This window comes from Rhinoderma darwinii, chromosome 7 (genome assembly GCF_050947455.1).
Source record: "Rhinoderma darwinii isolate aRhiDar2 chromosome 7, aRhiDar2.hap1, whole genome shotgun sequence".
Taxonomy (NCBI): domain Eukaryota; kingdom Metazoa; phylum Chordata; class Amphibia; order Anura; family Rhinodermatidae; genus Rhinoderma; species Rhinoderma darwinii.
In genome coordinates this window covers 55,899,404-56,043,582 of record NC_134693.1, presented here as the reverse complement: position 1 = coordinate 56,043,582, position 144,179 = coordinate 55,899,404, and the positions used below count along the sequence as shown (strand labels likewise).

Genomic DNA, 144,179 nt, shown 5'->3' with positions numbered 1-144,179 from the left:
CAAATCGCGGGTCGCCGTCGGGTTTCCATGACAGCCGGGGGTCTAACAAAGACCCCCAGGTCTGTCTTCAGCAACTGCCTGTTAGGCGATGCCGGAGGCATGACCTAACAGGTTGCCTGTCAGTTTTACACTGACAGGCAATAATGCTTTGGTATACTAAGTATACCAAAGCATTATATATGCGATCGGCACATCGCGTAGTGAAGTCCCCTGGTGGGATCAGTTAAATAAAGTTTGGGGAAAAAAAATAAACTAAATTACAGTCAAAATCAAATAAAACTTATTTTTTATTCAGTAAAAGTGTCAAAACAAATCACACATACACATATGTGGTATCCCCGCGATCGTAACAACTTGACCAATAAAATGAACACATTAATTAAACCGCCGGATGAACGGCGTCCAAAAAAAAAGCAAAAAACAACGGCAAAATTCTCTCTTTTCTCCCATTCCCCCCATAAAAAATAAAATAAAAGTTAATCTATAAGTCCTATGTACCCCAAAATAGTACTAATGAAAACTACACATTGGCCCGCAATAATCAAGCCCACATACGGCCACATCGACGGTAAAATAAAAAAATGACGGCTCTTGGAACGTGGCGATGCAAAATCAAGTAATTTTTTTCTAAAAGGCTTTTTATTGTGCAAACATAGGAAAACATATAAAACCTTTACATATTTGGTATCCCCGTAATCGTGCCGACCCATAGAATAAAGTTAACATGTTATTTACGCTGCATAGTAAACGGCGTAAATTTACAACGTGAAAATCAATGTTGGAATAGCTGCTTATTTTCAATTCTCTCCTAAAATAAAGTTAATAAAAGTTAATCAATATATTGTAAGCATCTAAAAATGGTAGAATTACAAAATACAACTCGTCCCGCAAAAAACAAGCCCTTATACGGCTATGTCGACGGAATAAAAAAAAAAGTTACGACTCTTGGAATGCGACCATGAAAAAACTAAAAATAATCCTTGGTCATTAACGTGCAAAATGGCCCGGTCATTAAGGGGTTAAAATGTTTTGATCTCCGTTGTGCATAATAATTTGAAACAGTGCATTTTGCGTTTTTTACTTCTAAAAAAAAAATCTGATATCATTAGGAGATTTGTTCAATAAAATTTGCATTATACTCCAACGGTTGATGGCTTGAAGATTATACTGACTGTCATTTGCATCGACTATTTAGGAAAATAAGCGAAAAATAACATTTGCATAATAATTTGGAACGCGGTGTGTGTATATATATATATATATATATATATATATATATATATATATATACACTAGTCCTTCTCAATGAATTAGAATATCATCAAAAAGTTAATTTACTTTAGTAATTCAATTCAAAAAGTGAAGCTCATATATTATAGAGATTCATTACACACAGAGTGCTCTATTTCCAGCATTTTTTTCTTTTAATGTTGATGATTATGGCTAACAGTTAATGAAAACCCCAAATTTTGTCTTACAGAAAAATAGAATATTGGGTAAAAGTTGAAGATTGTAGACTCATGGTGTGACACTCTAATCAGCTAATCAATGCAAAACACCTGAAAAAGGTTTCCTAAGCCTTTAAAAGGACTGGTCTGTTGCTCAGTGGTCCAAAGTCCTGTTTTCAGATGAAAGTCAATTTGCATTTCATTGGGAAATCAAGGTCCCAGAGTCTGGAGGAAGAGTGGAGAGGCATCAACCCAAGTTGCTTGAGGTCCAGTGTGAAGTTTCCACAGTCAGTGATGGTTTGGAGAGCCATGTCATCTGCTGGTTTTGGTCCACTGTGTTATATCAAGGCCAGAGTCAACGCAGCCGTCTAATAGGAAATTTTAGAGCACTTCATGCTTCCCTCTGCTGACAAGCTTTATGGAGATGCTGATTTCATTTTCCAGCAGGACTTGGCACCTGCCCACACTGCCAAAAGTACCAATACCTGGTTTAATAACCACAGTATCACTGTGCTTGATTGGCCAGCAAACTCGCCTGACCTAAACCCAATAGAGAATCTATGGGGTATTGTCAAGAGGAAGATGAGTCACCAGACCCAACAATGCAGGCGAGTTGAAGGCCGCTATAAAAGCAACCTGGGCTTCCATAACACCTCAGCAGTGCCACAGGCTGATCGCCTCCATGCCACGCCGCATTGATGCAGTAATTCATGCAAAAGGAGCCCCGACCAAACGTAAGTTAAATAAAATGTTTAGAAAAAATTCAAAACAAAATCTTTTTCCCCTTAAAAAATGCTTTTATGTAAAAAAATATATATATATAAAACACATAACACATAATTTGTATTGTCGCATCCGTAATGTCACAGATTATAACATTTATGTATAATTTATCCCAAACGGTGAACGCCGTAAAAAGTCAGATGTACCACAAAATAAATATGACAGAATGCGGCAACACAAAAGCAAATTTTTTAACAAAAAACATTTTATTGTGCAAAAGTAGAAAATATATATATGTGTATATATATATTCATTTGGTATTGACAAATTGGTACTGACCTGTAGAATGAAGTAAAACCAAAACACAATATAGGAATTTATAAAAGTTTTTTAATATATGTACACCAAAATGGTGCGTTTAAAAAATACAAATTGTCAAGCAAAAAAAAAAAAAGCCTCATATGGCTGTTAATAGAAAAATTAAAAAGTTATATTATGGCTCTGGGAACGCAGTGATGAAAAAACATTCAAACAAAAAATTGCTGTGTCCTCAAGGCCAAAAAACATGATATTTTGAGTACTTACCGTAAAATCCTTTTCTTTTCCAGTTCATTGGGGGGACACAGACCGTGGGTATATGCTGTTGCCACTAGGAGGCTTGACACTATGAAAGAAAAAGTGACTCCTACAAAATATACTCTGCCCACAAACACTGAGCTATTCAGTCTATCTGCAAGTAGTAGGAGAAGCAGATGCAAAGTAAGATAAGTATGTCAAACACGAGAGTGGAATCCCTCAAATTGACAACCGTAAATGCAAAAAATCCTGGAAAATAATTGGGTGGGAGCTGTGTCCCCCAATGAGCTAGGCAAGAACAGGATTTTACAGTGGGTACTCAAAAAAATCATGTTTTCTTGTTTGATACATTGGGGGACACAGACTGTGGGACGTCCTAGAGCAGTCCCCAGGAGCAGTAACAGAACACAGGCCATGGTCAGCTATTTCACAGATGCCTGCAATACCTTGCAACCCAGAGAAGCATCTGAATAGGCAAAGGTATGCACCTGGTAGAACTTAACAAAACTGTGCAGAGAAGACCATGTGGCAGCCTTGCACAATTGAGGGGCAGAAGCCTGATGGCGCACAGCCCAGGAAGGCCCAACCGCTTTGGTAGAGTGGGCTATGACTCGGAAATGGGGAACCATTCCATGAACCCGATAAGCCTTGCAAAAAATCATTCAAATCCACCGACCAATGGTGGCCTTAGAGGCCGCTAAATCCTTTCTGGGACCCTCAGGGAGGATAAATAGGGAATGTGACCACTGGAAGGAAGCAGTGATAGAAAGGTAAATACACAGAGCACGGACAAAATCCAGGTTGTGGAGGGAACACTCCCTCAGATGACTGGGAGAAGGATGAAAAGACGGCAAGACAATATCCTCATTCATGTGGAAGGCCAAAACCACTTAGGCAAAAAAGTGGGCACCAGGCCGAGCACCGCCTTTTCTTGGTGAAGAGTCTTCAACTGAGAATGACAAGAGAGAGCCGCCAACTCCAGACCGAGGCCAGAAAAAACACCTTTCAGGACAGAAAACGAAGAGAGATCTGTCTCAAATGTTCAAATGGAGTCGACTGCAAGACATCCAAGACCAAATTCAGATCCCACTAGGGAAACGGAGGACGATAAGGGGGGAACGCTTTAGCCACCCCCTGCAAAAAAAGTCTTAAAGTCAGCATTAGACGCCAATGGGCGACCACACAACATGGAAAAGGCAGATACCTGCCCCATTAGCGAGCTGAGAGCTAAACCGAGATCCAAACCCTGCTGTAAAAAAGATAGAATCCTGGACAAGGAAAAACGCAAAGGGGAAGCTTGCAATCCTTGCACCAACCAAGGTAAGCCTTCCATGTACGATGATAGATACGTGCTGAAGAGGACTTTCTAGCCTTAATCATAGTAAGGATAACACTCACCAAAAAAAACATGAGCCCTCAAAACGGCTGCGTCAACAGCCATATCGTTAAATGTAGCAACCTTAACTCCTAGCCCCACCGCTCAGTAATTGTACGTCGTCGCGGGAGGTGACGTACAGTTACTGTGACGTTCCCGGTGCACACTGTAAGAGATCACTGTAGATCAGCTGTCCCCGACAGCTAACACTCCTGAGTCACCGGCAATGGACCCAGAATAGTGGTCTAATGCCGGCGATCGATGGATCTGTACAGATCCACCGATCACATTGTATCTGCCTTAAAAGTTCTAAATACCATTCCCTGGACTTGTAGTTCATGCCGGGAATGGTAACTAATAGACCACTAGCAGCTGTCCATTGCCGGCAATTGCTGTGATGGGTGGGTCTGTTCAGACCCACCCATCACAGTGTGTTTTCACCCAGGGCGGATAAAAAATACCAGACACAGGCTCTGATCACTCTGTTGGTGATGAGAAGTTGGAGAGATTAGAGCCTGTGTCGAGTAGTGTGCCAGTCAAGTAAAAAAAAAAAAGAGAATAAACCCCTAATTTCCAGTTCCCCTGTTCCCAGTGTGTGACCCCACCACCTCCCAGTGTACACGGGAGATTTTCGTTTCATTTGGTTTTTTTTCTCGTCGTAATTCACCAAAAATATTAATTAGATATAGTTGTTAGGTAGTTGTCTAGCTCGTCTACATCAATTTGTTGCGTCAGTTTTCAGTTAGTCAGCATCAATCTGTCATGTCAGTTCGTCAGTGTCAATCCGTTCTCAGTGTCAATCCGTAGCATCCACCGCCCTATGTGTCAGTTAGTCAGTGTCAATCCGTCACTGTCAGTTGCATCACTTGTCAGTTAGGGCCTGTTCACATCAGCGTTGGCTTTCCGTTCCGGGGTTCCGTCGGTTTCCATCGGGTGAACCCCGCAACGGAAAGTCAAACTGACACCACAGCTTCCGTTTCCGTCACCATTGATATCATTCATCAACATTGTTAATGGTTTCCGTTCGTCACCATTCCGTTTTTCCGATGGAATCAATAGCGCAGTCGACTGCGTTATTGATTCCGTCGTTAAAACGGAATGGTGACGAACGGAAACCATTAGCAATGTTGATGAATGATATCAATGGTGACGGAAACAGAAGCTGTGGTTTCAGTTGGACTTTCCGTTGTGGGGTTGACCCGACGGAAACCTGAGACGGAACCCTGGAATGGAAAGCCAACGCTGATGTGAACAGGCCCTAACTGTCAATCTGTCATTGTCAGACGCGTCACTTGTCATTTAGTCAGAGTCAATCCGTCACTGTCAGTCGCATCACTTGTTAGTAAGTCAGTTAGTGTCAGTAAGTGTCAGTCAGCGTCAGTAAGTGTAGTAATTGTTACTAGGTGTTATAAAAAAATAAAAAAAAGAAAGTTGTGTTTGTCAGTGTTAGTGTTTTAAGTAAAGTTAAAAAAAGCCAAAAAAACGTAGTGTGTCAGTGTTAGCAAGCGTTGTGTTTTTAGTGTTTTATCTGAAAAAAATAAAATCTGTTATACATCTGATTGTTACAGTTTACTGAGCTACATGTGTAAATACAGTACATATATATATATTTCCTGATCGTCCTACGGCAGCACACTTAAAGGTTAAGATACTTCATCTGACCAGATAGAAGAGACATATTACTCAGCAGTAATCAATTAAACAACTAGGAGGTCCCAGGTAACCTTAAATAGAGCCCAAATCCCTTCAGAAAGCGTATTTTTTCTCTTCTATGAACATGGATAGTTGAAGACAGAAGACACCTATACCAATATGCTTTATACAGAGGGGGTTCCTCTGTCCCTAAGCTGCAACCCATGAGGACATGGGGGGCTGTATACTGGGGGTTTTCTCTGTCCCTCGGCCTGGCTTTTGAAACTCTTATCTGGAGGTAATGAGAAGCCACGCTTCCAGTCTGGAGCGGCATACAGTTCTTACCTGTCCCTCGCCTCCTAGACGTGGATCCCATACAACTCCGGACGGGTGTCCCGAGATGACTGCCACCGAGGTAAGGTGTATGCTGGATTCTCGTGGAATCCCGGTGGTTCGATAAAGGACCGCGAATCCAGGGCTACGACGCTGGTGCAGCTGCTCGACCCTGGAAATTAAGGTACCCCAAGCTTTCATTGTGTAATGTAAGAAGGGTTTTTTGCGTCCTTAAGGCCACTTACAGATAAGATTGTAATTGCATGCCTTTTTTCTCAGATGACAAGTCCTGCATCTCAAGGGAAACGTAAAAGGAAATCCAAGCATCTGTGTAGAGTTTGTCAGCAACCGTTGCCAGTGGATTGGCACCAGAGTTTCTGCTCATCTTGCAGACCTCCTGAACAATCCTTCCATACTGAAGCCGTGGGGTTTCTTTCCTGGTTTAAAGATCAGGTTACAGATACCTTTCAGGAGATTAAGTCGGCTGCTATGCCGAAAAAATCTAAAGGTAGAATGCGGTCACCCTCTCAGCAATCCCCTTCCGAATATGATCTATCGGAGGAGGATGTGGATTCTGAGGACTCTGATTTCTGAGGACTCTGATGGGGAACCCTTAGATAATATTTATCTGTTAGATAAAGACAAGGTCCCGCACTTGCTAAAAGCAGTCAAACTGACCGTGGAGACTGATAAAGATGAAAGATGTGTCTCATAAACATAAAAAGGAACAACTTTATTATATTCCGGTCAATAAAGACAGAGTCCTTCCCTCTCATCCTGTTATTACAGACTGGGTCCAGAAAGATCGGGATAAGCCGGAGACACGCATCGATCAAGGGGCGAGGTTTAAACACACCTACAAAACAGATCCCAAGTTCAGTTCTAATTGGGATGTTCCGCCCAAAGTTGATCTTGCTGTCTCCAGATTGTAAAATAAATCTGTGTTTCCTTCAGAGGAGTCCTCGTGCTTAAAGGATCCAATGGATCTTAGAGATGATTCCATATTAAAGAAAGCCTATTCCTCGGTTGCGGCATGTAAAGTGGCATCAGCTTCCATCCCAGTTGCCAGAGCCCTTCATACATGGCTTAGTCAGCTCTCTCAAGATCTGGAGGAAGGCGTACCGAGAGAAAAGATTTTGCAAAATATCCCGCTCATGAAAGCGGCTGCAGAATTTTTGTATGACGAGCCTCTGGATGTCTTGAAGTTTTCTTCCAGATCCCAGTCTCTCTCTAATATGGCACGTAGAACCCTCTGGATCAAGCAATGCTCAGGGGACGTGCCATCTAAAAATCATTTCTGTTCTCTACCATTCCATCCCTCTCTCTTCGGCCCTCAGCTGGAAGACATCCTTAAATTAATTAATGATGAAAAAGGGGTTTCCTTCCCACGTCCTCCAATGAGGCCGCCATTTAGAACCTTTCAAAACCGTTCCAAAAGGTCCTCTAAGGGTCAAAAATATTTTCGTGGGGGGGGGGGGATGACAGACAGCGTAGATTCAAACGCAAGCAAGAGGTTAACCCCTCCGTTAGGAAGAAATCAACCTCCCCAAAAAATTCTAACCTATGACACCAAGAGAGAAGAGTGTCCAGTAGGTGGAAGACTGGGAAGGTTTTTACACTTATGGCTAAAAACTCAGATACACCATCCAGAATGGCTACTCGCTGGAACTAAACACCGTTCCAAAGAACAGATTCTGTATAAACAAATGAAGAAATCCTATTGTTCTCAGCCTTATTCAGGACTTCATAAGGAAAGGAGCATTGGAGGAAGTCCCGTATCATCAGCGGGGTCAGGGAGTGTACTCCCCTATCTTTGCTGTTCCAAAAAAGGAAGACAAGTGGCAGTTAGTGATAGATTTGACATACCTGAACCAGTTCTTTGTAAACAAAAAGTTCAAAATGGAATCTATTCAATCAGTCATAAATATTATCCAGGAAGGAGGTTTTCTAGCTACTATCGATCTGCAAGATGCATACCTTCATATCCCAGTCCTGAGGAAACACAGGAAGTTTAGCTAGCAGTTCTTGTTCATGATCAAATCCTACATCTTCAGTTCACCTTTATCATAAACCTCCAGAAGTCTCATGCTGGGGTACACATGTGGGAACATCATGGGTGCAAAAGAAATGGTCCACACACGACAGCTGCCTTTCATCCAACATTAAAGAGCTCAGGGCGATCAAACTAGCTCTGTTACACTTTCAGGCTGTACTCCATCATCACGATGTACAAATTCAGTCGGACAACCTCCCCGCAGTGTTTTACATAAACAAGCAGCGGGGCACCAGAAGCAATTCTCTCAGGAAGGAATGCAGTCAGATCATGCGCTGGTCAGAACGCAATCTGAGATCAGTCTCCGCAGTCCACATTCGAGGAGTGTTGAATCTGAAAGCGGATTGGCTGAGCAGGAAACTGATTCACCCAGGAGAGTAGAGCTTGAATCTGGAAATCTTCCTCCAAATCACCAGGAAGATGTGAAAACCATCTTTAGACGTCATCACGACCGCAAGGAATGCCAAATTAAGGAACAGGTCAACAGGTCGGATCACCCATATGCCATAGACAGCCTATCATTGAGTTGAGAAAATACCTTCATACATGTCTTTCCCCCATCCCTCTAATTCCTCGGGTGTTGAGGAAAATAAGGGACGAGAAAGTGAAGGCCATAGCGATAATTCCTCATTGGCCCAGAAGGGCATGGTTTCCGCTCGTGTTGAAACTCTCGAACGGAAACTTCTGGAAACTCCCATTACGTCCAGATCTTCTGCTACAGGAGGATTGGTTTCATCCCACGTTAGACAGGTGTAACGTTTGTGGTCGCTGACCACAAACTCCTTCCATCCAGTCGACGCCCTTCTCTCAAGAGATGTTTGCACATATGGCCCTCCTGCTCCACAGTGACCAACAGGGTGCGGTCACGAGCTCAGTCCAGACTTGAGAAGCCAGAGCGCAAGCAAGCTTGTGATTGAGCTAATTGGTCCAGTGTACCCTGGGCTATAAGAAGGTTCCAGCCCATCCTCCCACACCTGGGCTTTGTTGTGTATTCCTAGTCTGTCTTGCATATGGCCCCCTAGTGTTTCCTGCTCCCAGTGTTCCTGTTCCTGTACCCTATACTTGTATCCTGATCTAGTGCCGTGCTGTGCTGTATACCACGCCTGTCCTGCTTCTCCAGGCTTGACGTCCACCTGCTGCCAAGTTCCTGCCAGGCCTGCCTTGCTACTGTCCGAGCTGCCACAGGTACCCTATACGAACTATAGACTTTTACCTGCGTCCTGTTGGCCAGCTGCCTTACCGCCAAGACGGTACAGCCCAGTGGGTCCACGAACCCTACGTGACAGTAAGCTCAGACCATGGACTCCGCTGGTTGATCCAAGACCATGACGACGTCACAAGAGATGCGGGCGGATATGCTAGACCTCCGGTCTCGATTTTTTTAAAAATAACTTAGATTTTCATCTTCACAGACTAATTCCAATAAATTCAGCAACAAACCTGTGGGGCCAAAATGCTATCTATACCCCTGGAAAATTCCTTGAGGGGTGTAGTTTCCAAAATGGGGTCACTTTTGGGGGGTTTCCACTGTTTTGGTCCCTCCAGGGCATTGCAAACATGACATGGCACCGAAAACTATTCCAGCAAAATCTGCGCTCCAAAATCCAAAGGGTGCTCCTTCCCTTCTAAACCCTGCCTTGGTTCCAAACAACAGTTTATTACCACATATGGGGTATTTCTGTAATCGGGAGAAATTGCTTAACAAACGTTGGGCTGCTTTTTCTGTTTCATTCTTTGAAAAAATTAAAAATGTCTGTTTTTTCCGAAAAGAAAGTATTCATTCGTTTTCACAGACTAATTCAAATACATTTAGAAAAAAGAGTGTGTGGTCAAACTGCTAACTATACCCCTAGATAGATTCCTTGAGGGGTGTAGTTTCAAAATGGGGTCACTTTTGGGGGTTTTCCACTGTTTCGCCACCACAAGACCTCTTCAAGCCTGACATGGTGCCTAAAATATATTCTAAAAAGAAGGAGGCACCAAAAGGCCAGTATTTCAGTCCATTAGCACACAAGGGCCACACGTGGGATATTTCTAAAAACGGAAGAATCTGGGCAAAAATATAGATTTGTGTTTCTCTGGTAAAACCTTCTGTGTTACAGAGACAAAATATTACTAATAAATGTTGGCAACAAAAATGGAATATGTAAATTTTACCTGTACATTGCTTTAATTCCTTTGAAACGCCTAATGGGTTAACACACATTCTGAATGCTATTTTGAATACTTTCAGGGGTGCATTTTTTAAAATGGGGTGATTCATGGGGACTTTCTAATATATAAGGCCCTCAAAACCACTTCAGAACTGAACTGGTCCCAGAAAAAGTAGCCATTTGAAATTTTCTGCGAAAGCTCTAAGCCTTGTAACGTCGTAGAAAAATAAAAGGACGTTCAAAAAACCATGCAAACATAAAGTAGACATATGGGAAATGTTAACTAGTAACTATTTTGTGTGGTATTACTATCTGTTATACCAGCAGATACATTTAAATTTAGAAAAGCGCTAATTTTTGTACATTTTCTCTAAATTTTGGTGTTTTTCACAAATAAATATTGAATTTATCATCCAAATTTTTTCACTTACAAAAAGTACATTATGTCACGAGAAAACAATTTCAGAATCCCTTGGATAAGTAAAAGCATTCCAAAGTTATTACCACATTGTAACGTCTGTGGTTGCTGACCATGAACTCCTTCCATCCAGTCGACGCCCTACTCTCCAGAGATGTCTGCACATGCAGTCGTCTGTTCCACAGTGACCACCAGGGTGCGCTCGCGAGCTCAGTCCAGACGAGGAGCCAGGTCGCACACAGGTGGGAGATTGAGTGGATTGCTCCCAGAGCACCCTGGACTATAAGAAGGGCTGTGCCCCTCCCTCCAATGCCTGAGCCTTGTTGTCGTTATCCTAGTATGTCTATGCAAATGGTCTCCTAAGTGTTTTCCAGTTCCCAGTGTTCCCCGTTACTGCTACCTGTAACCTGTATCCCGTGCTATCCAGGTCAAGTACCATGTTGAGCTGAAGTCGTGCTGTGCTGTGTACCACGCAAAGCCTGCTACACCACGCCTGGCGCCTGCCTGCTGCCTAGTCCCAGCCGAGACTGTCTTGCTACTGTCTGAGCTACCACAGGTACACTATACGAACTATAGACTGTGACCTGTGTCCTATTAGCTAGCTTCTATACCGTCAAGGCGGTACGGCCCAGTGGGTTCACATACCCAATGTGACACACATAAAGTAACACGTCAGATTTGAAAAAAGGTCCCTGAGATGGAATGTTGGGATGGAGAGGTAAGAATCACAGGAGTTCGGCTAACAGGGACACAAGGTCTTCGTACCAACAGCGGCGTAGCCAATCAGTGGCCATCAGAATGTTAGGAATCCCCTCTGCCTTGATTGAGCTGTCGGAGTAGCAGTGGACAGGAGACTGAAGTCCAACCACATGCCATGAGTGACTCCACGGCGCAGACCTCTGGATTCCGAGCCCAGGAGATGATGCAGGGAACATGATGATTGAACCCGAAGGCCATCCAGTCCACATTCGGACAACCCCACCTGAGAAAAATTGCTCAAAGACATCTTTGTGAAGAGACCATTCCACGGGGTCCACTGTTTCGCGACAGAGGAAGTCTGTGACCCAACTATCGACCCTGGGAACGTGAACCGCTGTGAGAACCAGAAAATGAGCCCCCGTGCAAACCAGGATCCTGGATGCTTCGGCCATCACTGCGGCGTTGTGAGTGCCGCCCTGGTGATGCAGATAAGCCACGGCCATGGCATTGTCCGTCTGAACTGTCACTGGGATTCTGAACAGAGACTGAGTCCAGTGAATACAACTAATTGCCTGCCGGCAAAATAAGCCGTCTTTTCCAACTATCATGAAAAAACAATTAACATATCTTTATTGTGCTATATAAGCAAAGGACAAACCACATAGAAATTAAAAGAACCATGTGTGCTGCTGGAAATAATCTGCGTAGTGCAATATTTGGCAATGTGTCAATGTTCTAAGTGTCAGCGGCTGCCGAACGCTGCACTCAAACTGTTAGCTCAGTAGGAACCAGCAGTGAAGCATGTTATTTAAAATTCAAAAAAGCCCCCCCGACATGTTTCGCTACGTTGACTACGTAGAGTATAGCCAATGGGAGCGGGGCTAGGAGCCAAGCCCCCACTTGTATCATGGACAGATATACAAGCCAATGAGAAGTCGCCCATTGAGCGACCAATCAAAGACTATTACGTGGCGCCTGCGCAGTAGTGAGCACAGACGAATATCCCGGTCCAACGATGTCCCAGGTAAAGTCAAATAGAAGTGTCCATAGTGCGCATGCGCGAGAACTTAGCACGCAAACGCAAAAGGAATATGTGGACCTATCTGGCATCTACATAGGTAAGTAATGACTGCTTGCAAAAAACGACAAAAAGACAGATCACTGTCAAGGTATCATCAGTATATTACGTCCAATTTCTATTAGTGGAAGAACGTTGTCATTTTGAGTATAAGATAAAGAGATTGCAAACTGCCATTGTTGTACACAGATAGGAAGATGTCCACAGTGAAAATGATCTATATAATCAGTATCCTATAGAAACAATACAATGAAGAAAATGATAAGAAGGGAACCGCAATAGTGGCCGTCAAATTCATGTGGTTTGAGTATGAGAATGAATATAGAAAACCATATTAAGCTGTAAGTGGTGGTAAAAATGTTGAAAAACAGATAGGGGCAGTTGCCCACGGCAACACCGCGAGCAACAGGAGTAGTGAACGAGCCGAGTCAAACCAGGAGTATACGAGGTACCAAATGCAGAGCAGGAGCGTAATCAGTAAAGCCAGGGTCAAAATGAAGCAAGGTCAATAATAATAGCAGGAGCAGCAGAGCCAGGAAAATCACAGACAAAGGACAAGCAACAACTGAAGGTATAAATAGACTAAGGGCGGGAGCTAGAATCGTCTGGCCAGGCTGTGATAGGTTCTCCCACTCCTCAGCCTCCCAGCCTGATTGGTGGCAGATGGAGTCACTCTATCAGACCTAGGCACAGATGCAGACTGATTAACCACGGTCGTCGACACAGAAGCTGTGTCTGGCAGATCCTTTACAGGTGGAGTCAATTTGGATTTTGGACGTAACGAAGAGAAAGGGCCTATAACACTAACAGCCCCAGCTTTGTTTTCATGCAATAGGGCTTCAAGATCCCTAAGTGTGTTGGTTTCTACTTTATTAATGTCTTCCATACCAAGTGTATTATTTTTGAAATATTTGTGTAGGGCCAATTTTCTTGCAAATAAATGTACTTAAAGAGGCTCTGTCACCAGATTTTGCAACCCCTATCTGCTATTGCAGCAGATAGGCGCTGCAATGTAGATTACAGTAACGTTTTTATTTTTTAAAAACGAGCATTTTTGGCCAAGTTATGACCATTTTTGTATTTATGCAAATGAGGTGTAAAGGATCTGCCAGGCACAGCTTCGGGGTTAACTCCCAGAACAAATCAGTCAGCACCTGAGAATACATCCCTGAGACTGACTCCTGCTTCCACCATTCAGGCTGGCAGGCTTAGGAGTGGGAGAGCCTATCGTAACCTGGCCAGACTCAGCTAGCTCCCGCCCTCGGTCTATTTAAGCCTGCACTTCCTGTCCCTCGGTGCTTGTGATTCTTTCCTTGTGGTTTCCTGGCCCAGCTACAGCTCCTGCTATTTTTGATCCTGCTCCATACAGACCCTGGCTTACCGACTACTCTTCTGCTTTTCGTTTTGTACCTTGCACACTCCTGGCTTGACTCGGCTCGTTCACCACTCTGGTTGCTCACGGTGTTGCCGTGGGCAACGGCCCCTTTTCCTTGCTTGTGTTCCTTTGTATGTTTGTCGTGCACTTACTGAGCGCAGGGACCGCCGCCCAGTTGTACCCCGTCGCCTAGGGCGGGTCGTTGCAAGTAGGCAGGGACAGAGTGGCGGGTAGATTAGGGCTCACTTGTCCGTCTCCCTACCCCCTGCCATTACATGAGGCTTGCAAAAGTCCAAGTGGGCGTGTTTAAAGTAAAAGTACAACTGGGCGTGTATTATGTGCGTACATCGGGGCGTGTTTACTACTTTTACTAGCTGGCCGTTCTGACGAGAAGTATCATCCACTTCTCTTCAGAACGCCCAGCTTCTGGCAGTGCAGACACAGCGTGTTCTCGAGAGATCACGCTGTGACGTCACTTCCCCAGGTCCTGCATCGTGTCAGACGAGCGAGGACACATCGGCACCAGAGGCTACAGATGATTCTGCAGCAGCATCGGCGTTTGCAGGTAAATCGATGTAGCTACTTACCTGCAAACGCTGATGCTGCTGCAGAATCAACTGTAGCCTCTGGTGCCGATGTGGCCGACACGATGCAGGACCTGTGAGTGACGTCACAAATCTGCACTGCCAGAAGCTGGGCGTTCTGAAGAGAAGTGGATGATACTTCTCATCAGAACGCCCAGCTTAGTAAAAGTAGTAAACACGCCCCGATGTACGCACATAATACACGCCCAGTTGTACTTTTACTTTTCAACACGCCCACTTGGACTTTTGCAAGCCTCATTTGCATAAATACAAAAATGGCCATAACTTGGCCAAAAATGCTCGTTTTTTAAAAATAAAAACGTTACTGTAATCTACATTGCAGCGCCTATCTGCTGCAATAGCAGATAGGGGTTGCAAAATCTGGTGACAGAGCCTCTTTAACAATACTCATGTGGCCATGAAATTCACCCATGATATACACCATAAAGAGATCACTTTTTTGGACTTAAAAATCTCCCTGGACCCTGCTGGGGGTGTCCATACTGAAATCTCATGGAAACTAACAGCAACTAACAGTTTTTTACAGTGGGAGAGCTACCATCCTCCCGCTCTTAAGAAGGGCATCCTTATAGGGCAGTACCTTCGAGCCAAAAGGAATTGCTCCGATGAGCGTTCTTTTCATATAGAATGTGACGGACTATTTTTCTAAATTTCTTGCACGTCGTTACCCCAAGAAATGCCTACACAGAGCATATGCTAGGGCAAGGGCTATAGACAGAAAAAACCTCCTTTGTGACCATAGACCCCTGGTTACTCAGTACCCTCAGGTCACTACTAAATCCGCTGGGTTAACTAATATCAGGTGTATTGGCACTTTCGATACAGGTTCTCGACGGGTTTCTAAGATACTACAACGACACTGGCCCATTCTTCTGGCTGATCCTGACCTCCAGGATGCAGTCTCTTCTACTCCCAGCATTACTTATCGCAGAGGTAAAAACTTGCACGATTATCTGGTACACAGTTACTATTCTAAACCAGCTACAGTATCTAAATGCTGGCTCGAATCGTCGGTGGTGGGTTCTCATCCCTATGGCAGATGTTCGTTTTGCTATCTCATGCCCACTGTCAAGAATTTTAGTAACCCGTCGGATGGTAGATCCTAGCAAATTAGACAATTCATCAACTGCCAGAGTAAAGGTGTAATTTATATAGCGAAATGCTCATGCCCTAAGCTGTATGTGGGCAAAACTGTTCAAGAATCTCAATACATCTGAGTACCATAAATGAAAAGGATGATACACCCTTGTCTAGACAAATTCGATTTACACATGGAGGGGATATCCGTTCTTTACAATTCTGGGGTATAGCCCAGATTAAATTGGGCCCTAGAGCCGACAATTTAGATTTCAGACTTCTACAAGAGGAGGTGCGCTGGATTCACCGTCTAGGCACCCTTAGTCCCGCTGGACTCAATGAAGGGTTCACCTTTGCAGCTTTTCTGTGATTTACCTTTTGGATATTTACTAATCCAAATACTATATATCTCCATTCTGTACTGTAACAGATACAGCTAATACAATGCTGAGTAGCCAACATGGCAACTACATAAACTATAGTAATTGTACTCTTTTATTTACCTGCTTTTCATCATTTTTACCACCACTTACAGCTTAATATGGTTTTCTATATTCATTCTCATACTCAAACCACATCAATTTGACGGCCACTATTGCGGTTCCCTTCTTATAATTTTCTTCATTGTATTGTTTCTATAGGATACTGATTATATAGATCATTTTCACTGTGGACATCTTCTTATCGGTGTACAACAATGGCAGTTTGCAATTTCTTTATCTTCTACTCAAAATGACAACGTTCTTCCACTAATAGAAATTGGACGTAACATACTGATGATACCTTGACAGTGATCTGTCTTTTTTTGCAAGCAGTCATTACTTACCTATGTAGATGCCAGATAGGTCCACATATTCCTTTTGCGTTTGCGTGCTAAGTTCTCGCGCATGCGCACTATGGACACTTATATTTGACTTTACCTGGGACATCGTTGGACCGGCATATTCGTCTGTGCTCACTACTGCGCAGGCACCACGTAATAGTCTTTGATTGGTCGCTCAATGGGCGACTTCTCATTGGCTTGTATATCCGTCCATCATACGAGTGGGGGCTTTGCTCCTAGCCCCGCTCCCATTGGCTATACTCTACGTAGTCAACACCTGCAGGTAATTTACTGAGCATTTAGGAACGGCAAATCCGCGGCGCGCCGTCACTAGCCCCGATACCCCTGAGGACGCTACTTCCGTAGCGAAACATGTCGGGGGGGCTTTTTTGAATTTTAAATAACATTCTTCACTGCTGGTTCCTGGTACTGAGCTAACAGTTTGAGTGCAGCGTTCTGCAGCCGCTGACACTTAGAACATTGACACATTGTCAAATATTGCATTACGCAGATTATTTCCAGCAGCACACATGGTTCTTTTAATTTCTATGTGGTTTGTCCTTTGCTTATATAGCACAATAAAGATATGTTAATTGTTTTTTCATGATAGTTGGGAAAGAGGGCTTATTTTGCCGGCAGGCAATTAGTTGTATTGATTGTCCATGTGCCCACCAACTATTTGGGTCTCCTTCTGTGTTCTTGTGAGTCCAGTGAAGGAGACAGAAAGATGGCTCTCAACTCCAAAATGTTGATGGGAAAGGAAAATTCCTGTGGGGACCACAGCCCCTGAGCCTGGAGATTCCAAAAGGTGTTCCACCGTCCCTTGAGGCTGGCCTCCATGGAGAGGGATCAGCCAGTTCAGTGGGAAGAAGGAGCGCCCCAGGGGAACGGTTGTAGAAGTGATCAACCACGGAAGCAAGCGACGGACCGAAGGGGGAGGAGGAATTTCAGATTCAGGGATTACAAGGTTCTGTCCCACCAGGAGGGGATCACCAGTTGTAGAAGACGTGTGTGGAACCGCGCAAATGGAATCGTCTCGATAGAGGCCACCATGGCTTCGAGCACTCGCATGCAGAGGCGGAGTGAGGTCGGCACAGCCGTCTGCAGAGAACGAATCCCATGCTGAAGACGTTCCGTAGGAAGGAAAACCTTCGCCGAGTGAGTGTTGAAGGCGACCCCCAAAAGAACGATCTGCTGTGAAGGAGATAGGCAGGACTTGGACCAGTTGATGATCCAACCGACCCAACTCAAATTGCCAGAGCGATACAGAGGGCCATCTCGTTGCTCCTCTTGGAGGAAGATTTGATTAGAATGTCGTTCAGGCACACTGACACCCACCTGGTGCAAAGGAGTGCCATCACGACAGAGAACTTTTGTGAAAACTCGTGGGGGCCGTGGCCAGGCCAAAGGGAAGGGCCACAAATTGGTGAAGACATGACAGTACCACAAAACACAGGAAGCGCTGGTGAGAGGTGCATGTAGGAACATGTAGATATGCGTCCTTGATGTCCAGAGAAGAAAGAAATTCCCCATGTTTCAAGGAAGCAATGACAGATCGAGGAGATTCCCTCCAAAAATGACGGACCAGAATAGGCGCTTGAGATCCAGTATAGGCAGAACCGAAACTTCCTTTTTGGGGACGACAAAAAGGTTGGAATAAAAACCCCGGAACCTTTGGTTTGAGGGTACCGGAATGATGACCCCCTGAAGGAGCAGAGAGTCGATTTCTCAAAAAAAAAAAAGTGCAGCCCTGGTTGGGGACTGTGGAACAGCGGAATGAAAGAAGTGCTCTGGAGGGAGGCTGCCAAATTCGATTTTGTATCTCAAAGATACCAACTCCTGAAGCAAGTGAAGTGGGGGTGCACCTTAAGGCGGAAGTAGCCTTTCCGGATCCAACCTTTTGCAGTTGGAGGTCAGGGGCGCCAGGAGGGCTGAGTCCTGATGGAAGGTTTGGCTCTGTGATCCTGGTGAATCTGTGGCCTGGAGGAAGTGGTGTTAGAGAAACCACGAGAGGAGCAAAAACGAAGACCCACCTTTTTGGCTGGAGTAATGCGCTTATGTCTATTCTGTGGAAGATAGGTGCTTTTACTACCCGTGGCTTCCGAGATAATCTCTTCCAACCTAGACCTAAAGAGACGAGACCCTGAAAAGGGTACAGTAGTCTGGTAGCGCTTGGAGGCTGAAACACCAGACCAAGCCTTAAGCCAAGTAGTCCTGCAAATAGCGACAGAGGAAACGGAAGCACTCACGAACAGACGGCCCACGTCCAGAGCAGATTCACAGATATGCTTGGACGCATTGGAGATTATGTGAAATAGATCGACTAATTCCTCTTGAGGACTAGAAAGTAGGCCATGACGGAGTTTGTGAGCCCATTCAGTGACAGTACTGCTAATATAGACAGATGCAAAAACCCAGCGAAAGTAGTTTTAGCAAAGGAGTCCACGTGGCGACCCGGTGGATCTTTGAATGAAGTGGAATCCACCATTGGTAAGGTAGTAGCCTTGGCTAGGCAAGAAATCAGAGAATCTACCGCTGGAGTCCGCACCCATGCCAAAGAATTGTGCTTTTGAAAGGGGTAAAAAAAATCTAGAGTGGAAAACCTATTTGTCCTGGTGTTTCCATTCCTTAAAGACAATGCCCTCTAGTTCCGAGTGGGTAGGAAAAATATTCTGAGAACGTTGGGGCTGAGGGAAAGAAATGGAGTCAGTGGATGAGGAAGGTGCAGAGTCAGTGACCTGAAGTATGCCAGGTGGGAAAAGGGGAATAACCCCTACTAATCGAATCCGAATCAAATAATTCACCGTCAGACAAAACCTCTATAGGAGTAGAGGAGGCACCAGACCTGACTTCCGGGCCCGAAACACCTTGCCCACATGGGGGAGGCAAAACAAGAGAGGACGGTGAAAATGAAGACAAGCGAGAAGCTGTAGTTTGCTTGCGGGGTCGACCACAAGAGGAAGACATTGATGGGGAGTCTCTATGAGGACGGGCAGACATGCCACCTAAGATGAACTGAGTAATGTTCGCAGGTTATCAACCGTCCAGAAAAGGGAGTTAGCCCATTCCGGATCCACACCCATCACACCAGGGGTAAGCAACACTGGGGGTGGCAGGGGTGCCGCCGGCATTTGGCTGGTGGGTCGGTATGCATCACATAAGTAGAATGTCCACAAGGAAATTTAGTATTGCACTTTGAGCAGGCATAATAAGTGGCAAAGATAGTCTGGCGTGGGGGTTCTTCTTTAGGGTCAGACATGGCAATATAGAGTTACTTTACTTCCACTGAAGTAGTGAAAAGGAAGAAGACCACTCATACTGCGTAGCCAGGAGCACTCCTAATTAGGGAATAATGGCTGCTTCACCTTACTAAGCACTGCTAGAGAAGTGAAACTTAAAACTAGCGCAGTAAGAAAAGTATTATGCTCCTTTAGGAAAACTGCCCAGCGCCTGTAGTCTAAGGCACCTGTAGTGGAAAAGAGAGAGGAAAAGGCTGATCCTACCTGCTTTCAAGATGTCAGAAGTATTCCTGAGGCATGAAGCAGCAGCTCTGTCCATAAGGTCCTGTGTCCTCAACAGCATCCGTCCAAATGGAGGATTGCAAAGAGGAATGCTGAAACCCCACCCACGGAACTTGGCGATTGACCACTGGCGGAAATGTGAGAAGACTGGCCAATCAGGAGAGAGACATGATAGGGAAAAAGGCACTTTAGAGCGATACTGGACAATGCCCTCTAGTTCTGCATAGTACAGAGAAGGTCCTCCCGCCTGTACAGTGAAGCTCAAAATGGCACAGTTGGAGTAATGGCTCTGCTACTATCAGCAGAAGTATCTGTCTCCTACGATACTAAGCTAAAACTGAAGAGCACAGTGTCTGTGAGCAGGGTATATCCTGTGGGAGAAGGCAATTTTTTTTATTTCAGTGTCAAGCCACCTAGTGGCAACAGCATATACCCACTGTCTGTGTCCCCCTATGAAATGAGCGAGAAATAGCTCCGTCCTTAAAAGGGAACCGGGGGACTAGGGGAAGAAGTTAGTTACAATTCCAGTCCACGTGTTTTATCACCTTCGGTTATGCGGTATGGCCAGGAAGTGTCTAACCCAGTGACCCTAGCAGGGTGGAGGGCTTACTGAGAGCTAGCGCCAGATGGCTACTCCAGCCAGTCCTCAACCTATTTTGTTGGAGATCAATATGAATCCTGGTACTGCATTACCACAATGTAAGATCCAGCATCTGATGCAGCAGGGTGTATGAACCGTTTAGAGGCCAATGAATCCTTCAGTCCGGTACATCTCTCAGGTGGCATTCTTCCTCTTAAAATGGTAGGACAAAATATTTTATTAACTATTTGTTATATGTATTTTCAGGGCATTAGAGAGGGGCTTAGGAAAGCGGCGGCTAAGACTTGTAATAGAAAATGTACAATGTGTAAAAGAAGTTGGCTACTTCTTACGCTACTGTAAGTCCTTATGCCTGCAATGCTTAAATATGGTCATGGTGGAAGAATCTTCTAATATAGCCTCCAGTATTAAAAAGATTGTGCAGGCTGAAGTTAAGAGTTTCCTAAAACACCTTAAAAATAGGAATTTTCCAAGTACATCCTCTGGGCACACAGGCAGGTCAGACTCCTCTTCAGAGGAAGACGTACTAATTCATTTAATCTCAAATGACGATATGGTGGAAATTTTTTTCCACTGATGACAACTGCTAAAGGTGGTGAGGGCGACCATCATTATCAAAAACCCTAAAGAATCCCGTTCAATATAGGACGGCATGTACGAAAGCCTAGGCCTTAGAAAACAAAGATTTGTCCTATACTTAAGAACATGGCCAGTCTAATTATAAAAGAATGAAAAAACCCTAACCAAATTTTTTTTGTACCTAAGATTCTTCAGTAGATTCAGTCAAGAAGGACTATATCGCTTAAGTTGTAGGAAGGGGACACTGACTCTAAGGGCAGGCTGTGCTCGCTTTCCTGCTCAGAGAACTATCTCTTTGGGTCTCCCTTGGATGATATCCTCGAAAAGGCTTCTTATAGGAGGAAAGGCTATCCCATGCCAGTAGAACAACTTCTGCCTCGTTGACATCTGCATTGGGATCCCTTTCAGACGTTCCCTGAACAGACACAAACTGACAGACGGAAACCAGAGGTTTCCGTTTCCATCACCATTGATTTCAATGGTGACGGATCCGGTGCCCACGGTTTCCGTTTGTCTCTGTTGTGCACCAGACCCGTAGTATTGCTGGAAGAAATAGCATAGTCGACAGCCTAAACAGTATTCAAATACAAACAACAAAATGGAATAATGTCCCTTTAAAACTTACACAACACAAATGTAGCCCACGTGTGCAGTTTTGTGATGGTTGAAGCCAGGCCCGTGCTTAAAACATGTAAATTTTGCTGTTCAGTTTTGACTAACTTTGGGAAGATATTTAAAAAGTGCTCAAATAGTTCTCCCCTATTGTGGCAAGGGAAAAAAATTTGAATTGGGAACAGACAGAACTACAAGTCTGTAATGTGGGTCTAATTTGTAAATTACAGACTGCCATAATTCTGTATTATAATATGGGAAGAGTTGCTATTCACCATCAATATTTTTAACTTTTACTTAACCCCTTTAATGACCAGGCCTGAAAGGGCTTTAATCCTCAGCTACTTTTTTTTTCATTTTTGCCGCTATGCAATTACGCAGACATTACTCTTTTTATCATTGACTTGGCTGTATGAGGCCATGTTGCATGTGGGGTAAATTAAATTTTTTGTTTATCTTTTATAGTGTTTAGGTATAAAAAAAAGTTTAATTAATTCCTTAGGTTATTACAGTTGTGTGGATACCGAATATGTATAGGTGCTTTGTTTTTTTTTTTTGCAAATCTTTTTATTGAGAGGAAATAAAAGTATAACAAAGAATGTCAATGCAGAAAACATAAGCTGATTGGGCAACAAATAGGGTACGCAGGCCTCTGACATAGACAATGAAAAAACATATGGCTTTCAATTATACATAAAAGGCAATATGAAGTGTTAAATACCAAGAACTATGTACACAGTTCCCAGAGAAATATGCAATACAAGGAGAGGAGCACACAAATATTAATTAAAGACATGTTTAGTTCATGAGGTGTAGAAATAATGGAAAAAGGGGGGGAAGAGGTGTTTTAGTATACCATGTGGTAGGGATCGTGTGTAACTCATATCTGACTGGATGGGAGGGCTCTATGTGGGGTCGACAACCATCCTACTTCCTATATGTGCTAGTAGGATTAGCACCCACTGGAGTAACATATATAGCCTCATATAGTGTAGTAGAGACGGATCCATAACAGAAGTCTATAAGAGGTATAGTAAGTAGGTATGCTACGCCTTATGTAGAGGTAATTGGGCGGGGAGCTAGAGAAGGCAAGGAGGAGCTTTGTCTCCTATAAATGAACCACGGCCTCCAATTATCAGAGTAGTTATCACGTTTACGCATTTCCCAGCTTAGGAGTTCTTCCATTCTACCGATAGTATCAACCTTATCTTTCCAGCTTTGAATAGTAGGCGGGTCTTTAGACTTCCAGTGGAGTGGTATAAGGAGTTTCGCAGCAGTAAGCATATAGTTAAGTAGGGTGTTGCGTGTTGGGTGAAAACCAGTAGATGGAAGCCAAAATAGTATGAGCATGCGTTTGAGTGTGACCTTCTTATTTGTAACCTGAAAACAAATGGACTCAATGGCTTTCCAAAATGGTTGGATAAGTGGGCAGAACCACCATAAGTGAGCTATAGTACCCGGTTGTGATCCGCATCTCCAACATTTATCTGAGACATTGGGATGTAATTTGTGTGAAAACGCCGGGGTTCTGTACCACCTAGACAACGTCTTGAAAGAATTGTCTTGCACTCGAACACAACAAGAGAATCCATGTGAATGTTGCAAAATGTGTTGAATCTCTGACCTGGTAAAAGACACATCCAGCTCCCTCTCCCATGCAGCAATATAGTGGATCTTCTCTGGTGTTTTAGCTAATAGCAAACCAGAGTAAATTTTTTATATAAGTTTCTTTGCAGGGGAAGAAAGAAGTAGATGCGTCTCCAGCCAAGAAGGTTCTGGCGTTTTGTTTTTATGTAGGGTATGCACAATAAAATTTATTTTATAGTAAAAAAAAAAAATTCTATTTATTTTGTGGACAATTTTTTTATATTATTTTTTATTAAGGTTTTTATAAAATTTTTCATCAAAGGGTTTTACCTATCTTGGACATTTATAGCATATCCACAGGATACGCCATAAAAGTCTGATAGATGCAGGTCCCACTCCTATCTCTAGAACGGGGTCCCCTAAGCACCGTTCTAGCTTACTCAGCTCTGCTGCATCCCGGCCACTTCCTGGTTTGGTGGTCGGGAGTTACATAAACTGCCGAGTTCTCACTGAGCTACTCTGTATCCGTAACTGCCATAGAAGTTAATGGGAGTTACGGAAACATCATAGCACGGCTAGCTACGTAGTTTCCGGAAAACGGTAGCTCCGAAAACAGCATAGTTCGCCGCGCTACGCTGTTTCCATAACTCCCGTGAGCTCGGCTGTTTCCATAATTCCAGACCTTGCTGGGAGGCGGTGGGAGCAGAGTAAGCTAGAACAGGGTTTAGGGGGCCCCGTTCTAAAGATAGGTGCGGGTCCCAGAGATGGGACCTGCATCTATCGGACTTTTATGGCATATGCTGTGGATATGCCATAAATGTCCAAGATGGGAAAACCCCTTTAATCCTATGAAGTGATTACTATATTAAAACTTTTGTACTCATAATGTATTAGCATACTCCTGTGTGCCAATACCTTTTCCTCTGTGCCACATGCTGCTGTAAGGTCAACACTTAGTATGCCCTAACAGCAGGTTTACTGAACAGACAGACCTAAGGTCCTTTCTAGGTCCCCAGGGCTAACTGCAGGTAGTTTCTCCGATCAAAGTGTGAAGAACTCTTTAATCCCCTTCAATCAAAGGGTTAAATGGCCGGATCGGATGTTTCTTTGATCCTGGCCATATAGAAGAGCTATAGGCTGGGTTCACACGAGCACGTAATGGACGGAACGTATTTCGGCCGCAAGTCCCGGACCGAACACACGGCAGGGAGCCGGGCTCCTAGCATCATAGTTATGTACGATGCTAGGAGTCCCTGCCTCGCTGCAGGACAACTGTCCCGTACTGAAAACATGATTACAGTAGGGGACAGTTGTCCTGCAGCGAGGCAGGGACTCCTAGCATCGTACATAACTATGATGCTAGGAGCCTGGCTCCCTGCAGTGTGTTCGGTCCGGGATTAGTAGCCGAAATACGTTCCGTCCATTACGTACGTAATGTGCTCGTGTGAATCCAGCCATAGTGCTAGATATAGAACTCTAAGAACAGGAGCAGTTGGTAACGGCCCATTCTTAGAGAATGAGCGCTCACTGGAACGCTCAATAGCCTTTTCTACAGCTACACCAAAAGATGTCGCAGTAGACTGAGGATCTGCACTTATTATTTTATTTTTAACCACCGCTGATATAACAAACACACTGTGATTCCCACTGTTTTTCAAAATCTAAAAAGAGGTACATGACTATTCAGTAGGGAGTCACCCATTCCTGCCCACTACTGAAACGGCATGCAAATATACAGCAGAATCGGCATGCGCTAGGTACTGATTGTTTCACGCTTTGGGCGTGAATGTTTTTAATTTTTTTTTAATAAGTACTATACTTTGCTGTCGATTTTGTAGAATCTACACTAGAAGTCTGCAACAAACCTTCAACCGTAAAATGCCCCTTTTTGCGGCTGTGTGAAACCGTCCTTATTTTCTAATAGCAACAGTTAAGTCTTACATCACTGTCATTGTTACATTACTACATCTTTTAGCCTTATTTCTGAACATACTAGTCCTTCTCAATAAATCAGAATATCATCAAAAAGTTAATTTATTTCAGTAATTCAATTCAAAAAGTGAAACTCATATATTATATAGATTCATTACACACAGAGTGATCTATTTCCAGCATTTTTTTCTTTTAATGTTGATGATTATGGCGAACAGTTAATGAATACCCAAAATGTAGTGTCTCAGTAAATTTGAATATTATATAAGCCCAATTTAAAAAATCATTTTTAATACCGAAATGTTGGGTCTGGTGTCTCTCATCTTCCTCTTGACAATACCCCATAGATTATCTATGGGGGTTTAGATCAGGTGAGATTGCTGGTCAATCAAGCACAGTGATACTGTGGTTATTAAACAAGGTATTGGTACTTTTGGCAGTGTGGGCAGGTGCCAAGTCCTGCTGGAAAATGAAATCAGCTTCTCCATAAAGCTTGTCAGCAGAGGGAAGCATGAAGTGCTCGGAGATTTCCTGGTAGACGGCTGCTTTGACTCTGGACTTGATATAACACAGTGAACCAACACCAGCAGATGACATGGCTCCCCAAGCCATCCCTGACTGTGGAAACTTCACACTGGACTGCAAGCAACTTGGATTGATGCCTCTCCACTCTTCGGCCTCATTTACACGAACGTGATATACGTCCGTGCGACGCGCGTGCTTTTCACGCGAGTCGCACGGACCTATACAAGTCTATGGGGGCATGCAGACAGTCCGTGAGTTTTGCTCAGCGTGAGTGCGCTGAAAAAAACACGACGTTCTAAATTTCTGCGTTTTTCGCGCATCACGCATCCATTGAAGTCAATGGGTGCGTGAAAACCACGAAGGTCACGTGCTTTTCTGTTTACAAACATCCAAACGGAGTGTCTTAAAGATGAGCGAACCGAACTTCACCGGGTTCGGCCGAACTCGTTTTGACCGAACCCGGCAAAAAATTTTGCGGTACGCGACGTCAGGAGACAGTCACTGTCCAGGGTGCTGAAAGAGTTAAACTGGTTCAGCACCCTGGACAGTGACTTCCGATCACAATATACATGAACGTGTAAAAAAAAAAAAGAAGTTCTGACTTACCGATAACTCCCGGCTTCTTCCTCCAGTCTGACCTCCCGGGATGACAATTCAGTCCAAGTGACAGCTGCAGCCAATCACAGGCTGCAGCGGTCACATGGACTGCCGCGTCATCCAGGGAGGTGGGGCCGGATGTCAAGAGAGGGACGCGTCACCAAGGCAACAAGGTTGCTGTATATTGTGATCGGAATTCACTATCGAGGGTGCTGAAAGAGTTACTGCCGATCAGTTAACTCTTTCAGCACCCTGGACAGTGACTGACGTCGACTAGCCTCATCTCTATGATGGCGGCTTGCGCGAAAATCACGCAGCCGCGCATCATACACTGATGACACACGGAGCTGTCAAGTGCCTTTTGCGCACGCAAAACGCTGCGTTTTTTTGCGTGAGCAAAACACACACGCTCGTGTAAATGAGGCCTTCCTCTAGACTCTGGGACTGAGATTTCCAAATGAAATGCAAAATTTACTTTCATCTGATAACAGGACTTTGAACCACTGAGCAACAGTGTTGGGCCACTGTGTTATATCAAGGCCAGACTCCACGCATCTACCAGGACATTTTCAAGCACTTCATGCTTCCCTCTGCTGACAAGCTTTATGGAGATGCGGATTTAATTTTCCAGCAGGACTTGGCACCTGCCCACACTGCCAAAAGTACCAATACCTGGCTTAATAACCCCAGTATCACTGTGCTTGATTGGCCAGCAAACTCGCCTGACCTAAGCCCCATAGAGAATCTATGGGGTATTGTCAAGAGGAAGATGAGACACCAGACCCAACAATGCAGACGAGCTGAAGGCCGCTATCAAAGCAACCTGGGCTTCCATAACACCTCAGCAGTGCCACAGGCTGATCGCCTCCATGCCACGCCGCATTGATGCAGTCATTTTTGCAAAAGGAGCCCTGGTCAAGTATTGAGGGCACATACCGTACATACTTTTCAGTAGGCCAACATTTCGGTATTAAAAATTTATTTTTGAAATTGGGCTTATATAATATTCCCATTTTCTGAGACACAAAATTTTGGGTTTTTATTAATTGTTAGCCATAATCATCAACATTAAAAGAAAACAAAATGCTGGAAATAGATCACTCTGTGTGTAATGAATCTATATAATATGATTTTCACTTTTTGAATTGAATTACTGAAATAAATGAACTTTTTGATGATATTCTAATTCATTGAGAAGGACTAGTATACCCTATAGGGGCTCATTTCTCACCTCTCCATCATAAAACCCAAAAACATGAAACAGGTAAACTTTCTTCAAAACTTAAAAAGGGGCTGGTTAACGGGTTCAACATTTACGCATAGCAATTATTACTATGTTTCCAAAACCATCATCCAGTCATAGATCAACATTATTTTGTGATAAAGATGGGATACAATTTATATTTATATGGGTCTATACAATAAATTCATGTATAACTAATGCAGTATTGTGTATTCAAATCAGTTGAGTAACTTTGAAATGCTTTTGTAAGACTAGATCACGTCACTCAAAATCGGCACAAGTAAAACAAATGTTATTAAACCTTTTTTATATAAATATAAACTGTAAAGTATGAACAACATGCTGTCCAAAATGAAGATTCTCTTAAAAGGAATTTACCTACTATAGTAAATAATGGCATATAGATTGGATATAATTTATTTACTGTAGGGGTCAGACTATAGCATTCCAAGGTTAAGATGCGGTTTTACTAGCTCTAGGGTCACAACGTTCTAAGGATCCCATATTTCGGAACCCCACTGATACGTAAGCTACGGCACATTCTAACGATAGATCATAATGTAGGGCTTTCAGAAGATCAAATGATCCAGTGAAACACTTGAGGCGACCACCCAAAATTGCATTGCATGATGGTCTTCTAAAGTGGTGGACCTCTCAAAGAAAAGGCCAATATATAAAATATAAGAGAAATGGAAATCTGTCACAGCAAATTGGGTCTTAAGCGGTGGTCTCCTCAGAGATGCTCTTTTGGAGAGGTAAAATATGCATTTAATGATCGTTAAAAATGTAGCTTTCAAAGTATTATTCCAAGATGAGGAAATCCGTAAACAGAGATGAGCGGCGACTGTCCAGCGACCGACAGTGTCTCTTCCTGTAAAATGACCAGAACGAAAGAACACAGTGCAGTGAAGAGATCTTTTATTTTCCATTGCTTGCAGTGATGATGATGATGCAAGCTAAAATGTGCAGGTTTTCTTTTGCCTATCACATATATGTACATACACACCAATATACATAGTATCTACACAATTGCTTAGATCTCATTTACATGCAAACAATATGACACAGATTCATATTAATGAGACACGTCCTTGTGAACATTCATACAAAACATCAGGCTTGTAAAGGTTTTGGATGCCTTTGAAGATGTTGAAACATCAGTCATATAATTTGTATTACTCCATGAAAAAAACCAAATGATCATCATACAGAAAACAGTACTCTCTAAAGTAAATGTGCATGTTTCTACGGTTGGAGCGCAATGGCAACCTAAGGGTTAAATGGACTACCCAATACTGTATATGTAGAGTATGACAGAAGAATGATAAAATATCATACTAAACAAATGATCCTGGATCACTGCAGAATGCTAAAAGGGTCTAAAAAGAAAAAAAATATATATACGTATCGAAAATGATAATACTGAATAAATAGAAAATACAAATAGCAATAATAATACTAATAAAAAAGATGAAAAAAAGAAAAGACAACTTAGATTTCTAATACAACAAAATACTGTTTTAATACTTACAGTATACTCTATAATGAATTTTAGGGCAGGGATTTCAACATAACATAACAGTGAGGTCTCATTCACATCTGCATTGGTATTTCCATCCTTCTGTTCTGTCAGAGGAGAACAATGAAAATGCCGGAAGCGCCGGTTCCATTGTACAACGGACACCATTGGCTACCGACAGAACCCAATGACTGTAATGGGTTTCCGGCGTGGTGTCCGTGGGTTTAACGGAAACAATAGCGCAGCATGCTGCGCTATTGTTTATGGTATTTTCAGCTGGATCTGCGAAGGAGGCCCATAACGGAGCTTCCAATGCAGATGTGAACAGGCCCCAAGAGGTTCTGTACTATTTCTAGATCGTGCTCATATAAATGGAATGTTTTAATCCACACAGTGTCCCAGTTAAGTGTGTGAAATTTAAGGGCGGTTGTACGGGCTGCTGTGATTATTTACACCAAGTCAATGGATACGATATGTAAAGTTAATTTAATGTATGGAGCTCATCCATAAATTGTGCCTAGTGTACGGCTCTGTTCACACCAGGGTCATGACTGCCTTTTATAGCGACGCCAGATCAGGTTTCGAACAGATGCTCCTAATCCTGATGCATACAATTGACTTTAATTGGGTCCATCGAAGTTTCAGTAGTTTTGAGAGCAAGAACAAGTGCCTTGAAAAATAACAAAGCCAGGCGGAAAAACCTGGTGGACACCATTAACGTAAGTGTGAACAGAGCTTAAATAAACACAACACCTCGATGTAACCATGGTCTTTGAAATATTAGCTTAGGCAATTAATCAAACTATACTGTAAATTAAAGTCATATACATATTTGTTCTCATTTCTATGACCACATTAGTACAAAACCTTTTTAAACTGAATCCATAAACAAATCAAAAGAAGAAAACAACACCTTGTGGGAAAGCGAACAATGTTTCTACGCCAGTTTTCTGTTTCAAACGGCCCAAAATTCGCAAAAAATATGACTTGACTTTCCCCTGCTCTCGCCGCTTTTCAAAAAAGTGGACGACGCTTAGAAGAAGTGGCCTCCGCGCCCCAACGCATTAACTATAATTTACGTGAGAAACTGGTGTCAAATATAATGGAAATCTACGCCAGCTCCTGGCTATCATAGATTTCAATAGTGTCGCACGGACAGCCGAAGATGCGTCAAATTTATTAAGAGACATGTGCCTCTCAATAAATTTGTTGCATCTTACGCTGTATTGCTTTTTATTAAGACTGCGATACTGCAGTACCATGGGCGCAAACCTCTGCCCTAACAAGAATGCCCCCCCCCCCTTCCCAGAAAAATTAGGTTGAATGCGGACTGCCTGTTGTGAGGTTATACTCTGACTGCACAGACTACAATAAAGCCTGCCGTGATCTAACAGACTATCCCAAGAGATTATATGGGCATATTTTTAACCTTATATTGTACGGAAGCATCTGTTCATGTGATGGGCCGTGCACAAAAAACACAAATAACTCACAACACTCTTGATGTCGCCTTGTTTTCTTTACACTCTACAGATGGACCAAGTTCTCATCTTCTGGATAGCTGCGATCATGCACTGGCCCTATACTTTTCAGGGTCACACTGCTATCTGTATGTGCTAAATGTGGTTGTTAAAAATGTTTTTTACCTTCTTTTCATTGCTGCCAGTGGGAAGGTTACTGAACCCTTATTGGGAGGTATGTATATATATATATATATATATATATATATATACACACACACACACACACACACATACAGGGAACGCACAGAAGAATAAGGGCAGGTGTTTCCGTTGTCCTGCTCTGTCGGAGGAGCAGAACAACGAAAATACTGGAAGACCCGGTTCCGTTGTACAAAGGACACCATTGGCGCCCAACGGAACCCATTGACTTTAATGGGTTTTGTCGGGTTTCCATCAGGGTGTCCGTGTTTTTACCACAAACAATAGCGCAGCATGCTGCACGCGTTTCGAGTATTTTCAGCCAGATCTGTGATGGAGGCCCCTACAGCAGATGTGAACAGGCCCTAATTGAGAAGAAATATGTTTCAATTCAGACTGAAGGGGTATCTGTACCTAATAAATAAAAATTAGGGTCAAACTTCCTGCTTAGAAAACCAATCACTGCTTTCATTTGCAATGTGGATCAGATGTTTGGCTGGCAAAATCAAAAAGTGTGGAGTTGTAAAGGGGTGACGGTGACACATCACTGTGATAACGGGGGTAATACCTGCCTTGTGTTTTTATATTCTCCCCATGATCACATGGGTTTACTAAGATTTTTAATTCAATAATCCCCCCCCCCCCCCGTTTTTCAACTGCCATCACTGGTAAATGGGTTATACTGCAAGCCCCACTGGTTCTCAGACTAGCGTGAATGAATGTGAATGTTGTTTGCACAAAGCTGCTTAGCATTACTGTGCTGTAAATTGAAAAGGAAAAATAAGTGAGCCAATAAAAACTAAGTTTATGCCACAACCTGGCAATTTCAATTATCTCGCTGATGTATTAAGCTTTTGATAAAATGGGTCATTATTTAAAAGCAAAATTATCAAATGAAACGATGAAGTCAACTGCAAAAGAAGTGTTTCAGATTCCTGGCCAATGGGTCTGAGTGATGACTACGGCAGCGACATTATACTAAATCTACGTAATGCTCCAATCAAATAAACAGTTTATAATACTAATTTGTGACCTGATTTTATGTAGCCACCGTCACGAAGGATGAGGGGTGGGGGCTATTAGATAATTGTACATGATTTTAGCATGGAGTTCTACACAAGCTGAACTGGCAACCTTAATTATTCACTAAAGTATAAAGTAAGACAACTACCCTTCCCCCAACAATAAAAGTACATCTTTACTGCAATCCATTAACTGATGGAAATTTCTACAGCTCAGACACAAAAGCCTTGGTTTTCAGAGGCAGGTAGTGAATTAACCCTTCCCTTGAGCAAATCTGTAAAAATATTACGCCATTATGCATTGCAATGATTCACCCCGTCTCCCATACATTGGCCTCGTTTTATCTCTTTTTTTGGTAACATCACAGAGTAAATAATCTAAATTACATTCTGCGGGTCCTTGACCATCTCGGTTTAGTTTTAAAAACAAATTAAATATACAATCCATCCTCCTGACATGCCTATATATAACAAAATAGATATTAAAGTGAAAAACACTATTCAAAATGTAATGACCATATGGTTTATCTTTGCATTTAGCTTAAAAAAAATGTTAATTCTCATACGATATGAAATACTTTACAACACGTCTCATAAAAACAACCATACTTGTCTTTGAAATGGAGAATAAAAAAAAATCACCCACTCGGTTATCTTTCATCCTGAAAAGTGCATGCAACTAGCTAGACAAGATCCATGGTCCCGTCCTGCAGCATTAGTGTTACACCCGACCGTCACTGCTTCCAGCTCTTTACATTGGCACTATAGGCACCTTGCTGGTTCTCGCTGTCATGTGATAAGTGAGGGAACAGATTTCTTTAGCGTCATATAGTATAAAGGCAGGGCTGGTCACGGTCTGTCTGGGCGATTCCAGCTGATAGACCTTTACATCTAGCCATGCCCACTCAAGTCATGCCCATTGACTTCAATCAATGGATGGCCTAAATAAATATCTTACCAACAGTGTACTAAAAAGGCTAAACCCAATCAAAATCTTGTAACCGTTGTTATGTTGACAGCAGCAACCTAGAGTTTGCCCACATATAAAGGATCTAGCGCTAACCTCAATGACCATCAATCTCTTAATTTTCAGATCATGCCAAACAAATGATAAAACAACAAACGTAAAAAACAAAATAAGCACAGATACAGTCACTCTATGAGGTGATAAAAAAAAATCATTAAAAATGAGCAGAGCAGAAATACTGACTATACATCATGTGCAAACACTCTAGGAATGTCAGACTGGAGAGAGTACGCAAATACGCCATTTTCTTGTAAAACTTGCAGACATAAATATAAAACGTGATTCTGTCATCCAAATACATGCTTACTGGCTTGCATTTTTGAGGTAAGCTGGCCTATCCCACAATCCTCTCACTGCCAGAGAGCTTGGAAATACTTGGTAAAGTACACGCTGCCACCGTTCTTGGCAGTGATACCGTCGCATTTTCTCAATAACACATTTTACGGCCTTCTCCAAATAGAGAAAAATACAAAGTAGACAAAAACTCGATTTATCCTTTGTAACTCATCATCTTGCACACACACAAATGCAAAACTAAAAATAAAATAAAAAAGAATAATATATAAGGCAAGAGATGTCGAGTAATACCACTCATCTAAAATGGACAAATGTCAGTGCTTCAGTGTCATAACGCACATGCCCCTTGAATTCAGATCGCATACAGCTTACCCTCCCAGTTATGTGAATCAAAAACATTTTGTGATAAATAACCCCCCTCCCTCACACATCCCTTTGCTTTGCCCACCCTATCCCACCCTTAATCAATGCTGTCCTACATTCCAGTTGTGTGTAACGACAGCAAGAGGAAGTGTCTGTGTTCACGAAGTTCAAGTCTCATTGGCAACAAGTAATTGCTATCTCCATAAAACTTCAGGAGGCCCAATTTCCTTTGCCAGCAACCGCTATGCTTTGGAAGAAAGGAGTTTTTTGGGGGTCATAGGTCTCTTAGCTTGCCATAGGTGGCTGTGAATGGTCACGGCGTCAACACTGGCAGACATGGTTTTGGCTGGGATGTTGCTGAATTGTTTGCGATCTGAGTTATACTTGTAGAGACCATCGATCATTTTACGAGTGATGGAACGTGGTCCAACGCCGGTCAGCTTGGTAATCTCATCCGTTTCAGGATAGTAAGTATACACAGAGCGGAACTGACATCCTGAGTCCCGGAACAATATCAGGAAGTTGTTGGCGTTCGATTTCTCCATTTCCTGTGAAAGTGGGTCGAAAAGTAGAATTAGAATATACTGGAATGTAATACTGTACTATTCATTATCTCTTGTTGAAGCTTTTCTAACGCACATATGAAGATTAGTTACCCAAATATATTATTTTGCATGTGAGCACTGTGATAATGGGATTAATATCTGCCTAGGGTCTAGATTCCAGACGAAAACTGAAAACAATGTTACAATTTGACGATTTAATTGACAATATATTCTAAAGAAAATCAGTAAGTATAGTATCAAAAAATCTTAAAAGGAAAAATTCCGTAAAAATGATCTTCTGATGCATGCAGGTTACATCAGTGGTCTGAGCATGAAAACATCAATAACGCGCTTAACCCTTTCACGACCAAGGACGAAAATGCACGTCCTGGTCGGCTGCTAGTTCCCGCACCAGGACGTGCATTTTCGTCCGCATTTCAAACTGTCACTCTGTGTAAACACAGAGTGACAGACGCGCGCTGACAGCTGTCCTAGACCGCTGAGACATCAGTCTCGCCGGACAGCGGACCATCGCCGCTGCTTTCGGCAGTTAACCCGTCGCCGCATTTAAGTGGTTTGAAGCACATCGGCAGCCCCCACGAAGTGATCGTGGGGGCTACCGATGCTTGTCACGGCAATCGGAGGTCAGATAATGACCTCCGGGTTGCCATGTACGGAAGCCTCGGAGGAGCAGCCTCCGGCCGGTCCTCCGATGCTTCCTGTCAGTGTGACAGTTACGTCACAATGACAGTTGGAGTGCATTACACTACGTGTGTAGTGTAATGTACTCTAGCAGCGATCAAAGCTGCAAGTCTAAGTGTCCCCTAGTGGGACAAGTAAAAAAAGTAAAAAAAAGTAATAAAAATGTTTTAAAAAAAGTGTAAAAATTAAAGTTATAAGTTCTATAAACACTAAATGCTTTTTTTCCTATAATAAAACTTTTATTATAGAAAAAAAATGAACACGTTAAAAAAGTACACATATTTTGTATCACCGCGTTCGTAACGACCCCAACTATAAAACTGTAATGTTATTTTCCCCGCACGATGAACACCCCAAAAAAAATCAATAAAAAACTACGACAGAATCACTATTTTTTTGGTCACTTCCCCTCCCAAAATAAAGAATAAAAAGTGATCAAAAAGTCGCATGTTCCCAAAAATAGTACCAATAAAAACTTCTATCCGTCCCGCAAAAAACAAGCCCTTACACAGCTTTTTTGACTAAAATATAAAAAAATTATGGCTCTCAGAATACGGTTACACAGAATATTTTTTTTTTATAAATAAGTCATTTTATTGTGCAAACGCAAAAAAAAAGGACCAAACCTATATACATCTGGTATCGCCGTAATCGTACCGACCCGCAGAATAAAGTAAAAATGTCATTTATAGCGTACGGTGAGCGCCGCAAAAAGAAAACCTAAAAAACGGTGTCAGAATTCCTGTTTTTTGCTCAGGATTGCAAAAAAATGGAACAAAAAGTGATAAAAAAAAATGGAACAAAAAGTGATAAAAAAAAAAACGCACGTACCCCAAAATGGTACCAATGAAAACTACAGATTGTCCCGCAACAAATAAGCCCTCACAGGGCTCCGGTGGTGAAAAAATAAAAAAGTTCTGGCTCTCAGAATATGGTGATGCAAAATGTTCCAAAAGCGGATGAGATCGGGAGCCATTTATCAGTGCGACACCAGTCACATATCTATGAAATATTATTTATTTACCCCATTATTATACCCTCTTATTATACCCTGATGTACCCCGCACAGATTACATATACTCTGATGTACCCCGCACAGATTACATATGCCCCCCACATTATAAACTGAAATACCAGCGAAACCCAAAACAGAAAAACTACCCAGCAAAATCTGCGCTCCAAAAGCAAAATGGCATCCCTCCCTTCTGAGCCCTGCAGCGTGCCCAAGCAGAAGTTTGCGCCCACACATACGGCGTCGCCATACCCGAGAGAACCCGCTTAACGTTTTATGAGGTATTTGTCTTCTGTGGCACACACTGGGCACAACATATTATGCACTAAAATGGCATATCAGTGGAAATTTGCAATTTTCACTTTGAACCATCCGCTGTGCATTAACCCCTTTGCGCACTATGACTTAATTGCCCGTCATGGTGCGGCGGTTGATGTATGGAGCCGGCTCACGTGCTGAGCCCGCTCCATAAGCTGCGGGTGTCGGCTGTGTATTACAGCAGGCCCCCTCGGTACTAACGGACAGGTACAGGGATCGCTCTGTTACAGAAGCCTGTAAGAATAACAATATACTGCAATACATTGGTATTGCAGTGTATTGTACCAGCGATTCAATGATCGCTGGATCAAGTCCCCTAAGGGGATTGATTAATAAAATGTGTAGGAGAATTATAGTTATTAGTAGTGAGAATTTTTTTTTTTCAAGTTAAAAAAACAAAACACCTTTTCGCATTTTTCTTCTAAAGTAATGTAAAAAAATGAACAAAATTGATATCGCTACGTCCGTAAAAGTCAGAACTATTACAATATACCATTATTTAATTTGCACAGTGCACACCTTAAAAAAATGTAATAATTGAAACCGCCAAAATCGCAGTTTGTTTGTTTTTTTTACCTTCGCTCTAAAAAAAAAATGTAATACAACTTTTGAATCACTTTTTATGTACCAAAAAATGGTACCAATAAGAACTGCAGCTCCTCCCGCAAGAAATAAGCCCTCACACCGCTCTATTGATGGAAAAATAAAAAAGTTATGGCTCTTCGAAAGCGGGGAGGGAAAATCTAAAATAAGAAAGCAAAAACTGGATCAGTCCTGAAAGGGTGAATTCATTTCTAATGAAAAAACGTATGACCACATGAGGGGTATTTCCGTACTCGGGAGAAATTGCTTTATAAAAAATGGTTGTTTTTTCCTCCTTTATCCCTTGTGAAAATGAGAAAATTCAACATTTTAGTGGAAAAAATGTTGATATTAATTTTCGCACCCCAATTCTAATAAACTCTGCAAAAGACCCGTGGGGTGTAAATGCTCACTATACCCCTAGAAAAACTCCTTGAAGGTTTTTCCAAAATGGGGTCACTTTTGGGGGGTTTCCACTGTTTTGGTCCCTCCAGTGCATTGCAAATGCGACATGGCACCGAAAACCATTCCAGCAAAATCATAAATCCAAATGGCGCTCCTTCCCTTCTGAGCCCTGCTGTGGGTCCAAACAGCAGTTTATTACCACATATGGGGTATTGTCGTAATCGGGAGACATTGCTTTACAAATGTTGGGGTGCATTTTCTTCGTTATTCCTTGTAAATAATAAAAATTTCTATGTTGTTTCAGAAAAAAAGTACATTTTAATTTTTACAGACTAATTCCAATATATTTAGCGAAAAACCTGTGTGGTCAAAATGCTAACTATACCCCTAGATAAATACCTTAAGGGGTCTAGTTTTCGAAATGGGGTAGTTTATGGGCAGTTTTTATCGTTCTGGCAGCTCAAAGCTTCTCCAAATGTACAGTGGGGCCTAAAACATTTTCAAGCAAAATATGAGTCCTGAAAGCCTCCGTGTGCTCCCTTCCTTTGGGGCCCTGCCGTGTGTCCAAACAACGCATTAGGGCCACAATGTGGGTACTTTTGAAAACAGGAGAAAGAGGGTGATAGATTTTGGGGTGTGTTTCTTAATTTTCATGTTCGCTTTACAAAGAAATCGGTCTTCAAACAAATACTTTTATGAAAAAAGTGAAATTATTTTTTTCTTCACCTGTTATGCATTAAATTTAGCAAAAAACTGTGGGGTCAAAATACTTACTATACCCCTAAATAAATACCTTATGGGGTCTAGTTTTCTAAATGGGGTCGTTTATGGGGAGTTTCTATCGTTCTGGCAGCTCAAAGCCTCTCCAAATGTACTGTGGGGCCTAAAACATTTTCAAGCAAAATATGAGTCCTGAAAGCCTCCGGGTGCTCCCTCCCTTTCGGGCCCTGTCGTGTGTCCAAGCAATGCATTAGGGTCAAAATGGGGGCATTTTTGAAAACAGGAGAAACAGGGTGATATATTTTGGGGTGTGTTTCTTCATTCTCATGGTCGCTTTACACAGAAATCGGTCTTCAAAGTGATACTTTTATGAAAAAACTGTTTTTTGTTTTTTTTTCACCTGCTATGCATTAAATTTAGCAAAAAACTGTGGGGTCAACGTACGCACTACACCCCTAGATAAATACCTTAAGGGGTCTAGTTTTCTAAATGGGGTCGTTTATGGGGAGATTCTATCGCTCTGGTAGCTCAAAACCTCTCCAAATGTACAGTGGGGCCTAAAACATTTTCAAGCAAAATATGAGTCCTGAAAGCCTCCGGGTGCTCCCTCCCTTTCGGGCCCTGTCGTGTGTCCAAGCAATGCATTAGGGTCACAATGGGGGCATTTTTGAAAACAGGAGAAACAGGGTGATATATTTTGGGGTGTGTTTCTTCATTCAGAATTACTTGGATATTCAAAACTTTCACAGAGTTATTCTCTGATAACGTCAGACATACCAGATTTGACAAATCTGGCTTGGTCATTAAGGTACAAACATACCCGGTCATTAAGGAGTTAAAGGGGTTGTCTCAGAACAGACATCCTAGCGATATTCCATCAACGTCCGATGTGCTGGATTCTGGTCAGTCATTCACAGATTACAGGTGGATCCTGTGTGTCAGAGACACCCAGGACCCGCGGTCACTGAACCCGTCAGTCCCGGGGACCTGACAGATTCAGGCCTTAGAGAATGATATAGCTGCTCTGTACACAGGATACAAAGCAGGTGTATCTCAAAAATAATTTTTAATAAAATGGATTTAGGAAGATGCACCCATCACACTGATGCACAATTTTATTTAAAAACCAAATGTCAGAGGTGTACATAGGATTTAAAGTTATTAGCACTGACCTCCAGAATCTTGTTCTTCTGCCCTTCATTCACTTTACCAGCCAGGCAACAATGGGATATGGCATTCTGGATAATGTACTTGTTGGATTTAGCACTGGGTTCCTTGTACAACTTTGGTCCTGTAAGCAAGAGTGAAAATATTTAGTACTCAATTTCATGAACTGAAAATAGCAAATCAAAAGTCTGGCTAATGAATAATTACTACAAGTAACATCAGTTTCAAACGTGAAGTTTACCTTTATTTTTTCAATGATCTCTTGAATGCAATGTCATTATTGACCAAATATGTCACATGCTTTTGTTGTAATCCCCGACGGCATGTTTGACACTTGGGGTAAAATGTCTAAATATAGCGATGTCATGCCAAGTGTATGGAACTATTTCACAAGAGATGGTTTTACGGTTTTGAAAATGTTGAGTGTTGTAGTGTTTTTAAACGTTCCGTTTATTTTTGTTTCTAGACAAACATTTGAAGGTGTCAATATATCTCTATGCAATTAGTCTCATGTTTAGGTACAAGGGATACACATAGACTTTATATCAAGCTGCAGCTGTGACAGCGTTGATGCACATGTTCATACGACTTTCATGTGACAAAAGTATCAATAAAAACACATAAGGTGAAAAAAGCTGCCGGAATGTCGCATGACTGACGGAGTGGGTACAATGAAAAATCTGTGTGGTAAAAACCTTAAAGGGGTTGTTCTGAAAGGACAGTCCCTAAACCATAGAGAGTTGGTCCTCTGCTCGGAAACACCTCTATTTAGCACAACAAAGAGCCGTCTACTCCTTATATTGGAGCATGTTCTTTACAGTCTATAATAGGCATAAAGCACCCACCTGTGTACTCTGTAGCGGACGCCACAGAAGAAGTAGTGGAAGCATTTTCCCAGTCTTTTTCCCCATTGCGACTACCAGAACAGGCAGGTGACAGAAATCCTTCTACAGACTCAGACCTAAAAGGACTAACAAACAAAACCATTATTTTTCGAGGTTTACGGCTCCAGAGCTTGATTCTAGACATATAGCCTAGTCATGGTATGCCACAATTTAGCATTATTACACTTTCGGTACTATTGACATGCTGTCTTGGGTGGATTTCATCCCAAGGTGTTTTATCCGGTTTGTTTTTTGGGACTAAACTAGTTTGTCTTATTGTATTCATTAATAAAGAGTAACTTTTTCCAGGGAGAAGACGGTTTTGTGTATGCATTATTAGCTAGCTTGGACATTATAGGTTTAGTGTACTATATATTTTTGTCCTGTTGCTTTACATATTGGTGGTGTTCAAAAAATATGTTCTCATTTTTTTGTAAAATGTTGTTACCTTGGTGTTCTTTTCCCAGAATTCACACTTTCGCTGTCACCTGTGTTCAGTGAGGCCAGGGCAAAGCTTGAAGCTGAAGAAAAATGATGATAAAATGAATGCATTTTTAAGGTAAAGATGTTTAAAACAATCTGAAAGCAGCGCATGTTAGAACATTTCACCTTCACTTCAAAGAAATGTTATTCAAAAAGCCAGTCTAAAGTTAATGGGAGTAAAACAATCAGTCCATATTACAGAAATATGTTCCTTGGTTGTAACTGGTTTACGTCTTGGTTTTAAATGTTTCTTTGTCATAACCGATTTTGCTACAATTGTAGCAACAATGCGCATGAATAATCAAAGCTCAATCTTTCTCCAAACCATAATTCGATGGTGCCTGTGCTACAGCTAAGCGTCCCTCCTCAATACACACACTTGTAGGAGTCCCAGTGTGGGTGATGTGTATCCATGCGGGTCAATAAGAGTCATTACCACTATATACTGAATTACTCCTCACCCTGGAGCCATTGAAAGGATATTAGGAAAAAACTTAAAAATTGTTTATGATGGTGACTTAGTAAAAACAAAACAATCGGAACATTTTCCAAACGAAAGCCATCTTTCTGAATATATACAAAAGCAAGAATAGCCAATGAGCATATGTTGTAATAAACTAACCGGAGAAGCGGTCAACCTTGTGAGCATTCAGTCAGCAACTCCCCCTCCTCCCCCAGAGACATATTTATTTAACTAGGGAGAGGGAAATAAGCTACTGCTAGACATCTCACAGGGGAACACAGGGTCGGGCACACCGAGATCCAACCATGGCACTGTTGGGGTACCGCCAAACAAAATAGATCGTTGACGGGTTTAGCCGACTTTGAGATTTATGGCCCGCTTTAAGCTAGGAATACAAAGTGACTACAAAAGAGCGCAGTGTTATTACATAGCAGTTTTAGATGTACTATGTACATAGTCAACTGTTAAAGGGTGCAAATGGACTATATATCAGTAGCAGGAAAAACCCTAAACACAGAGCGGATTGTCTCACCACAGGGGCACCATCCCATTCTGCATATGCTCTAGCAATGATTCTGAAGACAGGGCTGCTTTAATGGATGCTGCCATGTAGCCATAGCCCAAGAAAGTTTTTCAACTGCTAAGAGATATGTTTTGCATTACCAAGAATTCCCATCTTTAAACTAAAACACAATCTTCTTCCTCCGTTCTATGAATTACCTATTACAGAAGAGGCCCCAGTGGAGTTCTATTACCTGGAGGAGCGCCAGTTGGTGTTCTAGGCAATTCCACATGATGGTCTCTGTGGATGGATTTAGGCCTGGTCTTTTTTGTTCTGCTAAGGTTAATCCGAGGTTTAATAACAGAATCCATATCTTGCATTAACTTCAGCTGTTTCCTGCGGAGGTATTCTTGTTTGATATACTCCCGTCTTGCCTTCTCATCTTCTTTCTTATTCCGTTCCTCTTCTGACTTTCGTCTGTGTAAATAATGTTGTATACTAGTGTAATATATATTGACAGCCTTAAATCCTAATGAAGAATATTAGACGATCATTTCCATTGTTGGTACAAAGTGATAAAGCACTTACCAAACTCTTTTCCCAAATTCATTGAGCGATTGCAGCACAAACCCTTTGCGGTAAGTGTTTCACACTCAGTATAAACTGCAGAAATCTATACAGAGCACACGATCGCTAAAGATCATGTATTCAGTACGGGAGATATGCTGTAATGTTCTAATGTATTATAATAAGATTAAAATGTATTCTGTTTAAAACAAAATATAAAAATTTAATTCAATATTGTCGATGTTATAAAAAACATTTTTGTTATTATTTTGTTTCTGTATTTCCTCAAGCCCCTAGTAGACGTCATGTATACTCTAATATGCTAGAAGGGCTTATATTTATTAGCAATTGTAAGCCACTTTTATCAATTCTGTTTTACAAACGTCAAAAAATGGTCGTATATGCCATTGACTGGCACAGTCGCCTAGCACTGAGAATAAAGACTGCATAAGAGATTATTGGGCTCTGTTTTGCTCAATATGCGAATGACATAAAAACTATGAGGATAGGAAACAGTGCAGTCAGATGCCATCTTTTACTGTCTATAAGATACAAGATTCCTTAGCAAAAATCCCTTTGTAAAACCTGTATTCTTTGGAGTGGTATTTCATTACTGTACGAATAGCAACCAAAGAGGATTCCAAGGCACCGGGTTCCTATAAAACGTAGCTTTTAATTTCTTTGCAATCGTAGAATGAGACAAATTAGCGAAGTTCTAGACAAATGGCCTTTTTAAAATTTCCTTGGAATCCCCTTTTCGTCTTTTACTGTCTATTCATAACAAGCTGCATGTGATTCTGTTTGTACCACTGGATACCACTTGTGCAGCTCTGTTCATAAACTCGGAAAAAAATAAATATATAAAATAGGCAATGGTCCGCTGCTCTAACCTGGCTTCTTCTTTCTTGAGTTCCAGCTCCATCTCTTGCTCCATCTTCTTCTGTTGGTTTTCACGTTCTCTCCTGAGTCTCTTCTCCAAAAGAGCAGCACGTTTCACAGCCATGTCATTTTCCTCTTTGTGATCATCCTGCAGCAAAGTAACGTGTTATAGAACTCCATCCAATAGAATTGTCAAAAAGTTAAAATAATTCAAACAGATTTATTAATCCATTGAAAAATATGGCGTTCAGGCCAGTAATAATAATTCTCTCCCACTGTCACCAGTTACCACAAGTTACACTTAATCAAGTGACCTTATCATATAAACACTAAAAACAAAAACATATATACGAAAAACATTTTTGATACCGACTAGAATCACAGATTACTGATTAACCCCTTCACGACCACCCCACGTAGATTAACGGGTTGCAAAGCTGGTCGTTGAGCCTGCAGCCCGTTAATCCACGTGTGCTCCTAACAGAGCACACAGACGCTCCCCGCAGCCCGGCATCTCCCAGTAGAGGCTGCTACTAGCAGCCTTAGTACTGGGGGAAAACATCGGGTCGGATCACAGCGGTGATCCGAACCGATTAACCCCTTAATTGCGGCAGTCAATAGTGACCGCCGCATTTAAGTTGTTATAGCAACATCGGCACCCCGCTACGCGATTGCGGGGGCCGATTGTTGCGGGGGGATTGCTATGGCAACCGGAAGCCTAACAAAGGCTTCCTATCTGCCATTACGTTAGCCGATTAGGCCCCGCCCGGAGGCGGAGCCTGATCGGCTTGCTGTCAGTGAACAACTGACAGTTCTAATACATTGCACTACATGGGTAGTGCAATGTATTAGAACATCAAACAAACAGTTGGACCTTCAAGTCCCCTAGTGGGACTAAAGAAAAGTGTAAAAAAAAAGTGTAAAAAAAAGTAAAAATAAAAGTTGTAAAAATACAATAAAAGTTTAAAATAATAACACAAAACACAATCGCCCTTTTTCCTTTATCAAGTCATTTATTATTGAAAAAAATAATAAAGCCATACATATTTGGTATCGCTGCGACCGTAACGACCTTAACTATAAAAATATTATGTTATTTATTCCGCACAGTGAACGCTGTAAAAAAAAAAACTAAAAAATACTGGCATAATTGCTATTTTTTGGTCACTTTGTCTTCCAAAAATTGAAATAAAAAGTGATCAAAAAGTCGCATGTACCCAAAAATGTTACCTATAAAAACTATAACTCGTCTCGCTAAAAATAAGCCCTCATACAGCTCCGTCAACGAAAAAATTAAAACCGTTATGGCTCTCACAACATGGCGACAGAAAAAATCCATTCTCTTTACAAAAGTTATTTTATTGTGCAAAAAGTTGTAAAACATAAAAAAGTTCTATAAATTAGGTATCACCGGAATCCTACTGACCCGCAGAATAAAGCTAACATGTAATTTATAACGCGTGGTGAACGCTGTATAAAAAGAATTAAAAAGATAATGTCAGAATTGCTGTTTTTTGGTCACCTTGCCACCCAAAAAAAAAAAAAGGATAACATGTGATCAAAAAGTTGCATGTACCCCAAAATGGTACCAATAATAACTACAGCTCGTCCCGCAAAAAAAACAGCCCTCATACCACTACGTCTATGAAAAAATAAAATTAGTTAAGGCTCCAATAAGCCAGGAAATAAAAATATGCAGTTGTGCCGGCCCGAGGGAAACATTTCTTCTGTTTCAAGTGGCGAATTATCAAGGTCCCTAAAATTAGGGAACCAGGAAGGGGAGGGCCCAAACATATCTGCTGAAAGCGAGGGTGCCCGTATTATACCAGGACAACACTTCTCAGCAAAATTCCTCAAACTGCAAAGGTGCGGAGTGTGGACCAAAAGGGGGATAAGAAAGGACACAGTTTATCAGTGCAACACCGGCCTGTGCAGAAAGGATTGTGTCACAGCGTAACACACATCTATGGATTATTTTATTGTTTTTGTTTACCCCATTATTATACCACCTGACTACGCCCCTTATATACTCTGCCCGGCTTACATGTACCCCATATTATAAACGGAAACACCAGTAAGACTCAATACAAGACTACTACAAGCAAAATCCACATTCCAAAAGCCAAATGGCGCTACCTCCCTTCTGAACCCTACAGTGTGCCCAAACAGCAGTTTACTTCCACATATATGGCATCGCCATACCCGGGAGAACCCTTTTAACAATTTTTGGGGTGTGTGTCTCCAGTGGCACAAGCTGGGCGCCACATATTGGCATATCTATAGAAAAAAATCCCATTTTCACTCTGCAACATCGAGTGCACACCAATTTCTGCCAATCACCTGTGGTGTTAATATGCTCACTACACCCCTAAGTGAATACCTTGAGGGGTGTAGTTTCCAAAATGGGGTCACTTCTGGGGGGGATCCACTGTTTTGGTCCCACAGGGACTTTGCAAATGCGACATAGCGCCCAGAAACCAATCCAGCAAAATCTGTACTCCAAAAGCCAAATGGCGCTCCTTCCCTTCTGAGCCCTACTCTGTGCCCAAACAGCCGTTTATGACCACATATGTGATATTGGCGTACACAGGAGAAGTTGCTTTACAAGTGTTGTGGTGCTTTTTTTCATTTATTTGTTGAGAAAATGAAACATTTTCAGCTAAATCTACGTCTTATTGAAGAAAAAGGATTTTTTTTTAATTTTCACTGCCCAATTCTAATAAATTCTATGAAACACCTGTGGGGTCAAAATGCTCACTACACCCCTAGATGAATTCCTCAAGGGGTGTAGTTTTGTGAATGGAATCACTTTTGGGGAGTTTCCACTGTACTGACACCTTAGGAGCTTTGCAATAGTGACATGGTGTCAAGAAACCAATCCAGCAAAATCTGTGCTCCAAAAGCCAAATGGCGCTCCTTCTGTTCAGATCCTTGCCGTGTGCCCAAACAGCAGTTTATGACCACAAATGGGGTATTGCCGTACTCCAGAGAAGTTGCTTTACAAATGTTGTTTTTTTTTAAATTCCTTTATTTGTTGAGAAAATGAAAAATGTTGAGCTAAAGCTACGTCTTATTGGAAAAAAAGGATTTTTTTTATTTTCACTGCCCAATTCTAATAAACTCTATGAAACCCCTGTGGGTTCAAAATGCTCGCTACACCCCTAGATGGATTCTTCAAGGGGTGTAGTTTCCTAAATGGAGTCACTTTTTTGGTGTTTTCACTGTTTTGGTCCCTTAGGGGCTTTGCAAATGCGACGTGGTCTCCGCAAACCATTCCTGCTAAATTTGAGCTGCAAAAACCAAATGGCGCTCTTTCCCTTCTAAGCCCTGCCGTGTGTCCAAATAACCGTTTATTACCACATGTGGGGTATTGTTTTACTCGGGAGAAATTGCTTTACAAATGTAGTGGTGCATTTTCTCCTTTTAGCCCTTGTGGAAATTAGAAAAAATTAGCTAAACCTACATTTTCTTTGAAAGAATGTAGATTTTCATTTTCACAGCCTACTTCCAATAATTTCTCCAAAAAACCTGCGGGGTCAAAATGCTCACTATACCCCTAGATAATTTCCTCAAGGGGTATAGTTTCCGAAATGGGGTCACTTTTGGGGGATTTCCACTGTTTTGGCGCCGCAAGAGCCTTTCAGACCAGACATGGTGCCTAAAATATTTTCTAATAAAGAAGGAGGCCCCAAAATCCTCTAGGTGTTCCTTTGTTTCTGAGGCCTGTGCTTCAGTCAATAAGTGCACTAGGGCCACATGTGGGGTATTTCTAAAAACTGCAGAATCTGGGCAATAGATATTGAGTTGCGTTTCTCTGGTAAAACTTTCTGTGTTACAAAAAAAATAGATGAAAAATTAATTTCTGCAAAAAAAAAAAAGAAATTTGAAAATTTCACATCTACTTTGCCTTAATTCCTGTGAAACATCTAAAGGGTTAAGAAACTTTCTAAATGCTGTTTTGAATACTTTGAGGGGTGAAGTTTTTAAAATGGGGTGACTTATCGAGGGTTTCTAATATATAAGGCCCTAAAATCCACTTCACAACTGAACTGGTCCCTGTAAAAATAGCCTTTTGAAATTTTCTTGAAAATGTGAGAAATTGCTGCTAAAGTTCTAAGCCTTGTGATGTCATAGAAAAATAAAAGGATGTTCAAAAAACGATGCCAATCTAAAGTAGACATGTGGGGGATGTCAATTAGCAACAATTTTGTGTGGTATTACCATCTGTCTTACAAGCAGATACATATAAATTTAGAAAAATGCTAATTTTTGCAATTTTTCGCTACATTTTGGTGTTTTTCACAATTAAATACTTAATGTATCGAGCAAATTTTGCCAGTAACATAAAGTCCAATGTGTCACGAGAAAACAATCTCAGAATCGCTTGGATAGGTAAAAGCATTCCGAAGTTATTACCACATAAAGTGAAACATGTCAGATTTGAAAAAATTGGCTGCGTCCTGAAGGCCAAAACAGGCTGTGTCCTGAAGGGGTTAAGATACAGTTACAGTGCAACAGGGTGGCCAAAAGTATAATAAAAGGGTTTGTTCCGAATTACAAAAAAAGGGTCCGATTCCCATTCCCTTGAAGTGGAGGAACAAACACAGCCTATGAACAAAAAAATAACAAACCCCTTTTTTTTCTAATCCTGGGAAACCCCATTAAAGCCATGTATTTAAATTAGGCAATTGTAAAATATTGCTTTAAGAGCAAAAACAATCTCTAGGAGATATCCGTAAAAAATGAAAGTAACTATTACAAGCTAGAACTTTAGCCACTATCGTGTATCTCTGCCCATCTTCTGATTTGTAGTACCAGCAGCCAGTACGATCGCCTTCCCACAAGTTATACAATGCTACTGGGTGAAATTACGATTTCCCTGTGATGGACAGTTTATTTCTGGGCCCTAAACTTCCTGCCTTCTATTGGAAGAAGAAAGGAATCCACTATGTTTAGGACATTAAATTGTTCCAATGAGGCTAATGTCCTGACCCAGTCCAACCATTTGTCCTACAATTTAGACACGTTGTCTATCTCAGTTTCTGGGCAATACTTTCATAAATAAGACCTTCCCCATCCACAGTTTATGTAGACTCTGCCGGCAGGAAGGTCATCTCAAACTTAGATGCTTCTGTTGGCAAACCAGCACCGCCCTTCAAGCTAAAGGAGCTGCTGGGATGTCAAAGAAGAAGGGAACCTGGTCCTAGAGTGCCTAAAATTAGCTTCTACCAATCATGCAGAACCAATTGTACATCCTTCACAGAGATAACTATTCCATCCTTGGTATATATGTGTATATATATATATATATATATATATATATATATATATATATATATATATAAAAGCCAAATTTTCCTAATACTTATTCAAGGTGCCTAGACACTTCGGACTTCTTATACGATCTTATTTGGACCCAGCCCAAAATCAGGGGATGCTGGAACCAAATCCTCAAAGTAGTTGTCCTTTTGTTAGACAGGACCCCGACAACAAGCTGATCACAGGGTATCATCCTGCTAGGACTTCCAGCAATCAGCTGTGAATTATGGGGGTGCCTAGCAGCAAGTGTTTATAAGAAATAAGACATTACACAGTTCCCACTGAAATGAATGGCATGTCCGTGTAATGCATGGATGTTCATATCCTCCATAGCAAAAGACCCTTTTTGTAGCCATTCCCAATTCTAACAGATGAGGTCTTGAATGGTGTATCCTTATATATAAACTAAGAATTCCCTAATAGGGTATCTCTTAGAAATGGGTTGTCTAAACTAGACAACCCCTTTAAGTTTCTCAATAATACTATGGAAACCCCTGTGTCAGGTGAACCAAAAACTTGTTTGCTATATTTCTGTGTGAAGTAGGGCTGGGCAGTTAATCGAAAAAAAAACAAAAAACGGAAATTCAGTGCAATTAACAGACGTCATCTTGCATTTTTTTTTTTTTTTAGCGGTTTCAACTGTATCTGCGTCCTCATGACGCACATACAGTTGAATACAATAGTAGAGCAGGGAGCCATAAGGTCCCTGCTCTACCAGTCACTATGTATCACCAGACATTCATGGATCGGCGCAAACAGCCGCGAAGCAGTGATCTAAATCGCGCCTGTCTTGCACCGAGCCACACAGACCAAAGGAACAGAGGGATCTCTTACACTCGTCGTTGGAACTGGGTTAGGTGAGTATGTATTTTATTAGGCAGTATTAGAGCTGTGTGGGGGCAGCTATGGGAGCATTATACTGTGTGGGGGCAGCTGTGGGGCATTATACAGCGTTTGGGCAGCTATGGGGGATTTTATACTGGGTGGAGGGCAGCTATGCGCGTATTATACTGTGTGGAGGGCATCTATGGGGGTATTATTCTGTGTGGAGGGCAGCTATGGGTGCAGTTATGGGGGTATTATACTTTGTGGGGGCAGCTATAGTTGGCATTATACTGTGTGGAGGTAGCTATAGGGGCATTATACAGTGTGGAGGGCAGCTATGGGGGCTAGTTATGGGGTATTAGAGTTTGTGGGGGTAGCTATATGGGGCATTATACTGTGTGGGGGCAGCTATGGTGGCATGATAGAGCGTGGAGGGCAGCTATAGGTGGCATACTTTGGAGGGAAGCTATAGGGGGAATAATACTGTGTGGAGGGCAGCTATAGGGGGCATTATACTGTGTGGAGGGCAGCTATAGAGGGCATTATACTGTGTGGAGAGCCGCTATAGGGGCATTATACTGTTTGGAGGGCAGTTAAAGGGGCATTATACAGCATGGAGGGCAGTTATAGGGGCATTATACTGTGTGGAGACAGCTATAGGGACATTATACTGTGTGGAGGCAGCTATGGGGGCATTATACTGCATGGAGGGCAACTATAGGGGCATTATACTGTGTGGAGGGCAGCCATAGGGGCATTTTACTGTGTGGAGGGCAGTTATGGGGCATTATTCTGTCTGGAGGGCAGTTATGGGGGGCAATATACTGTGTGGGGGCAGCTATGGGGTATTATAATGTATGGGGCAGCTATGGGGCATTATAATGTGTGGGGCAGCTATGGGGAATTATACTGTGTGGGGAGCACTATGGGGGCATTATACTGTTTGTGGGCAGTGTCAGGGGTATATTATATAGAGCGGTATACAGCAGGCTCAGGAGATAACCTCTATACCCCACACACATCTACATCTTTCCTTAAGAAACTACTATACAAATATAGATACTGCTCTGCCACCACCTCATGAATGTAGGTTCTTGCTGAAAATGCAACATCCTAGTGCAAATAGAGCAGAATTGAACCAGAAGACAATTGAACGTGACTACTATAAGCCATAAACATTCTCTACTCGATCTCTTTTCTAGCTCACTCTACTCTTACTTTTATTAAACTAAAATGTTTATTTTCGCCAGTACAATTATTGCTCCCCCTAGCCCTGAAACGCCTCAAATTCCCCCAAACCCCTACACCTTAGTAAAGAACTATTTATCTCTCCTTCTCTTCTACCCACTTATCTGACTTCCTCTGCCGACCGCCAAAACCAGGGGTGCACAACCTTTTCTGGTCCGAGGGCCACATTGTCAGATTGTATTGCTCTCAAGGGCCGCAATAAAACTTAATGAGATATTATCACCTGGGACATTTATGAAATGTTGACTGTAGACGCCATACGTTTCTGTAAGGTGGGATTCCAATTTTGGGGGCATTTTCGCAACTCCCATAAACTACAATGGAGACAACAGCATGCATGTGTGACTACGTCTCCACCACTTTAAAGGATCACTCTGGGTAAAACGGACACACTGCATTAGACCTAGCGCAGGGCCTGAGAGGCAGTGTATTACAAAGGAAATTAAAAGGACACCAAAGAGAACATACCAGTCATGCACGGATTCCTCAGGCCTAACACAGGCAAAATATAGTAAGAGATTATGCCCCCCTATAATAATGCCAACCACACCATGCCCCCCCCCCCAGAAGTGGCAGCGAAAAGGTGCCCTTAACAGTGCTAACAACACACTGAAGCTGGAGACCGCACAGAATGTCTAATGTCTTTGCGGGCCACAAGATGTGCCCCCTTTTCCTAAACATTACAACCTTCCTCTTCAAACACACACAACCACTCCACGCACTCTCCTACTCACACCTACTCGCTCTAGTTCTCCTTACTGCTGGTGACATATCTCCTAATCCTGGGCCCAATCAGCAAATTACCACTATCTGATCTCCATCCTATAACCTATTAATCCACAAACTTTTTGTAACCCCTCAAAACACAAACATATTTTTCTGACCCCTACCTCCCCAATCCCTCCCTCTGGAGCATTATGGAATGTAAATTCTGTCTGCAGCAAACTTTCCTTCATCCACAACCTCTTCGTTTTTCACAATCTATCCTTCCTTGGTCTAAATGAAACATGACTGACACACTCTGACACAGCCTCCCCTTCAGAACTCTCTTATGGCGGCCTTGACTTTATTCACACTCCGCGCCCTGGCAACAAACGCGATGGAGATGTCGGCATTTTCTTATCAGGGAACTGCTCCTTTAACCCAACTCCACCTTTACCCTCCCGCAGACTTCTTTTGAAGTACACTCTATCTACTCTTCCTCCAACCTCCAAGTGGCCATCATCTACCGACCACCAGGCCCTGCAGCCACCTTTATCGATCACTTCAGCTCTTGGATCCTATTCTTCCTTTCAACCGACATCCCAGTCATCATTATGGGTGACTTCAACATCCCCATTAACACATCAGCTCCATCCTGCATTCACATATTTTATGTTATTAAACATAATAATAAAATAACCAAGAATGCCAACCTTGAAAAAGAAGCCACAACAAACTTTTTGGTCTTCAGTGATCTGTTCACTCTCAGTTTCTGCTTCACTTTTTTCAGAAGTCTCCTCTGGAGGCTGTAGCTTTGAGAGAGGGACTTCAATAAGACTGCCATTTTTAGTGGATGAAAAGCTCCTCTGGCTGAACACATCATCGTTCGGTGTAACACACACAGTTTCTATAATAGGCTGTGACAACACTTCAGATACGGTGGATTCAATGGGTTTCTTCTCAGTCGAATCAAAAGTCTGATATGGAAAAAAACGCTTGTCAATGTCTCCATTTCCACTTTTAGAAGATTGATCAGTATGAGATACTCCTGGATCTATAGTAACAGGTTTTCTATCTTCTCCAAAGCAAACAAAGGATCTAGTTTGTGTCTGGCTTGGGGAGAACCTTCGAAGGCGAGGAAGGCTATCTACAGATTGTGGAGGAGTCAAAGTGCGATTTAAAGGGGTTATTTTAAGCTCATTAGGGCGAGGTGTTTTTTGGGATTTCACAGGAAATGACACTGTCTTTTTGAGTGAAGTTTGAGGAGATCTGTTAGCCTGCCGAGGGGATTCCATGGTAAAGCAAGGAATTGGGGACCATGTTACTGAGGGCTTTGTTGCTGGTTTTGACTCCTTCTGGGGCAGTTTTTGTGGCGAGGGTTGTGGTGGAGAGATAACCCAGGCTTGCTTCTCTCTCATTTGCATTAACATGTCCTGCTGTAAAGCTAGTCTTTGCATTTCCTGCTGCAAAAAATTCAGAGAGGTATTTAGTCTTTCAATAGACTTCGTGTACTCTCCTACATCAACTTCAGTCATGTTTTCTTCACTTGGGCTCGTTAGACTCCAAGATTTTTCAGTATCTACAGGTGTTGTAGGAGATTTCAGCCATCTAGATGACGTTTGCTCACTATTTAGCTTTAGACATGGGATGCGAGTATACGAAGTTCTCATATCCTTTTCTGCTGAGATTTCTTGATGGGCTTTTTCAGTTTCCAACAATGCAGCTTCTTCTTGCAAGGGAGAGATACCATCTGCCTTCTTTTTTACCACAGTTAGAAACGCAGTTCTCCCCATTTTCTGCCGTTGACGTGTAAACGCTGCCTCTACCTTTTTTTTCTGTGCCTCAATAGCTCTCCTTTTTTCCTCTAATTTCATTCTGAGTTGTACCACCTCAGAGGCCAAGAGTTGTGTTGTGTCTTTGCCTTGTGGAAGAGAGTTTACCTCTTGGATTTGGCCAAGCGCGACCACTTGTGGAATATTTAGTTCTGAACCATCCGGAGTTGTTTTCTGGGAACTGCTTCCACTGCTACGGCCATCTCCATGATTGAGTTTTCTGAATTTCTGCTCTGCAAAGCTGGTCATCTTGATACCAGAACTGGAAGAGGCTGTACTCCCTGCTTGTGATTTGCCACTAACAGAGCTAGGGCAAGGACTGACTGGTTCCCTAGCATTATGTATGTGAATTCCATAATCCTGTTGCAACTTTAGATGGTCTTCTAAGTCGGAATCTAAACTGACAGTGTAGTCTTTCAAAGAAGAATCTTCATCCATAGTTTCTGGAATGTCATCTGATTGTACATGAATACCGGTGTCAACCTCTGTATTGTCAGTAACGGGGCTCTGGGATCCTTTTTTACCAATAAAGTCTAAATTAGTCTCTGTAAGAGCTAGCGGAGATAATAACAAGCCCACATTCATATCATTGTTATGAAGAAAAAAGCCATTGTTTACTTGATCAGTAATAATAGGAGTAGTTTTGTCTGGGTTGTGAATGATTTCAAGGGCTTCCTCAATACTTGGAGCTTCTATCTGAGTATCCTGTTCATCTCCAACTATCCTATGCTCATGTGGGCCGTTTGGCTGCCTATTTTGGTCACCTTCATCTGAGTCCCACTGGTTGCTTGTGGGTGACAAGTCATCATAGTTCTGTGCCGCCTGACCCCATTCTTCATTAATGCTATCTGATTGTCCTTGTCCATTAATGGGTTGGAAGGAAAGATTTTTTCTGATGTGTTTAGGAACACGAGTCAGATTCAAAGAGAAGCCTTCATTACTAATAGATCTTCGTATTGGTCTGCTTGGGGTTGTTACGCTGATTCCATCTTCTTTATCAAAAGAAATGTCAAATGATACACCATGCATTGAAGATCTAAAATGGAAAAAATAATAAATATCCAATTGGTTGGCACCAGAAATCATTATTGTAAAGCAAGACAGTGTCAAAACTATTCAGCACTATAGGCATCAAGGGACATTGATAAAGTAATTTACAAAACAATATGGAAGAAACATGAAAGAATATAATCTTTGAGCACCATTTGCAGTTAATATATTAATCTAAAAAAAAGAGGGATGCAAAATTCCTGATCAGTCCAAAAATCTCAAATTCGAAATAGAACATACCAAAAAATTAAGATAATGTGACAGGATTCATGCAGGTAAAAAGTGAGGTGTTTAGTTACCCATCCAACACATAAAAAAATGCAAACGTTTCAACCCACATAGGGTCTTGCACGGGTAGAAACTGTGCTTTTTTTCATGTGATGGGTGGGTGATTAAACAGCACTTTTTTTTACCTGCATGGATCCTGTAACATTATCTTTAAGAATATTGTTGAGCTCCTATAATACTGCGAGAGGGTTAGTTTTTCCTACGACAGGTTATTCTCGGAGTAAAAACGACAATTTCCAGAATACATATTACCAGTACGGATAGTTGGGAGATTTTGGCCCTGAACCCTGTATAACAGAGGAAGACGGTGTAGACTATATTAGAGGCTGCAACTCAGGACCATATTATGTATCAGGAGATAAATAATGCAATATATTTAAAAAATTGTTGAACTTTTTTTTATCTAGGTTAAAACGGTGATGAACAGATGGACATACACTAAGATTTCTACTGCTTGTGTAATCCACATTTGTGTTCAATCATCTAACTGTCTTGTTCCCTTTAAAGAGTGTCTATCAACACTGCAGTTTTTCTCTGTCTTTGGAAAAATTATAGAATCATATAATATATTCTAGGCCTCATGCACACGACCGTAAAAACTCCCGTTATTACGGGTCGTAATTACGACCCGTAATAACGGGCTCATAGACTTCTATTGGCGACGGGTGCCTTCCCGTTTTCTCACGGGAAGGTGCCCGTGCCGTTGAAAAAGATAGAACATGTCCTATTTCAGGCCGTAATAACGGCACGGACAGTCCATAGAAGTCTATGGAGCTCTCGTAATGACGGGTGGCTACATGTGTGCACCCGTCATTACGGCAGCGTTGCTAAGCGACGTCAGTAAATAGTCACTGTCCAGGGAGCTGAAAGAGTTAACTGATCGGCAGTAACTCTTTCAGCACCCTGGACAGTGACTACCGATCAGTATAAACCTGTAAAAAATAAAAGACGTTCATACATACCGACAACTTCCTGCTTCCTCTAGTCCGGTCTCCCGCCCGTTGCCTTGGTGACGCGTCCCTCTCGACATCCGGCCCGACGTCCTGGATGACGTTTCAGCCCATGTGACCGCTGCAGTCAATCACAGGCTGACGCGTCATCCAGGGATGTCGGGCTGGATGTGAAGAGAGGGACACGTCACCAAGACAACGGCCGGGTAAGTATGAATTTCTTTAACTTTTATTACAGAAAAGGCTGTCCCTTCTCTCTATCCTGCACTGATAGAGAGAAGGGGCTGCCGATTAGTGCAGTGCTATTTTGCCGCCAAAAACGTGCTCGTAAATACGGGTGGAATATGTGTGACACCGGACCCATATTTACGGGCACGGGTTCGTAAATACTGGTGCAAAACGGGTGGAATACGTGTGACACCGGACCCGTATTTACGCCAGTATTTACGGGTGGGAAAAAATACGGTCGTGTGCATGAGGCCTCATGAGGCTGTGATTTTCCTCCAGTAACTTACTTTGCAGCTGACCTGAATTTTAGCCATTTATCTGAACAACATAGCTACGGATTAATAATCATAATGGACGCCTCTATTGTCCAGCCCTCATATAATACGGAATTTAGCAGTTAATTGGTCTATCACATGACCTCACATACTATCCTGAGCTGCACTGAATCGGACTGGTCAGGCCCCTCACTGTAGCTCCAGCCTTTAGACTCATTCGGACACCAGCCAACCCTTTAGACTTATTCACTTCAAAATGAAAGTTACAAAAAAAAAACAAAACATGGCAGAAAGACACGCAAAAGGAGAAAGATATTTTTCCCACAAGGGATGCTTTACGTGATAAACTGGACAGAAATTCAGTTACTGAACTATCAGGAGTGCTATAAATGTGCCAAACAAATGGATTGCACAAACAATTCAGTAACTGGGTAAAAAAAGGATAAAAACATTGAATTGTCTTCTCTTCAGCAATAACAAACAAAAATATCTGCCAGAATTTGAGCAAATGCTTAGTTAACATATTCTCTATCTGGACTCATTCAGTATAACTGTCATATATACCAATCATGTTTGTTTTTTAGTTATAAAAGGGCGAGACAGCCGAATAAAAATGGATGCTGTAGGGCAGGGGTCTCAAGCACGCGGCCCGCGGGCGGCCCCTGGGGCTGTCATCTGCGGCCCGCGGGACACAGAGCCGCTAGTGTCGGCTCTGCTCCGAGACTCTGGAATTCCCTGACATCGCTGTCCACATATGAACAGCGATGTCTGGGGCTTCCCCAGAGCCGGAGTGCCGAGCAGAGCGCTGGTGTCGGCTCTGCTCCGGGACTCTGTGGAATTCCCTGACATCGCTGCCCATATATGGACAGTGTGTCAGGGTCTTGCCCAGAGCGAAGCAGAGCGCTGGTGTCGGCTCTGCTCCTGGACTCTGTGGAATTCCCTGACATCGCTGTCCACATATGAACAGCGATGTCTGGGGCTTCCCCAGAGCCGGAGTCCGGAGGGAAGCGCTGGTGTCGGCTCTGCTCCGGGACTCTGTGGAATTCCCTGACATCGCTGCCCATATATGGACAGTGTGTCAGGGTCTTGCCCAGAGCGGAGCAGAGCGCTGGTGTCGGCTCTGCTCCTGGACTCTGTGGAATTCCCTGACATCGCTGTCCACATATGAACAGCGATGTCTGGGGCTTCCCCAGAGCCGGAGTCCCGAGCAGAGAGCTGGTGTCGGCTCTGCTCCGGGACTCTGTGGAATTCCCTGACATTGCAGCCCATATATGGACAGTGTGTCAGGGTCTTCCCCAGAGCGGAGTCCCGGGCAGAGCGCTATTATCGGCTCTGCTCCGGGACTCTGGGGAAGCCTCTGACATCGCTGTCCATACATCGAGAATGATGTCAGGGGCTTCCCCAGAGCAGGAGTCTCAGTGATGTCAGGAGCACAGCTGGAGTCCCAGGAAGAGCCTACTAGTGCTCTGTCTGGGACTCCAGCTCTGGGCAAGCCCCTGACATCACTGGGGCAGCCTCTACAGAGGGCACTGGGGCAGCCTCTACAGAGGGCACTGGGGCAGCCTCTACAGAGGGCACTGGGGCAGCCTCTACAGAGGGCACTGGGGCAGCCTCCACAGAGGGCACTGTGGCAGCCTCCACAGAGGAAACAGTGGCAGCCTCCACAGAGGGCACTGTGGCAGCCTCCACAGAGGGCACTGTGGCAGCCTCTACAGAGGGCACTGTGGCAGCCTCTACAGAGGGCACTGTGGCAGCCTCTACAGAGGGCACTGTGGCAGCCTCTACAGAGGGCACTGTGGCAGCCTCTACAGAGGGCACTGTGGCAGCCTCTACAGAGGGCACTGTGGCGTTATCTACAAGTGGGTGTGTGACAGTATCTGAAGAGTACACTGGCATTATCTAGGGGTGTGTTGCATTATCTACAGAGGGCACTGTGGCCTTATCTACAGAGGGCACTGTGGCCTTATCTACAGAGGGCACTGTGGCCTTATCTACAGAGGGCACTGTGGCCTTATCTAGGGGTGTGTTGCATTATCCACAGAGGGCACTGCGGCAGCATCCACAGAGGGCACTGCGGCAGCATCCACAGAGGGCACTGCGGCAGCATCCACAGAGGGCACTGCGGCACTATCTAAAAAGGGGCTGCCCAATCTTGACATGTGTGCTAACTGAGCCGCCGGACTGCATTTAGCGACACTTAAACTGGAAAGCTGGATTGTTGAAATAAGCACGTGGAGAAATATCTCAAATTTTAAACCTAGCGCTATTATTATAGTAATGTAGTATTATTATTCTAGTAATATAGTGTTATAGTAGTTCAAATAACTAATTGATTAACAATTATTTTGTATTGTATCAAATTTGAAAGTAATGCGGCCCGTCAACTTCCCATTTTTTCTATATGCGGCCCACTTACCAGGCCGAGTTTGAGACCCCTGCTGTAGGGGGCATGATTGGCATTTATCCTTTACATTTTTACGTTCTGAAAATAATAAAATACGCTAGACTTTAGAATTGTTAATTAGAAGCAACATTTTCATCTGGAAATTGAAAATTAACATACTTTTTGTGTCTTTTTTCTTTAATATTTGCAGTAAAAAAGCTGACATACCTTTTAAAGTGTTTCCTTTATTATACAGGGAAATTTACACTTACTAGAAATGCAACTGCATATCCCTTGTATTTTTTTTTTTAGCATAGAAGGCTTAAGATATTTATTCACCTTCTAAACCTACGCTTATACAGATGTGTCCTCCTTTAACTTACCTCTAAACTTTACATATCCTGAGATGTATGATTTGAGATGTTAAACAAAAATGTAAAAAAGACGTATACCAATGTCGGCCAATAACTCCCATGTTAAAAAGAAAAAACGTAAACATTTATGTTTTTCTTTACTGGATGTCTGTGCTGGATGCCTCGGACAGATGCTATCCATCGTCCATCAGTCACCCATAAAGTCTCATGTTAATAAAAAGTATACGTTAACGTATACTTTTTCTTTTACTGGATGTCGCGAAATTGTGTTGAATTGGTATCATGACAAACTGTATAACCTGACGCAATTCAAGAGAAGTTTAAGGTGGATACATCTGTATGTATAATGATTGTTAAATTTACTTACCGTTTTTCTTTGGGCCAAGTCCCAACCTGTCCATCCACGTAAGACATTGAAGATGATCTTCGAATAACAGCTGAAATATTAACATAGGTTATATTAGTAATGGGTTTACATCTGCAACTGAATATAAACTTTTATTTTTCTTCTATAGACTACAGCCAAAGAGTTGATTTTGTAGGTGGCTGAGTCAAGACATCAGCATGATGACACAGACTAAGTGTGGAATTAATTTACTTTTCTAGGCAAGTTTTCTGCCGTAGAAAAGTCACAAACTGCACAAAAGTTGCAATTTGTGGTGAAAATTGCAACTTTTGTGCCTATTCCGCAGTTTGACAGTATTTTGAGCTCTCAAATTCCACTATAATCAATTATTAACTTTAGGTGTTTCAGCCCCACCCATTGCAAACAGGTGAATAAAATCAAGCACACAGCCATGTAATCTCCACAGACAAACATTAGTAGAGGTATAGGTCGTACTGAGGAGCTCAGTGACTATAGACGTGGCATGGTCATAGGATGCCACCTTTACAACAAGTCAGTTTGTAAAATTTGTGATCTGCTAGATCTACTCCAGTCAACTATAAGTGCTATTATTGTGAAGTGGAAGTGTCTAGGACTAAAAACAGATCAGCCACAAAGCAGTAGACCACGCAAAGACGTAAGTTCAAGACCTGTCTGTCAGCAGCCTCATTAAATGGGTTTCCATGGTCGAGCAGCTCAACACATTCCTAAGACCACTATGCGCAGGGGCCAAGACATCACTGAACTCTGAAGCAGAGGAAACATGTCCATCTTGTAGTCTGATCTAGGTTTGGCAGATGCCAGGAGAACCCTACCTACCGGAATGCAATGGTCTAGGGCTTTTTTTTGAGGGCCCTTATTTCCAGTGTAGGGTAATAGTAATTCTACAGCATGCAAAGACATTTTGGACAATTGTTTGCTTCCAACTTTGTGCCACAAGTTTGTGGTAGGCCCTTTCCTGTTCCAGCATGACTGTGTACAAATAAAAGTCCATGAAGATACGAGTTTGGTGTAGAAGAACTCCAGTAGCCCACACAAGGCCCTAACCTCAAGCCTATTTAAAACCTTTGGGATGAATTGGAACACCAATTGTGATCTAGACCTTTTTACCAAACATCAAAACCTGATCTAACAAATTCTCTTTGGGTGAATGGGCACAAATTCCCACAGACACACTCAACGAATCTCATGGAAAGTCTTCCCAGAAGAGCGGAGGAGGATGTGATAGCAATTAAAGGGGGCCCAACTCCATATTCACCCATAGTTTTATAATGGGATGTCCAACAAGCTCATATAGGTGTGATGGTCCACATACTTCAGGCCAGATAGTGTGTTTAAACGTGTATCTATGCAATGTCAAAAGTTATAAGACACGGGACCTGAGGGGGGAGGTCACACAGGGATTTTTTTCTCTTTGGTGTGGTTTTAAATTCATGTGTCATTTTCCACGCTCTCCGACCATGCACTAGGCATAACAGTGTTCCTTTATATAAACACACGTCTGAAGATATTTTGCCACCATTGAAATTGGGATACTGTGGGAAATTAGCTCTGATGGTAGCAAAACTACTTTCAGTAGAAAAACTTGTAACCTTATAAATGGAAAATTCATGATTGTTGTGTCCATTATGCTCCAGACTTTTCATGACCTACATGCAGATGATGGCACCACTGCAGGCGTACTGATAACTTAAACAGAAGTGTGCAAGAATTGTTGCATAGAGAATGCCACCTTTGTAATAATTCTGTAATTTGCCTAAATGCCCAGAGCTTAAAGCTATTAAATTTGCATATTTAACGCTTAACAGGTATATTAACCCAATAGGATACGGCGGTAGTCATAGCAACTGTGACTATCCTAATACCTGATCAAAAGGTGTCCGCACAGTGTAGGGAGCGTCTCAGACTACCGCTTCTGCCATATTGCCACTAGTCTGAGATGCTCCATACACAGTGGGAACGTCTGTAATCAGACATCCGTTTCAGTGAATAGAGCTGGTGGCACAGCTAAGAACATCACTTATTACTTCTGTCCACCCTAACCTGTCTCAATCCAGGAGCTGGAAGAGGTGAGTATTTCCTTACATTTTGATGCTCCCACCAGTGATAAAATATATATATTTAGGCATGCTTAATATATTTTGGAATCTTGTAAAAGGCTTTCATCAATCAGATCTGATATTTTATCAACGGTTCTCTCTTAAACTGATAACATGATTTTATGGTCATTCTAACAGAAAAGGAACTCTTACCTGGACCAGGTGATGGCAACGCATCTTGTGGGTTTCTACAAGGTAAATTACAATTAATAACCTTTGTCACATCCAAAAGTTAAAAAGTTTTAAAACATTTTTGCTAGAAGAAAGAGGCACAAGGGCATTAGTGTGGAAATGGAGAATTTCCAAATTTCTCTGAAACTGGAAGTGATTGTAGATCTATGAAGGAGAAGTGAATTTCTAGTGTAAAAAGCAAAGATATAGCAACATTCTTCCCCGTCATTCCGGTCACTGCTCGTATTGTGAATCGCCGACACAGCAGTATCAGCGACTGACAGTATTACAACCTCCTCCCATTGAAGTGAATGGGAGAAGGCTGTAATAATGTGAACCGTGCAGTGACCAGAATGAAGGGTTCGCAGAACTCGTACAAGTACAACAGCTGATAGGTGGGGGTCCTGGCAGTCGGACCCTGAACAATCAGCCATTAATGGCTATCCTGAGGATAGCCATACATTTTTAGGGACTGGAAAACCCCTTTAAACTCTTTAGGTTTGACACCCAGTGACTATAAGTACGCAATTACTAGGGCCAGTGAGATAACCCTTTAACCAATTATCTCACCATTTCTTATCAAGATGAATGACATGGGTGTAGAATATGAAATTATTTTTGTCAAGAATTGCATATGGTCAGTGGCACCTGTCGCCAGAGTTAGCATAGCATCACTGGCATTTGTACAGAGCATCAGGCACTAAATGGGATCAATGGTTCTTTAGACCATGATTATCATTGTGAAATGACATCAGTGTCAGTGAAAAATGGTACCAGGTTCGCAACTATTTCACTGACAGATGACACTAAGCTAAATAAAACCGTATACTGGTGCTTAAAAGATTTTTTTGAGCTTATAAATAATACAGAAAAATACCTATATGTGTCTGAATGGTCACCAGATGATGTCAACGTAGCTAATTATTAAATTTTTATTATGTTGCCCAGTTCTGTGCAGCACTATTGTTTACATTTTGCTAGGGCTGGCTGTGGGCAGGATTACCATGTAAAGGACTACAGTTCCCGTGATTTGTCTCCCGGACATCTATTTACAGCTCTGTGCATGCCCCCCTATTACAAGGTGTAAGGTAGTGCTGTAATTACTCACTGTCTGATACTAAGACACAGCTCTGCTGTTCTGCTGCTATACTCTGCATGATCTGCTGCCCAGCATGTGAAACACGATCCCTCCAGAAACAAGGAGGGAGAGGGGAAAGCAAAGAGCAGTGGAGATAAGAGGCAAGTGATGTGTGACGTCCCGTACACTACAGGGAGGGGAGATAACCAAGTGTTCAGTGTACGGAGCGTCACACAAGCAGGACATAAACACCAGGATCATGGTCATTTGACTGCATGCGAGAGTGGCTTTCTGAGGCATTTCAGCTACAGACAGTACATTAGTAAGGGACTGATCTTACTGTTGTTAAAGAGGTATTTCCAAGATTAACATTTATGACATCCACAGGATGGGTGATAAATGTCTGATCACTGGGGGGGCCCCTCCGCTTGGACCACCACTGATCACTAGAACGGGTGTCCCTCCACACTGCACCTCCATGGTGAAGAGAACTCTGAATGGAGCACTGGATGATCAAGTGCACTGCCGCTCCATTCAAATGCTAGAGTACTGATGGAGAAAGCCAAGTAAAGCGCTTGCCTGTTTTCGTCAGCCCTATAGGACGGTGCCGCAGGGTGAATGCTTGTCCTCCACTTCATTCAAGCGCCACCTAACTCCGGGGGGGACAGTGAGTGGAACTTAGGGTTCGAGACCTCCGTTCTAGTTATCGGTGGGGGTCCCAGCGATCAGATATTAATTATCTATCCCGTGGATAGGTGGCAAATGTTAATCTTTGGAATACCCCTTTAAATCATTTGCACACATTTTTTTAAGACTGGAAAACCCCTTTAAAATAACACTTTTACCCAGTAATGACACTTTAATATCTAGATAACTTAACAATTCATCAGATTTAGTATCTTACAAAAAAACTTGTATTCTATGTTAACACGTCAAAATAGTAGGTAATATCAGTATACCTTGCATTTGAGGAACTTCCTAATGTATGCCTCCTGTTAAAATGTGATGATTTTGAAGTTGCCTTTATGGGTTCTGAAAGCAAAATGCAAATGGTAGACTATATTATGGTTTTCATTTTAACAAATCAATTGTGCAGTAGACGGCTGTATGTATTGGACCTTATTACACTTTTTATTTATTCCTCACACACACCACAGTAGTAAACTCGCTCTCTATGCATTAAATAAAATTTATGTTTTTAAAATGGGATGGGAGGTCTCACTAAAAAGATGATAATGGATACTCATGCAGTTACTGAATGAATTGGACCACAGTCCATCCAGAATAGTAAAACTCTTGGGCATGCACAGTACTAAATAGAGACATATAATAGGATCCTTCAGCAGCAGCTTGTTGATTGTTTCCATGTAGCAGCAAAGGATTTTTTACTTGTAGTGTGGATCCAATCCTGTGATTGCCCAAAAATATACAGATGGGAATATGGGGCTTAAAGACGGCAATGTGAAAGAACCCTAACCACTTGTAGCATGGACAAGCAACTGTTTTATAGGTCTGCATGTTTTCTTTGTCTTTTTCTGACAGATTTACTAATCGTGCTTTACAGTGAAAACGCTATGAATATTTGATAGTCCTCTGAAAACCCCTTTGCATTGAATATTAGCGATGAAAGCATACCTTGTGTATCAACCACTCGTGGCTGTACAAATGAGGGCTTTACAACTTCAAACCACCAGAAAAGTTCCGCCATGAATACCAAATAATTGGCCTGAAAAGACAAAAACAAAACCCAAAGAATAAAAGATATGGTATATCTGTTAAATGCAGCAAACCATAATATGAATAAACTATCATTTTCGTGGTCTTTAAAGGCTAAAAAATAATACAAATGTAGTTGATTAAGCACATATTACATATTTATTAGATATATATAGAGCAATTTTATTAAACACAACACAAGCTTTCATAGAGTGCATCCAGGAGGCGGGATGGAACTGGAACGTCAATTAAAAGACTGGAGGCGGTTGCGTGAGAAGCGCATGAATAAGCCGGACTCATCTAAGGTCATTTACATACGGCGCCAGGTAACTTTATAATGTAATTGCAGAAAGATTGTGTCTCATTCTAGGTGATTGATAGTGAGGACAGACTTGTATTCCCAGCGTGAACATGGCACATTGGTAGTGGCAGGAGGGAGTAAGGGGGCGAAAGATGGCGACAGGTTACCTTTAAGCTTTGTTATGAATGCTATAGAAAACCTCCCGTACTATTTATCGATTTTTTTTTTTAAATACTGTACAATTTCCATGAAATAAACTGGATACAGACCTTGATAGAAGACGAGGCATACAGCATATCTTCCAAACTAAAATGACAACATCCATTCAGATACTCTTGACAGAATTCCTGAATTAACTGAAGGTTATACAGGCTGTCGGCAAGGGACAAAGACTCTTTGAAGCAAATCTCTTTAAAAAAAAAAAAAAAAAAAGTTATAATAATAATTCTACAGAATATAATGAAAAGATCAAGCTTGTTAAGAAAATTATACAGACCCTTCGAGTGAGCGTACATAACTGAATGCGTGGCCTGATCAATAGTATACATAGGTGAACCCTAACAGCAATAACTTCGGCTCTGTTCACATCGGTGTCGTAGCTTCGATTTATAATTGCTATTCTTGTAATCGTGCAATGGTGAACTAAAGCTTCAAATGGATAAGAACTTTTCAAACAACGTATGCTAATCTAGTATACCTGATATACATCAACTTTGCAACTTACTTACTATTAAAATGTTGTCATTTCAGTCATGCAAATTCTGCGTGAAGTTACTGCCACTAGGTGTCTACCTTCCTGTAATCTGCTGTCATCCTTGTGGTAAAGCAAAATCTGTCTCTAATTACAGAACAGAGGAAACGGACTGCAGGAAATAGGGGTGTGTCTCTGTCAAAGCTCACGCCAGTGGCTTCACAGCCTGCCCATAGTAGTCTAAGAAGAGTGGAGGTGTAGTAGAAAGGGGCAGCAGAATCAGAGAGAGATACACACACACACTGCTGCCTATAGAAGCCTTGGAGAGGGAAGGGGTAGCAGAAGCAAAAAGAGAGACACAGACGCTGCGGCCCATAGAAGTCAATAAAAAGGGGAGGGGAGCAGGAGGAGGCAGAGGACAGGGGAAAGCGAGAGGTGACACATATAACTCATACTAGTGGGCTGTCACCTCAGTGCTGGATTCTCAGCTACACTGCTCATTACTGCTGTATAATCTCCTCCATGCTTCTGCAACTTTAATAATTATATATATATATATATATGTATGACAGATAAAGGAGAGCAGGATTCTCCTCTTCTATGTGTGCAGTATTTAGAAGACATGATAGCAGTTGGGCTCCACCCACTACCTGAGACAAAACTAAGAATAAGGCTGGGTTCACACAGTTTTTTGCAAGAGGAAAATCTGCCTCAAAATTCCATTTAGAATTTTGAGGCAGATTTTCCTCCGCCTGCAAGCCGATTTTTGCGGCGTTTTCCGCCAACGGCCATTGAGCGCCACGGGCATAAAACGCAGCGAAATACGCCCAAAGATAGGGCATGTCCCTTCTTTTTCCCGCGAGCCGGTTTTTCAGTTTGCGGGAAAAAACGCTTGCGCCTCCCATTAAAATCAATGTTAGGCATTTTGGGCCATTTTTTGGGCACGTTTTGCGGCGCAGTTTCCACGTCAAAAAACTCTGTGTGAACTCTCCCTTAGAGATGCAGTGAGGACAACTGCTAAAAAATGCAGAATACAAGTTATATAATGGCAAGAAATAGTGTTATTCCTCATGTACACACTAGGGATGCACGGTGCATCAAAACTTCGATACTGTTTCGATACTCTGCATCCCTAAACGGTTCGATACTGCTATTTCCTGTATTTCGATACTGAGCTGCGCAGCCGCGCAGCTCAGTATAGTAACACATGAATGTATGGGAGCGCGGCTGCGGCTGTGTAATTCAGCCACAGCCCCGCTCCTGAGTCATGATAAGTTCGCGGGGTCAGGATGATGCGATCAGCGCTTCACTAATGAGCGGCAGCACTGAAGACAGAACATGGCGGGCGCTCTACAAAACACTCCCATGTTCTGTCTTCAGTGCCTGAACTGCCGCTCATTACTGCAGCGCCAGCCGCACCTCCTCATACTGACCGCGCGCACACTTCCTGTCAGGAGCGGGGCAATGGCTGTATTACACAGCCGCAGCCCCGCTCTATAATGGCGGAGATCAACCTCTCATCTCCGCCGTTATTCCCCTGAATGCTGCGATCACAGCGGACTGCAGCATTCAGGAGAAAATGAGAAGGGGGGATGCCCCTGGAACGCGTCACAGGGAATTCCTGTGACGCGATCGAGGGCCATACCATATATGGGCAGACAGCCCAGGGTCTATTGACAGACCCCAGGGCTGTCTTACCATATTTCATGTTGTTAGGACATACCCAAGTATGTCCTAACAACTGCCTGTGTACTATACGTACACAGGCTAATGTACTGGCACATATCTGATATATGTCAGTACATTAAAGTTTAAAAATAAAGTAAAAACAAAGTATTGTTAAATTAAAAAAAAAAACACACATTCACCTTTTTTACAATAAACATTAAAATAAGTCTCAATACATAAAATATTCACACATTCAGTAATGGCGCGCACAACAATTTTTTTGCATCATTTATGATGTGTGCGCTGTAAAAAAATGAAATAAACACGGCTTTCATTCACTTATTAATGTGAGGTGCGATGAATTTAACCTCCATGTGCCTCACATTAATAGTAATTAACCCCATCATGTACCTCACACATTAACCCATTATGACTGAGAAACATGATGGGATTAATTACTATTAATGTGAGGCGCGTTCAAAATTCATCATCACACCTCGCGCCTCACATCAGAAAACTGAAGAATTTTTTTTTTTTATTACTGTTGGTTTCGAAATCGCAATACTAAACGAAGTATCGGTATCGAAGTCCAAATTCTGGTATCGTGACATCCCTAGTACACACATATTATTTAGAAAAATCCCCTGAAAAGTTTGGTACACTTTAAGTCCTGAAATAGCTACTGCTCAGGTACCTGGTGCATGAAGCTGAACACCCCTGCACGTAATGGAAAATGTATAGAAGTGTTGACACTCCTTAGGGCACAAACACACCAGGAACAATGCATAAGACTGTTCAGAGAATAAACTTCCCAGAGACAGCAAATCAACCTTTACACTTGGAAAATGCTTTTCCACTATCCTTGTGTGGATTCCCATGCTCTAACCCTCCCTGAAGTAACTGCAGAGTTTTTATAACTCAGTAATGAGCCCAGTAGTTTTACTTGAGATAACTGGGCTAGGGGTAACGCCCGTACTGGAGTGGGGGAAGAGAATGACAGATCTCACTACCAATACTACCCGCCATTTCATAGAAATCCAGTCCTAGAACACATTCTACAAAAGCCTCAGCAAACTAGATTTGCTGAGGAAACTTCGCTTTCCTGGATTCCGTTATCTAATCCTGGATTCTTTTATTAAACTCCTTTTTCTCTACTGTAATTACACAGGAAAATCCAATGTCAGACAAAAAGACTGGTGATAAAGTAAATTCTCCATTAAATGTCACCTGCTTAACCCAGCAAAAAGTGCAGCACCACCTTAAAAACACTGAAATATACAAATCACCGGATCTGAATGGTATACACCCCCGCGTTCTGCAGAAATTAAGTACCGTGATGGACAGACCCTTATTTCTGATGTTTAAGGATTCTATCATGACTGGGTCTGTTCCACAGGACTGGCGCATAGCAAATGTGGTGCCAATATTCAAAAAGGGCTCAAAAAGTGAGCCCGGAAACTATAGGCCTGTAAGTTTAACCTCCATTGTGGGCAAACTATATGAGGATTTTCTAAGAGATGCTATTCTTTAGTATCTCAATGAAAAACTGTTAACGCAGCATCAGCATGGGTTTATCAGGGATCGGTCCTGTCAATCCAATCTTATTATGAGGAGGTAAGTTCTAGACTGGACCTGGGTAAGGCTTAGGATGTGTTGTATCTAGACTTTGGAAAGGTGTTTGATACTGTGCCGCATAACAGGTTGGTATATAAAATGAAGTTGGTGGGACTGGGGGAAAATATGTGTAATTGGGTCAGTGATAAAAATCAGAGGGTGGTTATTAATGGTACAGCCTCAGAGTGGGTCACAGTTACTAGTGGGGTTCCACAGGAGTCAGTATTGGGCCCTCTTCTTTTTAATGTTTATAAATGACCTTGTAGAGGGTTTACAGAGTCTAATTTCAGTATTTGCAGAAGACACTAAGCTCTGTAAAGTAATCAACACAGAGGAGGATAATGTAATACTACAGAGGGATTTGGGGAAGCTGGAGGTTTGAGCAGATAATTGTCAAATTAAGTTTAATGTTGATAAATGTAAGGTTATGCACTTGGGCAGAGGAAACTAATTTTACAATTATGCATTAAATGGTAAAACACTAGGTAAAACTGCTACTGAAAACGATTTGGGGATATTGGTGGATTCCCCTTTAGCAACCAGTGCCAGGCAGCTGCTGCCAAGGCATATTAAATCATGGGAAGCATCAAAAGAGGCATAGATGCTCATGACAAGAACATAGGTTTGCCTCTATACAAATCACTGGTCAGACCACACATGCAATATTGTGTACTATTTTTGGCCCCTGTGTATAAGGACATTGCTGAACTATAACAGGTGCATATAAGTTGAAATGGTTAAGGGCCTGTGCACATCAGCGTTCGCTTTCCGTTCCAGGGTTCCGTTGGAGGTTTCCGTCGGGTGAACCCCGCAACGGAAAGTGAAACTGAAACCACAGCTTCCGTTTCCGTCACCATTGATATCAATGGTGACGGAAACATCGCTAATGGTTTCCGTTCGTCACCACTACAGCAGGTTTCCGTTTTACCGACGGAATCAATAGCGCAGTCGACCATTAGCAATGTTTCCGTCACCATTGATATCAATGGTGACGGAAACGGAAGCTGTGGTTTCAGTTTCACTTTCCGTTGCGGGGTTCACCCGACGGAAACCTCAGACGGAACCCTGGAACGGAAAGCGAATGCTGATGTGAACAGGCCCTTACTGATCTGAATAGCGCCGTCTTCCTGATTCCAGCGCCGTTTTTTTTTCCTGGACCCTCCCCTGTTCCAGAGACATGACCCACTGTTGTGTTGGCTCCCTATATGCAAATTGGCTATGGTTAGCAAATGGGGTAGAGCTAGCTTTCCCATCACTGCTGCTGACCAATCGGTGCGAAGCAGCAAGAGGGCAGTTCACGTCCTGTTGGCTAACGACAGAAAAATAGAATAGAGGGAGCCAACCCAACATTGGGCCATATTTCTGTAACGGGAGAGTCCAGGAAGAAAAAAACAAAACAAACAGTGCTGGAATCAAGGAGATGGCTCTATTCAGGTCAGTAGACCAGTTCAACTTATATGGCCTAGTGACAGGTCCTCTTTAAGGGAATGGGGGGATTGCATTACCAAGAAAGGTTATCAAACTTGGAGCTATTCAGTTTAGAAACAAGACGGCTTAGGGGAGATCTAATTACAATGTACAAATATATAATTGGACAGTACAGAGATTTTTAGAATGATCTTTTTACACCTAGGCCTGTAACAAGGACAAGGAAGGGGGCATCCTCTACCTCTAGAGGAAAAAAGGTTTCACCATCATCACAGATGGGGATTCTTTATTGTAAGAGCAGTGAGACTATGGAATTGTCTGCCACAGGATGTTGTAATGGTTTATTTATTCAAACAAGTTCAAGAAGGGCCTTGATGTCTTGAAAAATATAGTGTTACTAATTATGGGTACTAGATTCTGGAGATGGGACGTTGATCCAGGGATTTATTTTGAGTCGGGAAGGAATTTTTCTCCTAATGAGGCAATTGGCATCAACCTCATGGGGGTTTTGCCTTCCTCTGGATTAACACGGTAGGATTATAGGTTGGATTTGATGGACCGGTGTCTTTTTTCAACCTGATCAACTATTTAACCCATCTCAAAAAACTGAGGGAGATATATTACCCCTTCATATATTTGAATTGGAATAAGAGACAGGATAGGATCAAGTGTTCCTTTTAAATGCAAGTTTTGTCTTCAGCCCGTTAAGGGCTCTGCCACACAACCTTAATTATTCATTAAGTTTAATTATATTTCTCGGTTTGTTTTTTGGACCATGTATTAACCCCCTCTTCTGCCATAGGTCACCAAAGAAACGAGCATTAACTCTTCCATTACTCTAAACCACCAGGGTATAAAATATTAACTCCTCTTCTACCCAAAACCACCAAAAGGGCATAAAACCTTCCATTATCCTACACCGCCAAGGAATAAAACATTTTAACCTATGCACTACCCTGGAGCATCAGGCACCCCTCCATTAGCCGAGACCTCCCGGACTGGTGGCATTCACCTTACCTCTGCCCTAGACCACCAGAACGGGTGAGACTGAGCCCACCACTACTCACCAGTGAAGTCTTCGTTAGCCTGCAATCTTTTTGACCTTATTTTCTGTTGTCTTAACTTGGGTGCATCTTATAGTCTAATTAATACGATAATAAGAGGGCATGACATGGTCTAATTGCCCACAATATATATTAAATAATCAGACTGTCCTGCAGACCAGGAGCACCTGCTGTATAAATGGACAATATTAATCCACCCATACTTTGAGGAACTAAAAATAAAGAAAATGTGGGAAAAACAACAACAACAACAACAACAACCCGTGAAATTGTCTGTAATGCTCCGATTATCTCACACAATGAATGAATGACGCAGATTCAGAACATAGCCATTCTCCCACAAGCACAGTCATACAAAATAAAGGGTCCTGCCGCTAAGGACAAAGTGCCTATGTCATTCTTATGCTCCTATGAACTGTGCAAACTGGGACTGATAAATAATAGATTGGACATTCTCACAATCAAGTCTAATAATCCAACAGTCAAAGGTATACCGTCCAAAGAAAACAGAGAACACACGCGATACATTCCTATAAAGAAATATACATATTAAGAAACTTAACCCCTCATCCTAAGATATAGAAGCCAATGTATTAATGGTGGAGAACATTTGTCATTCATGCCCATAGATGATCCCACCAGGTCTCTGTTTGACAAACCTCAATTTAATTTTTTTCCCTTTATCGTTTATAGTTGTTTTATAGTGAATTAATGAGCAGGAGAAAAATTATTGACCAAATAGTAAAACAATACTGTTCACCGTACACGCACAGCAAGGTTGCCATACTGATGTTTTTTTTCCTCAGGACAACTTATCCAAAAATCACAGACAGCAAACATATTTTACAGACAATTTGGAAAACCACAATGAATCATAAAGATTATAAGTAATATATGTCTATAGCTTAGATTAGTGATATGAACACATTAGCAGCATCTACTGTGACCTCTAAACCAATGATCATTACAATCCCAATAATCTGCACAAACTCATTCAACTTAAAAAAAAAAAAATCACAGACGCATGAGGTTTTTTTTTACGGACACAGGAAAAAAAAAAGACCCTTATTTTTACGGACTGTCCAGGAATTTATGGACAGTTGGCAACCCTGATAGACACTGATGAAATAATGACTCATTAACGTTCAACACGGCTAAGAATGTTTCTTCTACAAAGTATAACTACAAAATACACATTTCATTTTTACAAAATGAAAATACTTGCTTTAACATAGACATGAACATCGTCAGCTAGTCAGATGTTGCTGAACTTTATATCATTTTGAGCTATAGGACAATTTTCAGAGAAAAAGAATATTGTGACATTTATAATGGATCTTCTCTGTAGGCGGTGTATAGGAGACTGTTAGCATCTTCTGATGTGAGGCACATTGTGTTATCAATTTTGAACTTCCATGTGCCTCACATTAACCGGTTAGTGACCGCCAATACGTCTTTTCACGGCAGTCACTAACTGCCTTTATTCGGATGCATGTGCCTTTTTATGGTGCTGCATCAGAATAAAGCAGCGCCACCTGGAGCAGTTAAAGCTCCCTGCTCTCAGCTACCAGAGGTAGCTGAGAGCATGTAGCAGACCTGCTAGAATAGGCAGGATAGAAAGCAACATTGATCCTGCCCGTTTAAACCCTCAGATGTGGCGGTCAACAATAGTGAGCATGGCCTAACAGATACTTGTCAGATTAACACTGACAGGCAATAATACACTGTATAATACACTGCAATACAGAAGTATTGAAGTGTATTATAATGGGACTAAACATTTTAAAAAAATAAGTTTAATAAAGTTAAAGAGGCTCTGTCACCAGATTTTGCAACCCCTATCTCCTATTGCAGCAGATCGGCGCTGCAATGTAGATAAGAGTAACGTTTTTTAAGTCGATATAGCTACTTACCTGCAAACGCTGATGCTGCTGCAGAATCAACTGTAGCCTCTGGTGCCGATGTGTCCTCGCTCGTCTGACACGATGCAGGACCTGGGGCAGTGAGTGACGTCACAGCGTGATCTCTCGAGAACACGCTGTGTCTGCACTGCCAGAAGCTGGGTGTTAACGAAGAGAAGTGGATGATGCTGATTCGTCAGCATCATACACTCCCATTCACAACGCCCAGCTAGTAAAAGAAGTAAACACGCCCAGATGTAACACACATAATACACGCCCAGTTGTACTTTTACTTTAAACACGCCCAGTTGTACTTTAGAAAGCCTCATTTGCATAAATATAAAAATGGTCATAACTTGGACAAAAATGCTCGTTTTAAAAAAAAAAAAATACGTTACTCTGATCTACATTGCAGCGCCGATCTGCTGCAATAGCAGATAGGGGTTGCAAAATCTGGTGACAGAGCCTCTTTAAGAATAAATAAAAATCCCAAGTAAAAAAAAAACAAAACATGTAACAAAATAAAAAAGTTACACATATTTGGTATCGCCACGTCTGTAACTACCAACTATAAAACAATTACATTATTTAAACCGCATGGCAAACGCCGTAAAAAATAAAATAAACAACAATGTCAGAATTGTAGTTTTTTGTTCATCCAGCCTATACATTTTTTTTTTTACAAGACGTGATCAAAATACGCATGTACTCCAAAATGGTACCAATAAAAACTACAAGTCGTCCCGCAAAAAACAAAGCCGTCATACAGCTGCATCGGCGAAAAAAAACCAAAAGTTATGGGTCTTAAAATATGGCGACACAAAAACAAATAATTTTGAAAAAAAAAAAGGTGTTTTTACTGTGTAAAAGTAGTAAAATATAAGAAAACTATACAAATTTGGCATCGTCGTAATCTTAACAAACCGCTGAATAAAGTTATGTTATTTATACCACAGGGTAAACGCCGTAAATTTAAGCAAAGAAGTGTGGGGAAATTGCTGGGTTTTTTTTTCTATTCCTCCCAAAAAAAGTTAATAAAAGTTAATCAATAAATTCTATTTAGCCCAAAATGGTGCTATTAAAAATGTTTTTTGTTTTTTTTGTGGGACAAGTTGCAAGTCCTTATACAGCTATAGCAACGCAAAAATAAAAAAAGTTATAGCTTAAGGCCTAAAATAGGATGGTCACTAAGGGGTTAATAGTAATTGACCTTATCATGTACCTCGCACACATTAATCCAATGTTGCCCAATATGGCTGTGAGGTACATGATGGGGTAATTACTATTAAAAATCGTTTCTGTATTGTTAAAATTGTGCATTTGGGTGTCTTTTGTATAGTTTTTTTATATTTAATAATTTTACCTTTTTTTTTTTATGCCATAGGGAGATTTTTGATTTTTTAACTGTAATGTACTGTCAGTTGGTACATTACTATATGCTGGTACATTAGCCCTTGTAGTGATAGTATGCCCTAGCAACAGGAATGACAGAAACCCAGGGTCCATTGAAGGACCCCAGGGCTGTGTATGTGTGTGTATATATATATATATATATGGTATGTCCCTCAGTCGCGTCAAAGGCATTCCCTGTGACGCAATCAGAGGAGGGATCCCCCTTCTCATTTCCCCTTTGAATGCCGTGATCAGCTTTGATTGCGGTATTCAAGGGGTTAACGGAGGAGTTTCTGGGCTTTCATGGCTGCAATGTGCGATTTGCATCATGTGATGTGGCCAGCGCCGCGCTAATGAGAGTGGGTTCAGGGCCGGCACTGAAGACAGAGACAATGGCGGGCGCTGTGCAGTGCGTGCCATGATCTCTGTAGGACTAAATTCATGTATTAGATTCATGCACAGCTTAGTATCAAAATACATGAATTCATGGTATTGAACTGTTTGCCGCCGCCGCCCCCCCCCCCCCCCCAGTATCAAAATAGTATCAATACTTTGATGCATCATGCAACCCTATGTGCAGCTACACATCTCGAGCCATGTTAAATGAGATATTCCCATTTTGGAATGTTATAGCATATCGCCGTCGGACTCCCACTGAGCAGTAAATAATGCCATATCCTAGCAATATGCCATCATTTACTTTAGTGAGAGACACCCTTTCATTCATAATGGAATTACATTATAAGCAATTCACCAAAATCTTTACTTCACTGTACAAACTTACCTTCTAATCTGATTACGTCCGGGCAGTAGAAGTGGATGAGGGCAGCTATGGCACATCCATCAGTGCCATCTTTCAAGATGTTCTCCATAAGTGGTATACATGGCAGCTGCTTGTACAGATTCTGCTCTTTCCTGTATCTGGCCTGTATAGGAATAGGAGAGGAGACAGTCAAAGAGACAGTCTGAGAGGAGACAGTCAAGGAGACAGTCTGAGAGTATGTGCCATGCCAAAGTCAACCAAAAATAAAGTGGAAAGGAATGAAGCCTGTACTTCATGTAATGTTCTAGCTACATGTGACAGCTCTATATGAATCAGAGCTTCCAAGACACAAAGACATTAATGGAACAAAAGGAGAGAATAAGTGAACCAGGCTGTAAATAAAGAAAAACTTTCGTTTGATGCAGACACACTAAAATTTTTAAGAAAAAAAACAAAAAAAAAACTAAACCAAAAAAAACCTAAAGCAAAAAAAACCCACAGAATAGAGCGGATTCCTATGGAACATATTTAGCAAGTTTCTATAAAATACCATTGCCTACACTAGGCCGAATGCTTGAATAAATAATAAAATTAAAAATAAAATAAATGTACATGCTTTATTCTGCAAACCGCATTCCATATAGATTTTCTTCTGTTTAATGCTACGTTCACATCACGCTTTTGGTTTATGTTCAGCATATACAAACGTAGACATAGGCTACCACTGACCCAACGTGTGCCAAAAGTGTCCTTTTGGCATAAGTTCAGGTGGAATGCGCTGGCATACCTTTTATTCAGTTATATTGAACAGCGTAGTCCACTAAACGTCTCAATAAAGAGGCAACTGTATGGTGTACAGTTTGCATACATTGCGGGTTTACATTCGGCAAATGCGTACGGAGATTCTCCTAACACATACGCCAAACGTAAATCAAAAGCGTGTTGTGAACAGGGCCTTATCTGTCAGTGAATCTTGAGTATGTTACTCCCGTAGTTAAGCCACTGTGTCTTTGGTATGAACATCCACATGACCAAACTTACAAAATAAATTAAAAAAAATAAATAAATAAATAAATAAATAAAAGGAGTCCTATTGGCTGTAGTCCCCATAGGAGATCCTGTCTTTAAAGCGGACCTCTACCCAAAATGTAAAAGTAGCTACATATTAGTATATTAGAAGTTAGAGTGATAGTCGAAGTTTACAAACTCATTGATACATTTCTGTGTTGTTGCAGCAGCCATTTTCGCATAATTGACAGCAGGAAGTACAGCCATATCACTTGTCACTTCTGAATTAGTTTCTCCGGAACGGACGATCTACTGTCACTTTGTCAATAGGTTTTATCATCAAGTGACAATTTAGTGAGAAGCTGATCACGGCTAGGTTTACACCTGCATTGGAGGCTCTGATAAGATCCTCAATCACAGATTTGGTGAAAAACGTCAGACTCCATGGCAGAAAACCGTAGGATCCAATTAAAGTCAAAAGGTATCCGTCATGCGACTGATCCGGCGCTACGGTTTTATTTGTTCCTTTTGCTTCTTAACAGGCCAGAACGAAAAAAAGGAACGCAGACGTGAACCCAGCCTTAAATGTGAAAAACAATATGGCTACCCTTCCTGTTGTTACTGTTGTATAGATGGCCGCCAAAACAAAACAGAAAAATGCCAATATCTGTGTAAATAAAACAAACATAACTACCAAACCATGTCTACAGTTCTAACTTATGTACTTATATATAGAAAGGTTACATTTTGGGTAGAAATCCTCCAGTGAAGCACATGCGGCAATGCTAAATGAATGTTTATTGCTTTACACATAAAAGGGTTATACAAGAATGAAGGTGAGACAGCGTGATATGGCGGACAAGCCACTAGGAAATAACACACTACAGATTATAAGGTGAGCAGCACTTACAGGGACCAGTTTCCAAAACCATTTGGAAGAAGACTTCATAGGTAGCAACGGGAATTACAGAGAAAGCAAGAGAAGGAAAAAGCAAACGGAGAAAGAATGAATCAGATTTAGCTTCATGAAGCAGCCAGAGCCGTACAAAGTAAACAATACCGGTGGCTTAGCAAAAACGGCGTGTGAAAAATGTGCCAAGATGGCGGCATGTTTCAATTACTGTGTGTAGTAATGTATTAGAAAACTGATCAATCTGTAATGAATTTATCAAATGCTATATATGTTTCTGCTTCTACTTCAGTAACATAAGATTAGAACTCCAACTATTGGGGTCCGCTGAAACACGGATGGAAATTTTCTTTATTTAGACTGGCGTTTCAAACACCAGTCTTCATCCTGACTTTGTGTAAAATGCGCCAAATTCATCAAGAGGCGCGGGTCTCTTAATAAATGTGGTGCATCTATAACTGTGCACCAGAAGTTGACATCTATGTTTGCTATAAGTAGGCGCAAATTTACGCTTTAATTTATGCCAATCTCTGGTAGAAATTGTAGAAAATGTGTCGGGCCGATTGTAGCCCCGCCCCATCCCTTAAGCCCACCCATTTTTCTTGGTACTATTCAAAAGTGACGAGAGGAGTGAAGTCGCAAATTTTAGTGCAAATATGGTGTGCTCCAAAATTGGTGACTTTTCTACACCGCTAAAGTTGTGTAAATAGTTTAATAAATTTGCCCGTTTCATCTCTTCACAGTTACTACTACTATCCATGCCACTTTTACTGGCATACCTTTTGTGCAGCGTTTGGATCCATATTCTGCTGTTCTTTCAGTCGCTGCTCCTGCTCAAGAATTCCTTTCAAGTGTCCATTTACCTGAAATATTCAGACATAAGTGCTCAATCAAAATAATTAATGTTCCTATTTCCATAACAACAAAGAATTAAATAAGTATTGGTATAACGTCGGGACAAAAAATACAGCTCCACTTCTCTTTAAGAAAAAAAAAAACACACACAAAAGAACACAAAAGAAAAAATACTGGTATAGTATACATGTATCCTGATCATCTACACAGGACTACGCTATTGCTTCCGGCAAAACAACGGGTCCGATGCACAACAGACAAAAACGGAAACCATGGGCACCTGATCCGTTACCATTGAAATCAATGGTGATGGAAAGGGAAACCTCTTGTTTCCGTCGGTGTCAGCTTGTGTCTGCTCAGGATCCTGTTCTGACGGAAACCTCTGACAGAACGTCAAAACGGGGCCACAACGCACATGTGAACAAAGCCGTAGCTGCATGCAGGGAGTCTGTGCTCATACACTTTTCCCCTGCAGTTCCCATGCCACTATTTATTGCATTTTTTTTTTATTTCATGCCTCCATTCGAAATCTGAAGCACAGTGAGGTACAGAATGGGCCCTTAGATTTCTAAGGGTGCGGAGTCCTAAGAGTTCTTTTAAAGGGGCGATATGGGCGTGAAAATAAGCGCCGATCAACGAGACAGGTAGTCAAAGCAACGATAGGTTTTGTATGGGGACTAGCGAACGTTACTACATTTCCATCATGTCTGAAGTAGATCTCCCGGTTTACACAGGCAGTTGCGCTGCCGACTAGTGACCGTTTTATTGCCCGCATAAACGAGCCAATCAGCCGATGAATGAGAACTTGCTGATCGTCGGACCGTGCAAAAGTACCTTAACTCTGCTAAGGCCTTATTCACACAAACGTATTTCACGTCCGTGTGATGTCCATTAACCCCTTAATGACCAGCCTATTTTAGACGTTAATGACCAAGCCATTTTTTACGTTTTTTCATCGCCGCATTCCAAGAGCTATAACTTTTTTATTTTTGCGTCGACATAGCGGTATAAGGTCTTGTTTTTTGCGGGACAAGTTGTATTTTTTAATAGCACCATTTTGAGGTACATATTATTTATTGATTAACTTTTATTAACTTTTTTTGGGGGGGAGATAGAAAAAAATCTGAAATTACGCCACACTTTTTTGCGTCCTAAATCTACGCCGTTTACCGTGTGGTATAAATAACACAATAAGTTTATTCAGCGGGTTATTACGATTGCAACGATACCAAATTTGTATCGTTTTTGTATGTTTTACTACTTTTACACAGTAAAAACGTTTTTTTTTTCAAAATTATTTGTTTTTGTGTCTCCATATTTGAAGAGCCGTAACGTTTTTATTTTTTCGCCGATGCGGTTGTATGAGGGCTTCTTTTTTTCCGGGAAGACTTGTAGTTTTTATTGGCATCATTTTGGAGTAGATGCGACTTTTTGATCACATTTTTTTAAAGTCAGGACTCACAGAAAACAGCAATTTTTCCGTCGTTTTTTATTTAATTTTTTTACGGTGTTCACCATGCGGGTTAAGTAATGTAATAGCTTTATAGTCGGGGTCGTTACAGACGCGGCGATACCAAATATGTGTAACTTTTTAACTTTATTTTGTTTTTTTTATAGTAAAGCAGTTTGTAAGGGGAAAAAGTGGGTTTTTCATTTTTTTTTTTCACATTTTTTTTTAATTAACTTTATTAAACTTTTATTTTTTATTTTTTTACTAGTCCCACTAGGGGACTTCACTATGCGATGGTCCGATCGCATTTATAATACACTGCAATACTTCTGTATTGCAGTGTATTACTGCCTGTCTGTTTAAAACGGACAGGCATCTGCTAGGTCATGCCTGCGGCATGATCTAGCAGGCATTCATTACAGGCAGACCTGGGGGCCTTTATTAGGCCCCCGGCTGCCATGGGAGACACAGACACTCGGTGATCGTATCGCCGGGTGTCGGTGGTATGAGAGGGAGCTTCCTCCCTCTCTCCAAAACCACTCCGATGCGGTGCTCGCTATTGAGTACCGCATCTGAGGGGTTAAACGGTTGAGATCGATACTAATATCGATCTCACCCGGCAGAGCAGGGATGCCCCCAGCCCTCAGCTGCCTCTGGCAGCTGAGAGCAGGAAGATTTGACAGCTCCCTGCTCTGCTTACTTATTCCGATGCCGCAACGTAAAAAGTCTATGGCATCGGAATAAGGCCCGTTAGTGACCGACGTAAAAAAAGACTATGGGCCGGTCACTAACGGGTTAAAATAACTGACAGCACACTGACCAATGCAATTCAATGGGGCTATTCAACACACGTGTTTTTTCACAATGCGTGTGTCCGTTGCCTGAAACTCACCACATGTCCTACTCTGGTCAGTTTTTGCGGATCAGTCGCCCATTGAAATTTATAGGTGTGTGAAAAAAAAACAAAAAAAACGGACAGCACACAGATGACATCCATGTGCTGTCCATTTTTCACGTATCAGCTGCTGAAGAAATGCAGAGAAAAAAAGAAAAAGTAAAACCAGGAAGTGCTCGCAAATGGAAAACACGGACAAGAAAAACGGATGACACACGGAAACCACACTGACGCAACTCGGACATTGATATGCAGGAGGAACGGCCCCTTTTTTTGCAGACACAAATCGAACATGCTCGTGTAAATTGGGCCTAAGCCTCAGTTAATACTAACAATGAATGGAAATGTGGCAATCAGCTATAGAAATTTATTTTCCATCTTCATATAAACATGACATCGAGATTAAAGTCTACAACCTTGGAACAATCGCACTGATGGTAAATCTTTCATATAAAAAAGACAAATGGTAAATAACGGCTTGTTAAAGGGAACCTGGTAATGTACATACAGCGCCCGCTGTATTAGAGGTTCTTTTTTAGCCAAAATGCTGAAACGGACGGTTTTGAGAGGGGCATGTTTAGGATACTAGTAGGTGGTTTAGTGGCCTAAAATCTAGTGACAGGTTCCCTTTTATGTGACACCAAAGAAACAATCTGCAGACAGTTTACGATGGCTACCATATGTCCAGGGAGAGAATGACCATTGCTCTGCTACATCAATGGGCCCATTCCCTAGGTGATTCCATTTACACATTGAATTTGCACAGAGGTGTTCTGCAGGAGGGGGACAATAGGAACTATACACAAGTCAATAAATAACTATACACATACCAGATGTCATTTTGTCCGTAGCTCCTATATTTGTGCGGGTAGAATTCGGTTTTATAACCAATGCATTGTAATCAGTGCGGACAGCTGGAATGCTCATAGTAACACAAACAGGATTCACGTCTATAGAGTAAACAGTGTTACGACAAGCTGTCCAGGAATAACAGGCTTACCATTCAACTATAAATAACTGATCCAGGTGGTAACGCACAAACCTACTTTAATTCTGCGCCAAGAAAATAAGATGTGGTGTTCGTAAACCAGTAATGCTGCAAAGTCCGTCTGATATTCAACACAAATGTTATAGGAAAAAAGTGTTTGCGTAGTTGGAAGTTTATCGGTGTCTTGTCTTCATAGTGTCAGCAACCAATGTTTGAGGACAACTGTGTAAACCACCGGCTAAGAGGATTATCTACTCTAACATAGCGGTGAGTAGAAAATATCAGATGCCAACACTTGTAAAGGAGAAGACTGAATATTGGAATTTGACGGACAGTTTGATAACATTGGTAAATCTGACATTTATCAAAACCGTACCTTATATTATTGTCACTTTTATCTCAGGACTTTGCTGTGGCTACATTATCCCTTTCAGGACCGAGTCTATTTTGGCATCCATTTTTCTAATCAGTCATGTGTCACTTTATGCGCTAATAACTCCAGGATGCTTTTACTTATTTAAGTGATTCTGAGATTATCCTAACACTTTGTACTTTATGTTAGAGGCTAAATTATACAGGCATCATTTTTTTATTTAATTTTCTTCAGGACGTTATAAGGCGTATAAATTTACTAGCAGTTTTTCAAATAGTCAACGAAATTTGCAAAACATTTTTTTTAGGCCCCACCAGTTTTGAAGTGGCTTTGAGTTAGAAACCCCTCATGAATCCCCTCATTTTAAAAACTGCACAGCCCAACGTATTCAAAACAGTATTTAGGAAGTTTGTTAACCCTTAAGGTGTTTTACACGAATAAAAGCAAAGTTGAGGTGAAATTTACAAATCATTTTTTTTTTTTTTTGCAGGTATTTAATTTTAATGTTTTTATTTTAGAACCACAGCAGGTGTTAACAGAAAAACAGAACTTAATATTTATTGCCCAGATTCTGCAGTTTTCAAAAATATCCCTAGTGTGCTACGTGACTGAAGCACACGTCACAGAAATGACGGAGAACCATGTGGATTTTGACGCCTCCTTTCCATTAGGATGTTTTCCAGGCACCATTTCATGTTTGAAGAGGCCTGGAGTTGCCCAAACATTAGATACACCCAAAAAGACCCAATTTTGGAAACTACACCCCTGAAGGAATGTATCTAGTGATCCAGTGAGCATTATGACCCCACAGGTGTTTCATAGAATTTATTAGAATTGGGCCTTGAAAATTAAACATTTTCTTTCCAATAATATGTAGTATTAGCTCAAATTTTTAATTTCCACAAGGAATTCAGGAGAAAATGCACCCCAAAAATTGTTAGGCAATTTCTCCCGAGTACGGCAATACCCCATATGTGGTCATAAACTGCTGTTTGATCACACTGCATTGCTTAGAAGAGAAGGAGATCCATTTTGCTTTTGGTGCACAGATTTTGCTGGAATGGTTTTCTGATGCCATATCGCATTTGCAAATGCAGTTGAGTGCTAAAACTGTCTCGATTCAAGAAACTACACCCCTCAAGGATTCATCTGGGGTGTAGTGAGCATTTTGACCCCACAGGTTTTTCAGCAAATTTATTAGAATTGGACTGCAAAAATTGAAAATTATATATTTTTGGGCAATAATATGTAGTTTTAACTCAAATTTTCACAAGGATTTTAGGAGAAAAAGCACCCAATTATTTGTTACGCAATTTCTCTTCAGTATGGTAATATCCCATATGTGGTCACAAACAGCTGTTTGGATATATGGCAGGGCTCAGAAGGAAAGGTGTGCGATTTGGAGCGCAGATTTTACTGGATTGATTTCTGGGCGCCATGTTGTATTTACAGAGCTCCTGAGGTACCAGTAGGGTGGAAACCCCTGAGAAGTGACTCCATTTGGGAAACTACACCCATTGGGGAATTCATCTAGGGGTATAGTGAGCATTTTGACCCCACAGATTTTTTTGCTCAATATATTAGAATTAGGTCATGGAAATTTAAAAAAAAAACAAAACACTTTTTCCAATAAGATGTCGTTTTAGCCTTTCATTTTCACAAGGACTATAGGAGAAAAAGCGCCGCAACATTTGTAAAGCATTTTCTACAGAGTACAGAAATTACCCATATGTGATCGCAAACTGCTGTTTTGGCACACGGCAGGGCTCAGAAGGGAAGGAGAGCCAATTGGCTTATTGAGCGCAGATTTTGCTGAATTGTTTTTTTGGGGCCAAGTCATATTTCCAGAGCCCCTGAAGTACCAAGTAGAAATTCCCCAGATGTGACTCCATTTTGGAAACTATACCCCTCAAGGAATTAAATTAGGGGTGTAGTGAGCATTTTGACCCCACAGGTGTTTTATATATTTTATTAGAATTGGGCCGTAAAAATGTATATCCGCATTTTTTTTCGAATAATATATAATTTTAGCTCATTGCGCAAATCCCCATATGTGGTCGTAAACTGCTTGGACACACATCAAGACTCTAAAGGGAAGGAGTGCAATTTGGTTTTTAGAATGCAGATTTTACAAGATTAGTTTTCGGACAGAATGTTGCATTGCGCTGAGGTACCAGTACAGTGGAAACCCCTGAAAAGTGACCCCATTTTGCAAACTACAGCCCTTGCAGAATAAGCTGTCGTTTTTAGTGATACCATTTTGGGGTACATGTGATTATTCGATCACTTTTTATTAAATTTTTTGGAATGATAGAGACAAAAAAAAAACTGAAATTCTGGGCAAATTTTTCATTGTTTTTTTTTTTAACGGCGTTCACCGAGCAGTATAAACAACATGTTAACTTTATTCTGCGGGTCGATACAATTACGGTGATACCAAATTGATATATATTTTTTGGGGTTTTCATTTAAGATATCCTTAAAACGGTTTTCCCATCAGAGACATTTATGACATATCCACAGGATTTAATAAATGTCAGATAGATGCGGGTCCCAGCGGGCTACACAGTTATCGTGATTCATGGTCGGGAATCACATGCTTGGGCCACAACACAGAGAGGTAGTACAGTGTTTAGGGGGCCCCCGTTCTAGAGATAGGTGTGGGTCCCAGAGGTGGGACCCGCATCTATCTGCCATTTTTTACATATCCACAGGATATGTCTCTGATGGGAAAACCCCTTTAAATGGACATACCCTTACACCCAGGTGCGCAAACGGGTTAAAGATGCAGGGATACTGCAGTGTTGGGTCGGAGTATAACTGGCACTGCTGCTTCAAGTTGTAAGCACGTGGGTGTATTAACCCTTTAATGACAACCCTATTTTGGGCCTTAATGATAGAGGAATTCCCTATGACGCGGTCCAAAGGGCATCCCCCCCTTATCATTTTCCTCTTGAATGCTGCGGTCAGCTTTGATCGTAGCATTCAAGGGAATAGCACCGGAGAGTAGAGAAGTTTCTCTGAACTTCGCCGTTACAGCTGGGCTGCGGCTGTGTAATACAGACATTGCCCCGCTCCTGACAATAAGTGCGCGCGATTAGCATGGTGATGCGGCCGGCGCTCCGCTAATGAGCGGCGGCGCAGGCACTGAAGACAGAACATGGGGCTGTATTACACATGTATTACACAACTGCAGCCCCGCTCTAACAACATTCATGTGTTACTATACTTAGCTGTACGGCCGCTCAGCGTAGTATCGAAATACATAAATTAATGGCATTCAACTGTTTGAGGGTGCATGGTATCGAAACTGTATCGACATTTCGATGCATTGTGCAACCCTAGTATATAATAACAAAATGACTTTATTCTGCGGGTCGTTATGATTACAGTCAAATCAAATCTTTTTTTATCTTTTACTACTTTTGCACAATAAAAACGTTTAAAAAAAATAAATAAAAAAAAGGAATTATTTTTGTGTCTCCATATTCTAAGAGCCATAACTTTTTTATTTTCCCGCTGATGTAGCTGTATGAGGGCTTATTTTATGTGGGATGACTTGTAGTTTTATTGGTACCATTTTGGGGTACATAGGACTTTCTGATCGCTTATATTCCCATTTTTTGGAAGGCGGGATAAACAATCTATTTTTTACTTTCTTTTTAGTTCCACTATAGGACTTTACTATGCGATTGTTTGATCGATTTTATAATACAATGAAATACTTCTGTATTGCAATGTATTATGCCTGTCAGTGTAAAAATGACATGCCTTCAATTAGGTCCTGCCCTTGGCATACACTGAAAAGAAGCCTGGGTGCCTTTATTAGGCCCTTGGCTGCCATTAAAACCATTGGTACCCCGCAATCACGTCGTGGGAGTTTCCGATGGAATGATATAGGAAGCCACCTTCCTCTAAAACCACTTAAATGCTGCGGTCTCTATTGACAGCGATATCGAAGGGGTTAAATGTGTGGGCTTAAACGTATCTTCGATCTCGCCCATTAGAGCAGGAGCCCATGCCGGGCTTATGTCACAGCGCCACTGTGACATAATTACTCTTAATAACCGCCGTGAAAAGTCATATGAGCGGTCATTATAGGGTTCAGCTCTATGTGCAGGAGCCAAATATACAGAGCCAATAAAGATCTGATCCTGTCCTGTGGATCTGGATATACTTTCCAAAATCAATACTGTCTATCAAGAGGAAAAGTCCATGTGGTCGACAGAGCAGGCAGGGTCAGTGAGCAGGGCTTATGTTAAGTCTAGGTGCTCTGGATATCCCTTACCTTATTTATCCAGTACATGACAGCATCTTCAATGTCATAGGGTAGGTCCGCGGTCTGGAAGAAGGGCGAGTACTTGTGGACGCATGCAATGACTTTTTCTATGCTGACCATCTCCACTGTGTACGCCATCATTAAAGTGTCGATCATTGCAAGATGAGCGCTCTGCATTAAAATAAAGATCATTATAAAGACTATTACTTATAAAACAAGATTATTATAGAAAAAGGCAAGTTAAATAACGTACAGACACCTTGAGCAAATGTGCATTAAACATGGTCAATACGTAGACACAGGTCCCAGGGCTTTCTTCGGTAGAACACTTTGAAAAATCATTTCCATCTCTACTTACTTGGATTAACAGGGAATCTAAAATTTAATCATAAGCAAAAAAATGATATTTGTGATGGAATAATAAAAATCTATCCTATGAAATGTATTCAAGGCATGATCTAGTTCCTAGTAAGCACTAGGCCATGCTGTAGTGCAAAGGTCAGCAACCTGCAACACCAGTGTCACAGCCGGCACGTGGGGCATGGTTTGCTGGTATACCAGTGTCCAGCGCTGTTGTCTGCTTGGCGGCACTGAACACAGGGAGAGAGACCGGCGCTTCATTAAGCACTTGGCGGCGCTGATCACCAGGAGAGAAAGCAGTGCTTCATTGTGTTTGTAGCTGCTGAACACTTGGCAAGCACATAAAGCATCACTACTCTCTCTCCTGGTGATCGGTGCCACATTAACCACTATGTAAATGTAAAAGTTAGCAGCTCTCTCTCCTATATGCACACCCCAAGCTGTTCAGTACCTGTGGTCTCTCCTACGTGCACCCCCAAAATCTGGTGTTCAATAGCGGTGGTCTCCCCTATGTGCAACCCCCACAAGCTGGTATTCAGTAGCCGTGGTCTCTCCTATGTGCAGCTCCCCAAGCTGGCATTCAGTATCCACAGTCTCTCATGTGTTCAGTTCCCCCTAGCTAGTGTTCAATAGCCTCGGTCTCTCCCATGTGCACTACCCCAAACTGGTGTTCAGTAGCCCCGGTATGCACCACAGATGGATCCTGTTTGCAAAGAAAGTCAGGGACAAGGGTCACACTGAAATGGAAGTTTAAGGACCTTATTAATTGTTTCATGTCACTTACGTGGTAACAGTTTATATTACATAACTTTCATGTTTGCGTGGCACACTGAGTACTTCATCTTTGATTTATTTTTTATATCGGCACGCCATTCAAAAAAGGTTGTCTGCCTCTGCTGTAGTGAATGACAAGGGGATTATAATCTAATCTTTCTAATACGGTTGTTAGGGTTTTATGTGCAGTATGTGTTAAATGCATCAAGTGTAACAATCTCCTTCTCACCTTCATCTAATCTCTCCTCACAGTGTCAGTTCCCTGCTGCATTGTAATACCGCATGTATGGTCAGAATATACTACAGCATCCACAAAAAGTTGGACCAAAAAGTGGCTTTCATATTAACAGAAAAAGTTTAAATTACATAAGGGTTTGTATATTTTCATCTCGGCCGAGCGTGCACGTGTATTTGGGGGAGTCGGGAGGAGTAGCTGACGGCCGAACAAGTGTTTGGCCAACAGCTATTGTAGGTGTTTGCAGCTTTAGGCCCCACGCACACGACCGTTTTTTCATCCGTAATTACGGACCCTTTCATTTCTATTGGCTACGGACACCTTTCAGTATTTTTAATGAGGGGTGTCCATGCTGACAATATTATAGAACTTGTCCTATTCTTGTCCGTAATTACGACACGGACTCTCCCATAGAAGCCTATGGGCACTTCCGTAAATACAGACGGCTACGGATGGGAAACCGTAAACCGTCCGTATGTACGGAAGCGTTGCTAGGCAACATGTTGATGACATCGTTTGCAGTCTCACTCTTTTTTACGGATCCGTATATACAGATCAAATACAGACCGTATTTAAGGACACTTTTCCATATATATGAATGAATTATGGATGACTACGGATCCGTATTTACGGATAGATGAAAATACGGTCCTGTGCATGGGGCCTTAGTATTGACTGAGCACAGCAAACAACACCTGTTAGGAAAAAGTAACTCCTATGCAAAGAGGAGGACATTTATCCAAACAACTGCGACGCTATAGGACCCCACTGGTTTGCTATTAAAAGGAACATTGCCTACCAAGCAGAATAGATGGACATTATCATTTAAAGTGCATTATCTTTACACATACTGCCTAGAGAACAAACTAGGCCCTCTTCACATCACATTTTGTTGCTTAAATTTAGCATATATACGCTAGAAGAAACTCCCAACGTAAACGTAAGAGGTGACGTATGCCTAACAGTGGCATTTATCACACATAAAGCTATTACGGCATTCGTTTACGCCATGAAAAGCTACTGTGAAGCTAGAGTCGTTTAAGTTTAACAAAAACTTGTGACATGCCATACAGTGGCATATGTCACCTATAGACTTCTATACCGCACTGTATATGTTTATTTTTTACAGGATCGCATTGTATAGAATAGCGTAGTCTACTACGCTATTCCATACCTCAAGAAAAAAAAAAGTTTAACTGGACAATACCAGCCCAACGGAGGCCAAATGGACACTCACTTGGCCTCTGTCGAGCGAATGGAGCCCTATGTACACGTTGAGGCCAAGTTGGCATCAGCATTCATATTTCAGTTTTTTTGGCCCGCACAGAGGCCTGAGCGCAACCCCTTTGAACACCTTTGAGATGAACTAGAACTTGCAAGCCAGGCCCTTTCGCCCAACTTCATTGCATTCAGGTATTTCATTCAGTCCCATTGCCACAGGTGTATAAAATCCAGCACCTAACCATGCAGTCACCTTTACATAGATTTGTGAAAGAATGGGTCATTCTAAAGAGGTCACTGAATTCGAGCGTGGTACTGCTGTAGGATGCCGCTGTTGTAACAAGTTAGCCCTTGTTACAGGGTTTCAAGGCCGGGTGACGGCCGTTCATAAATCGGCCGTCACCTGGCTGCAGTAGGAACAATAGACCCCTAATGGGGCTATTCACACGACCAATTTATTTGACGACCCGGGAAACCTGGCCATCAAAAAATGGGACATGCCCTATTTTCGGCCGTTTACCCGGCCGCCCATAGAAGTCTATGGGGCCGGGTAATACATGGCCATCACCGGAATGTGTCCCGAGTGATGGCCATGTATTCAGTCGCTCGCGCTCTCTCTCTCTCTCCTCCTCCTCCTCACAGTGCAGAGTGCATGTGAGGAGGAGGAGGGTCTTTTTTTGCTCCCTGTAGGAGTCGGAATCCCCAATCCCCGGCCGGGGATTTGGGATTCCGCTACAGGAGAAGTGAGCGACTACACTGTCCATATATGGACACAGCGACGTCACTCACTTCTGAAGCGGAATCCCCGACTCTATGGCCGGGGATTCCGCTACAGGAGAAGTGAGTGACTACACTGTCCATATACAGTGAAGGAAATAAGTATTTGATCCCTTGCTGATTTTGTAAGTTTGCCCACTGTCAAAGACATGAACAGTCTAGAATTTCTAGGCTAGGTTAATTTTACCAGTGAGAGATAGATTATATATATATATAAAAAAAAAAAAAAAGAAAATCACATAGTCAAAATTATATATATTTTTTTGCATTGTGCACAGAGAAATAATTATTTGATCCCTTTGGCAAACAAGACTTAATACTTGGTGGCAAAACCCTTGTTGGCAAGCACAGCAGTCAGACGTTTTTTGTAGTTGATGATGAGGTTTTCACACATGTTAGATGGAATTTTGGCCCACTCCTCTTTGCAGATCATCGGTAAATCATTAAGATTTCGAGGCTGTCGCTTGGCAACTCGGTTCTTCAGCTCCCTCCATAAATTTTCGATGGGATTAAGGTCTGGAGACTGGCTAGGCCACTCCATGACCTTAATGTGCTTCTTTTTGAGCCACTCCTTTGTTGCCTTGGCTGTATGTTTCGGGTCATTGTCGTGCTGGAAGACCCAGCTACGAGCCATTTTTAATGTCCTGGTGGAGGGAAGGAGGTTGTCACTCAGGATTTGACGGTACATGGCTCCATCCATTCTCCCATTGATGCGGTGAAGTAGTCCTGTGTCCTTAGCAGAGAAACACCCCCAAAACATGTTTCCACCTCCATGCTTGACAGTGGGGACGGTGTTCTTTGGGTCATAGGCAGCATTTCTCTTCCTCCAAACACGGCGAGTTGAGTTAATGCCAAAGAGCTCAATTTTAGGCTCATCTGACCACAGCACCTTCTCCCAATCACTCTCAGAATCATCCAGATGCTCATTTGCAAACTTCAGACGGGCCTGTACATGTGCCTTCTTGAGCAGGGGGACCTTGCAGGCACTGCAGGATTTTAATCCATTACGGCATAATGTGTTACCAATGGTTTTCTTGGTGACTGTGGTCCCAGCTGCCTTGAGATCATTAAGTTCCCCCCATGTAGTTTTCGGCTGAGCTCTCACCTTCCTCAGGATCAAGGATACCCCACGAGGTGAGATTTTGCATGGAGCCCCAGATCGATGTCGATTGACAGTCATTTTGTATGTCTTCCATTTTCTTACTATTGCACCAACAGTTGTCTCCTTCTCACCCAGCGTCTTACTTATGGTTTTGTAGCCCATTCCAGCCTTGTGCAGGTCTATGATCTTGTCCCTGACATCCTTAGAAAGCTCTTTGGTCTTGCCCATGTTGTAGAGGTTAGAGTCAGACTGATTAATTGAGTCTGTGGACAGGAGTCTTTTATACAGGTGACCATTTAAGACAGCTGTCTTTAATGCAGGCACCAAGTAGATTTGGAGCGTGTAACTGGTCTGGAGGAGACTGAACTCTTAATGGTTGGTAGGGGATCAAATACTTATTTCTCTGTGCACAATGCAAATAAATATATATAATTTTGACTATGTGATTTTCTTTTTTTTTTTTTTATATATAATCTATCTCTCGCTGGTAAAATTAACCTAGCCTAAAAATTCTAGACTGTTCATGTCTTTGACAGTGGGCAAACTTACAAAATCAGCAAGGGATCAAATACTTATTTCCTTCACTGTATATGGACAGTGTAGTCACTCACTTCTCCTGTAGCGGAATCCCCGGCCATTTCCTTCATGTATGGACACAGCGACGCACTCACTTCTGAAGCGGAATCCCCGACTCTATGGCCGGGGATTCCGCTACAGGAGAAGTGAGTGACTACACTGTCCATATATGGACACAGCGACGTCACTCACTTCTGAAGCGGAATCCCCGACCCCGTGGCCGGGGATTCCGCTACAGGAGAAGTGAGTGACTACACTGTCCATATATGGACACAGTGACGTCACTCACTTCTGAAGCGGAATTCTCGACCTGTGGAAGGGAATTCCTCTCCAGGAGAAGTCAGTGACTACACTGTCCATATATGCATTGCATTACCTGCAGAGGGCTTGGTGGCCGGGGATTGGAGATTCCGACTTCTACAGGGAGCGTAAAAAGACCCTACTCCTCCTCATATGCACTCTGCACTGTGAGGAGGAGGAGGAGAGAGAGCGCGAGCGACGGAATACATGGCCATCACTCGGGACACATTCCGGTGATGGCCGTGTATTACCCGGCCCCATAGACTTCTATGGGAGCCGGGCGGCCGGGTAAACGGCTGAAAATAGGGCATGTCCCATTTTTTGATGGCCAGGTTTCCCGGGCCGTCAAAAAATGGGTCGTGTGAATAGCCCCATTAGGGGTCTATTGTTCCTAATGCAGCCGGGTGACGGACGATTTATGAACGGCCGTCACCCGGCCGGGAAACCCTGTCGTGTGAATAAGGGCTTAGTGTGTGAAAATTCTTCCCTTTTTGATATTTCACAATCAACTGTAAGTGGTATTATTGCAAAGTGGAAGCGTTTAGGAATCACAGAAACTCAGCCACGACATAAAGGACCATGTAAAGTTACAGAGCAGCATCGCCGCGTGCTGAGGCGCATAGTGCATAGTCACCAACACTCTTATGATTCAATAACTGCAGAGTTACAAACCTCTGTGCCAACTGTAAAGTTTGGAGAAGGAGGAGGGTTAATGCTATGGGGTCGTTTTTCAGGGATTGGCCTACGCCCCTTAGTTCTAGTGAAGGGAAATATATATGCTTCAGCATACCAAGACATTTTTCATAATTCTATGCTTTTCGGGAACAGTTCTGAGAAGGCCATTTCTGTTTCAGCATGACTGCGCCCCAGTACACAAAGCAAGGTCCATAAAGGCATGGTTGGGTAAATTTGGTGTGGAAGAACTTGACTGGCCCGCACAGAGCTCTGACCTCAACCCCCTCAAACACGTTTGGAATAAACTAGAAGGGAGATTGCAAGCCAGGCCCTCTCGTCCAACATCAATGTCTGACCCACAAATGTTCTTCTGGACTAACGGGCAAAATTTCCCACAGACACATTCCAAAATCTTTTAGAAAGCCTTCCCAAAAGAGTAGAAGTTGTTTTAGCTGCAATATCGTGCGGGGGGGGGGGGGGGTTCGGGGGCGGGACCAAAACCATATTAATGCATATGGATTTTGAATGGGATGTCATAAAAGCTCCTGAAATATAACAGGTTCTGGTATAGGAGAGAGTATCACTATAATATAACTGGTTCTGGTACAGGAGAGAGTATTACTATCAATATAACTGGTTCTGGTACAAGAGAGAGAGTATTACTATAATATAACTGGTTCTGGTATAGGAAATAGTATTACTATAATATAACTGGTTCTGGTACAGGTGAGAGCATTACTATAATATGACTGGCTCTGGTACAGGAGAGAGTATTACTATAAATATAACTGGTTCTGGTATAGGAAATAGTATTACTATAATATAACTGGTTCTGGTACAGGAGAGAGCATTACTATAATATAACTGGTTCTGGTACAGGAGAGAGTATTACTATAATATAACTGGTTCTGGTATAGGAAATAGTATTACTATAATATAACTGGTTCTGGTACAGGAGAGAGCATTACTATAATATAACTGGCTCTGGTACAGGAGAGAGTATTACCATAAATATAACTGGTTCTGGTATAGGAGAAAGTATTACTATAAATATAACTGGTTCTGGTACAGGAAATAGAATTACTATCAATATAACTGGTTCTGGTATAGGAGAGAGTATTACTATTAATATAACTGGTTCTGGTATAGGAGAGTGTATTACTATAATATAACTGGTTCTGGTATAGGAGAGAGTATTACTATAATATAACTGGTTCTGGTATAGGAGAGTATTACTATAATATAACTGGTTCTGGTATAGGAGAGAGTATTACTATAATATAACTGGTTGTGGTATAGGAGAGAGTATTACTATAATATAACAGGAGAGAGTATTACTATAATATAACTGGTTCGGGTACAGGAGAGAGTATTACTATAATATAACTGGTTCTGGTACAGGAGAGAGTATTACTATAATATAACTGGTTCTGGTATAGGAGAGAGTATTACTATAATATAACTGGTTGTGGTATAGGAGAGAGTATTACTATAATATAACAGGAGAGAGGATTACTATAATATAACAGGAGAGAGTTTTACTATAATATAACAGGAGAGAGTATTACTATAATATAACTGGTTCTGGTATAGGAGAGTATTACTATAATATAACTGGTTCTGGTATAGGAGAGAGTATTACTATAATATAACTGGTTGTGGTATAGGAGAGAGTATTACTATAATATAACAGGAGAGAGTATTACTATAATATAACTGGTTCTGGTATAGGAGAGAGTATTACTATAATATAACTGGTTCTGGTACAGGAGAGAGTATTACTATAATATAACTGGTTCTGGTACAGGAGAGAGTATTACTATAATATAACTGGTTGTGGTATAGGAGAGAGTATTACTATAATATAACAGGAGAGAGTATTACTATAATATAACAGGAGAGAGTATTACTATAATATAACAGGAGAGAGTATTCTATAATATAACAGGAGAGAGTATTCTATAATATAACAGGAGAGAGTATTACTATAATATAACAGGAGAGAGTATTACTATAATATAACTGGTTCTGGTATAGGAGAGAGTATTACTATAATATAACTGGTTCTGGTATAGGAGAGTATTACTATAATATAACTGGTTCTGGTATAGGAGAGAGTATTACTATAATATAACAGGAGAGAGTATTACTATAATATAACAGGAGAGAGTATTACTATAATATAACAGGAGAGAGTATTACTATAATATAACAGGAGAGAGTATTCTATAATATAACAGGAGAGAGTATTACTATAATATAACAGGAGAGAGTATTACTATAATATAACTGGTTCTGGTATAGGAGAGAGTATTACTATAATATAACTGGTTCTGGTATAGGAGAGTATTACTATAATATAACTGGTTCTGGTATAGGAGAGAGTATTACTATAATATAACAGGAGAGAGTATTACTATAATATAACTGGTTGTGGTATAGGAGAGAGTATTACTATAATATAACAGGAGAGAGTATTACTATAAATATAATTGGTTCTAGTACAGGAGAAAGTATTACTATAATATAACCGGTTCTGGTATAGAAGACAGCATACTTAAAGGGATTTTTTTTGGTTGTGAATCGTGGCGAAACCCTGGCATTTTGCTGCAATTTTTGTAAAACCGCACTTTTACCACGATTTGCAGAAAAAAAAAAAAAGGCATTTAAACTGCGACGTGAGAACCAAGCCTTATTCATCTAGTAACTTAAAGCACATATCCCAATTGAAGAGGACTTGTCACCTGCTCAAAAAACTGCAGTTCACATCTTAGGCGCCTCACAGATTCTGATGATTTTTCTTTTTTTCTTCTAGCCCCCACTGTTCCCGAGATATCGGAGCCATTAGTTCTGGTGTCCGATATGCAAATGAGGCTTTTGACTGTCAAGTGGGCAGTTACCCCTTATCAAGTGACAGGTGTTACCCGCCCACTTGACAGTCAAAGGACGAATTTGCATATCGGGCACCAAAACTAGTGCCACTGATATCTCATAAGCGGTGGGGGCTAGAAGAAAAAAATAAAAAGCTACAGAATCTGTGAGGCGCCTGCAATCTAACGGAGATGCTAGCTGCAGTTTTTTTGGTAGATGACATGTTCTCTTTAACACATATTATTCAGTACTAGTGTTGGGGTGTATTCACACGGGGCGGTTTGACCGCGTCTTTTGTTACACAGCCGAAAACCGCACTGTTCTACTCTACCTGTCAGCTATTGCTAAGTAGCGGTTTGCAGGAATCTATAACTTGCACACAACATTTTCTCTAGGAAAAGGACAGCCACCTAGCAACAGCGCACATCTCTCCCTCCCACTTTCAGGCCTGCCATTACTCTCAGATTTGCGTCCACCTGCATAATAGAAGTATAACCTGTGAGAGTTCATAGAAGTTACATTTATTTCTAACTGCAGGCACAACAAAGGCCCAAACGCAATGGGGGAATGTTGTCAGCTTTTCTATGCCAGTTTTCTGGCGTGGAAAAGTCGCAAACTACTCAATAGTCACAATTTGCATGTGTAACTACAAAAAAAGCCACCCCAAAAAAGCTTATGAAAAAAAAGCATACAATTCACGGCTGTTCTTACAAGCCACAACAAAAGTGTATGTGCAGGAATTCTTTCAATTACTTTTTCATCCTGAGCTTTCTGGTTCATGAATATAATTTTGGAGCTACATGATTGCCTACTAGGACACATGACTGACCAGACAAGTAGAAAAAAAGGAATAAAGTGGACTATCGGAATACATCCACACGTAGTGTAAACTGCTGAATTTCTGACTGGATTTTCTGTGCGGAAATTCCGCAGCATTTTTGCAATAGAAATTGACATGCTGTACATTGAGAATCTGCTCCGCAGATCAATTTCCGTACTGCTTTTCTGATGTTTTTTTCGCAGAATGTGAATGAGATTTGTTCAAAATACATTTTGCCGTGCCATGACATTTATCAAGGTAAGGGGCACAGCACGGGCCACTAAATTACTATAACCCAGAGTGAATTCTATGCCACCTTGGAGCTGGCATAGATTTTCACTATAATTTACTCATGTTTACAGGCGTATATTATAATAAATCTGTCGGGTCGCAGTGACCCCGCCACTTTGGAAAGGGCATGCCCAGGAACAAAACCACATGGCTTATTTACGTGAAATAATACACATCCAATTAGAGGTCTCAAGTAAGACACCGCTAAAACGGTAAGTTCTTGATAAGACTGATGTTCTCCACCCGCTCTGTTCATGTGAACTGCGACCAGCCGGCTGCCCTGGCAGATGCCGTAAAGTTGCATTCTGCAGAACACATAGGAAATGAGTTCACTCCCTTTTACTTACATTACCCCCAAAACGTACATTTACACGAGCAGATATCTGGATAAGCGATCTTAGATACGATTGAGAAATCGAATAGAAGTTAGAGACGTATTTACACACAACATGATCATCTCAACAATAGATAAAAATGTATTGTTTGGTCGCTATTTAACAACGTCACATCGGCCATCAATAAAACGATTCATGCAGTTTTGCTCTCAGCACGGAACCTCCGTCAAATTACTCTAAAATGGATGCGGTTTTTCAGCGCCATTTTCGGCTGCACAACAAAACCGCATTGTGTGAATACACCCTTAAGTGAATATCGTGCACAATTGCTCGTTAGCGTTCGAATCCGCTCGTGTAATTTGGCCTTAAATTGAATACAAAATAAAAAAAATCCAAGTGAATACAAAAGGGTGTTCTCTCTATGCGGTTTTCGGCACGAACCACAACAAAAGCATTGAGTTTTGCGCAAAAACTGCGGCAAAATAGCATGTTTTTGCAGTGAATCGGGACAAAAAAAATTATTTTAACTGTGAGGTGAAAACCCAGCCATAGAGTTTTCCATTTTGTTTGCTGGTGTTTAACCCCTTTGTTTGCTGGTTTTAATCCCGACATCCGGAGTGTATATATATATAGCGCACCTCAGATGGGGGGGGGGGCGGAGCACGCTCCATAGAAGCGTGTTGGCTGTGTAACGGGCAGTATCCCACTCAAGCGTGTTCCTGCTTGTTTAATTAAATACTGCGGTCAATAACAACCACGGCATTTAAATTGTTAGAAATGGGGTGCCACTGGTTGGCATGGCAGCCTGGGGGCCTGATGAAGGCCCCAAGGTCTGCCATCTTTGTACTCCTATGAAGCTCCATTATAGGAGCAGAGCAAGAAAAGTTGTTCTATTCACAGCCCCGATCTCATAGGAGAGTGTCAGTATAATGACAAAAAACCCTCTTTTCCCATTCCCACCCAAGCACAATGTAAAAATAAAAAATTAACATAACTGGTATTGCTGCATCCGTAAAAGTCAGAACTATTACAATATATCATTATTTAGCCCGCACAGTGAACGCCGTAAAAAATGTAACTGCCAGAATCGCTGTTTTTCGGCCACTTCATCTCCCACAAAAAAATGGAAAAAAAAGTGATATACGAACGTGATATACGTCCGTGCAACGCGCGTGATATTCACGTGCGTCGCACGGACCTATGTTAGTCTATGGCGCCGTGCAGACTGTCAGTGATTTTTGCGCAGCGTGTGTCCGCTGCGTAAAACTCACGACATGTCCTATATTTGTGCGTTTTTCGCGCATCACGCACCCATTGAAATCAATGGGTGCGTGAAAATCACGCGCAGCACACGGAAGCACTAACGTGGGACGCGCGTGATTCGCGCAACAGCAGTAAAAAGTATGAATGTAAACAGAAAAGCACCACGTGCTTTTCTGTTTACAAACATACAGAGTGTCATAATAATGGCGGCTGCGCTAAAATCACACAGCCGTGCATCATATGGTGATGACACACGGAGCTGTTAAGTGCCTTTTACGCGCGCAAAACATCGCGTTTTTTGCGCGCGCAAAACGCACACGCTCGTGTGAATCCGGCCTAAGAAGATGGAAAAATCAAAAAGTTGTGGCTCTCGAAATGCAAGGAAGAAAAATCTAAATAAACAGCTCAGTACTTAAAAAGGGTTGTCCGGGCATGGGGCGATTTTTCATAAGGATAGGAATAGGTCATCAGTATATAAATCGGTGGGGCTCCGACACCCGGACCCCCGCACTGATCAGCTGTTCCAGCTGCCTAGGACACTGGATGTCCATGCCGGAAGCAGACAGATTCAGTCAGAGTATAGCGGCCGTGCTGCAGTACTCCTAGTCAAGTGAACAGGAGCAGAGTTGCAGTACTGCAGCACGGCCACTACACAGTGTACGGAGACATCTGCTTCCGACACCGGCCACTGCATAACATCCGGTGCCTGGAAGCAGCCGGAAGAGTTGATCAGTGCGGGGTCTGGATGTTGAACCGCCATGATCATATACTGATGACCTATTTTGTGGATAGGTCATCAGAATGAAAAGTCGCCCCATGCCCGTACAATCCCTTTAATTTCCAAAATAGGCCGGTCTTTATTAAAAAAGCTGTAGCTGTTAAGCCCTGTATCGATATCCACCAGTCTGTCTCCCATGAATCGGCTGTTCATCTCAGATTTGGATCGGCACTGTACTGACGGCAGAGAATCAGTCATGTCATTTCCCAGGGTCTACAGGTTTTTTTTATATCTATTCTTTATAAGCTTCTTCCGCCCCAGAAGACTATGTTTTTACTGCAATTTTGGGTGGTCATCTGAAAGAAGGCCTCACTGTAAATGCAAACTAAGAAATGTTATCTCTTTCAATGCTAAAACAAATGACCGCTATATCTTAGGGAGTTTTTACACACTATGGGGGGGGGGGAATATATTAAGACTGGCATTTCATATACCAATTTTAATATAAAGTGCGCAGGAGTGAAATGCGTTTGATTTATTAAGACGTGCACACCTTATAATGTATTAGGCACATCTCTGGTTGTCGGTGCGACAGAAAAGGAAATATACGCCAGCAGCGAGCTGCACAGATTTCGGCTATAATTTAAGCCAATGTCTGGTGTAAAGTATAGTGAATTTGTGGCCACACCCCATTAAGTTAGGCCCCACCTACTATAACAAGTTGCAGAGACAGCATAAAATGGCAAAAAGTCGCAAATTATTTGGCAAATATGGCGTGCACCTTAGTTTGTCACTTTATTACACTATAATGCTGGCATATAGCCCTGTATAAATTCCTGCCTATATGAATTTGTCGGAAAAACGCAGCAATTCAGTCCACTTTCTGCAGCAGGAATGGACAGGCTGCGGTACGGAAAAAAAACGCACCGCAGGTGAATTTCTGGACAGTGTGTGGATGAGATTTGTTGAAATCTCACCCACTTTGCTACTACTGTATTCTGCTGCGTATTTTCCGTCCGCAATAACGGACGGAAAATACGCAGCAATTCCGTTACGTGTCGACAAGACCTTAATCTTACCTTTTTCTGCGGGTCATCACGATTATGGCCATACCAAATGTATACAATTTTTTTTATGTTTTACTACTTTTGCACAATAAAAACTTTGTAGTTGTAGTTTTCATTGGTACCATTAACGTTTATTCCTTTTTTGGGAGGGGAGGGGTCAACAGAAAATTGCAATTCCGCCACTGTTTTTGTTTTCACCAAACAGTATTTATAATGTGTTACTTTCATAGTATAGGTTGCTACATTTGCAGCACTACCAATTATGTATACTTTTTTTCGTATTAAAATGTTTCTCTATAAAGTATTTTGTAAGGCGAAAAAGAGTTTTCCTGTCCAATCACATAGATGCCGAAGTCGCTATTGACCACGAAATCTGAGGTATTAAATGGCAGGAGTTGGAGTTTTCTTCGATTCCTCCTGTTGCAGCAGAGTGTCAGCTGCCCCATTCATGCGCCATACATTTACGCCACTTGGCGCTACCACATAGCAAGTCGCCATGGGGTTTCAGTCTATAGCAAAGTATTGTAAAGTCTACAAATACAGCGTTTGTTTGTTTTTTTGCGTCAATGAGGTTTTTTTTAAAAAACTCGGAATGCTCTAGGTATGGCTTTTTTTTCTGGTGTATTTTCCACAGGCTTTTCTTCGAAGACGCATGTCGTTTTTCATATGCATTTCAAAGTACTGAACAAAAAAAAAGTGTTATAAAAATATCTCTCTGGACCAATGTCAATGTAGTCATTGTGGTGTCCGATCAGGGAGACGAAATAGGGAAAAAACACAGACTCATTAAGGGTTAACAAAGGGCCTGTAGATCCAGAAGTGCAAACAGAAGCGGCTTGTTCCCGTCCATGTAAACTACAGGGAGTCACCAACCATTCCAAACATACCAGTGCGCCTGCCCAACATCCGAACACAAGCCCCTCCGGCTGCTCCTTGTCTCCATTAACCCTATTATGGCTCCTGTTCCTTTTCGCTTTGTAATACCCACAGTAGTTTTGCTGGGCTTCTGCCAAAGGAGCCCACTCCTGCTGACTCAGGAAATTATTAGCATTTTTCAGAAATGACGCAATAACTGGTGCCCTACAAGATACATAAAGTGAAGAGAGAGTAACTCACGTACACGTTTCTAAAATTAGACCACAACAGTTCTTTGGTTACCCTCGAAATATTTCTTACGTATAGATATCATACAATGAATGCAATGAAATAATGCGCAATTCTAGGCTCCTGATCCTGTGTATTCATGTCCTACAATCCTGTATATGCTTGCTGCAGTTAGTGTTCTCCCCCAGGGCAAATAAAAGTGGTTATCTCATTCTCCATTGTAACAGGTCAGCGTTTCCATTTGATCAGCAATCCTGACGTACATTATGTTCAATGGACTATATACACCAGGCAGGAAATACACGGCCCGGCCAGCTCATCCGCAGATTCACGAATCGACAATTATTCAATGGAACAAGGCAATAGAGATTTGTTATAGATATAAATAAGCAGCATCAGACATAAAATCCCTCATTCCTCCCAACATGTCCATCCATGACAAGTAAGTAAAAAACATTTTCCAACAGATAAATTTTCCAAAGAAAATTTGGCAAATAAAAATATAATGTTGGCATTGTCCTAAATAAAATAAAAAAATATTCTTAATTCAACTGTTAAGTGCTACAATTGTAGTGATAACAAATAGTAATTGCAAAAAAGCTTTAGGAATGTCTAATACATTTTCAGATCAATTGGATAAATTTCCGTAAAGGGGTTTTCTAGTCCCTAAAAATGTATGGCCTAACCTCCTTGAAGTGAATGGGAGAAGGCTGTAATAGTGTGAACTGCTGCTACATCTGTGACAGCAATTCACAATACGAGCAGTGACCGGAATGAAGGGGAAGCAGCGCTCGTGCGCTGCAGGCCCCTTCAAAACAGCTGATCGGCGGGGGTCGCGGCCATTGGAGCCCGAGCGATCAGCTATTGATGGCCTATCCTGAGGATAGGCCATCAATTTTTAGGGACTGGAAAACCCCTTTAAACTATGAAAAAATATCTGGTCACCAGAGACAGGAAAATTACTACCAGATCTGCAGAATCACCTTAAAGGTCCTTTTACATGACCCAATATGGGACCTTAAAACGAGTGCCGATCAATGAGACAGCTTGTCATCCGACGCTCGTCTGATCCTTTCACAAGGGAACAATTATCGGTAACGTATGAGGATAAACAATTTTTACTACGATTGTTCGTCCTATTACATTTACATCATGTTGGCAGTACAGACCAGCGAGCATTTTAATGGCCGCATAAACGAGCCGATCAACACTCGTTTGCCCAATCACTGGCCCATGTAAGGGCTAGTCCAAACGGTGGATTTTGCATAGCGAGTCCCGCCGCAGAACTATTACTGCCGATGGCAGGAAGATTCCGCCTTCCCATTGACATCAATGGGAGGTTCAGACGGAATCTGCCCAAAGATCGAGGAGGACGCTTCTGTTTTCTGCTAGCTGAAATAATCAGCTAGCGGGAAAAAGAAGCGCCTCACTCCCGTTGAAATTAATGGCAGGCAGAATTTTGCGACAGAATCCGCCGCAAAACTCCTAGCCTTAACTCAAAATCACCGGAGTGAACATTTACCTAAACTGATATTATACAGCTGACACCACTGTGATCTTCTGAGATGAAGCAAAGCAAGGAAATGTTCACAAAGACAAATCACTGAGGGTCATACACATTAGATAACAGTCAACTTCAACATGCCCGATCCTTTTGTTTGTAAGGAGATAAGGATCTGTCAGAGGTGTCTGATCGCAGATTACTCCCTTTTTCCTATTGAGAAGGCATGCACGCTCAGCTGAGCCCAGCGTGCATGTGTATAGGGGGTGTCAGCAGTAATAGCCATCGACTAAACGAACATTCGGCGACAGCAAGCTATAGTTCGTAAGTAAGACCTAAGTAAACTTGAAACAAACCAGTGTACCCATAATGTTTTTTTTTTCTTATTATCTCCAAAATTCTGAATAGATTCTTCAAAATACATACTTATTGGGGTTAGAGATAACGGAAAATTACTTTAACGCAAATTTGCTATTTTGATTGGTAAGATGGAGTTGTTTTCATTGGTAAGGTAATATCATCATTAGCGTTTGTTTTTTTGTACATGAATAGTCTTAGGGCTTATTCACACGACCGAAGTAAACGTCCGTGTGACGGCCGTTAAAAGAACGGCTGTCACATGGACGCATGTATTTCAATGGGGTCATTGACATGGCCGTTGTTTTAATGGACCGTGTGAAGGGTCCGTGGTAAAATAGGACATGTCCTATTTTCTTCCGTTTTCACGGATCCCTCAATAGACTAAAGTCTATAAGGGATCCGTGAAAACAGGTGCAACTGCCGTTTTTCACGTCTAAGTTTGCACTCAATTGTGTGAATCTAGACTTAGGCTCTGATAATTTGTCGTTAAAAGTCTCCGTCGGCGGTGGTCACCTTTTGGAACCATTGTACAACGGAACCGGTACAGTGTGAATAGAGCCTTATAATTTGTATGACATACCATACACATTTGGTCAAAGGGATATTATAGAGTCCTTCACTTGACTGGATATCCTAATGTTTTTTTTAGAAGGAGGACTATAGATTTTGTGTTTTGGGGTGCCAGTTTCAGGTCATGTTGGAGGTGGGCTCGGTATTGAAGGCATACACTCAGAGTCGGGCCCAATTTATTTAGCTTTGGACCTTTCTATATTTTATATCACATAAAAATGCAACAAGGTGATTTTAATATGCTAACAAGCCATGTCTCTTCCTAGGGTGAATTCACATGTGGCATACACCTGAATGGGGCAGTTTATGCAGCATGTTCAGATGATTGGGGCAGTTTTCTGCAACAAATCTGCCGTGTCTGAATTCAGCATTGGCCTTACGCACATGACCGTAGCCGTGTGCACGAGCCGTGATTACAGGCACGGACGGCCACGTAGTGTCATCCGTGGGCCGTCCGCAATCATGGAACGTGCACATACAAGATGTGCGATGACTTTTAAGAGCCCGGACCGTAAAAAGACTTATCCTATTTTTTTGCGGTCCGGGCTCCCGGCCAATACACGGATCGTGGAAACCACAGTCGTGTGCACGGGCCCATAGAAATAAGTTTCCAAAAGAGCTATTAAATCCAAAGCAGGGAACACTGAAAAATGCAAAACTAACCGAAACTCTGCACTGACTCACAATTACACCCCCCCTCCACACTAGGGGATTGAAAAACAGAACGAGGAGTCCAGTTTCCATGGAAACAGGGTAGAAAAGGGAATCCTGAGCACGGCTGGCGTGATGGGCAGCCAGGGCTCAGTGTCACGAAGTTCTGTACATATAAACTGTGCATTACTGAATGCAAGTATGTATACAGATAATACACCGATTACACCAAATATACTACAGGATCTTAGATCTTCAAGACGATCTATGTGTGTGTACGCCTTATGCCCGCATCCACTTCTTCATTTTACTGCAGCTTGTGTTGCTATGCCAGACAGGGAGAAGAAAAGATGGCATTTATTTTCCAGGATCCTCCGTTACAGAGCTTGCCATCACTGTGCCAGCAGGCGGCTACATTCTGAGGATTCCCAGTAAACAGTTACAAGGCGGGATGCCAGCTCTTACTCACTGCGCTCAAAGCTGCCTTTGTAACTGTGGCCCAGCTCACATTTTCCAACCTCACAGTGAATGGACTTCTCGTCAGAATTAAAGGGCAGACCCCTACATTTACATAAACCCTTTTCCAATAAAGTCATGCAGCACACAGTTGAACTAGCGCAGTCAGCCTAAAATAAGTTTTTCATCCTTCAAAGTAGCAAAAAATAAAAAGATCAGATGAAACCAAAAATTCTGAATTGAACAATTCGGTATTTTCAAGACAATTCACAACACCTTTTAAAAGTGTAGCTTTATCTTTGGTGTAATTACGAAAATGTATTAGGAAATTGCTCAAACAACAATTCCATAATATAGTGTTATTTGTTTCAATTGCATCCCATATGAGCCTCTCTGACCCAGTGTCCCCAAAACAACGTCTCCCTGCATGCACTAGCAGTTCAGCATTGTCATAGGGACGCTGTGCGGGTCGAAATCAGCAATGGCATCAGTATCTAACTCCTACTTACTACATACTAGTAATCCTAGTTAGCATCTGGACTCTGATGTGGAATAATGTACAGCATACCTCCCAACTTTCAAGTATTGCAAAGAAGCACAACAGATGCGGCGCGCGTAGTGCGGCAACATTTTTCCCTGTTAAGCCACACCTCTAACCCTGCCCATACACACCTGGTTCAGCCCACACAGTATCATGTCCCATAGTGCCTCCCCACAGTACGACGCCCCCATAGTATAATGCCCCTATAGCTGCCTCCCACACAGTATAATGCCCCATAGCTGCACCAATACAGTATAAAACCCACACAGATGCCCCTATACAGTAAACTGCACAGAAATATGCCCCCCATACAGTATAACGACCACACAAGATCCCCCATACAGCATAATGCCCACACAAATGCCCCCTTAGCTGCCCCCATACAGTACAATGTCCCCTTAGCTGCTCTCATACAGAATAATGCCGCCTTAGCGGCCCCCATACAGTATAATGCCACCTTAGCTGCCCCCATACAGTATAATTCCCTTAGTTGCCCCCATACAGTATAATGCCCCCATACAGTATAATGTCGCATAACTGCCCCATACAGTATAATGCCCCCTTAGTTGCCCCATACAGTATAATGTCGCATAGCTGCCCCATACAGTATAATTCCCCCCTACAGTATAATGCCCCCTTAGCAGGTGCCCCCATACAGTATAATGTCCCCTAAGCTGCTCTCATACAGAATAATGCCGCCTTAGCAGCCCCCATACAGTATAATTCCCCCTTAGTTGCCCCCATACAGTATAATGTCGCATAACTGCCCCCATACAGTATAATGCCCCCTTAGTTGCCCCATACAGTATAATGTCGCATAGTTGCCCCATACAGTATAATTCCCCCCTACAGTATAATGCCCCCTTAGCAGGTGCCCCCATACAGTATAATGTCCCCGTTGTGCCTAATAAAAAAATAAATAATAATTTTTAATAAATAATTAAATAAATACTAACCTAGCCCCATTAGCACGACGAGTGGAGGAGATCCCTCTGCTCCTCCGCTCTGGCTTGGCGACAAAGGCGCAATGACGTCACTGTATCATGCCCGTCTGTGCCGAGCGGCTCACGACCTCTTCACACAGTGACTGCTGGAGAAGTCAGCTGACTGTTTCCTGCTTCAGAATTGGATTCAACCGTATCTGCGTCCTGAGGATGCAGATACAGTTGACACCAGGACATACCACCGGCCTCCCTGGAAAGCCAGACACCGCTCGGAATCCGGGACTGTTCTGCTGAATCTGGAACGGTTGTGTACAGCAAAAGAGACTTTTATGTAATGCTTTTGTCAGTTCTCTTTAAAAAGTTATCATTCGTGGCAGTGGATGGGCATTCACTGAAGTCTTCAAAAATGTTAAAAACACTAAAGTCATGTTTTAGGTACACTGTCTACCATACAAGAAAGTAATTATATGAACTGCTTTAGAATTCAACAGTCACAAAGCAACTCAGAGTAGACAAATTGCTGAAGAGATCACCAGTTATGACGTACATCTGATGGGGTGATGCCAAAGGCAGATTGATAAAAAACAAATCTGAAGATGCTTGTGGTTGTAATGTATAATAAAGCTTTATGTGTCAAAACACTACATATTTCAGTGTCACAAGGCCCGTGGAGATTCTGTCATAGGGCCAGAAGAGGGTGGTGTGAACCCACTTTGTCCCAGAGGGATTTGACGTGGGGCTAAACCGGGTAGCGGAGTCTAAGGGAACCCCTGGTCTTTACCCTTTAACCCCTATACAGCCTATATATAGGCTTCGCTGTTGGGAGGCGGCAGGCACGGATGGTCAAAGGTACAGGCTGAGGTCAAAACATGGGAACGAGATAGCTTGAGGAATTCTAGGAACACAGGAGCACTAGAAGAACCAAATTGCTCTGGCAAAGTGAATACAAAAGGGGAGGACGTTAATAGCCAGGGAAAGGTTCAACAATAATTTTGTTGCCCGCTGGCCCTTTAAGAAAGCGAAGGTTAATACGCGCACTAGGATCTAGAAGCAAGTTTCGGCGGCGTATGAGTCGGCCAGAGGAGGAGCAGCGACCGCCGGACCAGATAAGTATAGAGCGGGGAACACTGCATTAAGCTTAACTTACATAAGACGTGAACGTAGAACTATCAGCAATTCACAGGCTAAGGCCTCATGCACACGACCGTAGTGTTTTTCTGGTCCGCAAATTCCAGGACCGTGTTCCGTGAAATGTCATCCGCAGTTCATCCGTATGTAATCCGCAGTTCATCCGTATGTAATCCGCAAAATGCGGATGAAAAAAAAAAAGCCTAGCTAAAACAGGATGACGACAGAACTCATTCCCGGTCGTCGCCTAGCAACATTTCCGCAAATCCGCAAACTGCGGATGACACACGGAGGTGTATCCGCAATTTCCACGGGCCCATTGACTTCTATTGGCATGTCCGCATCGAATTTGCGGGCCGTAATAAGACATGTCCTGAGTTTCTGCGGCACGGATTTGCGGACATGCGGAGACCCGTGAAAACACGGATAGTGTGTATGGGCCCATAGAAATGAATGGGTCCGCAATTCTCCCGTGGATTTGCGGGGGAATTGCGGACGCAAAAACACGGTCGTGTGCATGGGGCCTAAAGGTTGCCACAGAACTAAAGACGATTCTGCTAATCCCAATTAGAATACATATTAGATAAAAGGCAGACAGTGTATGAGAAACCAGCCACATGTCACATCATTCATTAGGACTAGAAGCCCAAAAACATTTTGCTACACAATTGTCCATTACAGTCAGACAATGGGCCCATAACTATATAATGTTATAGAGGATGATCATAAATGAGGACTGGTCAAAAATCAAACTTCAGATATGGAAGATATCAATCAGATGTCAGTCCTACTAAAATTGGCCATTATGGCTTATATATATATCTAGTGCAGCATTTCCCAAACTGTGGGTCGCGACCCCCTGGGGGTTCGTGTACAGACTTCTGGGTTGTCGCGAGCCAGTCACTGATGTCCCGGTTCCAACTGTATCTGCTTCCTCAGTGCACAGATCCAGTTGAATTTAATGCTGGTGCAGGGAGCGGACGGCTCCTAGCTCCATCTTTCACTATGAGTTGAGCCGTGAGCGGCTCGGCGCAGACAGGCGCGATGTAATCGCGCCTGTCTGTGCCGAGTCACTCATAGTACAGACCAAAGGAGGAGAAGGATCGCCACTCATAGTGGGAACGGGGATAGGCCAGTAATTATTTTATTATCTTTCTATTAGGCACTATGGGGTTATTATAATGGGTATGGGAAGGAGGTCCGATATGGGCCAGTATACTGAAGAGGGGCAGCTATGGTGGCATTATACTGTGTGGGGGCAGCTATGAGGGCATTATACTGTGTGGGGGCAGCTATGAGGGCATTATACTGTGTCGGGGCAGCTATGGGGGCATTATACTACATAGGGGGCTAGGGATGTCAGGATACCAGAATTTGGACTTCGATACCGATACTTTGTGTAGTATTGCGATTCTCGATAACAAAACGATACTTCGCCAACAATAGGAAAAAAAAGTTCTTCCATTTTCTGATGTGAGGCACAGGATGTGATGAATTTTGAACCTCCATGTGCCTCACATTAATAGTAATTAACCGCATCATGTTCCTCAGTCACAATGGACAACATTGGGTTAATGTGAGGTACATGATGGGGTTAATTACTATTAATGTGAGGCACATGGAGGTACTAAATTCATAACACCTCGTGCCTCACATTAAGAAGTGAAAGAAAGCAGTTTTTATTTTATTTTTTAACAGCGTAAACATCGTAATAACAAATTTATAGCATCATTTATGGTCACAACGATACAGAATATACGTGCATATTTTATGTATTGAGACTTATTTTAATTTTTATTGTAAAAAAAATGTATGTTTTTTTAAAAAAATGTAACATTACTCTCTTTTTTTAACTTTTTTATTTTTAACCCCTTAACGCTCCATGACCTACTATTAGGTCATGCTAACTGTAGCGTTCGCGCTCAGTGACCTAATAGTAGGTCATGGAGTAAACACGGCGCCGTTCGCGCGGGGCGCGTTCATGAGCTGTGATAGCTGCTGTTTCCGACAGCAGACTATCACTGCTCAATGTGCCGGGACCGATCGCGGAGCTCCCCCGCCGATTAACCCCTCAGAAGCCGCGTTCAATAGCGATCGCGGCTTCTTAGGGGTTAATCCGCCATCGCCGGCCTGCTACACGATAGCGGCCGGCGATGGTGACTATGGCAACCGGACACCAAACAATGGCGTCCGGCTATGCCATAGACGGAAGCCTAGTGGGTCCTGACAACGTCAGGACCCACTATGCTTGCTGTCAGTGAGTAGCTGACAGTTCTAATACACTGCACTACGCATGTAGTGCAGTGTATTAGAATAGCGATCAGGGCCTCCTGCCCTCAAGTCCCCTAGTGGGACAAAGTAATAAAGTAAAAAAAAAGTTAAAAAAAGATGTGTAAAAATAAGAAAATAAAAGTTTTAAAAGTAATAAAAGTAAAAGTCCCACTTTTTCCCTTATCAGTCATTTATTATTATTAAAAATATATAAACAAACAAATAAACTATACATAATTGGTATCGCCGCGTCCGTAACGGCCTGAACTACAAAATTATTTTGTTATTTATCCCGCACGGTGAACGCCGTAAAAAAAAATATTAATAAACCGTACCACAATCACAATTGTTTGGTCACTTCACCTCCCAAAAAATGGAATAAAAAGAGATCAAAAAGTCGCATGTACCTAAAAATGGTACTGATCGAAACTACAGTTCGGTACGCAAAAAATAAGTCCTCGCACGGCTTTATTGATTGAAAAATAAAAACGTTATGGCGCTTAGAATAAGGTAACACAAAAAGTGAATGATTGTTTACAAAAAGTATTTTATTGTGCAAACGCCATAAGACATAAAAAAAAACTATAAACATCTGGTATCGCCGTAATCGTATCGCCCCGCAGAATAAAGTGAATATGTCATTTATAGCGCACGGTGAACGCTGTAAAAAAAAAAGAATAAAAAAACAATAGTAGAATTGCTGTTTTTTAGTCACCACGCCACCTAACAATAGAATAAAAACTGATCAAAAAGCCGCATGCACCCCAAGAAAACTACAATGGATTCCTCAAGGGGTCTAGTTTCCAAAATGGGGTCACTTTTGGGGGGTTTCCAATGTTTTGGCACCACAAGACCTCTTCAAACCGGACATGGTGCCTAATAAAAAAGAGGGCTCAAAATCCACTAGGTGCACCTTTGCTTCGGAGGCCGGTGCTTCAGTCCATTACCGCAGTAGGGCCACATGTGGGATATTTCTCAAAACTGCAGAATCTGGGCAATACGTATTAAGTTGCGTTTCTCTGATAAATCCTTTTGTGTTATAAAAAAAATGGTATAAAGAGGATTTTCTGACAAAAAAAAAAAAAGTAAATTTCACCTCTACTTTGCTCTAAATTTTTGTGAAACACCTAAAGGGTTCATAAACTTTCTAAATGCTGTTGTGAATACTTTGAGGGGTCTAGTTTCTAAAATGGGGTGTTTGATGGGGGTTTCTAATATATAGTCCCCTCAAAGCAACTTCAGAACTGAACTGGAACCTAAAAAAATAAATAAATGAGGCAATACTTCGCTTCTCACATTATACTGATAATGAGCCGTGCCCACCCCGAGATTACCCCAGTTTTGACCGTTTGTATGAACGGAGACCCCTATTAGACCGTTCCAGTGCCCGGTTTTCCCAAGCATACACCCCCGAGAAGTGTTTTTCTATTGATGAGTCTCTGGTACATTTTAAAGGGAGGGTTCAATTCCGCCAGTACCTGCCGGGTAAGAGGGCAAGGTATGGCGTGAAGATGTATAAGCTGTGCCTACAGATTTAGGATATATGAAGGAAAGGCCACCCCCAAACCAGACTGCATCCTGGACTACAATAGGTACATGGGAGGGGTGGACTTGTCAAATCAAGTCCTGAAGCCCTACAGCGCCATGCGGTGTGGTATAAGAAGCTGGCCGGGCATATCATACAGATGGCTTTGTACAATGCGTACGTGCTACGTCGATGTGCAGGCCAGAGGGGAACTTTCCTGGAATTTCAAGATCTAATCTTTAGGGACCAGGAAGGGGGGGCACCCAGTACTTCTGGAAGCGAGGCCACACGCATCATACCAGGGCAACACTTTCCAGGAGAAGTTCCCCAAACCGGTGGAAAGGGAAAGAGTCAAAAGAGGTGCAGAGTCTGCTATAAGAGGGGGATAAGGAAGAACACAATATACCAATGCGACACGTGTCCCGAAAAACCAGGGCTCTGTATGAAAGATTGTTTTAAAATGTATCATACATCCCTTGATTTTTAATTTACCCTGATGCACTCCGCACAGCTTACCCCCCTCATCTTTCCCTTCTGAGCCCTGCCGTATGCCCAGGCAGCTGATAACAGCCACATGTAGGGTATTGCCGTACCCAGGAGAACCCACATTACAATTTAAGGGGTGTATATCTCCGGTGGTGCATGCTGGGCACACTATATTGGACACTGAAATGGCATATATATATATATATATATAAAATTGCAAATCTCACACTGCACCATCTGCTGCGCATTATCTTTTACACAGTACCTGTGGGGTCAAAATGCTCCCTACACCTCTAGATGAATGTCTTAAGGGGTGTAGTTTTTAAAATGGGGTCACTTCTCGGGGGTTTCAACTGTACTGGTACCTCAGGGGCTTCTGCATACATGACTTAGCACCAGAAAAGCTCCAGTAGGCCAAATGGTGGTCCTTTCCTTCTGAGCCCTCCCATGGGCCCAAACGGCAGTTTATCACCACAAATGGGGTATTGCCGCACTAAGGACAAATTGGGCAACAAAATGGGGTATGTTGTTCCCTGTGAAAATAAGAAATTTTGATCAAAAATGACATCTTATTGGAAAAAATATCATTTTTTTCATTTCACAGCCCAATTCAAATAGGTGCTGTGAAAAAACTGTGCGGTCAAAATGATAACAAAAACCATAAATGAATTCCTTGAGGGGTGTAGTTTCCAAAATGGGGTCACTTCTGGTAGGTTTCCATTGCTTTGATACCTCTGGGGCTCTGCAAATGTGACATGGCACCCGAAAACCAATCCAGCAAAATCTGGACTCCAACAAACACACAGCGCTCCTTTCCGTCTGAGCCCTCCCATGGGCCCAAACGGCAGTTTATCACCACAAATGGGGTATTGCCGCAATAAGGACAAATTGGGCAACAAAATGGGGTATGTTGTTCCCTGTGAAAATAAGAAATTTTGATCAAAAATGACATCTTATTGGAAAAAATATCATTTTTTTCATTTCACAGCCCAATTCAAATAGGTGCTGTGAAAAAACTGTGCGGTCAAAATGATAACAAAAACCATAAATTAATTCCTTGAGGGGTGTAATTTCCAAAATGGGGTCACTTCTGGTGGGTTTCCATTGTTTTGATACCTCAACACCTCTTCAAACCTGGCATGCTGCCTAAAATATATTCTAATAAAAAAGAGGCCTCAAAATGCACTAGGTGCTTCTTTGCTTCTAGGGCTTGTGTTTTAGTCCACGAGCGCAGTAGGGCCACATGTGGGACATTTCTAAAAACTGCAGAATCTGGACAATACATATTTAGTAGTATTTCTCTGGTAAAACCTTCTCTGTTACAGAAAAAAAATTGAATAAAATTGAAATTCAGCAGAAAAAATGAAATTTGCAAATTTCATTTCCACTTTGCTTTAATTCCTATGAAATGCCTGAAGGGTTAAAAAACTTTCTATATGCTGTTTTGAATACTTTGAGGGGTCTAGTTTTTAAAATGGGGTGTTTTATGGGGGTTTCTAATACATAGGCCCCTCAAAGCCACTTCAGAACTCAAGAGGTACCTTGAAAAAAAGGCTTTTGAAATTTTCTTAAGAATATGAGAAATTGCTGTTTATGTTCTAAGCCTTGTAACGTCCAAGAAAAATAAAATAATGTTCAAAAAACGATGCCAATCTAAAGTAGACATATGGGAAATGTGAACTAGTAACTATTTTGGGTGGTATAACCGTCTGGTTTTCAAGCAGATGCATTTAAATTCTGAAAAATGCTATTTTTTGTAAATTTTCTCTAAATTTTGCAATTTTTCACAAATAAAGACTGAATATATCGACCAAATTTTACCACGAACATGAAGCCCAAAGTGTCACGAGAAAACAATCTCAGAATCGCTTGGATAGGTTTAAGCAATCCGACGTTATTACCACATAAAGTGAAATATGTCAGATTTGAAAAATGGGCTCTGAGCCTTAAGGCCCAAACTAGGCTGCGTCCTTAAGGGGTTAAACTTTAATGAACTGGCATATATCTATATGCCAGTACATTAGCTTGTGTACGGATTGTACACAGGCAGTTGTTAGGACATACCTAATTATGCCCTAACAACAGGAAATATGGTCAGACAGCCCTGGGCTCCTTCAATGGACCCTGGATTGTCTGCCCATATATGGCATGTCCCTCAATCGCGTCCCCGGGACTCCCTGTGACGCAATCTAAAGGGAATCCCTCCTTCCCATTTTTCCCTTGAATGCTGCGGTCAGATTTGATCGCAGCATTCAAGGGAATAGCGGCGGCGATGAGAGGTTTCTCTGATCTCCGCCATATGAGTGGTGCTGTGGCTGTGTAATACATCCATCGCCCCGCTCCTGACAACAAGCGTGCTCGCATGGTCAGCATGAGGTGATGCGGCCAGCGCTGCACTAATGAGCGGCGGCGGAGGCACTGAAAAAAAAAAAAAGAACATGGGGGTGTTTTGCAGTGTGCCCGCCATGTTCTTGGTCTTCAGTGCCTTGGCTCATTAGTACAGCACTGGCCGCATCACATCATGCTGACCGCGCGCGCACACTTGTCATGAGCTGGGCAATTGCTGTATTATACAGCCGCAGCCCCACTCTAACTAGATTCATGTGTAACAATTAGGGATGTCACGATACCAGAATTTGGACTTCGATACAGATACTTTGTGTAGTATTGCGATACTCGATACCAAAACTATACTTTTGACAACAAAAATAATAATAGAAAAAAGTTCTTCCATTTTCTAATGAGGCGTGTGGTATGATGAATTTTGAACCTCCAAGTGCCTCACATTAATAGTAATTCATTCCATCATGTTTCTCAGTCACAATGGACAACATTGGGTTAATGTGTGAGGTACATGATGGGGTTAATTACTATTAATGTGAGGCACATGGAGGTTCAAAATTCATAATACCTCGTGCCTCACATTAATAAGTGAAAGACAGCAGTTTTTAATTTTATAAGAGTGAACATGAATGACGCTATAAATGTGTTATTACGGTCACGACGATACCGAGTATGTGCATATTTTATGTATTGAGACTTATTTTAATGTTTATTGTAATGTGTGTGTTTGTTTTTTCTTAATTTAACATTACCTTGTTAAGTTTTTGTCTTTTTTTATTTTTAAACTTCAATGTACTGGCATATAGCTATATGCCAGTACATTAGCCTTTGTACTAATATTACACAGGCAGTTGTTAGGACATACCACAGTATTCAATAACAGGAAATATGGTTAGACAGCCCTGGGGTCCTTCAATGGACCCTGGGCTGTCTGCCCATATATGGTATGGCCCTCGATCGCGTCACAGGAATTCCCTGTGATGCAATCCAAAGGGCATTCCCCTTCTCATTTTCCCCTGAATACTGCAGTCAGCTTTGACCGCAGAATTCAAGGTAATAGCGGCGGAGATGAGAAGTTTCTCTGATCTCCCCCTTTAGAGCGGGGCTGTGGCTGTGTAATACAGCCATTGCCCCGCTCCAAACAAGAAGTGCGTGCGCGGTCAGGATGAGGAGATGCGGCCGGGACTGCACTAATGAGCGGCGGCGCGGGCACTGAAGACAGAATATGGGGGTGTTTTGCAGTGCGCCCGCCATGTTTTGTCTTCAATGTCGGCAATCATTAGTGCAGCGCTGGTCGCATCACATCATGCTGACCGTGCGCTCACTCCTCAGGACTGGGGCAATGGCTGTATTACACATTTATTACACAGTCGCAGCCCCGCTCTAACTACATTCATGTATTTATACTGTGTGGGGAGGCACTATAGGGGCATTATCCTGTGTGGGGGCAGATATGGGGGAATTATCATGTGTGGGGGCAGCTATGGGGGAATTATCATGTGTGGGGGCAGCTATGGGGGCATTATCCTGTGTGGTGAAAGCTATGTGGGCATTATACCATGTGGGGGCACTATACGGTTTGGGGGCAATATACTGTATGGGGGCAGCTATGTTATACCGTGTGGGGGTAGCTATGGGGGCATTATACTGTGTGGGGGTAGCCATGGGGGCATTATCCTCTGCGGGCAGCTTTATGGGCATTATCCTGTGGGGGCAGCTTTATGGGCACTATACTGTGTAGGGAGGAACTATAGGATCATTAAGCTATGTAGGGGCAGCTTTAGGTGCATTATACTGTGTGTAGAGAGGCACTATAGAGGAATTATACTGTGTGGGCAGCTATAGGGGCATTATACTGTGTGAGGGCAGCTATAAGGGCATTGTACTGTGTGGTGGCCTAAGGGGTTTTTCACCCCCCCCCCCCCTGTACTAAACTCCTAGCTAAGCCTCTGATAGTCACTTATGGACGGGTCGGTCCGCATGAGCCACCATCAGCAGCCATAGTCAGGTCTCAGCAACGCACTTCAGCAGGATACCTTGAGCGTGCCCCCTCCCCGACCCACACAATTATCGTCGTTTTCAATGTTGCAAGGACTTATTTTTCGAATAGAGCTAAGTACCGGCACATCTAGCTACGAATAATGTTGACATACGTCTGTTAGAATGGGGCTAAGTACAGTAGCGGGGGCCCCAAACAAAAGTCCCAGCTAAAAGTGGGTCCCGGCATCTGAAAGCTTGGGAACCACTGATCTAGTGTATAAGGTGACAGTGAGGCACACAGGCCATTACAGAGATCTATACACATGGCTGTTGTATGGAGCTCATCAGGTCTAAATGACATATTTCAGTATGACAGGAGATACAGCACTGCTGGCAGAAGGACCTTACAACAGATCTCTAATGTACTGCTGTGGGGTGGCCCTCTGCCTGTAGAGTTCTTGTGATGTCACTGCAGACATCTCACAGGATATCCTCTCCAAAAGAAGAGGCGGCAGCACCCATATCCACTTGGAATGTTCCGTACGTCGACTGCAGTGTAAGGAGCAGAAAACTTCATCTGACACCTTCACCATCAACAAACAAAGGAAGGAAGGAAAAGCCAGAACATACTTCTCTATGTGCGGTTCTACCGTGATGGCAGAGGGATAACTAGATGTATCTTTATAACCAATCAACATGGCAGCCAGTGGTTAAAAAATACCAGACAACCAGTATTTGGTTGACACAGTATAAACCAGCATTCTGCTCAGTGTTCTCCTAGCACAGGACTATGCAGTAGGGCCTTAAAGTGGTTGTCCGGTTTCAGCAAATTAATGTGTTGTTTTTTTTGGTATAACTAAAAAAGTTATCCAATATACATTCTGTATTAATTCCTCACAGTTTTGATCTCGGCTTGTTGTTATTCAGTAGCAACATTCATTGTTTACTGCCAGTGGATACAATTCTGTCCATGGTCATGTGATGGACACACAGGTGCACGGCTCGTTAGAAGACACAGCTCTGATACACATACTGGAACTTTTAACGCGCCGAGCACCTGTGTGTCCATCACATGACCATGTACAGAATTTTATACAATGGAAGTAAACAATGAATATTCCTACAGCAAGTAGAGATCTTAAAAACTGTGAGGAATTAATACGAAAAGTATGTTGGAAAATTGTATAACTTAATTATACAAAGAAGAACACTAACTTGGTGAAATCGGACAACCCCTTTAAACCAGATCTGTCAATCATACCTCAGCTGATCTGCTGAACACAGCAGTGCCCAGTATAGAATAAGTGAGTATTGCATAACTTCAGGACCATAGATGTGCTGCCTTTATTATAGCATGACATAATAGAACATTTTTCAAATATGTTGGACATTGCCTGTACAAAAATTTCAGGAACAGATCAGGAAGACTAGGATTGTGTACACAGCGATCAGATGCAATTCCAATTGTATAGCAGGATAGGAACAATTCTCCTGCCGACATCTCTATATGCAGAGCTCATACCAACATCTAGGTATAATCTGGACGTCTGCCTGACTGAGAGGAGGGTTGCCACATCTCTAACACTTCTGTTGTGTATTCTGATCCCCGTTTACCCGATATATGTAAGTAGATTGCAGAGGAACGGGGGAGGGGTTGTGCCCAGGCCACACGCTGGTGGTTAATTGTGCCGCAGTGGGTGGCAGGGACAAGCTCTGCTCACACTAGGATGAGTCCAGATGGCTTAAATGCTGACACCGAGAGGACCATAACTCTACATCTCTGGGGTTGCTACGGTAACCATGGATAACAGGGGGCAACGCATTACATCTCTAATCTGTCACATGGAAGGGGATTGCATGAAATGACTCTTTACGGGGTCAGGAGCCACTAAGCAGCTTCTTTGTGAAAGATCCCGAAAGTATTAATCATAATGCTAAAAAAGTTCTATTGATTGTTAATCCGCATCTCCAACAAGACATCTGGATAAATGTTTACTAAACATAAACAGAATTTAGGATTTCTTTAATATAAGATTCAATGTTTTTATTTTTCAATTGTGTTCTGTAATAACAAAAAAGAAGGGGGGGGGATGGGGCAGACAACCAAAGGGTTCCAAATACCAAATGGAGTTCACAATGTATATCAAGACTGTCCCTATGTGGATCACAAGAACTGCAGTTGCAGCTAGAGGCTCCTTTTCATACTTGCACATATCGGTGTACGTGGACGTAGTGCGGGCATAAAGATAAATGTACAGCTCATAGTCATATAGGCTACGTGGACTTGTGAGGGCATAGACACCGCAAGTACATGACACTCCTACGGATTGTATACGGGAGCGGTCTACGTAACACGGTCTAGTGGCACAGGCTTCCTTCATGACGTCACGACTCGTAGTCACGTGACCGGCCCCGCTGCACGATATATAATTGCTGTACTAATGCTACAACATAGAGTACAGCGTGCAGTGAGTACACTGCTAATCATTTTCGGTCCCGCATAACCCCTTTAATATTCAACAGTATAAGGGTAAGAACACACTGGTCATATACACTGCAGATTTTACGCAACGGATTTCATTGCGGAAAATCCACAGCGTAGTACAGTAGCAGCAGAGCGGATGAGATTAACAAATCTCACCTACATACTGCAAAAAAATAAAATAAAAAAATTGACAATAAAAATTCACAAATTGACCTCCGCCTTTTTTTTATTTCACATGTCAATTTATGCTTTGGAATCGCTGTTTTTCTGTTTCACTGAATTCAATGGGGAGGTAAAACCCGAAACAAAATAGCAAATGTTGGTATTACTGTGGTGCAAAAGCTGCGGTTCCGCCGCAAAAATCGCAAATCAGAAAAAAAACAAAAAAACTTTTTTATTATTTTAAACCCCAAAAAAAAAGTTTTAATACTTATCCCCGAGTGTTGTCACAGACGCCTTCTTCGGTTTTTCCGTCTAGGCTGGCCTCCTGGGATGACCTTTCACCTCATGTGACTGCTGCAGCCGATCACGGGCTACAGCGGTCACATGGACTGCAGCGTCATCCCAGGAGGCCGAGCTGCACAAAGATCAGAAGGACGCGTCGCTACGACAACGAAAAAACGGGGTTAGTATTTGTTTTTCAACCACTGCTTTCCGCACTTGAGATTGCGCCCGAAAAACTGCACCACGTTTTGGTCCGTTTTTTCAAACGGAATTCCCTGTGGGTTCCAGGTTGGATGTACTGTGTATTATAACGCAGCATATCCACCCTGTATAAACATAGCCTAAAACATAAACTCTGGTCCCTGGTATTCAGACAGTGATGCACGAATCCATCCAATAAATAACAGCCTGTAAACGTCCCACGGGAGAATGTGAGATCAGGACAGGCGATCAGTACGAGGGTTTCCATGGTAACCACACACTCGTCAGCGCAAGAACTACGGATAATGTTCTTCAATATTTAAATTAACCTAGCACTCTATTTTATAATATTGAGACTTGGAAGTCAGCAGACTCCCTATTGTGCGCCTCATGTATATCGACCCATAGTAACCAAGAAGATACAATATTGTATTACTACCAGAGCGCACCTGAAAATATAAAAAAAATGCTCTGGACCGAACATGATCACCTTTTGTCTGTACTTGTATTATACACGAGGTCCTTTACAATAACCCTATTAGACCTTTAAGCCAAAGTCAGGAGTGAATTCAAAAGAGAAGAAAAAGTATAATGGAAAACCGATACTTCTCTTCTCTATCAAAACCGCTGCTGAAGATTGGCTAAAAAAACTGCATCAAAAACTTTATGTGTGAATACAGCCTAAAAAATAATTATGCAACACCGTAGAGTCCTTATGAAGTCTACTTGTAACAGATCATAGACAAGACACCAGCTGAAAATAAAGAGAGGATTCTTGCAGCATCCACATTGGCAGTCACGGTCTACACAAGATAATCCGCTCATTTATGAAGGTCTGGCATTGAAGAAGTATATTCAGCAGAGCATCAGAAAAGACGTCCAGATAACAGACTGTCCATTATTTACCGCAGTCCCTCAGCAAAACAACAGACGCTGTCATGTCCATTTGAGACCTATGCCCGAGCGCTGCCAATACCTATTGTTTATTCTACAAGTTATAAATGAACATTATTTGTTACATCCTACAAGGCTACGTTCACACTTGCTTTGTAAAATGTGTTACTCTGATCCGTTTTTAGATCAGCAAAATAACGGATGCAAACAGATTACAATCACACCAATGATAAAAATAACCCATCCGGTAGAATTACATTTTTTAGAACAGAAAAAAAAAATGTCCTGTACTCTGCACCTTTATCTCCGTCAAAAAACGGATGACTAAAATAAGAGACCAGAACGAAGGCTAAAAAAATCTGTTTTTATCCATTATTCTGATGTAAAAACGGATCAGATCAACGGATTATACAACACAAGTGTGAATTTAGCCTCCATTGTAGCTCCTAATTTAGGTTTTGTTAAATGTGTTTCTAAACGTCATTACTATTCGCAAAAACAGTATGTTCTCTCCCCTACACAACTAATTCCAACAACTCAGGTCAAAGCAATGAAAATGGCATAAAAAAAATAACGTATCTATACTTATTTTTGGTAACTGATCATTAGTAAATGGAACCTGACACGTTGAAAATGCAGTCCCATCTGCGGGAAGCATGTTATAGAGGAGGAGCTGAGCAAATTGATGTATAGTTTTGTAGGAAAATAATTAGTATAACTTGTACAGTGCATTCGGAAAGTTTTCAGACCCTTTCACTTTTTTCACATTTTGTTATGTTGAGGCCTTGTGCTAAAATAAAAACAAATTCAAGCTTTTCCCCCATCATTCTGCACTCAACACACCATAATGACAAAGTGAAAACAGAATGTTAGACATTTTTGCAATTAAAAATGACAACTCAAATTTTGCATGGACTCAGACCCTTTGAATGACCATGTAATCAGACCCTTTATAATGAAATGTAGCTCTGGGGCCTCCCATTTCTCTAGATTATCTTGGAAATGTTGCTACACTTTAATTGGTGTCCACCTGTGGTCCATTCATTTGATTGGACATGATTTAGGAAGACACACCCCCGTCCATATAAGGACTCACAGCTGACAATATATATCAGAGCAAAAACCAAGCCATGAGGAGGAAAGAACTGCCTGTAGAGTTCAGAGACAGGATTGTGTGGAGGCACAGGATGTGGAGAAGGGTACTAAAAAAAATTCTGCACTGAAAGTTCCCAAGACCACAGTGGCCTCCATAATTCTTAAATGGAAGAAGTTTGCAACAACCGGGACTCTTCCTAGAGCTGGCCGCCCCACCAAACTAAGTAATCGGGGGAGAAGGACCTTGGTAAGAGAGGTGACCAAGAACCCAATGGTCACTCTAGCTTAGCTCTAAAGATTCTTTGTGCAGATGGGAGAAACTTCCAGAAGGTCAACCATCACTGCAGCACTCCACCAATCTGGGCTTTCTGGCAGAGTGGCATGAAAGAAGCCTCTCCTCAGTAAAAGACATGTGAATGCCCGACTGGAGTTTGCAAAAAGCACCTAAAGGACTCTCAGACTGAGAACCAAGATTCTGTGGTCTGATAATAGATTGAACATTTTGGCCTCAGTTCTAAGCATCATGTCTGGAGAAAACCAGTCAATATCCATCACCTGCCCAATATCATCCCTACAGTGAAGTATGATGGTGGCAGCATCATGCTGTGGAGGTGTTTTTCAGCGGCTGGGACAGGGAGACTGGTCAGGGTTGAGCGAAAGATGAATGAAGCAAAGTACAGAGATATTCTTAATGAAAACCTAATCCAGAATGCTCTGGAACTCAGACTTTGGATCTGCAGAGAAGAATGGCAGAGAATCCCCAAATCCAGGTGTGCAAACCTTGCGGCATCATACTTAACAAGACTGGAGGCTGTTATCACTGCCAAATGTGCTTCAACTAAGTACTGAGTAAAGAGTCTGAATACTTATGTCAGTGCAATATGTTAGCTTCTCTGTTTCAATAAATTAGCCAAAATTACTAACCTTTTGTTTTGACTTCATCATTATAGGGTATTGAGTGCAGAATAAAGGGGAAAAACTTTATTTTTATTTTTTTTGCACCAGGCCTCAACATAACAAAATGTGAAAAAATTTAAAGAGCCTGAAGACTTTCCGGAATGCATTGTAATTTACTGATCTAAATTCCTGCTCTACCTATGCTTAGGAGTCCAGTGGTTGGTCCTACTCAGTGATTGACAGCCTTTACTGTATGAGTGTGTGTGTGTATAGATAGAAACCGTTGTCAATTGGCGATTGGGACCACCCACTGGAGTCCTAAGCCTAAGTAGAGCAGGGATTTACATCAGTAAATTACAAGTTATACTGAATCTTTTGCTCAACTCCTCCTGCTCTAACAAGCTTCCCGCATATAGGACTGCATTTTAAACAGGTCAGGTTCCCCTTAAGACAACTAAAAAACCCAAAGTGCACACCAGTTATAGATCTTAGTATTTAAATACTTCCCCACATTCACAGTTCTCACAACTCATCCATTGAATAGAACACCCCCCAGTTACAGTATGGCACGTGTTGGTTTGAAATTTTGTCTGTTCCATAAATCCGAATGGGGTTTGCAAAAATCACACACATGATGCAGGAACAATCCCATTCAGATGTATGTAAAGGATATTCAGTTGCAGAATTTCTTTAACAAATCTTACACAGAAACCATCCCATGCGCCTCTATTCCCTCTTATATATCGTTTGTGGTGGCAGCCATTTAAAAAAAAAAAAAACAGCAACGGCAACATTGTTTAAACAGGCCTCGTTTACATCTGCATTCAGTATTTCCAGTGCTCTGCTCCATCATAGAACCAGAGCTACAAAAATACAGGAAGCCCAGGATCTGTTGCATGATGGACACAATCGGCCCCCGACTGAACCCAATGACTTCAATTGGTTCCTTCAGGTTTCCGCCATGGTGTCCGTTGTTTTATCAGACAAAATAGCGCAGTATGCTACACCATTTTGGCCGGATTTGTGATGGAGGCCGCTAACGGAGGCTAAAGCAGATGTGAATTAAGCCTTAGTTGCTCTACTCGAATATTCACAAAATAACACCTCTTGGCTGAGCTCTGGTACCATTCAGCCTTGACACAGGAAACACGACTAGATGGAGCCAAATCACCATCTACATCAATGTCTACAGAACATCCCTACTGGCTTGAACGGTGGCAGTTATGCGGGTATATATGTGCACATTAATGTGATTGTAATCTGAATCCACACAAAGCTGAACATGGCAAGACTACAGGCAGGAAGAGTCATCATAGGGTCCAAAGAGTACAACGTATTAAGGCCCCATGCACACGACAGTATTTTTCATCAGTAATTACGGACCCATTCATTTCTATCGGCCACGGACACCTTTCAGTATTTCTACTGATGGGTGTCCGTGCTGAAAAAATGATAGAACCTGTCTTATTCTTGTCAGTAATTACGGCAAGGACTGTCCCATAGAAGTCTATGGGAGCTTCCGTAAATACGGACGGATACTGATGTGCATCTGTAAACCGTCCGTATTTACGGGAGCAATGCTAGGCAACATGTTGATGACATCATTTGCAACCTCCCTTTTGTACGGATCCGTATATACTGATGGAATACAGATGCAATACGGACCATATTTACGGACAGTATTTCGGGATAGATAAAAATACTGTCGTGTGCATGAGGCCTAAGGCTCCAAGGTGGTTATGTTCACCGGCTGCCATGGGACAGGATTAAAAGAGCGGGGAACCAAAATTTAATTTTTGAGGAGAATTAATTGTAGCAAAAGTAAACAATGCTCGATTTTAAATCTATTAATCATATTCATATTCGCAGTGCACACAACTACTCAATATCAGAGTATTTTCTTATACACACTTATGTTCCTTACCATCTGAATAGGCTTCTTCCTCAAGTCTCTCTCAGTCACCAACTTTTCATGGTCCGTCACATAGAGCCCACGCTGTGCCAAGGCTTGGACGACAGCATCATGCCCCAGAAGAGGTTTGGCTGTGTCGCTCTTAAGAATAAGGCTCCCTGCTCGACAGTACAGGTCTGCAGAAAGAAGAAGGTTCACCACGGGCGGCTTCATGTGCTCCTGGTCATACTGATCTGTATAGAAAGGCTCCTGAAGCTCCTCTGGGATATTTTCTGAAGATAATCGGAAAAAAAAAAAAGAAGGAAGATCTTTAGCTTAGACAAAACAAGTACTGGTCAGACATAAGAGTCATTTAAAATAAAGAAAAATATAAAATAAAATAAAAACAGACAAGACATTCTGAATGTTCATAATATATAGAAATAATTCCATTTTAAAATCACTTTTGTCCCAGAACAATATATACATTCTTAAATTATATTCAACTAAGACAATTATTGGTTATATTTGCTTATGGGAAAACTGGACGACAGCCATCACGGCCACCATTACAGCTCCCACAAAGGTTGTCACTTATATTCCCATTACACATGCCTAAAAATGCAGAAAAATTAAGGCAGAAATAACTATACTGGACTCTTGAAATTTTTTTTTAGCTTTACCGATGTAATAGCAAAATAGAATATGCAATAAATGGACAGTGGAACACAACACATCAGGGCAAAACGCTCTGCGAATTGTAAACGGCCATTTTTCAACCTCTGCGTGCATAAATGTCATTCTGCCAATAGCAATAACGCAAAATGTCTCCCTCATAAGGATTCCAAGCAAGATGCAAGGGATCGTTCTTCAAATAATCACATTTTAGTTCATGTTTAATGATCCAATCTTAAAGAAATGTTCCTATCATTACAAGTGATGGCATATCATTAGGATATGCCATCATTTCCTGATGGGTGGGGGTCCGACTCCCTGGGACCATAACCACTACTTAGAATAAAGGGGCTGCAGCTCTAGTTAAGTTGAATAAAGCCGTGTTGCAAATCCCAGCACAGCAGGGGGACGGGGGACCCCGCCGGGCGCTGCTGCATCTTTGGGTTTGTTTGCTGTTGCATTGCAGTCACAGCAGATTTTATTTCACTGTGTAAGGAGGTCCTGACTAGCTTTGTATTTTGCTTTATATCCTAGCGATTCGCCAAAACATCATAAACTAAAAAATTAATACCCCTTTGATAATGATACCAGAATTCGACAAGCCATTAAACAATATAATACATATTTTGATACTCAAAATAAAAAATATCTCGTCTTTGGGTTGGCAAAAAGAGTGTGGCAACACCACAGCAGGTTTGTCATCTATAACCATGGAGACGCATAGGTTTACATAGTAGCTGTATACACAAAAAAAAAATGATAGAATATTTTTAGCCTAAAGATAATGCTACATCCTTATTCTGATCTAAAAACGGATCAGAGTGTCATAAGTGTGAACTTAGCCTAAGGCAATGTGTCAAAGTGATAATCCACATGGTTCTCCGAGCATTTTATAATGATGGCCTAATCTTAGGATAGGTCATCAATATCAGATCGGTGACAGATCCTCTTTAAGTTAAAACCCAACTCCACACTAACCTTAAAAATGCAGTTGTGGCTGCAGTTAACTTCCCCATACGGGGGTCCCGGTAGCTGAGATAATGAGGGTTTGATGAGGTACTCAAGGTAGATAGCGGCTTTACCTATTCCCGCCTCAGACAAAGAATACTGTGACTTTTTTCAGACTAGCAAAATAGTTCTGTGGTGAGTAAAAATAGAGATTTATTTTTTTGGTCCAGCAAACTAGATATGTTATTGGTCAGGAAAGGAAAATCACAGGCGACTATGGTGTTCTGTGTGACATGTACAACTCCCCATATCCCCAAACAACTCCCCAGATCTCAGCTTCTTCCACCCTTGTATGTTGTGGTAGAGCCATTTTTATTTTTTAGGTCAAGCAACTTTGGTCCAGAGAGCAAGATTAATGGCTACAAGGCCAGTGTTATTTATTTACAGCCTTAAAGTGTAGCTAAACGTTTGACAAACTTCTGACATGTCAGAAGTTTGGATTGGTGGGGGTCCGAGCACTGAGACCCCCACCAATCGCTAGAATGAAGAAGATGAAGTGCTCGTGTGAGTGCTCAGCCGCTTTGTGTCTGTTCGGCTTTTTCTGGAAATAAATGTATCGGTGTACGGACTCAATACAAAGTCTATGAGCCCGTACTCCGATACATTGGCTTTCCGGAAAAAGCCGAACAGAAACGAAGCAGCTGAGCGCTCACACAAGCACTTTAGCGGCTTCGTTCTAGCGATTGGTGGGGGTCTCAGTGCTCAGACCCCACCAATACAAACTTTTGACATGTCACTATGACAAGTCAGAAGTTTGTCAAACGTTTAGCTACACTTTAAGAAAGTGGAATTTGTATATTTCTATCTTTACACCATCATATACCTCTTATTTATTACAGACACACACGATTTGATGAGGAGGAACATGTACATCCTGTGTCCTATTAACCTTCAGAAAAATACCTTATTCTCTCTTCATAAATTAGTCATTTCTCTTTAGAAGAAATTGAATTAAGTGGATAAATAATTCCGGATTAACTTTTTTGGACAAAATCTTAAAATACCGCCATTTTTTTCTCTATCAAGGAGTAAGTGTGATTTGCATAGAGGCTTTTACAGTAATTCCACATATCTGTCACTGCAGATTAGATGGCATTACACGGCTCCTGGCTGCTAAGAACTTATCTGACTCATTCACTGAGAAGAATTTCAGCACATATTTCGCTCTACGGTGCATATTCCATGTTCATGTCTGAGCGGTCAGGACTGACTGAGGACATGTTACAACATGGGATCCTAACCTGTGCTTCAGGACTCAAACTTTAGTGTGCCATAAGAACATTCAATTCCAACCACTAAACACGTTCATGACTGGAAAGATGGTGGATAATTGATTTTTAATCAGCACTTCTACAGATGGTCCACTCACCTCCAGTCACCACGTAGTCCAGACCTAAAAGCAGCTTCGAGACCATGTAATAAGGCCTAGGAGTCATCGTGGTGCAGGAGACCCTGACAATGAAATAACTCTGAACATACTCTGTCAGGAGGCACCAGTCTCTTATACAGCATATATATATATGGAATTTCAGCATTGCACTAAACGTTTCTAACATGTGTTGGCATCTGTGTATTAGCGGCTCTTTTTTTTTTTTTTTAAGAGAAATTGTCATAGAAGGACAAAAGTATAGTATATTCTCCAGTGATTCAGAAACCTCAGCCCCTGCTGTTGATACTAGCCCCAGACCAGAGAAAAATCTCTAGATTGTTAGGGTATGTTCACACGCTTAACAAAAAACGTCTGAAAATACGGAGCTGTTTTCAAGGGAAAACAGCCCCTGATTTTCAGACGTTTTTTGAGCTACTCACGTTTTTCCCTGCGTTTTCGCAGCGTTTTTTACGGCCGTTTTTGGAGCTGTTTTCATTGGAGTCTATGAGAAAACAGCTCCAAAAATGACCCAAGAAGTGTCCTGCACTTCTTTTGACGAGGCTGTAATTTTACGTGCCGTCTTTTGACAGCGACACGTAAGATGACACGTCGTCGGCACCGTACATCGTAAAGCCCATTGAAAGTAATGGGCAGATCTTTGCCGATGTATTGGAGCCGTTTTTTCAGACGTAATTCGGGGCGTAAAATGCCTCCATTACGTCTGAAAATAGGTCGTGTGAACCCAGCCTTAGACAGCAAATGACCAGCTCAAGGCCTCATGCACAGGGCCATAGAATTTGTCCACAATTACGGACCAATTCACTTCTATTGACTACGGACACCTTCCCGTTTATTTGCGGGAAGGTGTCTGGGCCGTAGAAAGCCTCCACAAAAGATAGGACATGTCCTATCTTTTGCTTTTTACAGTCCATGCTCCCATACTTTGTATGGGAGCATGGGCCGAAAATGCGGATGGCTGACCGCAGCTGTCGGCCGGGCCCGCAAGCACCGGTAGTGATGGGCACGGCCGTGTGCATGAGGCTAGTAAGATGTAAGCGTTCTCCTCGTCAGTTGTGCACAGGAATACCAGTAGGGCAATATCTGCGACTTTTTACTTCTCTCAGCACTTTTTGAAAATGGTGGGAGGGGTAGGACTTCCTGCGGATTTAGATTTACCATATCTTATGCCAGAAACTGGCTTAATTTATGGCGCAAATCTATCCCTGCTCATCGCAAGCGTATTGGCATTTCTGCGCACGGGCAGCCAAAAGATGCATTCCACACCGACACAGTTTAGGAATGACGTTTGAAATTCCCCCATTATCTTTAGGCTGCACAGTGACCATGTTATCCCCCCCCCGATGCCCACCAAATGTCTGTACGGGTATAATACTTTAAATTGGCCTTCCTGTTTGTGCGCCTTGGCATCAACAGGTCTGGACATGATTTCCCCTACTCTAGAGCCAATATCAGCAGTGGAACTGAGATAGTCAGGCCACTGGAGCAAACAGTAAATTATATTCTTCTCTCATGACAGACCCTCACATACATCAGCCATACACAACACAAATATCGCAAAGAGATTCTAAATCAGCATTGCTTCTAGAAGCTGCTGCTGATCGTGTAAGTCGTGTCAGGGTACGCTGGAATTATATTATGTTCTTTCCATCGTTAGACTGAATGATTTCACAAAGAGAATATTTCTCAAGGGCAATGAGTGAGGCGGAGAAATGACTAGTCATCAATTCCATACCACTGAGCTTGCGTGTGGTTTTCTTATATACCCGAATAGCAAAACCTAAATAGAAATTGTGTTCGTATTTGGACAATGTCAAATAGGTTTGAGGCCGAATTTACATGAGCGTGTGCGTTTTGCGCGCGCAAAAGGTACTTAACAGCTCAGTGTGTCAGCTGCGTATGAAGTGCTTCCGTGTGCTGCGCGTGATTTTCACGCACCCATTGACTTCAATGGGTGCGTGATGCGCGAACAACGCACAAAAAAAGGACATGTCGTGAGTTTTACGCAGCGGACAAGCACTGCGTGAAACTCACGGAAAGTCTGCACGGCCCCATTGACTAACATAGGTCCGTGCGAGGCGCGTAAAAACCACACGCGTTGCACAGACGTATATCACGTTTGTCTAAATAAGCCCTTAGGCAATTTGAATTTATGGTAGACTTAAAGGCTATGTACACTGTTGTAGACCATTTATTAATATTTGTTTTTTAATAAACCAGTGATCTAATTTTGATCAACTTTTTAAGTGTTTTTTATCAAAGCAAAATTTTACTTTTTGAGATACAGCTTCTATGTATCCTGTACGAATAGAAGCTGGGTCTTGTGGACAAAGCCAAATCCACCAGGTCTGACGGCTTTGGTGAACGCAGGTCCTGTGATGCGCAGGATCCAGATATTATCGATCACATCTATGTGATCAATAATAGCTGGATCCTGCGTGGACCAGCGTTCACCGAAGCAGTCAGTCCTGCAGACCTGGTGGATTCTGCTTTGACCGCAAGACACCGCTTCTTTACATACAGGATAAATAACAGCTGTATCTCGAAAGGTAAACATTTTTTTAAATAAAAATATTAAAAAGTTGTTCAAAATTAAATAAAACATTGATTTAAAATTGCCTTAGGGCCAGTTCACACAGAGTTTTTTGACGCGGAAAACAACGGCCGAAAATGCCACCCATTGATTTCAATGGGAGCCGGAGGCGTTTTTTTCCCGCGAGCGGAAACACCTTCGCGGGAAAAAGACGGGACAATGCCCTATCTTCGGGCGTTTACGCCTCTGACATCAATGGGAGGCAGGGAAAGCGTATTTCGCGGCGTTTCATGCCTGCAGCGTTCAATGGCGTGCAGGCCGAGGAAAATCGAACTCAAAATTCCAAACGGAATTTTAAGGCAGATTTTCCTCCTGCAATACTCCGTGTGAACCCAGCCTTAAAAACTTTACATAGCCTTTAATGTTTGGAGATTTCTAAAGTGTTTGTCTCCATTGACTTGGCAGGTCTTCAGTATTTGAAATTCCTTACACACCTACAAAATTCCTTGCAGCGCTGAAAGCATGTCAATGATGGGAAGAGTGTAGAGTTGGAAAAAATGTGCAATTAAGAAGTCTACCAGTAAAATCTGTAAGCCATCTACAACTTGTAGAGAAAGTCACTTGTCCCACCACCAACCGCTGTGTTGGTGGGATATAGAACAGACTACTGGTACCTAGCAGTGGTTGTCATTTTGCCAGCCCATGTTTAAAGGATTATTCCCATGACAGAAAGTGATGGCATATCGCTAGAATATGCCATCACTATCTGATCGGTGGGAGTCCAACTTAGTGGATTCCCACCAATCCTAAGAATGAAGAGCCTACCGGGCTGGTTTAGCGCTGTGACCCCTTTACAGTTTGTCCTTGCACTGCAGTGCTCCCGTCCACTCTATGTAGGGTGTTGGACCCCCACAGATCACAAAGTGATGGCATATCCTAGCGACATGCCATCACCTTATAATCACTTAAAACGGGCTAAACACTTTTGATGTATTTTGGCGGATGAAGGATTGGACAAGTTGGAGTCTAACATGCACAAACCTTTGTTACCCTGGGAGAGCAACAACAGCTACAGTCTCTTAACCCTATCCTCATGCAATAAAGCTACAGATCCCAAATACCGCCATATGCATGATGATTTAGTGGGGGTTCGGAGCTACCAGACTCCCTACTATAAAATTTTGATATGTCTAATGCTCTGTTCACATCTGCATTGGAGGCTCAGTCACAGATCCCATCAGATTGGACTGGAAAAATAGCGCTGCATGCAGCACTATTATTCCCATCAAAATGGCAGACACCATGAGGAAACCCGAACAAGCACATGGCACAAATGTCAACAGAGCCTACGACCTTTACCACACGGCAATATTTTGATAAGTATTTCGCATAAGAATTTGTAAGCCTAAAACCTAACCTACACAGAGAAAAAGTAGACTTCTTCCGTGTTTTGGACCCATTCCTGGCTTTGGTTTACAAATAGGCCGCTTTCCCATGAGTGTAATACCCGTATTATGGACACAATACCAGGACCTTCTGCAGTGATTAGAGCGGGGGTAAGAGCAATATAGGCTTCTATGGTGCTCTAACTCCTGTTCTGATAAACCACAGGAGGTCCGGGAGTTGCGTTTATAATACGGGCACATAAAAGCACTGGTATTACAGTTCAGTGAAAGCGCCCTCATTGAGGCGGAATATACAAGTGTGAATATGGCCTGAGCGATAGATAAACTTTATTGCCATAGCTATACTATAACATACTGTTTTCCAGAGGCTTAAAGGGGTTTTCCCATCAGGGACATTTATGACATGTCCACGGGATTTGACATGTCCCACCTCGATCTCTAGAACGGAGCCCCCTAAACCCGGTTCTACCGCTCTGTGTTGCGGCTGAAGCGTGTGAATTGCTGAGCTACACTGTTTCTCTAACCCTCATAGTAGTGAATGGCAGTTACGGAAACAGCGTAGCATGGGAGCTACACTGTTTACCTAACTAAAAATTCAGTTCTATGGGACTTACGGAAACAGCGCAGCTCGGCGAGCTACGCTGTTTTCTTCCTCATGGTCGGGAATGACATGAGTGAGCTGCAGCACAGAGGTAGAATGGAGTTTAGGGGGCCTCGTTCTAGAGATAGGTGTGAGTCCCAGGGGTGGGACTCGTATCTGTCTGATATTTATGGCATATCCTGTGGATATGTCATAAATGTCTCTGATGGGAAAACCCCTTTAATGCGGAATGAATAGGATTCCTTTTTTATCCAATTATCCATTATGAAATCACTGTAAGGCTTCATTCAGACGAACGGGAATTACGTCCGTGCAACGCGCGTGAAAATCACGCGCGTTGCACGGACGTAATTCCCGTCGCATGGACCTATATTAGTCTATGGGGCCGTGCGGACATGTGCGTGATTTTTACTCAGCGTGAGTCCGCTGAAAAAAAGTCACGACATGTCTGTTCTTTCGACGTTTTACGCTTATCACCCACCCATTGAAGTCAATGGGTGCGTGAAAACCATGCATGCCGCACGGAAGCACTTCCGTGCGAACTGCGTGATTCCCGCAACAGCTGTCAAAAGGATGAATGTAAACAGAAAAGTACCACGTGCTTTTCTGTTTACAAACATCCAAATGGAGTGTCATAATGATGGCGGCTGCGCGAAAAGCACGCAGCCGCGCATCATATGCTGATGCCCCACGGAGCTGTTAAGTGTTTTTTGCGCACGCAAAAACGCCACGCTCGTGTGAACCCAGCCTAACAAACCTACGGAGTTAATTATCGACGCCATATAAACATCCATTTAAAATGCGCTTTTCATCAATAATTCTACAGCTGGGAGCACTACAAATGCAGACCACATAAACTATCCCTGGGGATGCAGCTTTGCTATAATTGGTGTTGATGGAAATTGTATATAGCAATGCAGTGTGTCCCAATACAATCCTCATTTAACCCATACATGTCATCAAGATTTTTCATATAAAAAATGTGCCAATTATTGATTTAGTGAAAATAACTAAATCAACTGACTAATATTAAAGTGACAGTCCCGTCATGAGCTTAACATGATATGTAAGTCACTTCCTATGGGTGAAGTTTACCTTTTATTTTTTTCCCATCATTTTATTCTGCTTGGCTGCTTTCTTAGCTCAGCTCCATAAGGACACAGCTGTGATATGTGGCTCCAGCTTAGCTGCGGTGTCTACAGGGAGTGTGGAGTAGTCTGAAATCCACCTCCTGTCTCATCATTGGTTCAGGGAGGGGAATTTATCAATATCTTTGAACCATTTTTTTGGATTTGAAAAGTCGCAAGTCATGGCCGGATTCACACGAGCGTGTTCGGTCCGTGATTTATGGTCCATATGTCGGCAGCATTTCCGGGACCGAACACACTGAAGGGAGCAAGGCTCCTAGCATCATAGTTATCTATGACGCTAAGGGTATGTTCACACGCAGTAGCAAAATACATCCTAAATTACGGAGCTGTTTTCAGGCGAAAACAGCTCCTGAATTTCAGACGTTTTTGCAAGTACTCACGTTTTTCGCGGCGTCTTTTACAGACGTTATTGGAGCTGTTTTTCAATGGAGTCAATGAAAAACGGCTCCAAAAACGTCCCAAGAAGTGACATGCACTACTTTGACGCGGGCCTCTTTTTACGCGCCGTCTTTTGACAGCGACGCGTAAAATTACACCTCGTCTGAACAGAACATCGTGGAACCCATTGCAAGCAATGGCCAGATGTTTGCAGATGTAATGGAGGCGTCTTTTAAGGCGTAAAACGTTTGAATTACGTCTGAAAACAGGCCGTGTGAACATACCCTAGGAGTCCCTGCCTCTCCGCGGAACTACTGTCCCGTACTAAAAACATGATTACAGTACGGGACAGTTTCCCGCAGAGAGGCAGTGACTCCTAGCGTCATAGATAACTATGATGCTAGGAGCCCGGCTCCCTGAAGTGCGTTCAGTCCGGGAAATGCGGCCAACATACAGACCATATATAACGGACCGAACACGCTCATGTGAATCCGGCCTAAGTGTTTAAAAGACGACCTGTCACCTCTCCTGACATGTCTGTTTTAGTAAATACTTGTACTCCCCCCATGAAATAATTCCAGATCATATTTTCTTAGAACTCTGCATTGTGCTGTTCCTCTGTTATTCTACATAGAAATTTATGAATAAATTGACAGCTGAGTGTTATCAGTTGGGGGTGTGTCCCTACACAGACTGACAGTGACCAATCAGTGCTGACATAGTGAGACTGTGTAGGGACACACCCTTTTGACAAGTAGAATAGTAACACCCAATTGTCAATTCATTCATAAATTTCAATGAAGAATAACAGAGGAATGGCACAATGTAGAATTGTAAGAAAACATATTCCGAATGTTTTCTCCATTAAAGCACAGAGACTTGGTTATTTCTGGAATTCCCATAGACTTCTAGCCTGCTCTCTCCTAGCTGCATTTACCAGTCCTGTGGCATGAGTGAGAGGGGTTCCCATTCTGTAATTTGCAGTTGACTGTATGTTCACACTTGGCAGATTTGTTGAAGATTTCTGTGACTGCAAATCATCTAACGGGGTTGTTTCTGTAGTATGTGCATGGATATTTACAACCCCCATTCAGATGTATGGGACACAGAAATTTCTGCAACAAATCTGTCACTTTTGTGCATATCCAAATAGTGTTTTCTTTTTTTAAACTCAATTCAGGTGTGTACGGAAAGTGCTCCACATCACACAGCCGCCCCACGTAGCAGCCGTCCCTGGGATTGCAGTCCCAGCCACAATGGAAGTGTACGACGCTGCGCCTGTAAACTGCACTCGTAGTTGTGGCCCCTTCAGTCAGATGATCGGCGGGGGTCCGGGAGTTGGACCCCCGACAATCTGATATTGATTGCCTATCCAAAGGATGAAATGCCCGGAGGACCGGTTTAAGAAGAAATCCACGTGGCACCTTCTACATGCGTTCTACCCGTATATTTTCTTCACTTGATAATATCTAAATGTAGCAATGAGCGCACAACCTACATAAGAATAAGAATTCTTAGAATGCATCTACAGGAGAATTTTTGGCCGTGCGGTAAAAACCACATCAAATTCACGGCAAAACTGTATACAGTTTTAATGTGAATTGCTGCGGATTTGCAATGCAGTTTATTTCAGGTAAAACAGAAAATAAATGTCTTTCACCTGTAAAAACCACACGGTCAAAAACCGCAACATTTTGCAGTAAAATCTCTGGTTTTGCAGCAATTTTTGATGCAGTTTTTCCTGTTGTGGCCAAAAACATCTCATGTAAATGCACCCATAGGGTGCCATTACACAGGCGCCTGAGCCATGTGGATTACCACTAACCGCCTTGCTGAACCCATACTTGCCACGTGACACCACGACAAGAACAGGTGTAGCAGGGCAATAAGCGGTTACCTGCCACTTGCAAACGCGTAATAGCGCCCTTAGAACAAGATTTATTTCTAGACTTTATTCCGTATCCTCAACAGACACTCAGACCGGACTTACCACCTTTGACTCTATAGTGCTATTAACCCATGGAAACTGAACTCGTGGCACTGGGTAAAACAATAAGTTCTTGAATATCGCGCCAGTTTATTTCCAGGTTACACCGGAAAACTCTAGGAACTTGGAGTTCCCACATTGTTACTAGAGGATTCCAGTTGTAGGGTTCATTTTAAGGTCTCCTTCACACACTATTTTTCCAATGTTTTTAGACGCTTGTAAAAAAAACACGTCATGAATTTCAAGCATTTTTCATGGCGTTTTTACAATTCATACCCAGAGCATGCTGCGTGTGAAGAAAAGCACCACTGATCCCAAAACCACCGCAAACCAAAACGCTGTGTATGTAGAATTTTCAATATTTCACTATAAACTTTAAAATAACATTTGGCCTCAGCATTTTTTACCTAAAAAGGAACGCTGTGAAAAAACGCCAACAATAACGCAGAAAAACCCTGTGTGTGAATCCGGCCAAAGGCTGCCACATAACCACAGCATCTTCTATGGTAAGGGAGTAGCCCGTCATCTGTTGGATTCCGCAATAAACACTTTCCCCAGGCAGAATGGGATTGGATTACATAAAACATTCCTGTGATCGTTTACAGTTTTATGGAGAACACCAAAATCGAACAATGTTGGGTTTCATGTTGAGGCACGAGAAACCATAAATTTTGGAAAATAGTAAAACACCACAACATATGGACGATGGTATGCACAGGTAATAAAGTTAAAAAAAAACATAATGTCTTGTATTGAATCTGAAGTAGCTTTTTATTTGATACATATTATTTATTATTCTTCATTATGTGGCCTCTGAACATCAAAGACCATTTCTAACTGGGTCCTAGGACACGATCAGAGCAAGCAAAATGACAAGCCATTAAAAAAATGTCAACCCCACAAGTGATAAATGGGGTTTCCCAAGTCCATAATATTGTGACGTGATTCAGGCATAGTTATACTGGTATCCAGGAGCCGGGGCGCCCACTCAGTAAAGAGACCATGGCATTGGCTAAGTGGATTAACACCTTTGGCTTTGATTGGTGGTTCTGAGTGATATAAATGGGCTTTTACTTGGAGCTTTTTAGGATTATACCTGTAACCATTCATTGGGTTCTAGGGCTCCTTTTGGTGGAGGCCCTAGCGTACGCCAATATTACCCTGTGACACAATGAAATGTCAGAAATTCCTGACCTTAGAAAAACCCCATTGATGCATTTATAGGATCCTACAGGCAAGAAATACTGGGAGAAAAAAAACTTACCTGCACCAAAGGCTTTGGCAACTAACCAGGCCAAATTACTGGCCACCTTGGCCCTGTTGAAGTCATAATGATCAAAGGGTTTGATGGCCGGAACAATGAAGGTCTTCTTCACCTCCTGTCCACTTTCTGCTGTATCCACCATGGTTGATATCTTCAGGCTTTGCAACTTACATGATTTGAAGAATAACTCCAATCAATAGATGTGATCACCAAGAAGCGGAGTATACGGATAAATCCTGTACTATTACAGCTTCTCCACACTGTATGTAGTGATGTGCCGGCAAACCTTCCTGATCCAATGACTTCCAAACACTGGACAGGTTTACAGATATTATTTCATGTCATCAATGTACCTGGCCTGCTATATTCCTTTAACCGCAGCATGCGGTGATCCTATATACACAATGTAGTGTTAAGCTACAATCCTCTAATATCATTTAGTGTATGTATTATTTAGTGTTTACATGTGACCATTTCTTCAAGGTGATGATGACTACATGTAAACTGGATCCCTCGTGTCCTGTGATCGTCAGCTTAGATCCTGTAAGGGACCCAGTTGTGCAGTGATTATTTCTCCCAGGATGGACATGATCAGTAAGATGTCACTGCTCTGCGGTCATGGTGAAAAGCAGCAGGAACAATCCCACTGATGACAGGGAGGGCTTCACAATCTGCTAATATATAGATCCTGGCAGCGGAGTCAATCTGTCAGATCGTCTGTGGATTGCTCACGTCTGGATGCACTGGTGGTGATCCTGTGGGCAGCAGATCCCCTGTGATCCTTCAGGTACACACACTGATTGATGACTCAGCTTCATACGTGACAGGGGCTCCGGTGGGATACAGCCCATTCAATGAGAACACATTCCCAGCTGACAGCTGCCATATCCTCCATTACAACCGGTCATCTGTAGTAAAAGCGGCTCCGTTATTTCCCCATAGATCGGGATCCGCTGTTTTGGATAAGATTGTTGTAGATATAACTGGTGTCCAGGCCCGGGTAGCGTTAAAATTAATTACGCTTCAATACATTTTTATATCCTCCTCCTGCCCGTTTATTTCTATCGCCTTTCTCTATCCCCCTCCACCCTCTTCCCTGTCTCCCTCCCCCGTTTCCTTTCCTCCCCGCCCGCCGCCGCTGCGGGTTTTCCTGCCGCACTGGATAGGGAGACACAGTCGTCAGGAGAGCGCATGCGCCTCGGCTGTAGTAGGCGGGAGGTACGCAGGCTACTTCTACGCATGCGCGGCTGGGTTTGTAGTCCGCGCGTCTTGGTAGTGGACGCTGATATTTGTGCGATGATTCCTGTGATATTCCCTGTCAGTGCAGATGCCGGGTGTTGTTGTTTTTTAAGTTTAAGGGTATGTTCACACAGCCTATTTACGGACGTAAATCGGGCGTTATTGCCCCGAATTACGCCCGAAAATAGCGCCTCAATAGCGCTGACAAACATCTGCCCATTGAAAGCAATGGGCAGACGTTTGTCTGTTCACACGAGGCGTAAATTTACGCGCCGCTGTCAAATGACGGCGCGTAAATAGACGCCCGCGTAGAAGAAGTGACCTGTCACTTCTTTGGCCGTAATTGGAGCCGCTATTCATTGACTCCAATGAATAGCAGCGCTAATTACGGCCGTAATTGACGCGGCGTTCAAGCGCCTGCACATGCCGGTACGGCTGAAATTACGGGGATGTTTTCAGGCTGAAACATCCCCGTAAATTCAGCCGTTACGGACCCCCGCCGTGTGAACATACCCTAAGGGTATGTTCACACGGCCTATTTACGGACGTAATTCGGGCGTTTTGGCCCCGAATTACGTCTGAAAATAGCGCCTCAATAGCGCTGACAAACATCTGCCCATTGAAAGCAATGGGCAGACGTTTGTCTGTTCACACGAGGCGTATATTTACGCGCCGCTGTCAAATGACGGCGCGTAACTAGACGCCCGCGTCAAAGAAGTGACCTGTCACTTCTTTGGCCGTAATTGGAGCCGCTATTCATTGACTCCAATGAATAGCAGCGTTAATTACGGCCGTAATTGACGCGGCGTTCAAGCGCCTGCACATGCCGGTACGGCTGAAATTACGGGGATGTTTTCAGGCTGAAACATCCCCGTAATTTCAGCCGTTACGGACCCCCGCCGTGTGAACATACCCTAAGGGTATGTTCACACGGCCTATTTACGGACGTAAATCGGGCGTTTTTGCCCCGAATTACGCCCGAAAATAGCGCCTCAATAGCGCTGACAAACATCTGCCCATTGAAAGCAATGGGCAGACGTTTGTCTGTTCACACGAGGCGTATATTTACGCGCCGCTGTCAAATGACGGCGCGTAAATAGACGCCCGCGTCAAAGAAGTGAGGGTATGTTCACACGGCGGGGGTCCGTAACGGCTGAAATTACGGGGATGTTTCAGCCTGAAAACATCCCCGTAAATTCAGCCGTACCGGCATGTGCAGGCGCTTGAACGCCGCGTCAATTACGGCCGTAATTAGCGCTGCTATTCATTGGAGTCAATGAATAGCGGCTCCAATTACGGCCAAAGAAGTGACAGGTCACTTCTTTGACGCGGGCGTCTAGTTACGCGCCGTCATTTGACAGCGGCGCGTAAATATACGCCTCGTGTGAACAGACAAACGTCTGCCCATTGCTTTCAATGGGCAGATGTTTGTCAGCGCTATTGAGGCGCTATTTTCAGACGTAATTCGGGGCCAAAACGCCCGAATTACGTCCGTAAATAGGCCGTGTGAACATACCCTAACAATCTCAAATTGTATTCCACCAGTAAAGCTAACCAAAAATGTAAAGATTATCCCCCCATACAAACAATTTTTTTTAAATTATTTTTTTTTGCAATCCTAAGGCTACATGCACACGTTGCACACGTATTTTAGTGCGGTTTTTACATTTTGCGGCATAAATCGTTGCGTTTTCATGCTGCGGGCTTTGCTGCGTATTTCTGTACAACTACAGTGATAGAATTTGCATGCAGAATCGCACAAAAAAATTGACATGCTGCGGTTTCAAAAATACGAACCGCGGGTCAATTTATGTCCCGAAAAATACAGCAGCGCGGACATGAGATTCCCTGGAATCATCTTGTCTATGCTGGTACTGTATTTTGCTGCGGTTTTGCCGCACTAAAATTTGCTTGGCAAAACCGCACATAATACGCATTGTGTGCATCGATTGGTTGTAAATCGCAGTATGCTCTATTGGTGGCAGTTTTATAGTACGTCTATATTTTCTGCATTAACTAAGCTGGGTGTTTTTTGTTGGGTTTTTAGCACACATTTTTATTTTTTGTTTGGTAGATGAACTATTTCTCTAAAAAAAACGCATGCTTAACCCCTTGCAGTCACAGCGATTTTTTTTCGTTTTTCACTCTCCGCCTTCCAAGAGCCATAACTTTTATATTTTTCCGTCAATGGAGTGGTGTAAATTTTTTTTTTTGTGGGAGGAGTTTTAGTTTTCATTGGTACTACTTAGGGTATGTGCACACACACTAATTACGTCCGTAATTGACGGACGTATTTCGGCCGCAAGTCCCGGACCGAACACAGTGCAGGGAGCCGGGCTCCTAGCATCATAGTTATGTACGATGCTAGGAGTCCCTGCCTCTCCGTGGAACTACTGTCCCGTGCTGAAAACATGATTACAGTACGGGACAGTTGTCCTGCAGCGAGGCAGGGACTCCTAGCATCGTACATAAGTATGATGCTAGGAGCCCGGCTCCCTGCACTGTGTTCGGTCCGGGACTTGCGGCCGAAATACGTCCGTCAATTACGGACGTAATTAGTGTGTGTGCACATACCCTTAAAGTACCATATCATGTACTGGGAAACTGAAAAAGAAATTCTTTGTCGGTTGGAATTGGAAGAAAATGTGATTCCTCTAATTCGTTTTGGGTTTCGTTTTTACGTCTTTCACCGTCAATTTAACTTTATTCTGCTGGTCAATACGATTACAGCGATACAAAACGTATATAGTTTTTTTTAAATCCTTTACTACATATACAAAAAAAATTTGCTTTGTGTCGTCAAATTCCGAGAGCCATAACTTTTATTTTTTTTGTCGATTGAGCAGTATGAGGGCTTTTTTTTGGTACATACAACTTTTTTTGATCGCTTTTATGACTTTTTTTAGTTCTAAAATAACCAAGAAACAGCAATTCTGGCGTTTTATTTATTATTATTTTTTTATGGCGTTCACCGTGTGGGTTAAATAATGTTATATTGTAATAGTTCAGACTTTTACGGATGCGGCGATACCAGTTTTTTGTAGCTTTCTTAATTTTTTATTTATTGTACACTAATGAAAAAAAAAATTCATTATTTTTTACACTTTTTATTAGTCCCCTTAGGGGATTTGAACCAGCGATCGTTAGGGTATGTTCACACGGCCTATTTACGGACGTAATTCGGGCGTTTTTGCCCCGAATTACGTCTGAAAATAGCGCCTCAATAGCGCTGACAAACATCTGCCCATTGAAAGCAATGGGCAGACGTTTGTCTGTTCACACGAGGCGTATATTTACGCGCCGCTGTCAAATGACGGCGCGTAAATAGACGCCCGCGTAGAAGAAGTGACCTGTCACTTCTTTGGCCGTAATTGGAGCCGCTATTCATTGACTCCAATGAATAGCAGCGCTAATTACGGCCGTAATTGACGCGGCGTTCATGTGCCTGCACATGCCGGTACGGCTGAAATTACGGGGATGTTTTCAGGCTGAAACATCCCCGTAATTTCAGCCGTTACGGACCCCCGCCGTGTGAACATACCCTTAGATTGCTGGTTCAATGCACTGCAGGCCTACTGGAATAATGCAGGCCTATTGCAGTGTATTGTAATTGGCCGTTAGAGCGAGGTGTCATCTGTAATACACAGCTGACACCCGCAGCTTATGGAGCGGGCTCAGAACGTGAGCCCGCTCCAAACTTCAACCCCCGCACCATGACGTAACGGCACCTCCTTGTGCATCAAGGGGTTAAAGAGCAACAAAAACACAGTGTGAACACAGCCTAAGGCCCCATGCACACGAGCGTAAAAACGCCCGTAATTACGATCCCATAGACTTCTACTGGCCACGGGTACCTCCCCGTATGCTTACAGGAAGGTGCCCGTGCCGTTGAGAAATATAGAACATGTCCTATTTCAGGCCGTAATTACGGCATGGGCAGGCCCATAGAAGTCTATGGGGCTCCCGTAATTACGGGTGACTACGTGTGTGCACCCGTAATTACGGGAGCGTTGCTAGGCGACGTCAGTGAATAGTCACTGTCCAGGGTGCTGAAAGAGTTAACTGATCGGCAGTAACTCTTTCAGCACCCTGGACAGTGACTTCCGATCACAATATAGATCAACCTGTAAAAAAAATAGAAGTTCATACTTACCCGGAACTCCCTGCTTCTTCCTCCAGTCCGGCCTCCCGGGATGACGTTTCAGCCCATGTGACCACTGCAGCCAATCACAGGCTGCAGCGGTCACATGGACTGCTGCGTCATCCAGGGAGGTCGGGCTGGATGTCAAGAGAGGGACTCGTCACCAAGGCAACGGCCGGGTAAGTATGAATTTCTTTTACTTTTTCTGCAGAAAGGGCTGCCCCTTCTCTTTATCCTGCACTGATAGATAGAAGGGGCTGCCGATTAGTGCAGTGCAATTTTGCAGCGAAAACGTGCCCGTAAATACGGGAATACTGGTGACACCGGACCCGTATTTACGGGCACGGGTCTGTAAATACTGGTGCAATACGGGTCGAATACGTGTGACCAAGGACCCGTATTTACGCCAGTATTTACGGGAGGAGAAAAATACGGTCGTGTGCATGAGGCCTAAGGGTATGTTCAATAAAAAACGTCTGAAAATACGGAGGTGTTTTCAAAGGAAAACAGCTCCTGATTTTCAGCCGTTTTTTACTCAAACTCGTGTTTTTTTACGGCTGTTTTTCTATAGAGTCAATGACAAACGGCTCCAAAAACAGCTCAAGAAGTGACATGTACTACTTTTTCACCAGGCGTTTTTTAACCCGGCCGTTTTTCAAAACAGCCGCGTAAAAAAAACGGCCCGTCGGAACAGATCGCCGTTTTTTCCCATTGAAATCAATGGGCAGATATTTGAAGGTGCTCTGCTTCCGATTTTTCGGCCGCTTATGGCCCGAAAAACATCTGAAAATAAGCCGTGTGAACATACCATGACCGTGTTTGGTCTGTGATATACGGTCCACATGTCGGCAGTATTTCCTGCACCGAACACAGTGCAGGGAGGAACGCTACTAGAATCATAGTTATTTATGACGCTAGGTGTCACTGCGGGAAAACTGTCCCGTACTGTAATCATGTTTTCAGTACGGGACAGTAGTTCCGCGGGGAATCATGGAACCTATTAAACCAAAAAGAAAAATCTTGATATAATATTATTTAATCAAAATATTTTTATTATTAGTAATTTATTACACATAAATACAAAAAATACAAATACAAAAATAACCCCCCTCCCAAGTATATACTATAGACATTTAAAATATAAATTAAAATATATATGCCAGGTGTTATATGATGTATCACGCTATAGAAATAAAGATAAAAACAAAGCGCACATCGTGCCTGAATTTGTATGTATAACGAAAAAAATGTATATGGTCAAGGGTACTGACCTGGTGATGTTATGCTAGGAGCACAACATCCCACACGTGCATTCAGAGGTAGCTCTGTCAGAGTCGGTTGCAGCCGCAGTTCCCAGTCCGGAGATTTGAGGTTCAATATCCGCTGAATAAATCCAGTGTAGGGAAAAAAATCGGGGAAATCCAAGGGCGCAGCCGTATCCAGATAAAATTGTTTTTATTTTGTACATAAAATGTACAATGTAGGTGTTATATGATAAGTTTCAAAAGTAGATATGATAATATCAATGTTAGGTCCTCATACAGCAAAGCATGCACCCTAAAGATAGATTAGAGAACATGTATATACATGCAATGGCAAAATCAGAACACTAAGGAACTGATGTGAATAACGCTACACTGACAGGTCACTCCAGTCACAAAAGTATGGTGATAATAATAAAGCATGGAGCAAAAAAATTAACTACCAAAGGTGATAGAGATAGACTATACCTGCAGAGGACATGATAAATGTGAGATAAACACCTGGACACCGAGCACATCGACGCGCGTTTCGCAACCTTCGTCAGGAGGTGTGCTAACTACTCTAACAACCCGAGTTTAAATACTATGTGCACAAAAGCCAATGACCAATGATGTGCAGCGAATCACCCACTCCCACCAACGTCACCAGCGTCGCGCCGTCAGTATCATGACACGCAACGATGCGTGTCAGCCGTGGGAATAATGCATGTCAACCATGAGAATGATGCGCGTCACGCCCATCAGTCGTACAAGTGACCATCCAAACCAATCCTGGCCCCGGACAGGTAGGCATAACAACGCCCAAACACATCATCGTCGGAGTAGACCTGTATATAGATTTTATCAGTAAGATAAATCATTAAACCAGACCGGAAACCACCATGTCATACATAGATTTAAAAGGGACTCACCCCGAACGCAGAACTATTAATGCAAAACCTAAGTACGTGGTTATAGTAAATACCCTATATGTCCTATAGGATACACCAGAGGGTAATTCAATAAGAATAAATATAAATAACGATACATATAAACATCCAATGGTATCACTCACTCCACATACAGTGAAGGAAATAAGTATTTGATCCCTTGCTGATTTTGTAAGTTTGCCCACTGTCAAAGACATGAACAGTCTAGAATTTTTAGGCTAGGTTAATTTTACCAGTGAGAGATAGATTATATAAAAATGTCAAAATTATATATATTTATTTGCATTGTGCACAGAGAAATAAGTATTTGATCCCTTTGGCAAACAAGACATAATACTTGGTGGCAAAACCCTTGTTGGCAAGCACAGCAGTCAGACATTTTTTGTAGTTGATGATGAGGTTTGCACACATGTTAGATGGAATTTTGGCCCACTCCTCTTTGCAGATCATCTGTAAATCATTAAAATTTCGAGGTTGACGCTTGGCAACTCGGATCTTCAGCTTCCTCCATAAGTTTTCGATGGGATTAAGGTCTGGAGACTGGCTAGGCCACTCCATGACCTTAATGTGCTTCTTTTTGAGCCACTCCTTTGTTGCCTTGGCTGTATGTTTCCGGTCATTGTCGTGCTGGAAGACCCAGCCATGAGCCATTTTTAATGTCCTGTGGAGGGAAGCAGGTTGTCACTCAGGATTTGACGGTACATGGCTCCATCTATTCTCCCATTGATGCGGTGAAGTAGTCCTGTGCCCTTAGCAGAGAAACACCCCCAAAACATAATGTTTCCACCTCCATGCTTGACAGTGGGGACGGTGTTCTTTGGGTCATAGGCAGCATTTCTCTTCCTCCAAACACGGCGAGTTGAGTTAATGCCAAAGAGCTCAATTTTAGTCTCATCTGACCACAGCACCTTCTCCCAATCACTCTCAGAATCATCCAGATGTTCATTTGCAAATTTCAGACGGGCCTGTACATGTGCCTTCTTGAGCAGGGGGACCTTGCGGGCACTGCAGGATTTTATTCCATTACGGCGTAATGTGTTACCAATGGTTTTCTTGGTGACTGTGGTTCCAGCTGCCTTGAGATCATTAACAAGTTCCCCCCGTGTAGTTTTCGGCTGAGCTCTCACCTTCCTCAGGATCAAGGATACCCCACGAGGTGAGATTTTGCATGGAGCCCCAGATCGATGTCGATTGACAGTCATTTTGTATGTCTTCTATTTTCTTACTATTGCACCAACAGTTGTCTCCTTCTCACCCAGCGTCTTACTTATGGTTTTGTAGCCCATTCCATCCTTGTGCAGGTCTATGATCTTGTCCCTGACATCCTTAGAAAGCTCTTTGGTCTTGCCCATGTTGTAGAGGTTAGGATCAGACTGATTAATTGAGTCTGTGGACAGGAGTCTTTTATACAGGTGACCATTTAAAGAGGCTCTGTCACCAGATTTTGCAACCCCTATCTGCTATTGCAGCAGATAGGCGCTGCAATGTAGATTACAGTAACGTTTTTATTTTTAAAAAACGAGCATTTTTGGCCAAGTTATGACCATTTTTGTATTTATGCAAATGAGGCTTGCAAAAGTCCAACTGGGCGTGTTTAAAGTAAAAGTCCAACTGGGCGTGTATTATGTGTGTTACATCGGGGCGTTTTTACTACTTTTACTAGCTGGGCGTTCTGACGAGAAGTATCATCCACTTCTCTTCAGAACGCCCAGCCTCTGGCAGTGCAGACACAGAGCCTGTTCTCGAGAGATCACGCTGTGACGTCACTCACTTCCTGCCCCAGGTCCTGCATCGTGTCGGACGAGCGAGGACACATCGGCACCAGAGGCTACAGTTGATTCTGCAGCAGCATCGGCGTTTGCAGGTAAGTCGATGTAGCT

General features: G+C 42.3%; 1 protein-coding gene and 1 long non-coding RNA gene across 3 annotated transcripts; one reads left to right on the top strand and one right to left on the bottom strand.

The window, feature by feature from the left end:
- Positions 1–28,466: 28,466 nt before the first annotated feature.
- On the bottom strand, positions 28,467–135,827 carry CAMSAP2 (calmodulin regulated spectrin associated protein family member 2). Of its 2 annotated transcripts, XM_075833394.1 has the most exons (18): positions 134,729–135,827; positions 122,372–122,631; positions 85,196–85,357; positions 77,126–77,209; positions 76,347–76,379; positions 74,450–74,591; positions 64,177–64,316; positions 63,526–63,616; positions 62,850–62,922; positions 60,795–60,829; positions 58,525–58,594; positions 51,491–53,645; positions 42,695–42,831; positions 41,491–41,714; positions 40,238–40,310; positions 39,751–39,875; positions 38,911–39,029; positions 28,467–34,002 (listed from the first exon to the last, which is right to left on the bottom strand). In XM_075833394.1, the coding sequence occupies exons 1-18, from the start codon at positions 134,868–134,870 to the stop codon at positions 33,697–33,699; spliced, it is 4,371 nt and encodes a 1,456-aa protein (XP_075689509.1). In that variant the 5' UTR covers positions 134,871–135,827; the 3' UTR covers positions 28,467–33,696. The 2 variants fall into 2 exon arrangements, with proteins under 2 accessions (XP_075689509.1, XP_075689510.1); XM_075833395.1 differs by lacking the exon at positions 76,347–76,379.
- On the top strand, positions 48,686–63,703 carry LOC142657890 (uncharacterized). Its single transcript, XR_012849998.1, has 3 exons — positions 48,686–48,859; positions 60,780–60,836; positions 63,433–63,703. It is a non-coding gene; the product is annotated as an uncharacterized LOC142657890 (long non-coding RNA).
- Positions 135,828–144,179: the final 8,352 nt, after the last annotated feature.

What these genes read in the sequence shown, in the direction of transcription:
- CAMSAP2 (XM_075833394.1), bottom strand. Translation starts at nt 134,870, where the DNA reads ATGGTGGATACAGCAGAAAGTGGACAGGAGGTGAAGAAGACCTTCATT. An exon ending in GTTGCCATCACCTGGTCCAG is followed by an intron (nt 58,595 to 60,794) that starts GTAAGAGTTCCT and finishes TTAATATTTCAG; the next exon opens with CTGTTATTCGAAGATCATCT. An exon ending in TCTGGGAAAAGAACACCAAG is followed by an intron (nt 39,876 to 40,237) that starts GTAACAACATTT and finishes TTTGTTTGTTAG; the next exon opens with TCCTTTTAGGTCTGAGTCTG.